This window comes from Culex quinquefasciatus, chromosome 3 (genome assembly GCF_015732765.1).
Source record: "Culex quinquefasciatus strain JHB chromosome 3, VPISU_Cqui_1.0_pri_paternal, whole genome shotgun sequence".
In the NCBI taxonomy this organism is placed as follows: Eukaryota; Metazoa; Arthropoda; class Insecta; order Diptera; family Culicidae; genus Culex; species Culex quinquefasciatus.
Window position 1 is genome coordinate 142,436,462 of NC_051863.1, and position 122,641 is coordinate 142,559,102.

The 122,641-nt window shown below is 38.4% G+C and overlaps 7 protein-coding genes across 8 annotated transcripts; 4 read left to right on the plus strand and 3 right to left on the minus strand.

Annotated features, from left to right (window-relative positions):
* The first annotated feature begins 2,478 nt into the window (after positions 1 to 2,478).
* On the plus strand, positions 2,479 to 4,834 carry LOC119770808. Its single transcript, XM_038266321.1, has 2 exons — positions 2,479 to 3,231; positions 3,291 to 4,834. Exons 1-2 carry the CDS (start codon positions 2,570 to 2,572, stop codon positions 4,084 to 4,086), a joined length of 1,458 nt encoding a protein of 485 aa, XP_038122249.1. The 5' UTR covers positions 2,479 to 2,569; the 3' UTR covers positions 4,087 to 4,834.
* A 4,598-nt stretch (positions 4,835 to 9,432) lies between these two features.
* On the plus strand, positions 9,433 to 12,107 carry LOC119770807. Its single transcript, XM_038266320.1, has 3 exons — positions 9,433 to 9,587; positions 9,640 to 10,504; positions 10,564 to 12,107. Exons 1-3 carry the CDS (start codon positions 9,461 to 9,463, stop codon positions 11,357 to 11,359), a joined length of 1,788 nt encoding a protein of 595 aa, XP_038122248.1. The 5' UTR covers positions 9,433 to 9,460; the 3' UTR covers positions 11,360 to 12,107.
* Positions 12,108 to 18,563: 6,456 nt separating this feature from the next.
* Positions 18,564 to 79,939, plus strand: LOC6038416. The gene is made up of 7 exons (XM_038266322.1): positions 18,564 to 19,363; positions 34,215 to 34,358; positions 42,105 to 42,266; positions 52,025 to 52,201; positions 58,392 to 58,538; positions 76,040 to 76,326; positions 79,553 to 79,939. Exons 1-7 carry the CDS (start codon positions 18,898 to 18,900, stop codon positions 79,640 to 79,642), a joined length of 1,473 nt encoding a protein of 490 aa, XP_038122250.1. The 5' UTR covers positions 18,564 to 18,897; the 3' UTR covers positions 79,643 to 79,939.
* Positions 79,940 to 85,206: 5,267 nt separating this feature from the next.
* LOC6038413 (heat shock 70 kDa protein cognate 4) lies at positions 85,207 to 90,628 on the minus strand. Of its 2 annotated transcripts, none has more exons than XM_001848166.2 (3): positions 90,494 to 90,628; positions 89,961 to 90,186; positions 85,207 to 87,000 (listed from the first exon to the last, which is right to left on the minus strand). In XM_001848166.2, exons 2-3 carry the CDS (start codon positions 90,163 to 90,165, stop codon positions 85,265 to 85,267), a joined length of 1,941 nt encoding a protein of 646 aa, XP_001848218.2. In that variant the 5' UTR covers positions 90,166 to 90,186; positions 90,494 to 90,628; the 3' UTR covers positions 85,207 to 85,264. The 2 variants fall into 2 exon arrangements, with proteins under 2 accessions (XP_001848218.2, XP_038117519.1); XM_038261591.1 differs by having other exon boundaries at positions 85,265 to 87,000; positions 89,961 to 90,179; positions 90,492 to 90,614.
* A 4,765-nt stretch (positions 90,629 to 95,393) lies between these two features.
* Positions 95,394 to 100,818, minus strand: LOC6038412 (transmembrane protein 161B). Its single transcript, XM_038265050.1, has 5 exons — positions 100,591 to 100,818; positions 100,066 to 100,452; positions 99,906 to 99,985; positions 96,531 to 96,746; positions 95,394 to 96,471 (listed from the first exon to the last, which is right to left on the minus strand). The coding sequence occupies exons 1-5, from the start codon at positions 100,591 to 100,593 to the stop codon at positions 95,640 to 95,642; spliced, it is 1,518 nt and encodes a 505-aa protein (XP_038120978.1). The 5' UTR covers positions 100,594 to 100,818; the 3' UTR covers positions 95,394 to 95,639.
* A 5,445-nt stretch (positions 100,819 to 106,263) lies between these two features.
* LOC6038410 (NSFL1 cofactor p47) lies at positions 106,264 to 108,024 on the plus strand. The gene is made up of 3 exons (XM_001848163.2): positions 106,264 to 106,525; positions 106,588 to 106,763; positions 106,837 to 108,024. Exons 1-3 carry the CDS (start codon positions 106,424 to 106,426, stop codon positions 107,768 to 107,770), a joined length of 1,212 nt encoding a protein of 403 aa, XP_001848215.2. The 5' UTR covers positions 106,264 to 106,423; the 3' UTR covers positions 107,771 to 108,024.
* Positions 108,017 to 117,407, minus strand: LOC6038411. The gene is made up of 2 exons (XM_038263064.1): positions 116,563 to 117,407; positions 108,017 to 109,300 (listed from the first exon to the last, which is right to left on the minus strand). Exons 1-2 carry the CDS (start codon positions 117,090 to 117,092, stop codon positions 108,538 to 108,540), a joined length of 1,293 nt encoding a protein of 430 aa, XP_038118992.1. The 5' UTR covers positions 117,093 to 117,407; the 3' UTR covers positions 108,017 to 108,537.
* Between the last annotated feature and the right edge of the window lie 5,234 nt (positions 117,408 to 122,641).

Below are 122,641 nucleotides of genomic sequence, written 5' to 3' on the forward strand. Positions count from 1 at the left end.
TACATACACGTATCTACCACCGAGAGCGCGAGCCAACCGTAGACCGGTGCCCCGTATGAGCGCAGGCCCGCAGAGAGGACCCGACGAAGGTGGGCGAGAGAAGATAGGGACGGAGACGGAGAGAGGAATCGGATACGGGTTCGGCTGTTCGGCGGGAGCTCACGAAAGTGTACGAACGCCCGAACAGAGAGGTGAGGTGTGGTGTGAGCGTGACCGTGTTGTTAACATGGACGTCATACGTGGTTCTACGGAGCGGTGCGCACTCGGAGATGTGTCGGAGATGTATCTACCACCAAGAGCGCGCGCCCATCCCAGACCGGTGCTCTCGTATGAGCGTACGTCCACTGAGACTACCTGACTGTAGAGGGTACGGACACGACGGGAAAAGGAATCGGAGAGAGGTACGGCTGTTCGGCGGGAGCGCACGAGAGAGTGTACGCGAACGCCCGAACAGAGAGGTGAGGTGAGGTGTGAGCGAGACCGTGTTGTTAACATGGACGTAATAGGTCAGTCAGCGATCGTATCGTGTATTACGTGTGACTAGTGTTCTAGTACGAACGAATGGGAACCTATTTGGGAACCTCCAGTACGAGGGTATCGAACCGTGGCTTTGAATGAGGTGCAATGCATTGGGATGACATTTGACTACATTTGGTTGACATTCGGGTGGCATCCGATGTGGTGAGACACCCTTGGTGTCTCCCCCATATTGGTAGGGTTGGAATTTGTACGGAAGGGCACCAGGGGTGGCTCAAAAGATGCATCCGATGTGTTCGGATGCATTATAATGCATTTAAACTTGCCATTTTATTGCCTGCCTTTGCTAACCAAACGTCTTTCTCCTTTCCTTGCAGACTAAAATAGTGCCGTTGTACTGACTATCACAATAGCAGCAAGGATGAATGCCGAAGAAAGGGGCAGATAAAGGAGCGGTTCTGGAAACGTGTCCAGAAGGTGATCGGTCTCGTGCCGCATCGAGTCATGGCCTTGCTGGATATGTTCGACCTGTCAGCATCGCAAGTCATCGCTGAGGCAAGTGTGGAATGGCCGAAACTCATCGAAGATGAAGTCAGAAATAGTGGTGTCGAAATTTTCGATGATGCCGTAAGCCGAGGGCTCACAAGGTCAAAGTACGATGTGTTTGGCCGGCAACAGAACGATCTGGCAACATTCACTGTGCATGCCGCTGAAAAGGTTTCGATCGACAATGTAGGCAAATTGATCCGAAAGTACGGGATACGCCAATTCATCGAGGGCTCACCGGTACTAGCGAGACGGTGCCAAGAAATTGGTACAGACCAAGTAAATCCTATTGCTGACGATTCGAAGAAAATGCTTCTAGAGAAGTTGGCCAACTACTACCGTCAGCACGAGGAATGTGGAGTCGACCCCGACTACTTCGTAGACTTGCCAGTGCTTACCATTTCAAACACCGGGGACCAAGCGACAGTACGTGTTACGTGCGCAGTATGCAAGAAAACACGTCCCATGTGCAAGCGTTCTGGTGGCAATTGGGTTACGAATAATTATTACCAGCATGTTCGTACACATTTACGGGGAGTGGTCCGTAGAAGAGAAGAAGAACTGGCAAGTTCAGAAGAGGACACGGATAGCGATGGAGATGGCGCTCACGGGGATCGCGCTGTTGGTGGTGGCAGTGGAAGCGTTGAGGAAGCTGATGTTGGCGGTGGCAGTAGTGTAGCTTCGAGAAACGATAGCGTTGACGAAGCAGTTGTTGGCGATGGCAGTGGTGGAGCTTCGAGAAGCGGTAGCAATGAGGAAGCTGCAAATGATGGTGACAGTAGTGAAGCTGCTATTGTCGATGGTGAAACTGTTGTTAGCAGTGGCGATGGTGGACCTGCGGAAAGCGGTAACGATGGTACAGCTCCTGTTAGCGCTGGCGGTGATGGAGCTGCTGGTAGCGGTGTATGTCAACCGAGCAGAAAGTCGGTGGCAGACTTGATCAATCAGTATCAATACGCCGGCGAAGGTAGCAGCCGTCACCATCATCACTTGCGGGGTGGGCGTTTTCTGAGGAGTGACAACAAAACGTCGGGAAACTAGAACCACGGGACAGTGCAGCCGAATGTCCTGTGGCAACTTCCAAGGCTTATAACCTGATTAAGCTCTATGAGACCATCGCATTTAAGAGTGCATGCAAGTTACACTACACCGATGAAGAAAAGGACATGTCGTTGTATCGATACATAATGGCTGGGAAGAAGTATCATGAGTTCATGGTTGGGAATGTTCCCGGCATAAGCCGAGCTACCCTTCTAAGGCACATGGACAAACATACAACGGACATTAAAGATGGTAAGAATGTTTGGTTTAATCTTAAACCTTCATTAACTTCCTATTTTTCAGGGGTGATCGACGCGGCGGGTCTGAAGCGTTACCTGACCGAGAACGGCTATCCGCTGACGGTGATGCTTGCGGAGGATGGGACGAGGTTACCCCGCGTGCCCAGTACGACGAGCGAACAAACACTTTGACTGGACTAGTAGCTCCGCTTGACCACACGGGACTTCCCAAACGAAACTACTTTGACGCCAGCAATGCGCAGGATATGGCTGACAAGTTGAAAAATTGCCGACTGGCAAGCACTGCATACGTTCAACTAGCAGTACCTCTAGATCCAAATGCGGCCCCGTACGTGCTGTTCTACATGGGTACGGACAACAGCTTTACGTATGCAGATGTACTCAAGCGTTGGCTTCACACCATCGACTTGCTGAAGAAGCATGGCATCACCGTTTTTGGTATAGCTTCAGATGGGGACCCAACTCTCCTGAAGGCAATGCTCAGCATCATGCAATTGGCAGATGTACCGTGTGATGAGCTAGGTGTTAGATTTCTTTGGAAACTTGTTCAGCGCACCTATCTGTACCAAGATATAACGCACACAGTGAACAAACTAGCGCGCAAGTTGTTCAATCGCAAACGAGCGTTAATGATTGGTACATCGGTGGCTAGCGTTACCCACCTCGATGCCCTGTTGGATAAGGTTTCGAAGGACAAACACGGTCTCACGTACGGTGATCTTCACCCGACCGACCTCATGAGCTTTCGACCTACGGAAAAAGTAATGGAGGAAGCCGTTATCAACCTGTTGGAGGAACATGTGCCTGGTAGCGAGGGCACGGTAGTGCTGCTCCGCTACATGAGCGCTATATACCGAGCATATACTGATGTATCGTTGGCGCCGATTGAAGCCATCTCAATGCTCTGGTACAGTTAATCTATGGCACAATTGTTGGGTTTAAATTAAACACCGTTTATTTCCACAGGGAGGCGTTGTTTTTCATGCGGGCGTGGAGGAACTGGACATTGAAGAATAGAACAAGCAGCTTCCAATGTGTGACAGCAAACACGTACGCTTGTCTTGAGATAAATGCTCACAGCCTTGTGCTGGCAGCAAGAGACTGCCGCGATCGTGGCCGACCCGAGGAATTCTTAGTGAGGTGTTTCGGCAGTCAGGACGTCGAGGCGACATTCCGGAATCTTCGATCGATGACGACAATGAACCATACCCAGACGAACCTCACTTTCAAGGAAATCGGCGAAAAGCTGCGGCGAGCTCACATGCTGCATCAAATTCAGCACCGTAACCGTATTAAGTTTCGATTCCCTGGTCACACGGGTCCGACCAACGTGTTCGTGCTACCGACACTGCCGACGGATGCTGAAATAAAAGCCGCACTAACCAGTGCTGAGGGGAGGGCATCTGAGGTCTTGGGCAAGCTTGGCCTCTTGCAGGCTGAACAATCTTTCGAGTTTAGTGTACATGCCCTCGGGGACCGGAACTGGGAAGACTTGATCGTTTCCGATAGTGAGTCTGACACGGAGGACCATGAAGACCATGAACCCGGTCAGGAGGTGTATGAAGCTAAGCATCTGTTTTCAAACTTTTCGGGCCAGATCGCGCTGCCTAACAGCACGTCCGATAAGCACATCTACCTGATACGAGATGACCACGGGAAGGTGTTTCACGTTAAGAAGAGTAGTGTAGTGTGGATGCTTACTGCGTCTAAGGTTCAGGAAAAAGCTCGTATGATACGTTACAAACAGCCCATGCCTAACTAGGGCAAGCTAGGTTGATTAGGTTCATAAGTAATACATATTATATCATCTCCGTACTCTTGGAGTGTTCTTTACTATCCATGATGACACTCTGACTATGCAACCACTAAGGTGGTTGAATAGCCAGGGGGAGTGTTATAACCGGGTGTTTGTAGTTGCCTATTTACTGGTCTCTACAAACATCCGGTTTATACTCTTTATACAATGTTGCCCCTAAATGTATGCAACCCATGAAATGCACAAAAGTTTCAAAATTCGTCTAAGTCCCGGAAATGGGAAAGTTTTCATTCCTGTGATGGCACCACTGAGCTGAAGTGAGATGAGTACCCACAGTTGTCTGGGTTGGGTTAGTTTGAGGCGAAGTTCGCCTACTTGGAGGTGAAACTTGCCTATAAGGAGGTATAGTTTGCCTATACGGAGGCAAGGTCTGCCTATATGGTAAAGTGGAGGCCAAATAGGATTACTTGGAGGCGAGTTGACTGGTGTACACGGACTGGTGTACGCCGATGAGCTTAGGTACCGGTATCCACGCTGAGACAAGGTTTACTTAAGTGGAGGCCAAATAGGATTACTTGGAGGCGAGTTTCGCCTACATGGGAAAAAAGTTCACCTAAATTGGCAAAATTTGCCTAAGTCTGGCATATGAAAAAGGTTGACATGGTAGGCAACCTCGGGTGCGCATCCGTACACTTCGAAGGAATGTACCGTCCTAGGACTGGGAACATCGTGTGCGCAAACCCGCGTACACCCCATATACGCGGACTGGTGTACGTGGACTGGTGTACGCGGACTGGTGTACGCCGATGAGCTTAGGTACCGGTATCCACGCTGAGACAAGGTTTACTTAAGTGGAGGCCAAATAGGATTACTTGGAGGCGAGTTTCGCCTACATGGGAAAAAAGTTCACCTAAATTGGCAAAATTTGCCTAAGTCTGGCATATGAAAAAGGTTGACATGGTAGGCAACCTCGGGTGCGCATCCGTACACTTCGAAGGAATGTACCGTCCTAGGACTGGGAACATCGTGTGCGCAAACCCGCGTACACCCCATATACGCGGACTGGTGTACGTGGACTGGTGTACGCGGACTGGTGTACGCCGATGAGCTTAGGTACCGGTATCCACGCTGAGACAAGGTTTACTTAAGTGGAGGCCAAATAGGATTACTTGGAGGCGAGTTTCGCCTACATGGGAAAAAAGTTCACCTAAATTGGCAAAATTTGCCTAAGTCTGGCATATGAAAAAGGTTGACATGGTAGGCAACCTCGGGTGCGCATCCGTACACTTCGAAGGAATGTACCGTCCTAGGACTGGGAACATCGTGTGCGCAAACCCGCGTACACCCCATATACGCGGACTGGTGTACGCCGATGAGCTTAGGTACCGGTATCCACGCTGAGACAAGGTTTACTTAAGTGGAGGCCAAATAGGATTACTTGGAGGCGAGTTTCGCCTACATGGGAAAAAAGTTCACCTAAATTGGCAAAATTTGCCTAAGTCTGGCATATGAAAAAGGTTGACATGGTAGGCAACCTCGGGTGCGCATCCGTACCCTTCGAAGGAATGTACCGTCCTAGGAGTGGGAACATCGTGTGCGCAAACCCGCGTACACCCCATATACGCGGACTGGTGTACGCCGATGAGCTTAGGTACCGGTATCCACGCTGAGACAAGGTTTACTTAAGTGGAGGCCAAATTGGATTACTTGGAGGCGAGTTTCGCCTACATGGGAAAAAAGTTCACCTAAATTGGCAAAATTTGCCTAAGTCTGGCATATGAAAAAGGTTGACATGGTAGGCAACCTCGGGTGCGCATCCGTACACTTCGAAGGAATGTACCGTCCTAGGACTGGGAACATCGTGTGCGCAAACCCGCGTACACCCCGTATACGCGGACTGGTGTACGTGGACTGGTGTACGCGGACTGGTGTACGCCGATGAGCTTAGGTACCGGTATCCACGCTGAGACAAGGTTTACTTAAGTGGAGGCCAAATTGGATTACTTGGAGGCGAGTTTCGCCTACATGGGAAAAAAGTTCACCTAAATTGGCAAAATTTGCCTAAGTCTGGCATATGAAAAAGGTTGACATGGTAGGCAACCTCGGGTGCGCATCCGTACCCTTCGAAGGAATGTACCGTCCTAGGAGTGGGAACATCGTGTGCGCAAACCCGCGTACACCCCATATACGCGGACTGGTGTACGCCGATGAGCTTAGGTACCGGTATCCACGCTGAGACAAGGTTTACTTAAGTGGAGGCCAAATAGGATTACTTGGAGGCGAGTTTCGCCTACATGGGAAAAAAGTTCACCTAAATTGGCAAAATTTGCCTAAGTCTGGCATATGAAAAAGGTTGACATGGTAGGCAACCTCGGGTGCGCATCCGTACACTTCGAAGGAATGTACCGTCCTAGGACTGGGAACATCGTGTGCGCAAACCCGCGTACACTCCATATACATGGACTGGTGTACGCCGACAGTGTTGGTGGCAGCATGTAGCGTCGCTTGCGCTCGACCTTGCCAGCGTACGCCCCATATACTTTATCCGATGTACGCTCATGAGCTTTGGTCAAAAAATGAAGAAGAAGAAAAAAAAAAGAAAAAGAAGAAGAGAAAAAAAAAAGAAAAAGAAGAAGAAGAAAAAAAAGAAAAAGAAGAAGAAATGAAAAAAAACGGGTTAAAAAAAATATTTGCATGACGAGTCGGGGTCACCATATACGCTTACTATTCCAGATGCAATTCCACACGGACAGGGACCCTGGGGTCGGGAAGTGCGAGATCGTCGACCCATGTAGTAGCGCACGCGTGTATGGTGGCCCCGTCTACGGGCACGGAAGAGGTCCCGCAGAGCATGCCTACCTTCGGGGGAAGCAATCTTTACCGGTTCCGGGAGTGGCCAGGACGTGACCAAACTCCAGGCTGGGGGGTACGGGGACTTTCGTTAAACACCGATGCATACGTCCGCGGACATGATGTCCCGATTTGCCCCGACTTGTGATGCAGGCGGTTGGAGATCATTTTTATTGCATACAAATTTTAAGTCGTCTTTTGGGGAACGCTCTGCTTTCTCGTACCTATGGGGAGTCAAGTTTGGTAATGGAGGCCCTTCATGAGCGTATATGAAAACTCCATCATTGAACCGGGATCGTCATACGCGGTTTTACGGGAGGTGCGCACTCGAAGATACATACACGTATCTACCACCGAGAGCGCGAGCCAACCGTAGACCGGTGCCCCCGTATGAGCGCAGGCCCGCAGAGAGGACCCGACGAAGGTGGGCGAGAGAAGATAGGGACGGAGACGGAGAGAGGAATCGGATACGGGTTCGGCTGTTCGGCGGGAGCTCACGAAAGTGTACGAACGCCCGAACAGAGAGGTGAGGTGTGGTGTGAGCGTGACCGTGTTGTTAACATGGACGTCATACGTGGTTCTACGGAGCGGTGCGCACTCGGAGATGTGTCGGAGATGTATCTACCACCAAGAGCGCGCGCCCATCCCAGACCGGTGCTCTCGTATGAGCGTACGTCCACTGAGACTACCTGACTGTAGAGGGTACGGACACGACGGGAAAAGGAATCGGAGAGAGGTACGGCTGTTCGGCGGGAGCGCACGAGAGAGTGTACGCGAACGCCCGAACAGAGAGGTGAGGTGAGGTGTGAGCGAGACCGTGTTGTTAACATGGACGTAATAGGTCAGTCAGCGATCGTATCGTGTATTACGTGTGACTAGTGTTCTAGTACGAACGAATGGGAACCTATTTGGGAACCTCCAGTACGAGGGTATCGAACCGTGGCTTTGAATGAGGTGCAATGCATTGGGATGACATTTGACTACATTTGGTTGACATTCGGGTGGCATCCGATGTGGTGAGACACCCTTGGTGTCTCCCCCCATATTGGTAGGGTTGGAATTTGTACGGAAGGGCACCAGGGGGGTGGCTCATAAAAGATGCATCCGATGTGTTCGGATGCATTATAATGCATTTAAACTTGCCATTTTATTGCCTGCCTTTGCTAACCAAACGTCTTTCTCCTTTCCTTGCAGACTAAAATAGTGCCGTTGTACTGACTATCACAATAGCAGCAAGGATGAATGCCGAAGAAAGGGGGCAGATAAAGGAGCGGTTCTGGAAACGTGTCCAGAAGGTGATCGGTCTCGTGCCGCATCGAGTCATGGCCTTGCTGGATATGTTCGACCTGTCAGCATCGCAAGTCATCGCTGAGGCAAGTGTGGAATGGCCGAAACTCATCGAAGATGAAGTCAGAAATAGTGGTGTCGAAATTTTCGATGATGCCGTAAGCCGAGGGCTCACAAGGTCAAAGTACGATGTGTTTGGCCGGCAACAGAACGATCTGGCAACATTCACTGTGCATGCCGCTGAAAAGGTTTCGATCGACAATGTAGGCAAATTGATCCGAAAGTACGGGATACGCCAATTCATCGAGGGCTCACCGGTACTAGCGAGACGGTGCCAAGAAATTGGTACAGACCAAGTAAATCCTATTGCTGACGATTCGAAGAAAATGCTTCTAGAGAAGTTGGCCAACTACTACCGTCAGCACGAGGAATGTGGAGTCGACCCCGACTACTTCGTAGACTTGCCAGTGCTTACCATTTCAAACACCGGGGACCAAGCGACAGTACGTGTTACGTGCGCAGTATGCAAGAAAACACGTCCCATGTGCAAGCGTTCTGGTGGCAATTGGGTTACGAATAATTATTACCAGCATGTTCGTACACATTTACGGGGAGTGGTCCGTAGAAGAGAAGAAGAACTGGCAAGTTCAGAAGAGGACACGGATAGCGATGGAGATGGCGCTCACGGGGATCGCGCTGTTGGTGGTGGCAGTGGAAGCGTTGAGGAAGCTGATGTTGGCGGTGGCAGTAGTGTAGCTTCGAGAAACGATAGCGTTGACGAAGCAGTTGTTGGCGATGGCAGTGGTGGAGCTTCGAGAAGCGGTAGCAATGAGGAAGCTGCAAATGATGGTGACAGTAGTGAAGCTGCTATTGTCGATGGTGAAACTGTTGTTAGCAGTGGCGATGGTGGACCTGCGGAAAGCGGTAACGATGGTACAGCTCCTGTTAGCGCTGGCGGTGATGGAGCTGCTGGTAGCGGTGTATGTCAACCGAGCAGAAAGTCGGTGGCAGACTTGATCAATCAGTATCAATACGCCGGCGAAGGTAGCAGCCGTCACCATCATCACTTGCGGGGTGGGCGTTTTCTGAGGAGTGACAACAAAACGTCGGGAAACTAGAACCACGGGACAGTGCAGCCGAATGTCCTGTGGCAACTTCCAAGGCTTATAACCTGATTAAGCTCTATGAGACCATCGCATTTAAGAGTGCATGCAAGTTACACTACACCGATGAAGAAAAGGACATGTCGTTGTATCGATACATAATGGCTGGGAAGAAGTATCATGAGTTCATGGTTGGGAATGTTCCCGGCATAAGCCGAGCTACCCTTCTAAGGCACATGGACAAACATACAACGGACATTAAAGATGGTAAGAATGTTTGGTTTAATCTTAAACCTTCATTAACTTCCTATTTTTTCAGGGGTGATCGACGCGGCGGGTCTGAAGCGTTACCTGACCGAGAACGGCTATCCGCTGACGGTGATGCTTGCGGAGGATGGGACGAGGGTTACCCCGCGTGCCCAGTACGACGAGCGAACAAACACTTTGACTGGACTAGTAGCTCCGCTTGACCACACGGGACTTCCCAAACGAAACTACTTTGACGCCAGCAATGCGCAGGATATGGCTGACAAGTTGAAAAATTGCCGACTGGCAAGCACTGCATACGTTCAACTAGCAGTACCTCTAGATCCAAATGCGGCCCCGTACGTGCTGTTCTACATGGGTACGGACAACAGCTTTACGTATGCAGATGTACTCAAGCGTTGGCTTCACACCATCGACTTGCTGAAGAAGCATGGCATCACCGTTTTTGGTATAGCTTCAGATGGGGACCCAACTCTCCTGAAGGCAATGCTCAGCATCATGCAATTGGCAGATGTACCGTGTGATGAGCTAGGTGTTAGATTTCTTTGGAAACTTGTTCAGCGCACCTATCTGTACCAAGATATAACGCACACAGTGAACAAACTAGCGCGCAAGTTGTTCAATCGCAAACGAGCGTTAATGATTGGTACATCGGTGGCTAGCGTTACCCACCTCGATGCCCTGTTGGATAAGGTTTCGAAGGACAAACACGGTCTCACGTACGGTGATCTTCACCCGACCGACCTCATGAGCTTTCGACCTACGGAAAAAGTAATGGAGGAAGCCGTTATCAACCTGTTGGAGGAACATGTGCCTGGTAGCGAGGGCACGGTAGTGCTGCTCCGCTACATGAGCGCTATATACCGAGCATATACTGATGTATCGTTGGCGCCGATTGAAGCCATCTCAATGCTCTGGTACAGTTAATCTATGGCACAATTGTTGGGTTTAAATTAAACACCGTTTATTTCCACAGGGAGGCGTTGTTTTTCATGCGGGCGTGGAGGAACTGGACATTGAAGAATAGAACAAGCAGCTTCCAATGTGTGACAGCAAACACGTACGCTTGTCTTGAGATAAATGCTCACAGCCTTGTGCTGGCAGCAAGAGACTGCCGCGATCGTGGCCGACCCGAGGAATTCTTAGTGAGGTGTTTCGGCAGTCAGGACGTCGAGGCGACATTCCGGAATCTTCGATCGATGACGACAATGAACCATACCCAGACGAACCTCACTTTCAAGGAAATCGGCGAAAAGCTGCGGCGAGCTCACATGCTGCATCAAATTCAGCACCGTAACCGTATTAAGTTTCGATTCCCTGGTCACACGGGTCCGACCAACGTGTTCGTGCTACCGACACTGCCGACGGATGCTGAAATAAAAGCCGCACTAACCAGTGCTGAGGGGAGGGCATCTGAGGTCTTGGGCAAGCTTGGCCTCTTGCAGGCTGAACAATCTTTCGAGTTTAGTGTACATGCCCTCGGGGACCGGAACTGGGAAGACTTGATCGTTTCCGATAGTGAGTCTGACACGGAGGACCATGAAGACCATGAACCCGGTCAGGAGGTGTATGAAGCTAAGCATCTGTTTTCAAACTTTTCGGGCCAGATCGCGCTGCCTAACAGCACGTCCGATAAGCACATCTACCTGATACGAGATGACCACGGGAAGGTGTTTCACGTTAAGAAGAGTAGTGTAGTGTGGATGCTTACTGCGTCTAAGGTTCAGGAAAAAGCTCGTATGATACGTTACAAACAGCCCATGCCTAACTAGGGCAAGCTAGGTTGATTAGGTTCATAAGTAATACATATTATATCATCTCCGTACTCTTGGAGTGTTCTTTACTATCCATGATGACACTCTGACTATGCAACCACTAAGGTGGTTGAATAGCCAGGGGGAGTGTTATAACCGGGTGTTTGTAGTTGCCTATTTACTGGTCTCTACAAACATCCGGTTTATACTCTTTATACAATGTTGCCCCTAAATGTATGCAACCCATGAAATGCACAAAAGTTTCAAAATTCGTCTAAGTCCCGGAAATGGGAAAGTTTTCATTCCTGTGATGGCACCACTGAGCTGAAGTGAGATGAGTACCCACAGTTGTCTGGGTTGGGTTAGTTTGAGGCGAAGTTCGCCTACTTGGAGGTGAAACTTGCCTATAAGGAGGTATAGTTTGCCTATACGGAGGCAAGGTCTGCCTATATGGTAAAGTGGAGGCCAAATAGGATTACTTGGAGGCGAGTTGACTGGTGTACACGGACTGGTGTACGCCGATGAGCTTAGGTACCGGTATCCACGCTGAGACAAGGTTTACTTAAGTGGAGGCCAAATAGGATTACTTGGAGGCGAGTTTCGCCTACATGGGAAAAAAGTTCACCTAAATTGGCAAAATTTGCCTAAGTCTGGCATATGAAAAAGGTTGACATGGTAGGCAACCTCGGGTGCGCATCCGTACACTTCGAAGGAATGTACCGTCCTAGGACTGGGAACATCGTGTGCGCAAACCCGCGTACACCCCATATACGCGGACTGGTGTACGTGGACTGGTGTACGCGGACTGGTGTACGCCGATGAGCTTAGGTACCGGTATCCACGCTGAGACAAGGTTTACTTAAGTGGAGGCCAAATAGGATTACTTGGAGGCGAGTTTCGCCTACATGGGAAAAAAGTTCACCTAAATTGGCAAAATTTGCCTAAGTCTGGCATATGAAAAAGGTTGACATGGTAGGCAACCTCGGGTGCGCATCCGTACACTTCGAAGGAATGTACCGTCCTAGGACTGGGAACATCGTGTGCGCAAACCCGCGTACACCCCATATACGCGGACTGGTGTACGTGGACTGGTGTACGCGGACTGGTGTACGCCGATGAGCTTAGGTACCGGTATCCACGCTGAGACAAGGTTTACTTAAGTGGAGGCCAAATAGGATTACTTGGAGGCGAGTTTCGCCTACATGGGAAAAAAGTTCACCTAAATTGGCAAAATTTGCCTAAGTCTGGCATATGAAAAAGGTTGACATGGTAGGCAACCTCGGGTGCGCATCCGTACACTTCGAAGGAATGTACCGTCCTAGGACTGGGAACATCGTGTGCGCAAACCCGCGTACACCCCATATACGCGGACTGGTGTACGCCGATGAGCTTAGGTACCGGTATCCACGCTGAGACAAGGTTTACTTAAGTGGAGGCCAAATAGGATTACTTGGAGGCGAGTTTCGCCTACATGGGAAAAAAGTTCACCTAAATTGGCAAAATTTGCCTAAGTCTGGCATATGAAAAAGGTTGACATGGTAGGCAACCTCGGGTGCGCATCCGTACCCTTCGAAGGAATGTACCGTCCTAGGAGTGGGAACATCGTGTGCGCAAACCCGCGTACACCCCATATACGCGGACTGGTGTACGCCGATGAGCTTAGGTACCGGTATCCACGCTGAGACAAGGTTTACTTAAGTGGAGGCCAAATTGGATTACTTGGAGGCGAGTTTCGCCTACATGGGAAAAAAGTTCACCTAAATTGGCAAAATTTGCCTAAGTCTGGCATATGAAAAAGGTTGACATGGTAGGCAACCTCGGGTGCGCATCCGTACACTTCGAAGGAATGTACCGTCCTAGGACTGGGAACATCGTGTGCGCAAACCCGCGTACACCCCGTATACGCGGACTGGTGTACGTGGACTGGTGTACGCGGACTGGTGTACGCCGATGAGCTTAGGTACCGGTATCCACGCTGAGACAAGGTTTACTTAAGTGGAGGCCAAATTGATTACTTGGAGGCGAGTTTCGCCTACATGGGAAAAAAGTTCACCTAAATTGGCAAAATTTGCCTAAGTCTGGCATATGAAAAAGGTTGACATGGTAGGCAACCTCGGGTGCGCATCCGTACCCTTCGAAGGAATGTACCGTCCTAGGAGTGGGAACATCGTGTGCGCAAACCCGCGTACACCCCATATACGCGGACTGGTGTACGCCGATGAGCTTAGGTACCGGTATCCACGCTGAGACAAGGTTTACTTAAGTGGAGGCCAAATAGGATTACTTGGAGGCGAGTTTCGCCTACATGGGAAAAAAGTTCACCTAAATTGGCAAAATTTGCCTAAGTCTGGCATATGAAAAAGGTTGACATGGTAGGCAACCTCGGGTGCGCATCCGTACACTTCGAAGGAATGTACCGTCCTAGGACTGGGAACATCGTGTGCGCAAACCCGCGTACACTCCATATACATGGACTGGTGTACGCCGACAGTGTTGGTGGCAGCATGTAGCGTCGCTTGCGCTCGACCTTGCCAGCGTACGCCCCATATACTTTATCCGATGTACGCTCATGAGCTTTGGTCAAAAATGAAGAAGAAGAAAAAAGAAAAGAAGAAGAGAAAAAAAGAAAAGAAGAAGAAGAAAAAAGAAAAAGAAGAAGAAATGAAAAAAAAACGGGTTAAAAAAAATATTTGCATGACGAGTCGGGGTCACCATATACGCTTACTATTCCAGATGCAATTCCACACGGACAGGGACCCTGGGGTCGGGAAGTGCGAGATCGTCGACCCATGTAGTAGCGCACGCGTGTATGGTGGCCCCGTCTACGGGCACGGAAGAGGTCCCGCAGAGCATGCCTACCTTCGGGGGAAGCAATCTTTACCGGTTCCGGGAGTGGCCAGGACGTGACCAAACTCCAGGCTGGGGGGTACGGGGACTTTCGTTAAACACCGATGCATACGTCCGCGGACATGATGTCCCGATTTGCCCCGACTTGTGATGCAGGCGGTTGGAGATCATTTTATTGCATACAAATTTTAAGTCGTCTTTGGGGAACGCTCTGCTTTCTCGTACCTATGGGGAGTCAAGTTTGGTAATGGAGGCCCTTCATGAGCGTATATGAAAACTCCATCATTGAACCGGGATCGTCATACGCGGTTTTACGGGAGGTGCGCACTCGAAGATACATACACGTATCTACCACCGAGAGCGCGAGCCAACCGTAGACCGGTGCCCCGTATGAGCGCAGGCCCGCAGAGAGGACCCGACGAAGGTGGGCGAGAGAAGATAGGGACGGAGACGGAGAGAGGAATCGGATACGGGTTCGGCTGTTCGGCGGGAGCTCACGAAAGTGTACGAACGCCCGAACAGAGAGGTGAGGTGTGGTGTGAGCGTGACCGTGTTGTTAACATGGACGTCATACGTGGTTCTACGGAGCGGTGCGCACTCGGAGATGTGTCGGAGATGTATCTACCACCAAGAGCGCGCGCCCATCCCAGACCGGTGCTCTCGTATGAGCGTACGTCCACTGAGACTACCTGACTGTAGAGGGTACGGACACGACGGGAAAAGGAATCGGAGAGAGGTACGGCTGTTCGGCGGGAGCGCACGAGAGAGTGTACGCGAACGCCCGAACAGAGAGGTGAGGTGAGGTGTGAGCGAGACCGTGTTGTTAACATGGACGTAATAGGTCAGTCAGCGATCGTATCGTGTATTACGTGTGACTAGTGTTCTAGTACGAACGAATGGGAACCTATTTGGGAACCTCCAGTACGAGGGTATCGAACCGTGGCTTTGAATGAGGTGCAATGCATTGGGATGACATTTGACTACATTTGGTTGACATTCGGGTGGCATCCGATGTGGTGAGACACCCTTGTTTCAAAGGGACTTTTATGTAGAATTGAAATACTCAAAATTCCGTAAAAAAAACTATTTGAAAAAAAAATATTTTAAAGGTTACTCAACTGTTTAATTGTTTGGGACATATCGTTTTTTGGGAAATTTAATGTACTTTATGAATCTGCATTAAACCCAGTAGGGTAATTTTTTTCATTTAGAACATAATTTTTCATTTTAAAATTTCGTGTTTTTTGTAACTTTGCAGGGCTATTTTTCATGGTAGGATTGGAAATAGAATCTCGGATTCGTGATCAGGGACCAAAATTACTACTTAAGGAGTTACATACATGTAAATCGGCAAAAATGTCAGAGGTTAGTTTGAGTACAAACTTAAACTTTTTTTAAATCGGTTTTCAGGACATAAAAATATACATTTTCAACTATTAACATTATAAATTTGAAAACATTTGGTTGTATCATTGATACGACGACGAAAACGAAGTTGACTTTATAGCTGTCGGCCACCATTGCTAGTACCAACCACTACTAGTGTCTTCCTTTTTATCTACAAGGACTTCGCCGCCCTGGGCTCCTAAGTGTATGAAAGTATGGCACGGAGCGACGGCGCCGAATACCCATATTTACACAAAGAACTTTAGAGCGCCCGCTGCGGGATTCGAACCAGCGACCTCCGGATTGTGAGTCTAGTGCGCAGTCCGATTGATCCACACGGGCGGGACATCATTGTATCATTGATACAGCAATATGAATTTAGCATTTCCAAAAAACGGGTGCCACGATATCTCCACACTGCCTTGACCAAATCGGCTCAAAATCCCGTGTGCATGACGAAAGCCGATTTTCAAAAAGTTTATTTTTAACAAAAGATAAAAACATATTTATGTTTTTCATGTTAAAAATTGATTTTTTTTTATTGAGTTGCCTTGGAGAATTTGAACGGTGCGCGTCGCGGTCATCACGCAGGATTTTCGTTGCCGTTTCCGTCTTTGTTGTCCCCCCGATTGTGTGTGTTTTTCGGTCCGGGCGGTTTCGCGTTTTCGCATTTTATTTAGTTTTATCTTTCCACAGCCGGCTGTCTAAGATTGAATCATTTATACTAAAACCCAACACCAAATAACCGGGAATAGTCTCATCCGCATCCATCCTGAGAATGCATAATACATCACACCATTAAACAAAATTTATTGATTATTAGGTCGCATCATCATCCTCTATGTTGAATCCTGGCCATTACCCTTACCCACTAACAAAATCCCAAGTAGAAGTAGTTTTCCGGCACACGTGGGGGTGTGGACTAACATTCCCGTCCCAATCCCCCCGAGATCTACAAACTGACATGGCGGGCGCCGTTGGTGGCCAACGACTGTTACCTATTTGCTCCAGATCTCGTTTAATGATCTTGAAGTTTTATCTTTTCAGCGCATTCATACATGCTGTTGATAAGGGAAACACCATTAGATCGTTTAATCGTATTTTACCTGGGTTAAGATTTCCAAAAAAGTGTCCACGTGGTTTGTGGATGGTCCCATGAAAAAATCATTTAAAAAAACAACTTTGTATCATATGAAAGGTGCCCCAAGAATGCAAACAATTTAAAAACTCACTACAGATATTTGAAAACATGGAGTTGCGGTTTCATGAAAAAGTGTTAAAATTTAATAAGCACGAGCAGTTAGATTCTTGAGCTAAATTTAATGATTATTTATTTATTCCCGCCCGTGTGGATCAATCGGACCGCGCACTGGACTCACAATCCAGAGGTCGCCGGCTTGAATCCCGCGGCGGGCGCTCTAAAATTCTTTGTGTAAATATGGGTATTCGGCGCCGTCGCTCCGTGCCATACTTTCATACACTTAGGAGCCCAGGGCGGCGAAGTCCTTGTAGATAAAAGGAAGACACTAGTGGTTGGTACTAGCAATGGTGGCCGACAGCTATAAAGTCAACTTCGTTTTTCGTATTTATTCATAAGCTGAAACCAGAAAAATTGTTCTGGGAAAAGTTATTATTTTAGAACATAATTTTTGCATTATATTTTTAATTTCAACTTTATCTGGCACCAGAGACAAATTTAAAAGCTTTAAAAAATATATTTAAAAGCTCATTTGGACCATTAAAGTTAATGTTCTAAACAATTTTGTAGAAAAAAATTAATCAGAAGCGGGATCAGAATAATTTCGAATAAATTTCAAATTTCCCGGGATTTTCCGGGAAATTGGTTGAAAATTTTCCGTTTCCCGGGAATATTGTATCCCCGGGAAATTGACCGCTCTATGTTCTACGCTGATATTGAGTCAATTTTGACCAACTATCTACAACAAAGCTCATTTGTTTACCAACGATATGCATGATTTTGTTTTTTCGCTGCAGTCAGCTGATCAGCTTGATGAATTAATTATTCCACGAGCAGCCTCTCGGTCAAGAGCATCCACCTTTCCGCCTTCCGAGTGTTGCAGCAACCCTACTCAAATGCAGGTCACGAAACTTGCCCGGCACTTGAGGGATGAAACGGCAAAAACGTGAGGCGGCGTACAATTTGTCGTAAATCAACTTTTTGAAGAAATGAAAAAAAAACGACGCCAAGGTTCACCGGGGAGCACTCGTTAAATTCTTTTATGTTCGCTAGCAAGAAATCTAAAGAAAGTTCATGCGTTGACAGCCATTACCTTTAATGTTGCAACCTCTCAGAGGTTGAGCCGGAGCGGCCAAAGTTGGCAACCGCAAGGACATTTGTGGCCAACAATAAAATCTCACCAGAGGTCCACCATGGAAAAGTTCCTAACGAGTGAGGCGGTCGCACCAATGTTTAACAAATGACGGAAAACATGGGGGGTTTTGCAGGCTGAAAAACTAGCAACAAGATGTTGGACCAGTGCCAGAAAAAAAGAAAAAAGATTCTGTTCGGAACAATGTCGAGGCGTGTTTAAACGGTACCCTGGTGAACGATTGCAGCGAGCCGATATGCACCAATCTACTACGGTCCTTTGGGTATCGTTGGCCCAAATTTAAGGTCATTTATTGTGACCTCGTTTTACGGCTTTGTTTGGCCGTTGTCTTGTACCTTGGGCAGACGTTATTTTTAAACCTCAAATGCCCATTATTGTAGCTGACATGGTGTCATTGCCAATTGTTTTTAGGCAGCAGAACGTGAAGAGTTATTTTTACCGGGAAGTTTTGGCTAGGGCTACGTTTTCATAAAAGTGTTGAGAAGCTCTATTTTCTGATAAGAATGCCAACCTTGGAACATCGTAACTCATTTTTCTACCATCGTAACATCACGATTCTAGCAAGTTTAAAATATTGAAGGGTGAGGAGTATGGTTGAATCTGTGGTGCTAACCTGTTTCTCTTGAATACTCGTCAAGTTCAAACCCGACAACTTTTCGGCAGGTTCCCTCTCCGAGCGTAGACAGTGCACCAAGGCGTATGTGATAGTTCTTAAGCGCACACTCAATAATAATCGTCAGTGACTGTGATGTAATTAGTTCGGCTTATCGGTTAACGCGTAACTCGGGTATCGTCAACCTGTCGGAATCGAGACATCCCTTTCCGGTGGTCATCATCCGTTGTCAGTCGATAGTCTTCGCTGCCAAATGCGAACCATCATTAGATGAGCCGTCTTGTGCAGAAGTCGTGCCATGTCCGTCAGCATCGTCGACCAGCTGCTGTAACGACTGCAACTGCAACAAGCCGTCAAAGATGATAGCGAGCTTTTTCCCCGACCACATACTGGGGAGAGGACAGAACGCCGGCAGCAGCAGAACTTCGGTGGCATCGAAGGTTACCGCCACCGAGGGACACAAGAACCAGCTGTATCATCGGATCATCTACGCACTCATTAGCGATAAGTTCATCAAGAACCGGCGACTCCGCAAATCGTCGGCCTTTGCACTGCTCTACCTGTCGTACGTGTTTATCAAGATGCTTCCAGTGACGCTGGCCATCGAGACCGGGGCCGGTGGGGTGGTGGCCGTGGCAACCGCCGGCGGCGGAGGAGGAGGTGGGGACGGAACGGGACTCAAGTCCGGCGTGACCGGACTCACCACGCACTCGCGGACGCTGCCCGAGATGGCGATGGGACAGCCGCCACCCCACCTGGACGAGGACGACGACGACTACGACGACGAGGAGTACGACGAGTACGACATCGTCAAGAATAAGTCGGGTGAGTTGTTTAAATTAATGTATCATTTCCCACTTCACACTTGAGTTCTCAAAACTGCAGAGAATTAACTCGTTTATACCTATTTCATTTAGCTCTCAACTCAACATTTCATGTGAACAGTTCAAGTTTATTCAATCTAACATAAACTACTTTGGAATCGATTCCCATGCAAACATCGTTTGCATTCATCGCTATCGATGAACGTAATTTCATGAGAATCATTCAAATCGATTGCACTCATTCGCACCAATGCACAACTATCCAATACCGGGTACTTTGCAGTATTTGAAATTCCTGAATCATTTTATTTCATTACGACTCTGTTGCAAATTTATCGATAAAAACCCGGAAACCCTTCACAATACCTCGGACGCCATTTGCGTTAAATTTGCTAGCTAAATCGTTTTCGGCTGTGCTTTTTCACTCTCAATCAATCTGCTATGAATGAGTTAAGGCACACCAACACAGACAGACTGATGAATTAAATTTGTCAAGAGGAGAAGACGGAATGGATATTTAGTACCTGAATTAATGCTGAAGACTTCATAGTGTGACAAAGCTTCTTGTTGTCGTCTCACAAAAATATCGTCGTTAACACCTCCCAAGCTCGAGAAAAAGGGGGAATTTGTATGGAAATTTTACATTTTTCTCGAGCTTGGGAGTTTAGGTGTTAAAATGCTATCTTGTTCCACATTTATTTTATGCAGATTTAAATAATTCGCCTTTTACCCTGTACAGAATCACAAAATTCAACTTCTCATGTTTACAAAATGTGCATGCCATAGCAATATTTCACATTTAAGATACTTTCAGTCAAATGCAGTTTATCACACATACAGCAAGGTGGTACAAATCTTAGAACTCTCAAGTGCTAGCTGGTTTATTCGATGTTTCCTCCTAACTGCTATTTTGATCCAGTTGAAATGTGCCCGAAAATAGCTCTTCCTGCAATTTCTCATGGAAAATTCGTCTTTCGTGCTAACTTTTTCTTACAGCAGAATAAAATGGCAAACCCTTTCTGTTCCATTGATCTGTACAGGATAGCATTATGTTATGGAGCACAAAATTTGACATTTTATATTTTTGTTAACGAACGGATTACCATAATAAAAAAAATTAATCAAAAATAAATATTTTAATCATTTTTTTTGCTAAAATGTTTAAAATGCTTTTGAAATCATTTTTTTTTTCGAGATTATTTTTTTTATAGCATTAGCAATGTTCTCTTACAAAACCGGAAATGGATTTGATTTTTATTTTTTGTGTCATTGGTTCACCCATACAAGTCTCCATACAATTTTGGCTGCTGTCCATACAAAAATGGTACGTAAATATTCAAACAGCTGTAACTTTTGAGTGAATTTTCTGATCAAAAAATTGTAGGTATTGTTGAGGTCTCTTGAGAAAAAAATTGGTACACGGAAAAAAAATTGCAGATTTTTTTATCAACTTTTTTTTCACAAAAACTCAATTTCCTAAGATACGATTTTTTTGATTTTCGATTTTTTTATATGTTTTAGGAGACAAAAACCCGCAACTTTTGAGCCATAGAGAAACATGGTCAAAAAATCTGCCGCCGATGAAATGAATTATGAATTATGATTTTTTGAAAAAATAGTGATTTTTGGAAAAAATCGAAATTTCATGCAAAAACAAATTTGTCGTAATTTTTTTCATGTAAAATTTAATTTTGAATCGAAAAGTACTTTACAGATTTTTTGATAAAGGGCTCTGTTTTCAAGATATTGCTACCGAAAGTTTGATTTTAGCGAAATATTTGCAGTCTTTCGATTTTTCAAAACAGTGACAATGAATGACCTTTTCTAAAAATATATTTTTTTAAAGTTCTGAAAATTTGCTATGAAATTGTCTAAGAGACATCGCAGATTGGACTTCTGGTTGCTGAGATATAGCCGCTTAAAGAAAAAGAAACAGGAAAATTTAAGTTTTTTATGTCTCACCAAAACAACTCACCATTTTCTAATGTTGATATCTCAGCAACTAATTGTCCGATTTTCAATGTTGAAACATGAAACCTTCGTGAAATTTTCCGATCTTTTCGAAAAAAATATTTTGAAGCAAATTAAATCAAGACTAGCATTTTAAATGGACGTAATATATTTTTTTTTTTCAAATTAACTGTTCTTTATTGAAAATCCAAAATATACAATCTGTCCGCAACCTCAAAGTATGTTTAGAAAATTACAAAATTGTGTTTTAACAAGTTTTTTGTTGTTCCATCGTATATCTCGCAAAGATTGCTCAAATTTACCTAAACTTGGTGTACCATAATGCTTTAAGTTAAAACTTATTACCTCGCCTATTAGAAAAAGCGCTGCCTTCAATCTACTATCCTTACTATCAATATCCGTTGCTAATATTTCTTCAGGATCATCGAATTCAGTGTTTGGCCCTTTAAAAATGTTAGTCTTGATTAAAAAAAATCAAAATATTGTTCTGTTCTGTTCCTGTTTTAACCAAAATCAATAAAAAAAAATCAAAACATTTTGCAAAAAATGGCTATGTTAAACTGGGTGCTGAAAAGACAGAATGCGTTACGTGATTTCCGAATGAGCCTCACTCCTACTGCTACCTCACTGCTGTAAACATAAAATAAATGTTTGAAGCTATGTTCAAGCTCAAACCTAATTTTTGACTGCTGGAGTGATCTATTTTGAAACAATTTGGGCATATTTTAATCATACAGTTTGCTGTAAGGATATTACATATAATTTTTGGATTGTATGCAACAGCGACGAACCGTCCTAATTCTCCATACAAACTTTGGAGAAAAACCATTCGGCCCTGAAAAAAAAATTAAAAAAAAATTCAAGGTGCACGTGTTTTTGGGGACCCCAAAGTTTATGCTTCCCCTCGAGTTGAGCTTGCGCAGTCAATTTAGTAAATTTTTGTAGGTCAGTGATATAAACAACTTCCACTTCAGGCCGCTTTGCGAACCCCTATTCAGCACTCATATACATGCATACTATAAATTTGACCTGATTTGCTACAGATGCCGGTGTTGGATGAAAAATAGTTAAATATGATATTATTTTTTTAATTTAAAATTATGAATATACTTTTATAACAGTATTACTCAGTCCATTCAAAAATATATTAAATTAAATGGAATATATTTAAAGCGCTAGACATTTTGAGGATCTGTGTACTTAAATTTTAACAGTTTTTTCTTATAAGCCAAATGAATGCTGATATATATGCTGAATAAAAATTGTAATGCTATAAAATCGATTACTAAGTATTCAACAGTTCATCTATTTCCACAACCAAATCTTAATTTCAAGACCAAAATTTGATTTATTTTTTCAATTTCGGTAATTCCCGGGACAAATTAAAAAATATCCGGGATTCAAAAATTCCCGGTTTTGGAAAAATCCCGGAAATTTTGTCCCGGGAATTCCCGGGTTGGACGCACTAACATGAAACGATTTCTTCCACCTACTCAACATTTAATAGGCTGACATCCTTTAAGATTTTCAGCAAAAGCTTTTTTAAGAATTTTGTTAGACATTCCTGTTGTTGTTGTTGTTGATCGGATTTATTTCGTGGGGTCACTTAATTTTGAACTTAAACAGAACATTAATTCAAATTTTTATCGAATCCGGAGGGTTGCGCAAAAAGTGCAATGTAATTCTTATATTCTTGACCGGATTTTATCTTTATCTAGCAAAGTTCTTCAAAAAGCATTTGAAGGTAGAAATTCCACACTACTTAAACTAAAAATTTCACAAAATCTGGTTGAATCCCGAACACCAGTCAATTGAATTTTGAGAAAATTAAATGATACTGAACATTTTTATTGATATTTTCCCAGTACTAGTTTAGCCTTAACCTAAAATTCACGAAACCAAACAATCATCCCTACAGTCTTCAGTTCTACAGTTCAATCAAGTATAACTAATCCCCTAACAACGTCATAAAGTCGGCAAACGATGTGAACAAAAACCACTGCTGCATATTTGGATCGATATGCACCAACAACAAAAGCTTCCTTTCTTATCGAAAAGACGACGACACTGACGATCTATAAATACACTTTTGAAAAGGATCCCCATTTTGACGTTGGTATAGAAGCAGCGTTCAAGCAGCGGCCCTTTGCGTCCGATTCGGCAGCCCAGAAATCATCAATCACATGCGATGTTATCGTTTTTTTGTGGGGCCTCCCTGCGTTCCTTTCCCGAATGCCATACCCATATCCAGCGCCGAAAAGCTTGTTCCTACATCCGATACCTACCTACAAACAACAAGTGAGTGAGCGTGGGTGGGCCGCTGCCATTCATAGTTGAAACAATCGACTCACAATTGATACATATTTTAACGTTCATTGAGTGGTGCGGCGGACCCCCTGACTTTGGCTATATGGTTATGAATGAGATTTTCTGTTTGGTGGGGGGTGTTACTCTCTGGAGTGGGATATTTGCATTGGACAAACACTACTTCGGTTCGGGGAAGAAGAGAAGTGGAGCAAACAAAATAAAGAAGTCCATATCGATTAGGGCACGTGAGTTTCGTGATGAGGAGGCGATGTGCCACGTGGGTGGCGGGGTTTTGCTGCATGTATTGACTGACAGTTGCAGTATTATTGAAATATTATGGCTGTCAATCATCTCAGGCTGAAAGGTGGCAATGTTGAAGTTGCTGCAAACAAGATGTAAGGAAGTTTTTGTCGATATGTTCTTACTTGTGTAGACAATCAAAAACTTGGGAAAACTTGCTCCCATGTTTGACAGCATATCATTGTATCGCAATGTAATGCCTTACTAATGTTCATGGATTCGAGAAAACACAATCTTTGTCATTTTTCAAAAAATCATTAGCAAAATATAATGTGGTCATTCCTTATTAAAGCCATGATTTTTTGTAATATTTCAACTGATACTTCTCTACCCTTTGACATGAATACAGTATGACCTTTAATTCGATGATTGTGCGAAGTCAATTGTCCGAACTCATAAGCCACACCCAAAGCTGCTCGTTCCGCAGCAACCTAGGGTGACTTCCCGGCCTTTTTACGGTTCAGCTTGCCACAACAACAACAACAAAAAGAAGAAGTGAAAAGCCCAAGTTATCCCTCGCTCGTCGCTATTATCCCAGCGCACGGCATCTCAAGCCGTCGTTGAAACCAATCTTTGGAAAAGACCTTTTCTCTGAAGCACCCATTAGGGTGCCATCTATTTAAGATAAAGTAGTGATGATTTGGGGTTCGGCTTTGCCCCACCTTACACTAAGGATCACATCCAAATTGAGCACCTGCTGGTTATATCAGGGCTAAATAAATGACTCCTTCTCGGTGTGCACACACACTATAGACATACACAATGTACTCTGCGTCAGGTCATTAGACGTCGTCACGTTGGATGCAACTCGAGAGCTTCACTTCAGGTCGATAACGTATCACCTGCTGTGTTCCGGTCGACGGTGGCAGCAATTAGTCGGAAGGCTCTCCCCTCCCCCCTTATCTTGTTGCCAGTCGACGGAGCATTCAAGAAATCCTAGCCAGCAGGCAGTTCGTCATGCTTATCTGTGGGACGACGTAATCGCCGGCCAGGTCTGCGCAAATTGATTGTTTCGTAGAATATTAGCTTGGTTCGTTTCTGTGCTGATTCTCGTTAGCCATACGAGCTTGAGCTTGGGACTGGCACTTGATTTACATACTGATTTATTATGCACTTGATGTCATGGAATACAAATTGTGTCAAATTGACAGACAATTATGCACAATTACTATTTGCAACTAGCTGTCAAATCAAAGCATAAATTTAATATGAGAGCAAATCAACTGATCTCAAAATACAAATAAATGTCAAGAAATAAATTACAAATTGAAAGCAAAATGAGCAATTCTTCACCAAAACTGGAAATGGATATTATTTATATGAATTGATTTGGTTCAAACTTTGTGGGGTCCTTTCCTGTGACCAAAGAAGCCATTTTGTGTCATTGGTTTGCCCATACAAGGCTCCACACAATTTTGGCAGCTGTCTTTACAAAAATGGTACGTGAATTTGAATTGTTTTAAGTTTCTATAAGTAGTTCAAAAGTTATGTTTAAAATTGTGTTTTGAAAATATGCTGATCTCATTTAAATGTATTTAAACTATGTCCGGATCCATCATCCGACCCATCGTTGGTTCGGAGATTGAAAGACCTTCCAAACAAGTCAAAAACATTGGAGATCTGGTAACCCTGTCTTAAATTATGACCACTTAAGCGATATTGGTTAACTTTTTTATTCCACATCTAGAAAAATAAGGTGAAATTTGTCTCCAAGTAGTAAATAGTGAGGAAGGCATCAACCACAAAAGTTAATTAAGTAAGTATTTTCACAAAAAAATCAATTTAAAAAAATCCATTTTTTATACGTTTTAGAGAACAAAAAAACCGCAAATTTTGAGCCATAGTACAGACAATAGTTTTGTTGACTTGAAAAAAAAGTTTATAGAATAGTTTTTTTTAGTTTTGAATATACAATCAAATTTTTAATTGAAAAGTATTTAGGGAAAATTCTCGTATGTTTGGCAGGTTAAGCTGTCGCTCCTTACTCCATCCAACTTACTGATTTTCACTATTTAAACAACTTATTTTGGAAAACTGTGTTCCCCTACTTTACAATTTTTGCACTGATATCAAAATATAGCCAAAAAAAAATTAACTGAAAAAATCCCGTTGTCCGAGGTTTCATATTGGTGTCCACGATTGGCAATCCCTAAAATGTTTTTTTTTTCGAAAAGCTTAGAAAATTACCAATAAAATTGCCAAGGAGATATTGAAGATAGATCTCAGCTTGCTGAATTAAAGCGAATAAAAGAATAAGAAACAAGAAAATTTAAGTATTTTAAAGCCTCATCCAAACATTCCCACATTTTTAATGTTAAAAATTGAAACATCTTTTCGATTTTTTTTTTTGAAATAGTTGGAATCAAGACTAACATTCCAAAATGCCAATAATTCAATATTATGCCGATTATAAAAGATATTCTTGATTCCAACATTTTCAAAATATTTTTTTCGAGAAGATTATTTTATCAAGAAAAGAAGATCTGATTATTTCACCGAAAAAAATCATATCATGGTTTCTAGCGCTTGAAGTAATTATATTATCTATAAATAAGCGCTCTTGAAGAGAACAAAAGTTTGTTTACAATTGTAAGTATAAATTGTTCCGAATTTGTGGATTTCAAGGGTCAAATGAAAGTAAAAGCGAATAGTTATGCTTTCCCTCAGTAAAGTTGAAATACAGACGATAATGTCATTCACTATTTTAAGTTTCAGTTGGCTTAATCCTTTCAAGACCCAATTCAATTTGAACCACTCTAATAAAAATTAGCATTTCGTCGTATTAGTGCTATCTTGTCGCACGTTAAGCGATGTTGGGCCAAATTGAGTTAAAAACGCCATTATGTGCAGCCCTCAATGACCTTCATAGATCTCCAAATTTCGATTTAAATTCTGCGATATTCAATAAAAACCGAAAAAACTGTTGTCACATTCCATATGAAAAAAAAGTTTCAATCTTGTGGTGCTATCTTGACTCACCCTGAACATTGGTGTAAGTGCGACAACTGGCCAAAGGGATTTCAGGTCAGAACGCGTTTGACACACGTACGTGACCAACTATCGTAAACAATAGTAATTATAACTCGGAACTCTGGCAACAAAATGCAACCAAACTTCGGAAAAATACACATAGAGGTCAGCCAAATAAAACGTGTTTATTATTGTTTACATTACGTGGTCTAGTTTTTGTTGATTCAAGATCAAACATTGAAACGCGTTTTTCTCAGAATGTCAAAGAGCGCCGTACGACAAGATAGCACGACAACGTCGATTTGGTGTACTTTTCAGTTGACAACATTAGCAACTCAAAATAAAAAATTAGACAACTGTGAATTTCAGCCATTAAAAAGTGATGAGTTCAAAACAACTCAAAGATAGTTTTTTTTCCAAACTGTCTTTTGAAATTAATCCCGTCGGAGAAAGGTCATTAAAATATGCAAATGAAAGAAAGATGACTTCAACAAGATACAAAGTTTAAACTCGCGCTGAACTAGCATGACCTCGTTCTCGGTACTAACGAGTGCTTCTACTTGGAAAACAGTTCGAAAACTTTGCTCCGATCAGAAACTCTGAAAGTTAACGCCACATCTGAGAGGAAAATTTGATCCTTTATATGTTCAAAGAATTAAACGTGCAGCAATTTGCGCCCAAAGTTAGGTGGATTCGATCGGAAGTTGGCTAAAATTTTCAGTGTGGCAGTCCCTTGGAGGAAATTTGTTTTGTCAAGAATTTATGAAAAAAAAACTTGTCCAGAAACGCTGTGCCACTAGCATTGACGATAAAGGAAAAACTTCATAGAACGCTGCAGAAAACGGAAACCAACACCGGAAAAACTTTTTCTCCCGTCCTCCCCGCGCCCCTCCACCCAGGGGAACCATCACACAAAGCGACGATGACGTGAAGGATGGCGATGTTGTGCCACCCTTAAAATTGGGGGGCCGCCCGGTTTATTTTTACTTCTGAATGAACTCTGCGAAAAAAAAAATTCTTCCTCTTCGTCTTTTCACCCCTGAGGCAAATCCACTTTTAGCCGTTTGCTATTGCTAAATTACTGTCGACGAAACGCGACTATCGTGACTGACGGCTATTTTTTGCCTTAATCCTGTATAGTTTGTGTAATTTAAGCCAGCGTTGGTAAACACCGGATGGTTGGAATTAGTGGTGAAATTAAAATCGAAAAACTGCTTTCACTTTTTCTCAAACCCCCAAAAAAAAGTCCGGAAAACCATTAGTTACTCAACTAAGTGATGTCGCCAACAATTAAATTGGAAGAAAAATTGTTCAACCAACTGTTTCCAGCCCTGGGTCGCCTCGTGCAACTGACTGCTGTGTGTTTAATTTGCGGATTGCTTGAGTGCAAGCGATAAACTAGGTCGGAACTAATTGCCAACGAAATAGGATTTTAAATGAGCGTCTTTCTGGAACTGCTGTCCGGTTCGGATGTAGTTACGTCCAGCGTTAACACATGCCCAGATTGCAGACGTCAGGAGCAGGACAACATTGGGAGAAGGTATCATCATTTAAAATGGTTATAACGGTCGACAAAACAATTTTAGGTAACTTTTTTTAGCAATTAAAAATAAGTTCCAAATAAAACTTGGTGAAGCAACAAACAGAAAACAAATCATTTCGTACGATCGTGAATCATGGTTCATGAACCTGGATGAAATTTATTCATGAGTATGGTGCATCTGCACTATAAACGTGAATAAGTTCTGGAGCAACACGAGAAAAGGGCGGATAAGCATTTTGACAGTTTGAACTATTTTGCTCTTTCTCAAGCTTCAGGTAACTTTTTCTCAAAATTCGAAAAGGGAAGCAATAGCTGACCTCCCCAGCTACCATTTAACACTATGGGTTTTGTAAAATAGTTGCCTATTGCCTAGGAAATTTCAAAATAGTTGCAGTTGTCCAAATGCTTATGCGCCCTTTTCAAATGTTACTCCAGAGTTTATAAAAAACGAAGTTGACTTTATAGCTGTCGGCCACCATTGCTAGTACCAACCACTAGTGTCTTCCTTTTTATCTACAAGGACTTCGCCGCCCTGGGCTCCTAAGTGTATGAAAGTATGGCACGGAGCGACGGCGCCGAATACCCATATTTACACAAAGAATTTTAGAGCGCCCGCCGCGGGATTCGAACCGGCGACCTCTGGATTGTGAGTCCAGAGCGCGGTCCGATTGAACCACACGGGCGGGACAATAAGTAATAAGTTTATAAGTTGTTCTCAAATTAATGAACACATTTTACGAAATTGGGAATTGACTTTTACAGTGCAATATTTATTGATATATTGGAAGTTTGTGACAGTACACAGTAGAAAAATTGTTATAATCCCTGTAAAACATTGTCTAACTTGGGAAGGTTTCACTTTTTCAACCTGAATCGACCTACACTGATTTATGTAGAAAGTTATCTCTCAGCCATTTTGGTCAAATCAGTGCCTGAGTCGGGAGCGTTCTTTTATTACGTAACTCATAAAAAAAGGATTTCTGGACCCCTCCCCCCCTCCCTTGTAACAAAATTTCCATACAAATTTAAAAAAAATATATGGAGCGTAACACGGCCTTCGACCCCCATCCCCCCCCCCACTGCGTTACGTAATAAAAGAACGCTCCATTAAAGGTAAAATTATTCATTTTTTCTGCATTTAGTGATACTTTTTTGACGTTTTTGTTTAAAAATGCAGTGATGAAGTTTTGTGAATTTTTGTTCAAAATGTTCAGCTGACTTCGCATAAAAATGACCCATTGCACAGTATTAAAATCATGGTAATATTACATCCAGGATTGAGAACATATTTTATGTCACAACAAATATGTAATACAGTAGTTGTTCGGTAACTGGGCTGAGAACGTAGCCCAGTCACCGAATGTTGCTCGTTAACTGGGCTGAACAAAAAATAACGAGGGGACCACCGATGCATAATATTTTCCAGATGAAATATAAAAATAAAAGTTATTCAAATTTATTTACAATGCTTACTTTTCATATTTCTTTAATTGTAACTTGATTTTTGCATCCATTAACCTCTCGGTCATTTTGGTTTGTTTTGGTTTTTTGACGTTTGTCTGCTTTTTAACTGGGCTACAGCCCAGTTATCGAGCGCCCAGTTAAAAAGCAGCCCAGTTAAACAACGCCCAGTTACCGAACAACTGCTGTATTCCCTCTAGTTTAATAAAAATTAACTAATATTTCATTGCAATTTCATCTATATATATAAAAAAAATTCGACGGTTTTGTTCGAACGCGAATCAATTCAACACGGAATGTCGGATCGAGGTGCTCTTTGTTGCGGTGGGTTCGTATAAGTCCAAGGAAGGTTCTTACGCCAAAAAGTGACAACTTTGGCCACTCTGGAACCGATTCCGGAAAATCTGCAGATTGTATGGGAAATGTTACGTAAAATCAAATTTTGATCACAGGAGGCTGAATTAGCAAACAAGTAAGAAACGTCAGGAAACCTAAAAAGGGCAGGACGAAGTTTGCCGGGAAGAGCTTGTTTTAAATATATGTTGAGAGGTAATTTTAAAACTTCCAACTTTACATCATCCAAATTTACACATTTTTTTACTTTGTGCACGATTGTTGTGGCTCGTAAATTGCTAGAATGTGGGGATTTTCTCTGGATGAATTCGGCTTTGTTAATTTTGTTCTTAATGTTAGCAACAAACACCACATAGATTGTTCGTATGTGAAACTGATTTGCTAGACTTGCTGAAGAGCACACAATATCGTTTTAGAAGTGCAAACTTCGAAAAAATGATCAAAAATGTTCTAAAATTTTCTTTTTCTAAAAAAAAGCATTTACGTATAAAGTCCAGACTCCATTATCCGAAGGCCTTGGCAAGCTTAAGTATGACGCCTGCACTACTCTAGTTTCAAGTGATTTAGATTTTTTTAATCCAAGATGGCGGCCAAAATGGCTGTGATGGAATATTGAAAAAATGTATTTTGTTTTTTATTCTGCAATCAACTACTCAAATACCTTTCGGATAATCGAACTTCGTATAACCGAAACTTTGGATAATCGAGGCTTCGGATAATCGAGTCTGGACTGTATTCTGATAACTGATGATGGATGCAAGCAAATTCTGTGCAAATATCATAATGTATGTTCTTTGTGATACAGTCTAAACTAATATCCTGCAAAATACAGCAAACATATAATTTTGAAATGAAAAAATGTTCTAAATGAAAAAAAATACCTCTCGATTTTTACAGTACTCAGTAAAACAAATGTTATATTAAATCTTGGAATGAGAACGTCTTTTATGTCAGAAAAAGCATGTAATTTTACCACTAAAAATGTCTAAATTTACCTCCTTTCCGGTATTAGAGGTAAAAGAGGTAATATTTAACCTTCCAATTATACACCCTTTAAAATTACATAATTTTTTACTGTGTACTCTTTTAAAACTGAATAGTGGCATAACAACGGAATAGTGGTAATTTACTCATTTTTAGAGGGAAAATTACACAATTTCTTTGTCAAAAGATGTACTCTTTCCCAGTATTACTCCTGGGAAAGAGTACATCATGATTTTTTTTACTGTGTAAAGCAACAGGAACTAGCAGCGTTTTTGAAACTATTTTTAATATTTTTAAATGGAGTTAACTGGGAAACGACAACAAAAAAAAGTACAGAAATACAACTGAAGTAGTGAGACAGGGATGACATATTTTAAAACTTTTTGACTCATTTGAAAAATATTTCGATTACCTAACTAACGATAGGTCGGATAATGGATCCGGTCATAGTTTCCATACAGATAAGTAAGATCCAGCTTCAAAAAAGTACATAAAAATCACTTAATTGGTCATAACTTGTGAAAGGTTTGTCAGATCTTCAAAAAAAAATCAATAGCAATCTATGGGAAACCAAACCGAACCGATTTGTTCACAGACATTTGTTCAATTTTCGGTTCTAGGTCGGTAGTTTTAAATGAAGATGGGTCTGTTTGAGTTTTCTGTGAAAAGTTTCATTTTTAAAGCAAGATTATAGCCTTGCCTCAGTAAGGAAGGCAAAAAACAAAAAAAAACAAAAAAAGCAAAATATAGTCGAAAACAAAAAAAACATATGCCTTAATCCCTGGGATTGTTCAGCTCAAATCAATCGCCATCATAAACAAGCAAAATTGTGATCATTTCCAAAAGTTATCCACCCAATCACTTCTCGTCCCAAGCCAAAAACCACTAATAAATTACGATAATAAACTACATAATCACGGACACGACACTATCCCAACCCTCTGGCAACCGTCCAGAGGAGCCGTGCTGCTTTGCTGTACGACGCTCACACCCACAACACCGTCACCGCCACCGCCACCACCCCCAACAACGACAACTCACTCACCTCTATTGATTCTTCCGTCAGTGTTGAATCCCATCAGCATCCGGAAACAGCTATAAAAATGGCTATAAAATTTAAATCCACTCCAGTTGCATTTTATTGCTTTCCGGCTGCGGCGTTACATGATGGCGTGTGCACGCGGAAAAAAAACTAACGCCGCAGCTGCTGTCGTCTTTTTGTGAACGTAGGTGTTTGTGAGATTTGCAACAAAGTACCAGTGCTCGGAAAATATGTGCAGGTCTTTGGGAAATGAAAACAAGTCATCTTGTAGCACTCGCATTTTGGGCCAAATTGAGTTAAGAACGCCATTTCGTGCAGCTCACAATGCCTCACCTTTTGACCTCCACAGATCCCAAAAATCGATTTCAATCCTGAGATATTCAATGAAAAACGATCCGTGCATTGTTGCCACTCTTCATATGAAAGAAGTTTCAAACTTGTCGTGCTATTTTGACACACCCTGCAAATTGGTGTAAGTGCGGACAACCGGCCATAGGGATTTCTGGTCAGAACACGTTTGACACACGTACATAGGAGCGGCCGTGGCTGACTGGTTACGGTGTTCGCTTTGTAAGCAAATGGTTCTGGGTTCGATTCCCATCTGCTCCCAACGAGAAAGTTAAGAACACATAAATTTGAAATGATGAATATGAACGAAAAATCAAAGTCGCTCGAGACGGGGTTCGATCCTCCGTCCTTTGGATTGGTAAGCAAAAATGCTAACCACTAGGCCATGACGACTTGGTGAGCGTGGACTGGAATTAGGAATACTGTTACAGAGAGCGAGTTGTGGCGCTATAACCACGGCAAATAGTGTCCAGGGCATTCGTGGAAATACAATGTCCCATCCCAGAGAGTCCCGGAGTACCAAACCTTCTTAGCGTGGTGCTCCCAACGAATACAACCAAATCTCGGAGCGTATGGTGGTGTGTCCCCACGCTTCTTCCTCCCCTGTCGATTCAGAATTGTGTTGTTGTTCGAACACTCAGTGCTCAAACTCAACCCAATTACGAGTCATCTCTGCGATACGGCTTTACGCAGTATGCCTGGCCGCTTTAACGCTTGTGATGTTTCAATGCATTTCGATGCAATGGCGCACTACAAATGTTAATAAATGACAAGAAGAGTGCTAGGCGTCATCTAACCTAAGGCACTCTCCAGGATCCCTTCGAAAGATTGGCTGCGCTAGGGTCTGATTAGATTAGATTAGAACACGTTTGACACACGTACATGCCCAACTACCGTAATCATTTGTAATCATAACTCGGGAATCTGGAAACCAAATTCAACCAAACTTCGGGACAATTCACAAAATTGTCAGCCAAACAAAACGTGTTTGTTATTGTTTACATTGCGTGCTCTAGTTTTTGTTTATTCAAGGTCAGACATGAAAACGCGTTTTCTCGGAAGGTCAAAAAGCGACTTGCGTCAAAGTAGCACGACAGCTTCGAATTGACAAAAAATAAAATAAGTACACAATAGAAAAATCAATTTTAAAACTGGGGATGTGGACAATGTTTGCATTTATCTCCTTTCCGCTATAAAGTTACATTTCTGTCTAAACTGAGGCAATACCACATCATAAAAGCGGTAAAATTTCTTCCAGTATTTTCAAAAATTAAATATTTAATAAAAATCTTAATTATTTCATCAAGTCAATTCACTTCAATAAATATACCTCATTTGATAAGAAAAATTTACCAAACAAATTAAAGTTAAACCGTGCTTATTTACCGAGTTTCCAGAGAACTGTCCTGCAATAAAATACGCCTAGCAAGAGCAAAGTGTCAAGGCTGGCACCAATTTTCAGGCTGATTGATTGATTTTTCCATCGTTCATTTCCTGATTTTCCCTGACTTATGCTTCGTCTTATGCATTTTTCATTTTCCTTCTCTTCCTCCTCTCTCTCTCTTTTTCCAGCGAAAGGAATGTACGTGGGGGCGCCGTGCGAGTTCACGTGTCACCCCAAGCTGCACCACGTGTACTGCGACCCGTCGACGAACGTGTGCAGCTGCGAGAAGGATTACGTCGTGCTGTTAGGATTACTAAAAGGATGTGCCAAGCGTAAGTGTATTGCGCGAAAAAGCTCCGCCATCACCACCACTATTATGGTTGTGGGGTGGGGTGGTCCCGGTGGGTCGATGAGCCACATAGTTTCTGGTTTCGTGTGCGTGTGAGAGAGTTTGGTTTGGTTTGGGGAGAGAGAGAGAGAGAGTGCGCTCGTTGGGGCCTAGCAATGTGCCAACAGCTAACACCTGGAGACGGAATGGGAAGGGGTCGCGAAAAGGTGTGCGCGGTGCAAAACCAAAAATATGTTAAACATAGCTTTTTAGCAGAGGATTTGGATTGCCACCCACTAGCCAGCAATAATAAAGCCATCGTGGGGAATGGATTTATGTTTTGCCGAAACACTTTAATCAAACGAGTGGGGTGAAGTGGGCTTCTGACAAAATATAATTCATCAGATTATTTTTTCTTGTGCTACAAAATGAAGACTATTACCAAAATATTTATACAAAACAGTATATTAATTGCATTTTTTTATTTACCTTCAACCAAGCTTCCCTGCACCGTGCGGTACACGCGGTTCACTTGCACCTCGGGTTTGCGAGTTGAAATTTACATGGAAATTACTATGGGATTTTTGCGCTTTTCGTTCAATCGATCCTACAGGTCAAGGGACAACATGGATTCACTCGGAATAAAGACAGGTGTGTAGGGGATGGTCCAATGAACACATTCCAGAAGGAATTAGGGTTTTCCATTCTGTCCCCAAGTTGCGCATTGGATCGACGTCCGGTGTCTCCAGAATCAACTATTCATCCTTCAAAACCATCGCATTTCCTTAGTATGCTATGACGGCTTTGTGTAAACCACGACGCCCCATGTTAGACGGCAACAGACGTGCATCGGCACTCCAAAGCACTTGACAGTTTTTCTATGGCCATGGCTTGGAAAAGGAACCATATCAATTTGTTTTGTGCCTAAAGTATGTTTTTTTCAATGCACTATGAGGTTCTGAACGACCGAAACCTTTATCTTCATTTATTCGCTAGTTTTAGTGATGAAGTGCTATTTGAGTGCTAAATAGCACATTTAGCACTTGAAATTTTTGTGATATTCAAATCACTATTAATTTTTTGCTAATCCAAATTGCATAGTGAACAACAATTATAAAAAGCATCGAACTAAAGCTTGTTTTGATGCACAGTGAGCAAAGATTCACTCTGCCGGTTTACGATAGCAATCATCTCAAAATGTGTTGAAGTGCTATTGAGTGCCGATGCACGTCTGGACGGCAACCACGTGGCAGAGGATACACTCGAGTTTTGGCTCAGAAACATTCTTTAAAGTAATAAACATTCTTTAAGAACAAAACGAAGGTAGTAATAGGTTTCTATCATACATAAAATTGTTTACATGTTTAATGACAAAATGTGCATGGTGCCCAAGGGGTGTAAAGACTTTTTTTACATACTGTATTTTCAACAACAACACGGATAAAAATCCTGTAAGCTAATCCAGTAACTCTATATTGTCGAAATTGTCAACATTTTTTCCGATTTTGAAAAACAATGTTGTCGATTTTGAACATATTTACATCGAATTTTTTTTTCAATTTTGGAAACCAATGTGTACAAATTCGACAATGTAGAGTTACCGGATAAACTTTTTATAAGATTTCTATCCGTGAAAAGTTAGTGCTTTAGCAGTGTTTCTCAACCGGTGAGGAATTCCCCTTCGGGGCTTTTGGAAATTATTCAAGGGGGGAATGGAACGAAAAAGTTTGAGAAACACTGCTTTAGAATATTGTAGTTGCGGTGAAAATGGTGAAAAAATCTATTTAAATTTGAGGTTAAGTAAATATAAAGTAAGCCATATGTGGAAAGTTCACAGCAAAAAAAATATTTTCATTAAAATATCATTTTTATTCAATGAAAGTCGATTCTGAAGAGATTTCCACAACAAACTTTAAATTCAGTAAAAAAAATTCAATAAAAATGCTAATAAATTTTTAGATTTTTTTTAATCAGGACACCTAAACATTACAATTAAGTAACTCAATTCATCTGTTCTAACTTAGTTGTCGTCGATCATGACCGTTCATCGTCACCCGTGACAGACACGGACGACGAAACAAAGAGAAACGCAAATAGTAACCTTTTCAAAACTTGTTTTCGTAAAATCGCGATAACTCGTGATGGTTACAAGCAAATCTCTTATGTTTTTATATCAATTTTTGTGTAATTGCCTGCTCTACAACTTTGTAGAACATTATTATTCTCTAAAAAATAACCCTGCAAAGTAAGAAAAAAACACGAAATTTTAAAATGAAAAAATGATCCTTCTGGGTTAATGTAGATTCGAAAAGTACATTAAATTTCCCTTAAAATGACATGTTCCAATTTTTTTTACAGTTGAGTAACGGAAAATGGAAGAGTTTAAAAAAAAATAATGTTTTTTCGATGAAAAATACGTTTTTTCGGAATTTTGAGTATGCCATCAAATCGGTTCCCTTTGACATCAAATTTCTATCTCATCACCGTTTCAGGCTGCAAATTACTGAAAAACACCTCTTTTTTTCGCATGTTCAAAAATTGAAGGGGTCGAACCGCCCCTCCTTCACGAGATATCACAAAATGGACCTCGAATTCGTGATCAGGGGCAAAAGTTACCCCTTAGGACAAATTTTCACGCAAATCGAAGAGTGGTCGGGGCAACTGCTGTGTGAGTTGGTGGAGAATTACCCAATAACTAAAACATGAATTATAAATAAGTATGAAACGTCACGGAGTGATCAATGTGGCAAATTAAAAGTTCGACTTTAAATTAGGTTTCCATAGTCATTACTTGTAGAAAATCCAATTTCCAATCCGAATCTGTAATAATATTTGAGTTTGGGAAAAAATTTGATATAATTCAAGACATATTTCGAAAAAATGAAAAAAAAATACATTGCAACGCCGGAATGTTTTTGTGTTTTTTTAAATGTCTTAACAGCTTTTGTGTTTCATAGGACCTTTCAAAAACAACTCTTGATATGATAATTAATGGATTCAATTCTGCTTTTTTTTACGTGCGGATAATTATTGATTCAGTTAAGCAAAGATCCATCCAACCCCATGGTCCACCCTCAATGCGACCGTCCTCAGTACAAAGGTGCTAGCCAAGAGCCCTTCCGTGCGTCCGTGTTCCGCGCTGGGGCAATCCATTTTGGCCGCGTTCCAAATTGTATTTTCGTCAAATGATAGCCTAGCCGGTGGTGCTTCTAGTTCTGTCGCGATTTAGTCCGTGACTTTGAAAATGAAGCAAAACGCAGCAGCTGCAGAGGAGCGTGAGAAAGGAAGCGAAAAAAAATATAACAAAACAAAAAATCGCTTCAAATAATCCGCAGCCTTGATATGGCACTTTTCCGAGCGCGAACACCGGAAAACTGGGCCACGTGGCACGGAACTTTGTGTGTGCGGTAACCACCAGTACCTACTAGAATATGCTATTTGGCCGGCGTGTCGGCGGTTGGGTGGTGAATTTATCTGTTGGACACACGTGTGAGCTTTCAACTAACAGGCAGCGAGAGAGAGAAAAAAGTGGCAGCTTATATTTTGCACCGGCTGCACAGCACCTTTGTGAACGATTCAAATTAAATGGAATAAATTTTTCAGCGGTTCGTGCAATTATATTGCAAATAAATTAGACGGCCCGATGCCACCGCATCCGAGCCTTGCTGGCAACAGTTTTGATTGCATGTGAGGGAAGTTTATTATAGGTATAATAATGATGCCATAAAGCAATTATTGAGTGCTATTTTTGACAGCAGGTTTTTTTTCACTTTAAATTAAACTTTGAGTATATTTTTCATCTATGTCACGAATGTGGTCCAAAATAGGATTTGATTTGGTGTCACCAAAAAAATAAAGACAATTCAGCATTTAAAAAATGTTTTTGCTTTCCTTGAGCTGCGAATTTTATAAATTCTTTCGAAAGAAAGCAGAAAAAAAGCTTATAAGCATTCATACAAGTGGAAATACTGTCACTTAACCCTTCAAAACCCATATTTAGATATTTTTTTAAATTCTGGAGGTCATCTTGAGATAATTCCGTTGTACGAAAATTTGACTTCTCTTGTTTTATATTTTCCTTGCTCCATTTTTATCATTTCTATTTGCATTTATTTTGTGTAGATTAGGTTTGTTTCTGACAGTATTTGGAATTTTTCTACAGTCACTTTTTAAATTTGTTGCTTGTTTTTATCATTTTCTATTGAAGAATGCTAACATTCTCATTTGAATTGCAATAAAAAATGCGCAATGGCGTAGTCTGGAACAGAACAAAAACTACTACATACTTATTTTCACATAAAATATTGAAAATGTTAGGGACACACAGCCAAAGTTGACCTTGAAAAAAAAACTTTTAAAAACATTGACAAAGACACATGAAACAAGTCAATCTTCCAACCATGAAATTTTGATAATTGGAAGAGTTCTTTTTTCCAGCGTTTTTCAATGATCATAAATTGGTTGAAAAAAGATTTTTGGCGAGTTTAAAGATCAACCGCCTTGGGTTATCAAAACTTCAAATACTGTCAACTAAGGTGATTTTTGAATCTTTAAGTCATTATTTTCTACCCTAGTTATTAGGTTGATCAAACACTCGAATGGTAGAAATTATAAAAAGCAATTCTCCCATGAACGAGCGTTTTTTGATAATTTAATTTGTGTGTTTTTTTTTTCTCTTTTTTATGTAACTTTGTGTTTTTTTAACATAGAGGTACTTGGTTCACACATACAAATTTGGCAAAAATGCTTTTCCAAAATCCAAAAATCTAGTATCTTATCTTCTTGTAATCTAAATCTTGAGAACGGATTTTCTGATCAAATTGGTGTCTTTGACAAAGTTGTAAATATTAATAAGGACTTCTCAGAAAAAAAATATGTTATAGAAGACATCAAATGGTATCATTTCTTTTGTGCTAAGGCACAAGTTGGTCAAAATTCATTTGGCTGTGTTGCCAGTTTCTCGAAAAATCAGAATTTTTAAAAAAGTGGAAAAAAGTGAAAAACATTTTGAAATTATTTTTAGATGTTAAAATGTTACAAAAACACTTCACATAAAATTTAACGGATTATTTGAAAAATAAAGTGTTTGCGAAATGGTCAAATCAACCGTGACATTTGAAAAGGCCCTTAAGGTGAAACGAGACGTCAGTTCTTAGACAAGTTCCTCTGTTCAACTTAAAGCAATTGCTGAACTCGACTTCGTAAGTTACGGCATTTTCCTTAAAGTTACACCATATTCTTGATTTACACAACGAAATGGGGGTGTTTAAATCGAGAATCTTTTAAAAAAAGAATGTCCTTGACTTAAATTGAGAACATGACTTAAATCAAGAATCTTTGGGATTTCGTAATTTGTCGGAGAATTTTCAAAATGTATAGATTGAATATTGTTTAGTTATGTTATTGAAACATTTTAGCATGGTTTTGGAACACCTGGGATGTTCTAGTCCATCCGAAACTCCCGGGAATTTTGTGCAACTGGCTTACCAAATAAACATGTCGAAACATCAAAATTTTGACAACGGATCCTACCCAGACTATGACCGAGCCACGTAGCCTAGTGGTAACGCTCCCGCCTAGTAAGCGGCAGATCGGGGTTCAAATCCCGGCTCGGACCAACACAACTGGTGATCTTTTCCCTTCTGGAATCGATTGCTTAGTAAAGGGAAGGTAGTGTATCGTCACAAACTGGACCTTATCACGACACCTTAGGAAGGCGACCTATGGAATGTTAACATTAACCTTAACATGTTAACATTAAGTTGAGAATGAAATTGCAACTGAATCCGCTTTGTAAATGCCGGCCCCGATACAATACACACTAAAGCTATGCGGGTATGTCACAGGATTAAAAGCCGTCGACCTCTTGCTTGTTACGGAGGTAGACCTGCAGATCTTAACTCCAGGAAGTTCTTGGATGACCCAGGACATCTCAAAACATCTGAAAAATAGTATACCATACTTACTGAAGCTATTCGGGTACGTTCCGGGGTCAAAAATCGTCGACCTCTGGCTTGTTACGGTGGTAGACCTGCAGATCTTAATTCCTGGGAGTTCTTGGATAACCCAGGACATCTCAACACATCTGGAAAGTAGTCTACCATACTCACTGAAGCTATGCGGATATGTTCCGGGGTCAAAAACCGTCGACCTCTGGCTTGTTACGGCGGTAGACCCACAGATCATAACTCCAGGGAGTCCTTGGATGACCCAGATCATCCCAATAAGTTGTTACAACAATGTACCTACTGTAGCCTAACGCAATCACTGAAGCATTCTGGGTAGGATCCGTTGTCAAAGTTTTGAAGTTTCGACTAGTTTCTTTGGTAAGCCAGTTGCACAAAATTCCCGGAAGATTCGGATGGACTAGAACATCCCAGGTGTTCCAAAACCATGCTAAAATGTTTCAATAACATAACTAAACAAAATACAATTGATACATTTTGAAAATACTCCGACAAATTACGAAATCCCAAAGATTCTTGATTTAAGTCAGATTCTCAATTTAAGTCATGTTCATTCTCATTTTAAGTCATGACTAAAAAAAAAGTTGTGTAAATCGAGAATTGTTTAAAAAAGGTGACTTAAAAAAAGAATATGGTTTACTTCCAAATACGAGTCGTGATGTCAATAAGGCGCTACCTTCCTGTTTACCATTAACACTTCTCTCTGACCATATGAAATGTTAAGGTTGATTCAATCATTTTCGGGACGCACGGGAAATTTTACGATAGGGGGCCAGCCATTAACCACGTGGTCGGTGATTGTCCACGCTCCATACAGAACAGATTTTTTATACTGGACATATTTTTAAAATGGGGAAGGGAGTGGGTATGAAGTTTTCAAAACAGTGTCCACGTTATTTATTGATGACTTCAAGATCAATTTTAGATTGAAATTTGGACGCATAATGGCTGAGTTATATCAATTTACAATGAATTACAATTTCAAAAAATGTTAAGCAAAACAAAACCACAATTTGGTGTGTTTAGGAACGGGTCATAACAACAAATTACTGCATACTTTTTCAACTTACAAATCCGGGGCCTCCGGGAATGTTTTCAAACATTAAGCTACGGCAGAACCCTCCAAAATTCTCATTTTTCAAAACATTGTCAAAGTCACATAAACAAGTAAAAGAGTTTTTCTTTCCAATAAAAATTGAAAATTTGAGAGCAATTTTCAAATTTCGATGTTGATATGTCAGTCAACAAGGAAAAAGTTAATGTTTATTTGGAAAATAAATTGAAGTTCTACAAATACCATCCTGTTTCACGATACCCCTGTATTACACAATCCGGCAAGATATTGATTGTCATAATGGCTCCACGAAATCGTACATCAAACTTTTTTCAGAAGTTTTGATTAAATTTCCTGAAAAAAATCTCTAGGCAACGTAAAGCTGTATGCCCTGTGCACTGTATCATTGCTTCAATTTTCCCAGAATACATACATACGAAACGAGGACAAGGTGCCTTTATTTCGACTTCCCGGAAGCAGCACAATATGCGTAACAAAGGACAAATCTGTCTTTTCCGATAGTCACAAGTGCGTGTGAGTTTGTGTGTGTGTGTGCGCTTGTTTTTGTGCGATTTCCAGTTGCCATTGTGTGTCATCTTTCCGTTTGACAGCACTTTCTAACTCAATGCCTTTCTTTTGTTCCGTGCATCTTTCATCTCCGGTCGCATCCACGGCAACCATTTCCGGTGAATCCAACGACGACACATCTACGCATCGCCCGGAAGAGCAGCCAAAAAGTTGGGCGATCAATGTTTCCACGATCAGACCTGCATCTACAACGACGAGCACGCCCTCTGTGTCCAGATCCGGCACAACGCCATCTGTCAGTGTGCGCCCGGTTTCCACTCCGTTAGCTACTCAAAGCCAACCAAACGTGTCTTCTGCACGCAAGGTGAGTTTATCCGGTTTGTTTCATCAAATATTTTTCATTGGTAATAATACAATTGTAGTACATATTTGTTATTAAATTAATATTTGAGGTTATGTTACTATATTATTTCACTCCAAATGTATTTATATCATGTTTCATTAAAAAATAATAATCGTAAATCATGAAAAGCAATAAATTTCACTCTTTGAGAGTGCACTGCATTTAACGCTGCGTCCACGTTAAGCGATAAAAGCCAATTGGATGCAGCTGACGCGCGTAATCAAACAGGATTAAATTTTCAGCAGGGATTTGGGATGATATCAATAATTCAAGCCAAAGTTACGGGTATGGCTTTGATCAGTGATTTGATATGAGCGCTGCTGCATCGTATAATCATTTTCACCATATTGAACATGCTGGAAAATCAATTTATAAGGATGAATGATAGTGCTTGGGTGAAAGCATCCTCCATCCACAATAATTGTATTGATATTGTTAGTGCAGTGTCAAAACATACATCGCTGTGTTATGCTCTTGAAAAATTTAGAACCTAATTAAAATCAGACAACCTACTCTCCCAACTTATGTCAACGTCAACGTTTAAATAGATGCATTGAACATTATAAAAAAATTGATTTTTGGGTTAGTTCAACAAACTGTAGAAAGAGCTCTACTTTTATGATTTTCTTTTAACATTTCTGCAAGTTAATTTGGTGTTGAAAACGGGATTCTTTGCTTTCGTAAAGCAGTTCTTAAAAAAAATAAAAGAGAATTTTTTTTTTTTTTGGCATTCTTTCGAATGATTCTAAAATATTACTAATTTTCATTTCTGAGAAATTTTGCCGCCTTTCAAACTGAATAGCAGTGTGGATATTTTTTCCCCCAATCAACCCAAAATTGTGTGTCTCACGAGTGGTTTTGTTTTTTTATCGTTCATACTGTGAATAAGGAATATTAACCCTTTCCTGTAGTGGAACCTCTGAAGGTTTTTAATGATTAATGCAATAAAATCACAGTTTCAAGTGGGCATTTCAATTGAAATCTTGTATTTGGCATATTCTGCATCATACAAAACAATGTTGGCTGGCATTTACTTGTACTTTTCTGCAGAAATAAGCGCTTTGAGTTTGACATCTGAAATCAGCCATGGCCACTAGTACTGATGAAATCAACTATCTAATCTTTTTTTTACTGTTTATTTAACTTCAGTTAATCGAAATAATGTTGATTTGAAAAGCTTTATATAAATATAACCAAGACCTACTAAATTTCGAGCGAAATAATGAGGGTCCTTTAAAGGATAACGAAAACACTATGTTTTCTAAAAGTGGAGCCCTGTTAATTTAACTAACAAAAATGAAGAAAACTATGCATTTGATCAATGTCTCTTTTTAAACAAAGTTACGGATCATACCTGCATAGCTTCATTGTGAATAGAAGATAACTTTGCTAATGTGCTGGGTCATCTAAGGACTCCTGGAGCAGATCATCCAACAATAACAGCAGAGTAGTCTGACATACTCACTGAAGCTAGGCAGGTATGATCCGTGTTCAAAACCGGTAGACATCTTGATTTTGACGGTGGTACACCCACAAGTCTTAACTCCAGAGAGTCCTGGGGTAACCCAGGATATTCCAGCACATTAGCAAAGTAGTCCACCACACAGAGTGAAGCTATGCGGGTATGATAAGTTGTCAAATATCACTGACCTCTTGCTTGTAACGGCGGTAGACCAACCGATCTTTCCTCCAAGGAGTTCTTGGTTAACTCAAAACATCTTGATAAGTTGTTACAACAATGTACAGTAGCCTTCGGTACTCACTGAAGCAGTCTGGGTATGATTCGCTTTCAAAATCGTGAAGTTTCGACTTGTTTCTATAGTAAGTCTCTTGCACAAACGGTTGAACCAGTTTAACACAAAACAAGACATGTTGTTATCATGGTAAGACATATCAGAACTGATAGTTTTCGCTGATACGCGACGATAAAAGACAAGATGATCGAAAGGGACCATCCATAAACCACGTGGACAATTTCCATGCAAAATAAATCTTTTATGTATGGAGCGTGGAAATCGCTTGTTAGAAGCAATTTAGCACCATACTGTCTTGGGGAAAGTTGTTAAGGACATTCAGGGCTATACTTTTACGGTGTTAGTTTCATAAAATAATAAAACATGAATTTTTTAAAATCAAAAATCTAAAATCGCATGTTTCCCCAATGGGGAATCCCCATAGTAATTTTCATACAAATTTCATTCGCTTTGCGCCAATCGTGGACTCAACCAATCGCTCCCAAATTTTGGGAGGTTGTTTGGGACGCTAAAAGGGACCCCAAAAATTTGTTGCTGAAAAAAAAACAATTTTCCACAATGGTCCATGGTCCCAGATCCATAAAAAAATAATGATTTTATGAGTAATTTTAGACAAGGGTCCTGATTTTCGGTTCAAAGATCAGAAATCACTCACTCATCGCCGAGCGAATCTTTGCCGACTGGAGCTCGCAACCAGTCGCGAGCGAACACTACACTCAGGCTGCCAGCGACTTGCTCAATCGCTTCTCCCAGCGACACAAATACTTCGTGAATTTTTTTTGCCCACTCCGTCCGTCGAATCGAGTCACACACGAATACGTTCAGAGAGGAGAGAATCTAACAACATACCAGCTCGGCGCTCTTTTGGCCTGCACTACCACAGTTTGCCGTAAATTTGTATTTGGCATGATGGAAATTGCTTGTAAATGTGTCTTTGATGTCGTGTTATCAACAAAATTGCAAAACATTTTTGATAACATAGATTTAAAACATTTTAATAACTGAGTAAAACAAAGCCGATCGCAAACGCAAACGACACAGCGACTCAGCGACATAAAGCAATCAGTCTCTCTGCTGAACCCTTCGCTGTACTAACCGATTGAAGTGAGAGGGAGAGTAAAGAGAGTATTCTGTAACGATTGGTGTGAAAGCGACAAACGGTAGGAAACGGTCAGAGCAGTTTTTTGTCGCTTTCAATTTGTGGTCGCAAGTGAATGAGTCGTTTTGGAGCAATCAAATCAAAAAAATCAAATCAAATTATTCGCTCTACAGCATTGCCTTGGCGTTCTCGATTGCGAGATTCCTACTCGAAGCTAGGTGTCCGAAGGCTTGATTGTTGAGGCAATTGCAAACCTCTTTACACCTTAGCTTCCATCCACCCCGGGATTCGAACTGACGACCTTTGGATTGTTAGTCCAACTGCCTACCAGCGACTCCACCGAGACAGGACCCAGGAGACGACTCCTACACCTGGACTGAGCTAACGACCTAAGCTTTTAGGTTAGTCCGGGGCCAACATTTACTTCCGTCCGACGGAAGGCGTGATTAGACAAATCTCGTCTCGAAAATGCCACCGGGACCGTCTGGGATCGAACCCAGGCCGACTGGGTGAGAGGCAATCACGCTTACCCCTAAACCACGGTTGGAGCAATCAGGACCCTTGATTTTAGACAATCTAAAAATACGATCTTTTGTACATTTTCACCCAAAATGCTCAAACAGCTTGTAACTTTTGAGCTCGGAGTTCAGATCTTTTGAAAAAGTCGGTCTCGTTCGTGTACATCCATGGACCAAATCCTCCCATTCTCCTTTGATCTAAAATAACACACGGTGCCACTATGGAAAAACGGGTCCATAAAAACAAAAAAACGTCATTTTCAAAACCTCCGACAAATTGAACGAAAAAGGTTGAGAATCAGGGTTCATTGCATTTTCACTCTTCGACTCCGACTTCAGCTGCTTTTCTTTATTCACGAAACAATAATTTAAGCATAAATGGTTTCCTCCCAAACACGTTCATTTCTTCATTACTATGTACCTTCCTGTTTACCATTAACACTTCTCTCTGACCATATGAAATGTTAAGGTTGATTCAATCATTTTCGGGACGCACGGGAAATTTTACGATGGGGCCAGCCATTAACCACGTGGTCGGTGATTGTCCACGCTCCATACAGAACAGATTTTTATACTGGACATATTTTTAAAATGGGAAGGGAGTGGGTATGAAGTTTTCAAAACAGTGTCCACGTTATTTATTGATGACTTCAAGATCAATTTTAGATTGAAATTTGGACGCATAATGGCTGAGTTATATCAATTTACAATGAATTACAATTTCAAAAATGTTAAGCAAAACAAAACCACAATTTGGTGTGTTTAGGAACAGGGTCATAACAACAAATTACTGCATACTTTTCAACTTACAAATCCCGCCTTGGGAATGTTTTCAAACATTAAGCTACGGCAGAACCCTCCAAAATTCTCATTTTTCAAAACATTGTCAAAGTCACATAAACAAGCCAAAAGAGTTTTCTTTCCAATAAAAATTGAAAATTTGAGAGCAATTTTCAAATTTCGATGTTGATATGTCAGTCAACAAGGAAAAAGTTAATGTTTATTTGGAAAATAAATTGAAGTTCTACAAATACCATCCTGTTTCACGATACCCCTGTATTACACAATCCGGCAAGATATTGATTGTCATAATGGCTCCACGAAATCGTACATCAAACTTTTTTCAGAAGTTTTGATTAAATTTCCTGAAAAAAATCTCTAGGCAACGTAAAGCTGTATGCCCTGTGCACTGTATCATTGCTTCAATTTTCCCAGAATACATACATACGAAACGAGGACAAGGTGCCTTTATTTCGACTTCCCGGAAGCAGCACAATATGCGTAACAAAGGACAAATCTGTCTTTTCCGATAGTCACAAGTGCGTGTGAGTTTGTGTGTGTGTGCGCTTGTTTTTGTGCGATTTCCAGTTGCCATTGTGTGTCATCTTTCCGTTTGACAGCACTTTCTAACTCAATGCCTTTCTTTTGTTCCGTGCATCTTTCATCTCCGGTCGCATCCACGGCAACCATTTCCGGTGAATCCAACGACGACACATCTACGCATCGCCCGGAAGAGCAGCCAAAAAGTTGGGCGATCAATGTTTCCACGATCAGACCTGCATCTACAACGACGAGCACGCCCTCTGTGTCCAGATCCGGCACAACGCCATCTGTCAGTGTGCGCCCGGTTTCCACTCCGTTAGCTACTCAAAGCCAACCAAACGTGTCTTCTGCACGCAAGGTGAGTTTATCCGGTTTGTTTCATCAAATATTTTTCATTGGTAATAATACAATTGTAGTACATATTTGTTATTAAATTAATATTTGAGGTTATGTTACTATATTATTTCACTCCAAATGTATTTATATCATGTTTCATTAAAAAATAATAATCGTAAATCATGAAAAGCAATAAATTTCACTCTTTGAGAGTGCACTGCATTTAACGCTGCGTCCACGTTAAGCGATAAAAGCCAATTGGATGCAGCTGACGCGCGTAATCAAACAGGATTAAATTTTCAGCAGGGATTTGGGATGATATCAATAATTCAAGCCAAAGTTACGGGTATGGCTTTGATCAGTGATTTGATATGAGCGCTGCTGCATCGTATAATCATTTTCACCATATTGAACATGCTGGAAAATCAATTTATAAGGATGAATGATAGTGCTTGGGTGAAAGCATCCTCCATCCACAATAATTGTATTGATATTGTTAGTGCAGTGTCAAAACATACATCGCTGTGTTATGCTCTTGAAAAATTTAGAACCTAATTAAAATCAGACAACCTACTCTCCCAACTTATGTCAACGTCAACGTTTAAATAGATGCATTGAACATTATAAAAAAATTGATTTTTGGGTTAGTTCAACAAACTGTAGAAAGAGCTCTACTTTTATGATTTTCTTTTAACATTTCTGCAAGTTAATTTGGTGTTGAAAACGGGATTCTTTGCTTTCGTAAAGCAGTTCTTAAAAAAATAAAAGAGAATTTTTTTTTTTTTTGGCATTCTTTCGAATGATTCTAAAATATTACTAATTTTCATTTCTGAGAAATTTTGCCGCCTTTCAAACTGAATAGCAGTGTGGATATTTTTTCCCCAATCAACCCAAAATTGTGTGTCTCACGAGTGGTTTTGTTTTTTTATCGTTCATACTGTGAATAAGGAATATTAACCCTTTCCTGTAGTGGAACCTCTGAAGGTTTTTAATGATTAATGCAATAAAATCACAGTTTCAAGTGGGCATTTCAATTGAAATCTTGTATTTGGCATATTCTGCATCATACAAAACAATGTTGGCTGGCATTTACTTGTACTTTTCTGCAGAAATAAGCGCTTTGAGTTTGACATCTGAAATCAGCCATGGCCACTAGTACTGATGAAATCAACTATCTAATCTTTTTTTTACTGTTTATTTAACTTCAGTTAATCGAAATAATGTTGATTTGAAAAGCTTTATATAAATATAACCAAGACCTACTAAATTTCGAGCGAAATAATGAGGGTCCTTTAAAGGATAACGAAAACACTATGTTTTCTAAAAGTGGAGCCCTGTTAATTTAACTAACAAAAATGAAGAAAACTATGCATTTGATCAATGTCTCTTTTTAAACAAAGTTACGGATCATACCTGCATAGCTTCATTGTGAATAGAAGATAACTTTGCTAATGTGCTGGGTCATCTAAGGACTCCCTGGAGCAGATCATCCAACAATAACAGCAGAGTAGTCTGACATACTCACTGAAGCTAGGCAGGTATGATCCGTGTTCAAAACCGGTAGACATCTTGATTTTGACGGTGGTACACCCACAAGTCTTAACTCCAGAGAGTCCTGGGGTAACCCAGGATATTCCAGCACATTAGCAAAGTAGTCCACCACACAGAGTGAAGCTATGCGGGTATGATAAGTTGTCAAATATCACTGACCTCTTGCTTGTAACGGCGGTAGACCAACCGATCTTTCCTCCAAGGAGTTCTTGGTTAACTCAAAACATCTTGATAAGTTGTTACAACAATGTACAGTAGCCTTCGGTACTCACTGAAGCAGTCTGGGTATGATTCGCTTTCAAAATCGTGAAGTTTCGACTTGTTTCTATAGTAAGTCTCTTGCACAAACGGTTGAACCAGTTTAACACAAAACAAGACATGTTGTTATCATGGTAAGACATATCAGAACTGATAGTTTTCGCTGATACGCGACGATAAAAGACAAGATGATCGAAAGGGACCATCCATAAACCACGTGGACAATTTCCATGCAAAATAAATCTTTTATGTATGGAGCGTGGAAATCGCTTGTTAGAAGCAATTTAGCACCATACTGTCTTGGGGAAAGTTGTTAAGGACATTCAGGGCTATACTTTTACGGTGTTAGTTTCATAAAATAATAAAACATGAATTTTTTAAAATCAAAAATCTAAAATCGCATGTTTCCCCAATGGGGAATCCCCATAGTAATTTTCATACAAATTTCATTCGCTTTGCGCCAATCGTGGACTCAACCAATCGCTCCCAAATTTTGGGAGGTTGTTTGGGACGCTAAAAGGGACCCCAAAAATTTGTTGCTGAAAAAAAAACAATTTTCCACAATGGTCCATGGTCCCAGATCCATAAAAAAATAATGATTTTATGAGTAATTTTAGACAAGGGTCCTGATTTTCGGTTCAAAGATCAGAAATCACTCACTCATCGCCGAGCGAATCTTTGCCGACTGGAGCTCGCAACCAGTCGCGAGCGAACACTACACTCAGGCTGCCAACGACTTGCTCAATCGCTTCTCCCAGCGACACAAATACTTTCTGAATTTCTTCGCCCACTCTGGCCGTCGACCCGAGTCACACACGAATACGTTCAGAGAGGAGAGAATCTAACAACATACCAGCTCGGCGCTCTTTTGGCCTGCACTACCTCAGTTTGCCGTAAATTTGTATTTGGCATGATGGAAATTGCTTGTTAATGTGTCATTGATGTCGTGTTATCAACAAAATTGAAAAACATTTTTGATAACATAGATTTAAAACATTTTAATAACTGAGTAAAACAAAGCCGATCGCAAACGCAAACGACACAGCGACTCAGCGACATAAAGCAATCAGTCTCTCTGCTGAACCCTTCGCTGTACTAACCGATTGAAGTGAGAGGGAGAGTAAAGAGAGAGTATTCTGTAACGATTGGTGTGAAAGCGACAAACGGTAGGAAACGGTCAGAGCAGTTTTTTGTCGCTTTCAATTTGTGGTCGCAAGTGAATGAGTCGTTTTGGAGCAATCAAATCAAAAAAATCAAATCAAATTATTCGCTCTACAGCATTGCCTTGGCGTTCTCGATTGCGAGATTCCTACTCGAAGCTAGGTGTCCGAAGGCTTGATTGTTGAGGCAATTGCAAACCTCTTTTTACACCTTAGCTTCCATCCACCCCGGGATTCGAACTGACGACCTTTGGATTGTTAGTCCAACTGCCTACCAGCGACTCCACCGAGACAGGACCCAGGGAGACGACTCCTACACCTGGACTGAGCTAACGACCTAAGCTTTTTTTAGGTTAGTCCGGGGCCAACATTTACTTCCCGTCCGACGGAAGGCGTGATTAGACAAATCTCGTCTCGAAAAATGCCACCGGGACCGTCTGGGATCGAACCCAGGCCGACTGGGTGAGAGGCAATCACGCTTACCCCTAAACCACGGTTGGAGCAATCAGGACCCTTGATTTTAGACAATCTAAAAATACGATCTTTTGTACATTTTCACCCAAAATGCTCAAACAGCTTGTAACTTTTGAGCTCCGGAGTTCAGATCTTTTGAAAAAAGTCGGTCTCGTTCGTGTACATCCATGGACCAAATCCTCCCATTCTCCTTTGATCTAAAAATAACACACGGTGCCACTATAGGAAAAACGGGTCCATAAAAAAACGAAAAAACGTCATTTTCAAAACCAAGGGGGGAATTGAACGAAAAAGGTTGAGAATCACTGGGTTCATTGCATTTTTCACTCTTCGACTCCGACTTCAGCTGCTTTTCTTTATTCACGAAACAATAATTTAAGCATAAAGAATTTCCTCCTCAAACACGTTCATTTCTTCATTCACTATGTTTCCGGTCACGTAACACGGCGATTTTATGTGTGGCATTTTGAAAGTTGTGCACGTGAACTCGGTTTCGCCGAATCTCAATGTGAAAACAGATGTTGTTTGTGAATCACAGGCCATTGAATTTCTGACGATATTGATGTATGAATAATTCAGTCACAATACGTTTAACGACTGCGTGATTGTTTGTTTGCTTTTAAAAGGCAATTATATGCAAGCCAAAGTTGAGAATTGAGTATAATAGCTAAAAATGTATTAAAGCAAGCTTATTTTTAAGCAGTTTAGAATAAGTTTATTTCAATTAGAAAAGAAAACAAACCCCGATTCATGCAAGCCAATTCACAGTGTCCATAAATCGTCCGACATGCCGCGGTAATCTTCTTAAAATGTCAAACATCTTCCCGCATTGGTGAAAGCCACCGCATGCAAAATAGATTCTGCAAATCCAAAAATCCGCTGTTTTTGCCACCGCCGCCGTCACAGCAGCAGCAGCACCCACGAAGGCCAAACATTGCCAAATAGTCGTCGCTGTTAAAATACTGCTGCTTCTGGTGCAGTTCCGAAATCTTCTACAGTTGGAAGATTCTCTGGAAAATAAGTGAAAATCATATTTGATAAGATAATTTTCAAAACTCAGGACACTTTTTTCCAGAAAATCCTTTTCATATGTATTCCTATAAATGAATATAATTTCCAATTTCAATGATTCAACAGAGACTTTTTATTTTCCTCGCCGTTGTCTCTGCCCATGAAGAATGGCTCTATTTCCACTAACCTGTTTTTCGTGCTTTTCCTGTCACCCTCCCCATCTTTTCCGTTCCAGACATGGCCTCCATAACTGCGGATCTTCCGACACTGTTCGGTGTCACCAGTGGCATTGCCGTGCTGGCCGGCCTCATTTGCATGGTACTGCATTTATTTAGCAAAACGAAATATCCTCGACCTCGACATTTCGGCGATGCCAACCTTGCGCCGCCGATCTTGTACAACAGTGATACAGGTAAGTCCTGGGCGGTCCTTGGAATCTTGCTGCGGCTGTCCCTTGCTTTGTTAGTGTCCTTTTTTTTGTTCTTTTATTTTATTTGGACGTTTTAATTTAAATTCGTTATGTTCAACTGTCGAATGAACTTGTCTGTCTTACCAAAGCCACGGTTGTACAATTTGACGAATGTATGAACTCATTATGGTAAGATTACAAAAAGTACGTTGCATTTTCACCCAACTCAAATTGGAAGGAATCAACTTTTGAAATTTATTCCATGACATTCAATTCTCATTTTCATTCACAAGTAGACTTAAAAGTCAAGGTTGCTAATCCACTAAGCTTTTTCTTCCAACATATTTCATTAGTGAGGGCAGAAAACGATAATTTGGAGAATCCAGCAGTGGAAGAGCATCTCCTCGAGATGACCCAACCTGCCATCGAGGATGGTTCTCCTCAGCAGTAGAATTAAAAATAATCGGTATGATATGGCTAGTAATCTGGGTTAAGCAAAGATGAAGACAAAATACATTCAACTCAGATGTTTAGATACTATGTTCGCATGGTGAAGCATGATTCTAGTTTCTAGATGTCATTTCTATGTGTCTAGAGTTGGATTCTGTAGCAAGCTGAAGGGTGTTCTCTTCTATTACGATAAATATAAATTCAAACTGTTATCCTTGTTCTTTTTAAAGACAACTCACAAACAACAACACTATTACAACTCTGTCTAAACTATCTGCGGCATTTCAGCAAAAATAACAACATCCAAAACTAACTCAGATTTACTTAAAAAGGTGATTGGCCTTAGTGTTCGTTCAAAATTTGAAAAAATATTCCAAATAAGTTCAAAACAATCACAACATATCATGCATTATCTGTCCCTAACAAAGTGTTTCTCAAGTTTATTCTTTATTATAATGCAATGCAACACACCATTAACCAAAGCAAACTATAAGTGCTTTAATTGAGTCCTAGGTTGAGCTAAATCAAAGCATTATGCTTTAAGTGGAAAAGCTGATCAAAAATAAGACTGTCTAAAGAGATCAAATGTTTCTATTTCACAAAGACTTAGATTTTTTCAACAAAATCATTACTTTAATTTATTTACTATAAACATAAATTATAATATTTTCAGAAATAGTTTTGTTTCAGAGAAATGAATTCAAACTAAAATTTCTAGAAACATTAAAACATTATTTCATTCCATGTCAAATCAGCCAGATCAAAAGTTCTCCAATCTGATTCAGACTATAGAATTCCTTGGCAAAAATTGTTCAATTCCTATTTTTGCGATTATGGTTGTTTAATCCGAGTAAAGGCATTAAAATAAATGGCTTGTAGAAAATATTACAGAAACTAAACCGGCCAGAAAAGCGAAGTTGTCCCATACGGAGTTTTTTTAATCATATTGCTTCAACAGTCTGAGCCCCAAGCCTGATTTTTCTGTTACTTTCATATTGGAGTTCCATATAAACTGTAGCAGGAATTGCAGGCACGGAGTCCACACTGTTAATCTAGCTGAGTCCTTTCTTTCAACTTCTAGTTGCCTTAAATTACTCCTGAATTTCAATTTTAAATGGGATTTAACCCGTAAAAAAAGATTTTTTTCAAAAATGTAACTTTTTGAGGCATTTTGACCACTGAAGCGTTTATTTTCAACATCATTGGCGTGTAGGCCAGATCCTTGCGCATCTTTTGGTATAGATAACATTGAAATTTGGAGCACCCTGGAGCTCGGTACAGACCTTCAAAGTTTGGCATTTTTTCGAAAAATCGGCCCCGGCAAAAAAGATATGACGCCATTTGATTTTGCTGATGCGCAAAGATCTGGCCTACACCCCATTTCTGGCCTACAATCCCATTTAAAATTCAAATGCAAAGCCCCAGCTCCTGCTACGTCCAATCAAGTTCATATTTTGGATTTGAGCTCAATACGCCCACTGGAACAAACCCTTGAATGCCCGCCAAAAAGTCATTTTTGTTACGTCCTAACCTGTACACTGTAAAAAAAACTTGGAATGTAGAAATTTGTATTTTGCATACAATTTCTTTTTTTATGTAATTTTACCTCAATTTATGTGGGATTTGTGAAAATACAAAAGAAAAGATGTATTTTCACACTTCTTCAAAAGTAATATTACACATTTTTTCCTTGCATTCTCCGGTATAATAAGTCGACACTTCGGTTGTCAATATTGAAGGTATGTACCATCAAAGAAGAGAATCATCAGATAGAACATATGTTTTTTATTGTACCGTCAGTGGGGGTGACATTGGGTCTGGGGGGTGAGATTGGGTCAAAGTGATTTTTTACGGATTTTACCATTTCTCAGGTTCTTCTCAATGAAACTGAATTCTGCTAAAAGGGTTGTGTAGGGGAAATCTTAAGATGACTTCGTTGAAAAAATCTCGTTCCTAGAACAAATCCTGTTATTTTAGCAGCTGACTGCTGCTGACTGTGCTGACTGTGGTACGTTTTTGGCCAAAAATTAACTCTCAAAAAATCATTTTTTAATATTTTGGTTGGAATTGCTCGAAAACTACCCAACTGTTTGAAAATCTCCACTTCAAACATTGTAGCATGTCAATAAGATTTCCTCGAACAAGAAACACTGTTGGATGACTTGTTTTTACCATATCGTTGTATTTGAGCATCATTTCAGTTTCATTTGACCCAAAGTCATCCCTTCTAAGGGGTGAGATTGGGTCAATTTTCAAACTATTTGCATTTAAGGTAGTGTTCATCAAAATCCTCCATATTTTGGGAAAATGTTAGTAAACTATCTAATAGGGTGGGTACGTTTTTCAAAAAGTTCTCGGATCAAGTTTTAGTATGGTTCCCCTTGTAGGGCATGCCCATAGGGACTTACATGCCAAATATCAGATCATTTGGTTGTAAACTGGCTGCGCGCATCAGCGTGGTAGCTGCCTGACGTATGGCGTCGCGGTGTTCATCAAGCTTTCATAGCATGCTCAGGAAAATTTGATGCTTTTTAAGGGAAAACCGTTGATTCCGGAGACATCGGATTGTTTGCCGATGCGCCAGGTCTAGGGACAACGAATCCATATGCTCTCTTCGGGAAAAGTGTTCTCCAGACCATTCTCCTTAGGCCTGACCATACCAGAAGTTGGCGCGTTATTTTCCCAGACCTGTAGGAGCATTTGAACAAAAAGTTCCAATTTCCCATAGTAATTTCCATGTAAACTTTAACCCTGATGCGCGCAGCCAGTTTACAACCAAATGAGCTGATATTTGGCATGTAAGGTCCCTATGGGCATGCCCTACAAGGGGAACCATACTAAAACTTGATGCGAGAACTTTTTGAAAAACGTTGAAGAACAAATCTACGTTGAAAGATTTTCGATGTTGTTTAAATTGTTTTTGTTATTAAGAAATTACGAGAGGTGTATCGTTTTTTGACCCATAGTCACCCCCACTAACGGTACCTGGTTATGGGAGAGAATCGGCAACGTCCAGCAAATCAAACAAAAATGTCAAACATGATTCAAAGCTTTTTTTTAGCAAAGAAAAATGTATGTGCAAGCCATGATAAAGCGAAATTATTGACAACCGGAAGAGATTTTTAGAGCAAAAAAAAATCCAAGAAGGAAGAGATCCTTTAGGCAAGAGAAAATATCGAGTAAACTCTTGCGAAAACAATCATCAACTTGATCCACAGATGTCAGTCCAGTATCGACCATCGGTTGCTGCGATCCCTGTCGGACATCGAAGTAACAAAATACACAGGGGCAAACGTGACAGACGCAACAGTCTGCGATTTGCCATTATAGATCAGGCTTAATGAAGAGAATCGAAGTACGCATTTTGAAGGGACTGAAGAAATCTTCGATATTGCAATCGAGAAGATCGACAACCAGAGAGTCGACTGTAAAGTTCTAGCGATAACTTTTTTTCAAATGGGACGATTATGCACTCACAATTCGGAGTCTAGAGAACCGTTTCCTCAAAACTAATTGAGGGTTCAGTGCAAAAACCAGTGACCATTCTTTAATTGATACAATAAATGTCCAATAAGTACCATTCATCGACTTCTGACCACTCCTTGGCCTCCATGCTGTGGTGGCCGAGGCAGTTAAGTCATTGAGTTAGTTTGTAAAAGGTCTCTTATTCGATTCCCGTAGTCGACACCTTTCGTTTTTTGTTTTTACGGATGACCTTTTTTGCAAATGAACCTCGAGGGATTAGTTCTCGAGCCCCTCAACGCACGCCAAAAATTCATTTGTATAGCATTCTAATGTATGCAGCGTAGTGACTTGAAATTGGTTGAGCAGTGGAGCAGATATGATAGGGGAAGCTGGGGCAAGACGACCATATGGGGCAAGAGGAACAATCGCTCGTACGGCCGTAATTTTTGCAATTTTGATTATTTCCAGTATGAGGAATTGTTGCTAGCAATGCAATTAGCTGATTCTACTAACACATAACCGCCAAAACGACGTATACGCCACGGGGCATAAGATTTAATGAAGTTTTTTTTCAAAACCTTTGTTTTCTTATAATATTTGGAAAGTACAAAATAAGGCTTGGGGTTAGTTTTAAGGCTCATTTTATCAGTAGTGTCCCTACCAATGACTTGCACATATTATAAAGTATGATTTAACTCTTGGTTATTTTTGTTTGAAGCTCTTAAAAAATCTTGTTCAGGTGGGGCAAGTTTACCACATGGATTTTTAATATGGAAAAAAAAATATGAATTGCTGCAACAACATATATTATTGGGAAATAAATACATAAAAGTACTTAAAAACTGATAAAAAATTGTTGAAAAACTGTCCATACAAAATATAGTGATATTATAAAAATTTACTATTTATCATCTAAGTAATATTTTTTTTTTCGTTAAAGCGATCAAATTTTTAGTAGAATATTATTATTTAATCTAAACACTATACAAACGTTTCAAATACATTCTAATCTGATGTATCTAAGTAATAACAGTTCAATTGTTAGCAAATTAACATGTTGTTTCATGCATTGTTCCTCTTGCCCAAACGGGTTGTTCGTCTTGCCCCACTAGTTGAGTAGAACGTACAGAAAATCAAAAAATTTAAAATCAATTTTTAACATTAAAAAACTGGATTTTTTTTAAACTTGTTCTATCAAAGTCTTAGCCAAGACCTGGAATAACTGATTATAAAAAATCCGACTGATTTTTTAACGTTTTTAGTGGGTTATAACGAGCATTTCCTTAGCTTGTTACACTTGCCCCACTCTCCCTTATACTAAAATTTATTTGTGGAAAGCATCATCAAAAACGAATTTCTTCCAAATCGGAGTACATTTGATTCTAATGCTACAAGTTAGCCAAGAAATTGCTTAGTATCACAATTTCAAGATACTGTAGCAAAGATTGAGGGTTAATTTAATTTAAATAATTTTTTTTCTAGCCGAAATTACCACGGAAGCCTTATTGAAAAATAGAAAATTGTTTAAAACCTTTTCAATTAGGAAATATATGCTAATTAAGCTCAATGTTCAACAAAACAATTAAAAATCCAATTTTTCGTCAGTCAAGCATCATATATCGCTCATATAAAATGTTTACTCATTTGGCCAATTCTTTCTCATTTTACGTAGAGTGATATTAATTGCCTATTTTATATGTGAAAACATGAATAACAAACCAAACTGGAAAATGTAAATTTGGCAAATTGCAACTAAAACGTGTTGAAGAATCAATATTTCAGCCTCAAAGTGACGAACCTCTAATTTAAAAATCGTAAGTCATAACAAGTGTGTTTCTGATTTCATCTTTTGATTTGCTTTCCTGCGAAATTCATACATTTGAAAATTGTACAACCAAGACAATCCCGATTACATTCTTACTTTCATTCGGCCCAATACTGATTTTTGTTATTTTCTCATTATTATCAAGTCTACTACTATCCTAGCGGAACATGTATTTTTAAAACAAAAATAAACTCTTTATTTCTCATTCGCATGATTGCCAACCATATTAAAACCTTCACCTTAAATAATGAGTAATGCTGAATAATGATTCTTACATTCTAACCCGGTATGTACGCTTGTCTCTTTCTATTCTGTCTCTTCTCTTTGGATCTGCATACAATGTAAATCATAACATAAAAAATGGCTTTTTAAACAAACAAACAAAAAACCCAACAAACTAAACACAAACAACACAATGGTTGCCACGGGTTCGGCGCAAACGGATTTTCGCAGGGATTCCATTGACAATACAGTCGGCGCGGCCGTCATCGCGTTCCAGTCAACGATCTAGCGGTTCCATCGGTTCCTATGGCAATCGACGGCCGTCCTCGGCGCCCTTGCACGGCTCCAAAGGCGTCCTGGTGTCAACCTCGCGTACAGGTGCGGCTAGATCTGCCGCCATATTGCTTGTATCATGTCACATATCTGCGCTTAGAAGTAGTAGATCCAACACTAGTCAGCATCCGAGCGACCACCTGAGCGACGACAATATGACCAGATATCTCGAGCGCCAGCTGGAGCACCAGAAACAGCTGCTCTTTCTGGACATTCCGTCGCTCAGGAACCACAACAAACTGTTGTCGAAATTTTGCAAAACCACCAAATACGCCTCCAGCAGTAATGACGACTCCAGTTACGACGACGAACCCGACGACAACGGGGTCAATCATTACAGCTACGAGAACGATAGCGTTGAAATGGGAGCGCTGCCGACGCCGGCTAGCGAGGTGGCAAATGTCGCGGTAAACTCCCCCATTCTTCACCATTCTTAAACTTCACCTGCAATATTATAGCTGCTAAAAGAAGAAAAAAAAGCAAAATCAAAAATTAAGATGTCCTATCCTCCTGTCACACCACTGTCACTATCCCACCTCTTTTTTATCGATGTGTCCTTCCTTATACGTGTAATTGTTGTACTTTCTATTGTCCTATACAATGAATTAGATCAGGCGAAATTTAAACCAAAACTAATAAGAACCTTCAAAAATTTGATTTTCGAACAATATAATTTTAATTTTAAAAACAACTTCAGAGTCTATTGTTGTTTAATCTGTACAGTAAAAGAAACCATGGCGATCTTCATCAGAAAAGCATCTGTGATCCTGATTTTGGTTGAAAATTGTGAATACTTTCCTATTAAAAGTTTCCAATTACAAAGAACATTAATTGTTTTACTCAGATAAATGTATCAAACACCAAAATTCAAAAAAAGGAATGGGATTATTAAATATTTTGGAATATTAACTACAGTTTAATAAGGCCGTAGCAAATATTTTTCAAAATTTATGTCCCTTTCCCCTTCAAAATTGATCCGAAAATCAGAGGGCAATTTTTTGTTTGTTTTTTATTTCAAAAAACTTTGAAATTTCAATGAAAATGTAAGTTTTATCAACTGAAGATAATCTAAAATGAATTTTTCTGCATTGATAATCAAATTCAGCATGATTGAGCTTGTCGGGTCCGGTGGTTTAGTGGTTAGCGTGGTAGCCTCTGAATCCCAGTATGGCCTGGGTTCAATCCCAGACGGACCCGGTGGCATTTTTCGAGACGAGATTTGCCTGACCACGCCTTCTATCGGATGGGGAAGTAAAACGTCGGTCCATTTGCGTAAAAGAGGTTTTGAGTGACTCACCACACATAACCTTCGGACGCCTAGAAATGAGCAGAAACTTGCAACAGAGACCACAAAAGACCCGGGGGTCGTTAAAGTGGATTACTTTGCTTTGAGCTTGTTTAAAATTTAAAGAATTTTTATGAAATTCTCGACTATGGTCAGAGTCAAGGGACATAAACTTAAAAAAATATTTGCAACGGCCTAAATTAAAAAAAAAAAACAACAACAACATTGCAAAGCAATTGTCAAGGTTGTGTAATAATTAACTGTTTAAAGAACTTTCCTTGGTCAAATCTAATTCCATTTACTTTCCAAGAGTCGTTTTGATGAAGTTTAATGAATATCGTTAATTTAACCAGGAGGTTGTTTGATCACATTCTGGGTCTGATTTTTTTTTTAATTCTCATTGTGAATGGACAAACAATTAAATTTCCGTCAAATAGTTGATTTTCACTGTTTTGTTTCACTGAAAATTTTCACCAAACCACTCCAGGGTGCTCCAAACTTTAATGTTATTTATACAAAAAGATGTGCAAGGATCTGGCCTACACGCCAGTGATGCTCAAAATAAACGCTTTAGTGGCCAAATTGCCTCAAGAATTGAATTTTTTGAAAAAATCTTTTTTTACAGGTAAAATCCCATTTAAAATTCAAACACAAAGCGCCAGCTCCTGTTACGTCCAATAGAGACTTCAAAATTGAGGCTGGTATGGATTTGTAATTTAAATATTTCATACCAAACGCCTTGAAAAAAAAACATCTCAAAATAAAACTTGAGCAACTCTCTACGAAATCGGCCGGTTTCGAACATTTTTATTTTTTGTATTTTTTGATTTGGCTCAAACTTTGTGGGGGCCTTCCCTATGACCAAATAAGCTATTTTGCGTAATTGGTTCACCCATTCAAGTCTCCATACAATTTTGGCTGCTGTCCATACAAAAATGGTATGTAAATATTCAAACAGCTGTAACTTTTGAGTGAATTTTCTGATCAATTTGGTGTCTTCGGCAAAGTTGTAGGTATTGTTGAGGATTTTTGAGAAAAAAAAAGGCACACGGAAAAAAAAATTGCAGATTTTTCAATCAACTTTTTTTTCACTAAAACTCAATTTCCCAAAATACGTATTTTTTGATTTTCGAGAATTTTTGATATGTTTTAGGAGACAAAAATCCGCAACTTTTGAGCCATAGAGAAACATGGTCAAAAAATCTGCCGCCGAGTTATGAATTTTTGAATAAATAGTGATTTTTGGAAAAAATCGAAGTTTCATGCAAAAACAAGTTTGACATTTTTTTTTAATGCAAAATTGAATTTGCAATCGAAAAGTACTTCACAGATTTTTTGATAAAGGGCTCCGTTTTCAAGATATAGCCACCGAAAGTTTGATTTTAGCGAAATATTTGCAGTTTTTCGATTTTTAAAAATAGTGACCATGAGTGACCATTTCTAAAAATATGTTTTTTTGAAAAGTTCAGAAAATTTGGTATAAAATTGTCAAAGAGACATTACAGATTGGACCTCGGGTTGCTGAGATAGAGCCGCTTTAAGAAAAAGAAACACGAAAATTGAAGTTTTTTAAATCTCACCAAAACAACCCACCATTTTCTAATGACGATATCTCAGCAACTAATGGTCCGATTTTAAATGTAAATACATGAAACATTCGTGAAATTTTCCGATCTTTTCGAAAAAAATATTTTTTAAATCAAGACTAGCAATTTAAAAGGGTCAAACATTGAATATTACGCCCATTCAAAATGCTAGTATTGATTTAATTTGTTTCTAAGTATTTTTTTCGAAGAGATCGGAAAATTTCACGAATGTTTTATGTTTTAACATTGAAAATCGGACCATTAGTTGCTGAGATATCGTCATTAGAAAATGGTGGGTTGTTTTGGTGAGATTTAGAAAACTTCAATTTTTGTGTTTCTTTTTCTTAAAGCGGCTCTATCTCAGCAACCCGAGATCCAATCTGCAATGACTCTTTGACAATTTTATAGCAAATTTTCTGAACTTTTCAAAAAAACATATTTTTAGAAACGGTCACTCATGGTCACTATTTTTAAAATCGAAAAACTGCAAATATTTCGCTAAAATCAAACTTTCGGTGGCTATATCTTGAAAACGGAGCCCTTTATCAAAAAATATGTAAAGTACTTTTCGATTGCAAGTTCAATTTTGCATTAAAAAATAATGTCAAACTTGTTTTTGCATGAAACTTCGATTTTTTCCAAAAATCACTATTTTTTTTCAAAAATTCATAACTCGGCGGCAGATTTTTTGACCGTGTTTCTCTATGGCTCAAAAGTTGCGGATTTTTGTCCCCTAAAACATATAAAAAAATCTCGAAAATCAAAAAATACGTATTTTGGGAAATTGAGTTTTAGTGAAAAAAAAGTTGATTAAAAAATCTGCAATTTTTTTTTTCCGTGTACCTATTTTTTTCTCAAAAGTCCTCAACAATACCTACTTTGCCGAAGACACCATTGATCAGAAAATTCACTCAAAAGTTACAGCTGTTTGAATATTTACATACCATTTTTGTATGGACAGCATCCAAAATTGTATGGAGACTTGTATGGGTGAACCAACGACACAAAATAGCTTATTTGGTCATAGGGAAGGCCCCCACAAAGTTTGAGCCAGATCAAAAAAAAATAAAATCTTTTAAAATGTTAGAAATGTCTTCAAATATTTGAAGAAATTTTAGCAAAATGTAGCTTATTCATAAAAATTATTGATTATCTACAAGTTATAAAAGAAGCTAAGTTACATGCAAGTAACAATTTCACAAGAAAACTGGCGAGTTTCATATGAAAATGTATTTAAATAATGAAGTCAAACTAGTCCTAAATTAAGCTGTTTACACAAGCTGATGTTTTTTGTTAACAAAATATGCTGAAATGGTTTACGAAGAACTAAACATATCAATAAAATATTTCAGACAATGTTTGTGTAAAGAGTAAGTAGTTAAATTCAACATTAATCTTTTAACAGTTTTCAAGTTGATAAGTTTATGATTGAATAATTCAAACATTTTGATTGTTTTCTGCACAAATCAAAACATAGAGAAAGGATCTTTTGGATTGAAATTTGAACAAGCTCCTGAATGCTCGCCAAAAAATCATTTTTGTTGCAACCTAATCTTATAAATGTTACCCACAAACTGACGAGATAAAGGCTAGGTATCAAGTTTTCCCATTTTCCTTAGAATTCTAAATTCTCTAAGCGTTTTCATTAGCTGGTGTGAGAATCAACTTTACTTACTCAGTATAGTCTTCTCGACCATCTCCAGAGTAAATCAGCAAATTGTAAAAAGGAGAAAAAACATTGAAAAAAATATTTTAATTTTATTTTGATACGAATTTTGGTCATAAAGACAAATTTGACAATAGATTAGTAACGGAAACCCCTGTCAAATGTCTTTTGTATTTATTGTTATTCTTTAAAGCTGCAAAATGCCCTTCTAATAAACAAAGCTTTTATAACTTCCAGTTTCAAAACCATTTTCAAAGATAAGACAGTGTTCCGCAATAAAACAACAAAAATGGATGATTACATTTACTATTTCCTAAAGCGGAAATTCTGGCCAGCGTCCAGGATGCACCCGGATGTAATTCAGTGCTGCCCTTTTACCTTTGGGCTATATCTCGATACAAATCCCTCTCCTCCCACTCGTCCCTTTCTTCCTAGTAGACTACATCGAAAACTAACATTCGAAGAAAAAAAAAATCAAAACTTGTGTGTATCAAACTTGTTTACTGGAATGCTGTTCGATGTGTTCGATATTCGCTATACCAACTCTCATCATCTCTTTCTGTATAACTGTGTGCGTGTATATTGTGTACATTTGTTCCGTTTCTACGTTTTTCTACCGTTTTTTTAGTTTCTTTGTTGTTCCATCATGTATCATGGTTCTATTTTCTGTTTATCTGTTGTTCAGTTATTACATGTGCATATTTGTTCACCCTCTGTGTGACAAAAGAAAGACAATCAATTGCGTGTGTGTATGTGTGGCGGTGCTCGCTCTCGATGTATCTGTGTCCTGATCTTAACACAGTTGTTTTCGTTTCAACACATGTTTAAATTCACAATGATTTGTCTAGTAATGGATTTGATCTTGATGAAACAGGTGAATATACATCACTAGATTTGTTCAGTAATCGATTAATTTGTTTAAAAGAAATCAAAGGCAATAAAACCAACACAACTAATTTGACACAAATTTTTCAACTGAAGAAAGTGCACGTTGGTGAAAAGACCAACATGAAACATAAATATAAAGTGGTTATTGTTTTATTAAATCGTTATTTCAACAATTTTTTAATCGCAGTTTTACTCAAAATCTAACATGTACTACACAGTAAAGAAATCATGGTTATATTACCTATGGGAATGAGTACATCTTTCATGTCAGAAAAATATCTTATTGTACCTCTAAACATGTGTAAACTTACCACTTTTCTGCCACTTTTTCAGTCTAAATTGAGGTAATATTACATCATAATAAATGTAATGTTTTTTTTTTTTCATAAAAATATTTTTATTAGGTCCTTTTCGGTACTGAAACCTGGTAAGGTCGATTCGGCTTTTGTAATACAAATGTAATGTTAAACCATCCTATTTTACACCCACCAAATTTACACATTTTTTACTGTGTTCGTGTAGCAGTGTATAATGATTTCCTACACTGAAATAAAAAAAGTACCAAATTCCTAAATTCTAGGAATTTTGCCACTTTTCCTTATTAAGTAATCGGGTTTTTTGGATTACTTAATTGGCACTATAAGAATCTTTGGCTTTTACAGAACAATATAAATCTCAGGAATCTATGGTAACCGTAAACTGGGATGAAACTGCTAGAATTTTAATATATTTTTTATATCTCGCTTACGTTTTCAAAAGGTTCTGTGTACAAAGGAAACCCATGGCGCATTGGTTGTTTTGAAAAAGTAATCTAGATATATTGTTCAACCGATAAGCTTTGATACAACATTTATAACAACTGAACTAAATCATACAATGTACTTGTACATGTTCTTTTTACAAACAGATTTTTTCTAATATGCTTGAAAAAGAAATTTCTTGAAAGTTTTCTTTATTCGGATTGACTTTTAAAATCACTGTGTTTCTTACAAATTGCCGCTTAAAAGTGAACATATTGCATTGATAACCTTGAGCTTGACATTTATAAACTAATTTTATTTGTTCTTAGTGGAAAATATAAAAAGAATTCGTGTATACAATACGTTTTACAATTCCAATATATGATAGTTGAGAAAACCATAACATCTTGAAATTATGTTAAAAATCCTATGTATCGTCGTTTTCCTAATTGAAGTTTAACCATGTTTTTGACTGTTCAACATTTCGATGCCTCTGTGCTCTCTTGTACTAAGCTGGCTGGTTTTCCTATCTAGTTAGCATAAGAGAGCACAGAGGCATCGATTTATTGAAAGCTTTAATTGTTTACCTTTTATATTTATCCGCTCATATTTATTTCATATTTTTTTATCTTGAGTAAAAAATCTTTAGCCCATTAATATTACCCCGGCTATCAAAGTTTTCACAGTTTACGGTACCCTCAGTTGCATTAAAATCCAAGAAAATCCTCTTTTAAAAAAGCAGAATGTACAAATTGTTGAAACATAATTTTTTTCTGATGAAAATTCAAAGTCTTACTATAAAAATGGATAGTAAAAAAGTTAGCATTTGAAATGTTTACATTTAATGAAGCATGAGGACTTTTTCATATAAAATTACGAAATAAGTTAAATCCCTTTGAAAAATATGTTTTTTTTTTCTTTGGTTGGGTAAAATAAAACATTTTTCTGACACAAATTCAAATAAAAATGGATTTGGTTATGCAAAACTAAGGCCGTTGCAAATATTTTTTGATGTTTATGTCCCTCAACTCTGGCCAAAGTCGAGGGGAGGGGGGGGGGGGGCAAACAAATTAAAAAATATAAAAATTGAAATCACAAGCGATGCTTTTAACATTTGAATGAAAAAGTGATTTAAAATGCATTTTACACCTGCCCAGATGTTTTGCAATCTTTAGTTTTCAAAATATCAAAGCACCTGTGATTTTTTTTTATCGAAAAAAAACTTTTTGCAGTACTGTACAACGGAATTTCACAAATAAAAAAATATAAAAACTTTAAAAAATATTTGCAACGGCCTTACTAGAGCTTGTTAAATTTATAATTATAAGGAATTTCAATTTGTACGACAGTTTGCAAACCGGCAGTGGCAGTGAGAATCGGCCAAGGTTATTTTTCACTGTGTCTGCAATATCTAAGCATCTAATCATCACAGTAAAAAAAATCATGACAGTATTACATCTAGGAATGTGTAGATTTTGTATGTCAGAAAAAAAAATATTTTAACTTGTAATGCCACATTTTTTAAACAATTTAAACAAGGATTTTTAAACAATAAAACAAACTTGAAGAAGTTGTTTAACTGTTAAAGTGGTCACAATCACACTTTAAAAAGGGGTCGGTTCATAATCTCGTTAAACTTGAAGTTTAAAAAACCAATTCGCAGATTGCTACCAAACAACATAACTTTGATCTCGATCCAACGTGCATACGTCTGCCTTCAGTGTTCCAAGAACAACGTTAGCACCACTTTAGCGCTCAAACGTACAATCCAGCAATCGAAATCACAACTCGAGCAGCACTGTAGAAAGCAAAACTCCCTCACCGTGTAAAAGGACGAAAACAAGCCCCACATATTGTACGGAACACAATGTCATTATTTGCGAACGCGTTTTTTTTTAAGTTTTATGCTTCAAGTCGTTCTCGTTTGCTCTACATAAAGAAATAAAAAAAGCAACAACAAAAAAAACACACACAGAGGAAAATCAAAATTTGAAGTTCGTTACAGAATTACGCGAAAAAAAGAAGCATAGCCAGCGGTATTGACGGTCGAGGTAAAATCTTTCTTTTTCCAGAAATGTTTCATGCATATAAGCAATATGGCGAAATATAAGTAAAACGTAAAAGTTACAAACACAACCAATCTGGTAACCACAGTTTAACCGTTGATTTTATTCTTTATTTTCATTTTGTCGCTTGTTTCCATTTTTCTTCTCCACTTGTTTCATTCGCTTTTCCTTCTTCACTGTTGTTTTCTTCGATTGATTCGTTTTATTGCCATTTTTTCTTAATTGTTTCATTCTCTCTCACACTCAGGCATGCAAGGCAAAATCGCATATATTTAGACAAATAAAGCTAGCGTATCACCAAACACCACCACCACCACGCTATAAAGGCTGGCTGCACTTTCTCTTTTATCCACAAGAACAATAGAGCTTTATTATGCAAACCAGCAAGCTCGCCGCAAGCCAAGTCAAATGAGCAGAAGAAAGCATTCGGTTTGAAAATCTTTTTTTCCCCAAAATAAAAAGGGATCGCTTGTTACTGTTTTGCTTGTGCTTCAAGAAACTAGCATGTATGCAAATGCCTTCACCGGCTATTTTTTTCGCATATATTTAAAAAAAAAGGCTTGTGATACAACGAAGACAATGGGAACTGCTTTTTGCTCCAGAATGAATAGAGCGAATTTTTGTTTGCTCAAGTTGATCCCAAGTGGACCCCATGTCAAATGACCAACAAACACATTCAAAGGCTTTTTTTGGGAACAATCTCTAACAAAGGAGAAACCCCTTGAATGTAGATGGTAAAATCTTGCAATTCTATCAGGCCATCCATAAACCACGTGGACACTTAAGGGGTGGGGGGGTTGGCGGTTGTCCACGCTCCATACATTTTTTTTTCTATGAAAATTGTCCACGATGGGGGTTTAGGGGGAGGGGGTTAAGATTACCAAAGAAAGGTTTTAAAACACCCAAAAAGCAAAAAAAAAAATGGTTCATCGGACCTTTAAAAAAAATAAGGACTTTCTCGTAGCTTCATTTTATTGGAAATTCGATAAACATGAAACATCAACAAGTGCATTTCAATTTTATTTTTTTACAGTTTAAATTTTTAAACATGGTTTTGACCAATTTTCCAATCATATTATTATTATTGTTTATTACCATCGTGTTTATCTTATTTTTATATATTCTTGAAGAGCTGTTTCTTGACAATGGTTTGGTTTAGCTTAAGTTTTTCAAAAACTTCCGGGAAAGACGATGGAGATAAAAAAAAATACAAAAATAGAAAATTGGTGAAAAATCACGTTTTAGGCCAGTTATGGAGACGCTGCATCTTTTAAGAAACAAGTTAGCTCCATAATCTCATGGAGATAGTTGTAGAGCACCTTTCAGAGCAAAGTGGGAACTTTTGGGAGTTGTTGAGGATCTGACTTTTAAAAAAGTTATTTTGTCACAAAACGTCTCCATTAGAGGGTGACGATTCTCGAGATTTTCAATTTCCCGGGAATCGAGAGTTGAACTTGGCAATTTCCCGGGAATTCCCGGGACCCGGGAGTTTTCTTTTACTACGCCAACAGTGTCAAAAATTTAAAATGAATAGTAATAAATTTGTTTCTTTTAAATGAATTCAGTTACTGTTAATTCATACTAATTCTATGAAACGTTAATTTAAGCAGCCTCATTGTTTTGACGAACTATATAAAACTTTTGATTTTTTTTCTGATTCTGCAAAAACAAAATCGTTTCTTGAGTTTTTTAAGACTTAAAATTGTAGTTTAAAATACTTACGAATCTTAATTCGCACTGAGTGATTTTTCAAAAGGTTCACAAACTTGTTATTAGATTTTTGTAAAAAACAAGCCTTACCCGACAAACTTCGTTCTGCCTTCTTTTCGTTTGTTGACGTTTTTAACTTTTTTGCTTATTCAGCCTCCTGTGATCAAAATTTTATTTTACGTAATTATTCCCATACAATCTGCGTTCGAACAAAACCATCGAAATTTTTTATATATATAGATAACTAATATACCGTCATCAGGGGTGACATTGGGTCTGGGGGGTGAGATTGGGTCATACAAATTTCCGCATTTTTGTATGACCCAATCTCACCCCCCAGACCCAATGTCACCCCTGATGGCGGTAGGTTATATATAATTTCCCATTATCGGGAATTTTGCAATATGATAAACAACGACTCAAAACAACAAATTAAATTGTTTTTTTTTTTGTAATTTTTAAGTTCAACATTAAATATTAATTGAAGAAATATTTACAGTTATCAGGAAAACCCAAATGTTCACAAAAAACTAGATTGGATTGCTTTGCTCAAGAGAAGATATGGAAATTGAACTTAACTTGAAAAAGCTTTTCGCTTTTACAAATAATTAGAAAAAATAATATTTGAAAATAAAACATTTGATTTCATATCTGGGGTGTAACTGCTAAATAATTTTTAAGGTAAATTTTGAGGTCCACCTTTTTATGGCTTCTCTAAATTATAGTTATTGGAATTTTTGACAAGTTAAAATTTACACTTTCCGAATAAGAAGATTAGAGAAACATTGGTTTATTCGAACTTGAACATCGAACATTGGACATTCAATGTTCTAAACAATTTTGAATTTTTCAAATGTTTTTCTGATCAGTTTAAATAATTTTATTTCGATATTTATAAGCTTAAATTTCCCGGGAGTCTCGACCGAATTTCCCGGGAATCGAGAGGTCCAAAAATGGTCAATTTCCCGGGAAATTTTTCCCGGGAATTCCCGCTCGTCACCCTCTAGTCTCCATTATCCCTCTTTTTATTAATTCTTGTATCGGAATTCAAGATTAAATAAAAAAATATAATTAATGCAAATCGGCGCAATTTCTAAAAAAAATAAATATTTTTTGTGGGGTTCTTCCAATTAACCAAAACCGTTATTTTGCAGCATTGTTTTATCCATTCAATTTTGTGTCTTCATTTGTGTCCTCAGAGAAATTATTAAAAAGTTTATCCTTTACAAAAATATGAAACCCTCTTCGTTAACAATTGATTTTTTTAAATGTAAAAAGACCACATCATCTTGAATAGTTAAAACACATTTACAACAAAATGTTACTAAACATTAATGTTAATAAAGTGCACAAAGTAATGTATATCGGAAATCACACAATTCAGTCAGATATTTGATATCGGAAATCACAGAATCAGTTGCTAAAGACCGATTAAAGCTTGAATTTGAGATTTTTATCTAAGTGTTACCGAAGAGGTCAACATATTTGAATAATAAACAGTATATAAAAAAAATATTTACACCCCTTGGGCACTATGCACATTTAGTGATGAAACATGCAAACAATTTAAAGTTTGACAAAAACCTAGTACTACGTTTTGTTCGGAAACTCTTGCCAAACATTTTGCTACAAAAAACTCATGACTATTACAAAAAATCAAAAAAGGTTTGTACACCTTTCGAAAAATAAATATAAATAAAGTTATTTGTTGACAAATCACCATAAATCCAGTCTCTCAACCCCAAATATGCATCTTTGACTGATTAAAAAAAAATGGATTGAATAAAAAGTTTACTAACTACTTATAAAAGTTATATAAAAGTTTATAAAACTCTAGAAAATCTATGTAAAACTTATCTAAACTTAATTGTGCAAACTTTTAATTTTTCTAAGTGTTAATATATTACCATAGAATTGCTAAATAAACATTTTGGAGTGGGTTAAACACCGTTTTGGGGGTCTTTGTATCGATAGTCTTGATTTTTCGTTGGAATTTCGTACCGAACCCAGAATTACGTCGTCGGAAAATCCACCGACATCCGAACTGGTCCACGATTCACAGGTCATCTTAGGTGCTATCGGAAAGAGCATAAAATTTCCGATCTTTTGATACCCAAACAACTAGATTTTCTATTAGAGCGTCCAATTTCCCGTCCCAGAAATTACCGGGATTTCCCGGAAAAAAATATTTCCCGTTTGCTGGGAAATTTGAAAATTTCCCGGGGATTCCCGAAATTCAAGCGAAAGTAAACATTTTCTTAACTGTTTTGAACCATTTTTTTTAAATGTACAGTTAAAAAATTATAGATCTGAATAGGATTTTATTAAATTCAATGAACTGTTAATTTTGAATAAATCAGATGGTAACAAAATTTAATGTAAAGATTATTTCTAATGATATTAATTTCTGAAGCTTTCAACACCGAAAAAAGATCTTGCTTAGTGAAAATAATCTATTATTTTTTTAAATAGTAATTGGTGTTGTTTAAAAAAAGACATTTAACACCTCCACCAAAACAAAACTGTGATATTTTTTTTATGTTTTTGTTTACCATTATCAAATTGGATGAAAATTGAATTGCAACATTTAATATTTCATATAACATTGTGCAAGAAGAATTAGTTCAAAACGTTCAATAGTATTCAAGACATATTAATTTGAGGTGAATACTGCATGAAGCACTAAGTGTTGAAGGGATAATTACGAAATAATGGAAGACTGATTGGGGAATGATGTTTATAAATAGTATAATTAAAATCATCCTTTTGTGCAATGGGAAGTTATTTAATAAGCCGAAAATCATGTGACATAATAAAACCATCAAAAACATTGAAAAACTATTTCGTATCGTTTGAAAGAGGTCCAAAGAATGCAAACATATTTTATAAACTTGCTTCAAATATTTGAAAACATTGAGTTGTTTCAAGTAATTAAACACGAGAAGTAAGATAGTAAGATTTGCAAGCAAAAAAAAACTTTACTATTTTGTTTAAGAGCTGAAACCAGTATGACTAGTTCTAGAAAAGATATCTTAATCAAACTCTCTCAAACTGGTCTCAGAAGCAAGTTTTCAGGGAATTTTATGATCTTAGAATATGGAATATCCACTGTCCAAACACTTCGATAAAATAAATACTTCTCATCAAAAAACACCAGAAATCATTTTTTGACTTATTGAACGATTTGAAACACAGCTTATCAAATTTAAAAAGTTTATAATTTTTCAAAAAGTTGTATAATTTTTAACATGCAGTCAAGCTATTAATTGATCCTCACACTTATTTTAACCATTAAAGTCGCAGTCCCATACAATTTTGTTGCAAAATAGTTATCAAAACCAAGATCAGAACAATTTTCAACAAATTTAAAATTTCCCGGGAATTCCCGGGATTTCCCAGAAAATTTGTTGAAAATTTCCCGTTCCCCGGGAAATTTGTAACCCCGGGAAATTGGACAATCTATTTTCTATATAACCCACGTTTTTAAATACCTAGGTAAAAATGTTGTTATGGTTTCATTTGAGCAACCTACCAAAAAGGCCAAAAATGTATGAAAAATTAAGACTTTCTATAATTTTCGTTTTGGTGGATAAAACTTACTTTTTGCTCAGGTACTTTGCTAGACTTTGCTATTGCAGACCAAATTTTTAAATCCTAATTTTTGATTGAATTTTAGTTTATAAAACTCAGTGTTGGAATTCGAGTGATAAGAAGGAAAACTTTGCTCACTCGCGAGCGGGAAAGAGCACTTGTAGTACTCGCGCTAGCCGTTCGTTCAAAGTAATTATATCAACAGGAAAGATTAGTTTGTAGAATTCGGGAGTGAATGACCATATATGGGTTAAAGATCCCCTAATATAATCCACCACTAACTTTCTTTGTGAAATCATTTGGTTTTGGCTCGAATGTTGAAATTTCATCAAGCATCAAAAATAACAAATTATATAAGTGATTCTGACCACCGTACACAGCAACCTGTTCGATTTCCGTGAAGTTTTGATCCAAGAGGTAATTTTGGTCTAAGATCATGATTCCAAGTTCTTTTTGATACCTCGTGACTGTGGGATAGTACGACTCCTTCCAGTTTGTTGTATTTTATCACTAAGGCACGATATTCAACGATTTCTAGCTCGAAACCGTGAAAAGATAGAAGTTTGGTGTCATCGGATTTTTATGTAAAACTGGAGTCCGATTTCATTGCGTTTTTTTTTTTTTGCTAAAAAACGTTTTGCAATGATTTCTAGCTTGAAATTGTGAAAAGATCGACATTTTGTGTCAACGGACTAATTACTTAGGAGTTCTACGAATATGTAATTTTATTTTCCCTGCAAAAACATAATATTTTGTTTGCCATTGCCATTTTACCGTAACTTAACAACAATGTGAAAGTATTTGATAAGACAGTTAAAAAATACTGTTTTTTTCTTTTTTCTAATTTTATGTGTTCCACTATCAGGCATTCTCCCTTTCTGCTCGTATGTGCTTTTCAAGCTTTCCTCCAAGATGTGCGGGTGTGCTCGACACAAAAACAAACACACACTGCACAGCTTCTCAAAAAGCTCTCCTCTCTCCAAGCTCTTCCCTCAAGTGCGGCACACATAAACACTCTGACCATTGTCGATTTCCACCGCACTTGTGGCTAAATGTATGCATTACCTTTACCTGGAAAACAATTATTCAGGGCTTTTAGCTTTCGCCTTGAAGCTTTTGGTGTGTGTCAGTTGGACTGACCGTGAGCAAGATGAAATTGCAAACACACACACACACTCATATTATCATAACTATCATCATGTGCTCCATTCTGGGGAAAGTGCTTCAAAGCAAATGCAAAGATATCACTTTCGGGGTGCATTTGCTGGCAGCACAACTTGCTGAAACGTTGCTCGAGAGAAGTGCATAATGAGTATATCATTTCAGAATGGAAAGTGAAATAAAAATACACATACCGAGAAATCACTGCAAGGATTTTTGTTTTTCGATGGTAAAGCAGCAAACATTCCATTCTTCCGTAGGATGTTGTTTTGCCATTTCTCGTTTGTTTGGACTTTGAAGGAAAATTCCCGGAATGTTTCCTCCCAAAGCACTCGTAAACAAATTATATCATGTTTGTGTTTGTATCTGGTTCCAGTGCAATTAATCGAATACATTTTGATTGGAATTTATTGAATCAGTGTTCTCAAGTTGGAAATAGACATATGTCGAACTATTTCTTCAGCAAACATCCAATCTACGGCAAAATTAATGTTTTGATCATAATTCTGTTGATTTTTTCTGAAAGAGTGGCGGCTTGTTACACGAAGCTCACCCACATCACCAAGTATTTATTTGGATAGTGTGAGTGAACTCCGTGTAAAAAATTACAGTTCGTCACGGAATACAAACTAAAAAGTGACCAACCATTCAGTGGGATTCAGTGTATTGCATTTTTTCCGTTAATTGCAGCTGAATACCCAGTTATTTCTTACTTTAAAAAGAATATATTTTTTCTTAAATTGATGCAAATATTTTTAACGTTAACGTCCCTCGACTCTGTTGGAGGGGAAACACAAAAACAAATCAAAATTAAAACTTCAATAAGACATGGTTTGTTTTTGTTATGCAATACTGAATTTTAAAAAAACTTACTTTAGGTTAGAAACATTGTGCTTCATCTTTATTCGAATATTTTACAATTTTTTTAAAAAATGATTACAAATATACGATAAATTTTATCAATGTATGAACATATATTTTGTATAATGTGCAATTCATTACTCTTAAAACTTCTTTGATTTTTTGATTTTTTGAGACATTTTGAATCCATGCATAATATTTACAACGGATTTCTTCGAGAATGATGAATTTTTCTTTAAAATTTTAAAAACTTTTTCATGACATATAAATAAAAAAATACATTCCCGACTCGATTATCCGAAAGCCTTGGAAAATAAATCATTTTGAATAATCGAATCTTCAGAGAATCGAATCACATGTTTTTTTACCGATGCCTTATTTTTTATTGTTGAGTTTTGTTATTTAAATCAAAATTGAGAAAAGAAATCAAATTTCTATCCTTCCTTTAAAAAATGTTAAATAAAAAGTATTGCCAAATGCTAATTCATCATCACAGTTATGCTTCTATCCAGAATTTGCAAAACATTAATTAATTTGCAATTTTAATGCAGTAACAAAACGTAATACCGTCAACTGGGGCGATTCGGGACTTTAGTCTAAATAGGGACAGTAGTTTTTGGAGCACTTAAAAGCTTGAAATTTGGAAAACGATGCACTATTTTTGTTGTTATGTGCCCGCCTTCTATCAGAAACCAGAAAACTGTATAAATATTATGCAGCAACCAACCTAAAACAACTGTCCCAATTCGCCCCATGTGTCTCGATGCGCCTCAGATGACGGTACAATGTTTTGTAAATAGTTTTCAATCGGTTGTACAAGTGTTTGAAATTTTTAGCAATGTATTTTTTGCTTTCATATATTAATTGAAATTTCCATTGGAATTAACTTTCCATGGAAAAAAACTATTTTTTTTTTGGGGTTCTTGATTCATTTTTCAAATTTTGTGTGAAGCGTAATGCTGTGCTCATTATTCTCTATTTTTTTTTAATAATTGCTGAATACCAGATAAGTTAAGAAAAGCAATAAAAGGTTAATATTTTGAAATAGATTGTGAAAAAATTAGTGTCCCGTTTCAGCTAAATATACCCAAAAAACAAACTCTAAAAATCATCTTATATGCTCACGGGATCACTTTGTAAAACTGGGAATGATGAATTCACTTTTAGTGAGTTTAACATTTTATTTTAAACTTATCTTTAATTGAGGTTTTTTTAAATGATGTTTCGAATAGTTTACTTTTCAATGGTAAAGATCAAGAAGTTGTAAACTAAGCAGACCGGAAAAATAAAAAAAAAACAAATAAAAATGTGATAAATACTCATTTCATTAACTCTTTAAATAAAACCCGAGATTTCCTCGCGGCATTCAAAGTGTTATAAAATACGTACATGTATGCGAACAGCATTCATCATTCAAAAGCTCAGCAAGTGCTCAAACTGTGCTTTTAATGGGGAATAAAAAATCACAGCACGCTTTCAGTATTGATTCATTTTCCCGCAAAGTGTGATGCTTGCTCTTAAAAACCTATAAAAAAAGCCCATCACTATTCACGAGCTGCATTCATCGGCCGTCAGCTTCTGCTTGCTCCGCTCTCCAGCCAGACTCGGCAGACTTTTGATGCAACTGAATGAATTATTCCGCCATAATATTTTGTGTCACACACTCATCTACAGCCAGCTTTCGAAGTGCTTCTGGGGTGTTTGAATTTGTCGATTCGAAGGCTGACTGTTTAGTGTTCACCCATTATGGAATGCCGCATTTTCGTTGTATACTTCCTATATTTACATACCAAACTAATTCTCTCTCACACTCAAACACACACCCTTACACCATCTTCGCCATTTACTACAATTTTACGTTAATGGATTACGACACGGCCTGAATGGAATCCTTTCAACGAGATTATCGTTTTTCTTCTTCTTTCTTTCTTTCTTTCTTTCTTTCTTTCTTTTCTTCTTCCGACGTTTCTTCCTTGGGTGAGGGTGGCTCAGGTTCCCGAAGACCAAGTTTAGCTTCGGTGCACAGCACAACGTCGTCGGTTCGGAGTTACAGCATGCGGCGGTTCGAGCAGGAAATCCACCAAAAGGAGCTGCGGCAGGAGATGAAGAAGCACCTGAGTCGGCTCCAGGAGCAGCAGCAGCTGCAAAAGATCAAGCCGAACATCATCATCGGCGACGTGATATCCTGCCCGATGAACAAACCGATCCTGACCACGCCCAGCCCGATGACGCCGAACTCGATCGACGACCTGCTGCCGTCGGTGGACGAAACGCAGGAGGTAATTAAAAAACAGGGTTTAAAACAGCTTTTCAAATGAGCATTATTATTTTCTAAAATATGCACAAATCTTCTTCAAACTCAGCTAACAAAATTAAAATATTTGAATAAACATTAATTGATGAGCAATTCTAGCTCAAATCTGAAATTTTTCATGTACTTTTGTAACCGACCCTCTCTGATTTCATCGAAACTTTTTAGACATGTAATCCTAGGTCTATTTAAGCCATTTTTGTGTTTTTTTTATTATTATTATTATTATTTTTGGATCAGCTTGCTTGGTTGCATAAGCGTCGCGACTCCTGCTTCAATCTGCAAGTGCTGCCAGAAGAGAGTGAAGAAAATGATGATGTTTACAGCGGCGGTGTTATAAATTCTGTAACATTCTTAATATTTGACGAATCTTTTCGCACTCTTCGGCAAAGTTGTTCCCTGGAACACGGACTATGAGCTCATGAGGTTTTTGTGGTTTTTGGCAATTTCAATGACAGATTTGATTTTTCAGTCTCGAAAATATTTTTACCGGAAAAAATCTCATAGAAAGCCCGTCCAATTTCCTACAAGTTTGTCTTCGACCGTGTTATACGATGCAACGGCTTCGAGATACAGTAATTTTTAAATTTCAAAATCAAAAAAAATTAAATAACTTACGCCCTTCTCAACTGTCATTTTTGAGTACAATTGACTCCATTTACACAAAAATGGCTTATATAGGCTTAGGATAACATTTCTAAAAAATTTCGTTGAATTCAGAGAGGGTCGGGTACAAAAGTACCAGAAAAATTCCTGATTTGAGCTAGAATTGCTATAATACAGTCTTATTCTAAAACCCCCAAAAATTTCTTTAAAATAAATCAGGAAGAGATAAAAACTTTTTTATAAAACTTTATGTTAGTTAAATTCAAATTTTACTTAATTCAGCCGTGGGTTCTTGCACCTTTCCTTACATTTTAATGATAATTTTCTCAAAAAAAAAGGCAAGGTGATTTCCTACGTCAATTTTTAGCAAATTTACCCAGTGCTCCTTAATTTTGACAGTGTTGCCAAGTCTTCAGTATCTATCTCACACAAATTTCGGGTTTTCTCTTCTCTTTTCCCGAGATTTGCCGAAACTCAAGCACAAGTATATATATGAGCAATTCTCGCTGAAACCGTCCCACTAGATGCACATGTTCTCAAATCGTTACGGCAATGTTCTCATTCGATTCGGCGCACCAAAAAACCATAAAAACAACCTTCGAACCAATGAAAATGTCAGCCGTTAGCCACCTGTAAAGAAAAACTTGTTTGCAACAATGGATTTTTTCGAAAAAATTCCCTAATTTGGAGAAATGATATCTCCCAAAATAATGTAACATCAAACATCAAAAAGTTATATATCGTTGGAAAGGTAATCGTGAGGGCTTTCTATCGGACTTTGATAAACATTTCAAAAATTATATTTTCAAGGGTAATTTTCAGGGTTTTTGGGAAACTAACTCTTAATTTTGAATTTTGACCGTGTTCGCAACCACTTATCATTACGCAACCATTTTCATTCGAAAGATTGGACGATTTTGCATAAAACCAACTTGAGAAAAGTAGTGTAATGAAATAGTTTTTGTATAGTTATTTGCGGATGAAAGAAATTGGTCAAATTTCTGATAAAAATAATCAAAGCTCAGACTTCAGAAATGAGCCTTATTCACAGGCAAAACAAAGCAGGATTGTATTTGAGCCGAATGTACAGTCATCTGAGGCAAATCTGGACATATAGGATGAATAGGGACAGCTATTTCAACTATGCTTTAACAAATCAGATCATATTTTAAATATTTTCATATAAAAACATACATAAACAAACAAATTTCTAAATTTTAAGCTTTTAAGTACTCTGAAAACTAATGTCCTCACTTAGACTGTAGTCTCGATTCGCCGCATTTCACTGAAGTAATTTTGTATGAACAGAATTTGTTTTGGGAAGGTTTGTTTTATTTGTATAACCTTAATCGTGCACAAAAAAGTGCATAGTTGAAATCAATATTTTTTGATCAAGTTAAAATTTGATGGCGCTGTTAATACCATCAAAACAAGCAAAAAACTCGATTTGCATCCGAATCAGACTACGCTCTTTTATTTGACAACACCCCTAAGTTTCGCTTTTTTTACAAATTCTGTTCATAAAATACTACTTCGCATGGAGTCAATTTACTTACTGTCCAACCATTTTGAATCAAAAAAAGTATTTCAAAACAAAACAAAAATCTCGACACAGAGCTTCCGTCGGTCAAGCAACAATACAAACGTTCTCTGATCTTTGCCTAAATGACTGCCAAGCCAAAAGAAGGAATGATCATTTTCTAAATTTTGTAAGACTCGAAGTAATAGCTCACAGAATATGATTTTTTTATATATTTTTCAAGTTTCGGCGCTAATTTATTTATTTATTTTTATTATTATTTGGATGAAACTTTGTGGGTACTTTTTCTATGACTAAAGAAGTCATTTTGCATCAATAGTTCATCCATGCAAATTTTCATACAATTTTGGCAGCTATCCACACAAAAATGCTAAATCTTGAGAACGATAATCTGAACGATTTAGTGTCTTCGGCAAAGTTGTGGGAAGACAATAAAATGATCTTTTTAACCTTATTTTTTGCAGAATCTCACTTATCTGTTTGAAATCTATATCCGGATCCATCATCGTTGGATATGTAATCGAAAACCTTCCAAACGAGTCTAAAAGATGGATGATCTGGTAACCGTGTCTGAAGTTGTGACCACTTAAGTGTTTTTATAAAGTTGATCTTTTGGAAAGTGTTAGATAACAGAAACTGACAGCGTGACAGCATTGAGCTATGGCACAAGTTGGCAGTGTTGCCAATTTTCAAAGAAAACACGTTTCTTAAAAAAATATTGACATTATTTTTAAATGAAAAATAAATGTGCAATCGTAAAGAAGCTAACACAAATCTCCGTATCATGTACCGTTTCGAGTTATTTCCACTAAAAATTGATTTCATGACAAAGTTTGACCATCTCTGAAATAGTAGTTTATGCAACAAGTTGCAAAAAGATGATTTTTCCAGCACGAGTTGAACATTTATCCAACGAAGTTTACCGAGTTGGATAAATACGACGAGTTAGTTTATGCGGAAATCATTCCTATAGATCTAATTCTTAAAATTCCCCAAAACTATCTCAAATGCATCACAATCCAATCTTTTTTTTTTCATTTCATTCCAGTTTTCTCCTATCCTTAGCCAGAGATCTGTTAGTGAAAGTACGTGCGGCGGCTTTGACGGCCCTTGTAGCTCCACGGAACTGTTAAAATAGTAGAAGCTGTTGTAATGCAAAGCAAACAAACAAACAAAACTCATACCCAAGTGCAGCCCAATGTGAATCCACACACACATACACACAAACACGAACACATAAACACGTTTATACATCAAACAGAAAGTTAAGCAACTTGAGCCATAAACAACATAAAACAAAAACATTAAAACCATCAAAACACTGGCGAAGGACACAAACCTAGTGGCTATCATCATTGTTGAATAGACATTTTATGGAATTTTTAGATAAGTTACTATCACTTAAGTACGACATTTATATAGTGTAATTACAAAACAAAAAAGAAGAAGTAAAACTAGTCGCGATAAAAAAAAACCAAACAGGACAAAATACGAGGAGAAAATGCTACTGTGGCTGAGAGGTGGTAAACCAATCGATAGACCAAAATAATCAAAAAAAAATAAAGATGAAACAAACCAGCATGGAAATCCGAAAGTGAATCGAATCGATTTAGATCTCGTTCCGAAAAAAATATTAAAACAAACTATAATAGTATCAGTTGACTGATAGGAGAAAATAAACCCCAGTTCCAGGTTCCAACGAACATATTTGAACAAAATTTGCAGATCCTACTAATCTCACAAACACACACACTCAAAGCAAAACAGAAAATAAACAAAAGTTATATCAGAAAATTTGCAGTATTCTATCAAACCACTACATAAGCAATAACGTTCAGCATATGCGGAAAAGAGTAAACTCAATAAAAAAAAATGCTCAACCCAGTTCTAATTGCAGTCGTTCTACTTTGTTTAGGTTTCGTGTAGCTAAAACAGAGTTGAAAAATAGAGTCAGAACTAAACGATATTCTTATGACAGAATTTGAGAGAAAAGTACAACGCATTCTTCACAAATTAAGAGATCGCAACGCAAAACTTGACAGCCCTAAAATTGAAGTTCATCAACGGTGTTTGCCTTGGAGTTTATGTTAAGTACAAAATACGGCATTGGATAAAACAGTTTGTTTTACTGAATTATAAAATATCTGGTATTCAAATTCTTTTTCAAATATTTGCGTTATTGCCAAAACGGATTTCTCTGCGTGTAACAAAAAGCTCCAAGGACAAACGGCAAGTTCTATATTCTCTAGCAAATGAAGTAAATTGAAAACACACATTACAATGAAATAGAACTATTGCGAGTTACGTAACAGTTGACACGAATTTCTAAAACAGAAAAAAGTAATTTCTTACAGGCCGTCAACTAAAAACTACAAAGTTTAGCAACAAAAAAAACACACAAACTGATTCGATTTAACTCTTACCTACAGGAATCAATACGCGTAGGCGTTAAGACACACATACAGACACAAACACAACACACACAACACATGTAGCATTTTCTAATCCTTAGGCAGTCTCCGAGAGACACTTCTAAAAAACGCGAATGCTAACGCTACACACCAATAAATTTGTGTTACATTCAGCCAGATGGAACATTTCAGTGGGAAAAGAATAAAATAAATGGCTGACATCGATGGAGTGTGAGCAACTGGAAAGAGCTTTTCGTTTGATCAATCGTGAAGCTGCTTGTGTGCACTGGTAAACTGGTACAATTATTATAATCATGGTGACAATATAATTATGGTAAAAACACTACACTGGAGAGCAGCGATGTTTTTTTTGCAGTTATGCGATGGCGATTGTTATTTGAATTGTTGTGATTTTTTTTTCATACCCCAAAAACTCATGTAGTAAATCTATAAAGGTTCATTTTAAGAATTATAACTACACTTCAAAAATAAAAATCTAGTTTTCAGTTCTAGAAGCCATAAATTAAATAAAAATTCCAATTGCAACTTATTTACCTATACATTTTTCAATTCAATAAGTTTTTGAAAAACGACTTTTCAATGTTTTTTTTTGTATGATTTTGAAACTTATTCCATCGATTTCTTATGCCCAAATTAGGCGTCATTGGTTTATCAATACAAGTCACTACCAAACTTGGTAGCTGTCCATAAAAAGTGCTATATGAATGTTCGAAAACCCGTATCTCGAGAGAGGATTTTCTGATCGATTGGGTTTCTTCGGTAAAGTTGTTTCAGAACAAGAACGTTTCAGAAAGTTTCAGAAAAAATTAGTAAATGCGTTTATTTTGTATTTTAATGCTTAATTTTTTATCACAAAACTAAATTTTTGTATCATTATAACAGTGTTTCTGATTGATGGCAAAATTGTACTAGAATAAAAATAGTTACACTCTGAATACAGTTTACTATTTTTTTTATTTCGAATTTTCAAACAAAGAAATGTTTTGAGCAAATAACCATTTTATCAAAATTCTTGTTTTTGGATAAATCTTAGATTCCAGAAAATGCAATTTTTTTTAAATGAAGCCTAATTTAAAAACAAATCTAAAAGTTTCCTTTATTATTAGGTGTAAAATCATATTTTATCATCATACCCAAGAGAAATTTTGATACCAAGCACCATTTCAAGATACAGCCCATAAAAGAAAAACAAAGAGGTAAAATTAGATTTTCTCTAAATCACCAAAATATCATCGAATTTCAGAGAAGCTTGGTCATGACTTGTACAGGTTAAAAAGTAACGTATGTAATTAATAATAATATTAGTTGGATTTATCTTTAAAACAGTTCACAATATCTAATTTAATATCAATTGTTTTTTCAATTGCAAATTTGATTTAAAATCTTAAATCAAGTAAAAAAATGCCTCTACATTTGTTTTTCTTACATTGTCGATCTGACCTTTTGGGGATGAAATACAGCCTTTCAAAGAATCAAAATTAAGAAAAATAAATAAATTATACACAATTAGCCCTCATTCTTCAATCGACGATTTCTTTAAAATTATTGATCCTTTTTATGTTAATATATTGTTGATGCGTTATATTCCATATTTCGTGTAATTCACTTTAAAAAAAAACAAAATATCTTTGAACCATGACTTTGACACGCAGTTAAATTCCCTTTTTTTTGCTACGTGGTTTGTACAAAAAGAAGGTTTTTGGGAATATTGTTTTCCAATTAATGACATCCAACTTGGATAAATACACGCGCTTTCAAAAACAGCATGTACAAAACAATATTTGATTCATGCATTCTAAATCGAGATTTTGTTGTTTTTCTAGAACAAACGTGGCCGAATAGTTGCCATTTCTGTAGAAAAGACCTGGACACACTACGGACGGTTTCCATACAAGCAGGTGGGCAAAAATCAAAATCATTGGTTTAAGTGATTAATGCATAATTAATGCATAAACATCTTGATGGATCAGGAGCAGTTTTTTTTTTGTACTAGATGTTTTAGACTCCGTATTTTTTTGACAAATAATTTTATCTTCGTTAAAAAAATAAAAAAGAAAAATAAACAAAAATGGAAATTTTCTTGAAGATGCTTTTTCGGTACAATATTTGAAGAATTTTCAATTGGGTCCTAAAATTAAGCTTAAATTTGTGATATTATTGTTCAAAACGATAAAGCTTATTTTTCTGAGTACAATGACCCTTCGAACGACCTCCAAGGATTTAAAATTGATTTTTAACTCAATTTTTAAAAATTAACTTCGCGGCCTTTCTTGACAGATAAGGTAAAGTGCCTAATAGAAAGTGGGGACAAGGCACTCAAAATGCAATGCCACTCACAGTTGGTCACTCAAATTTTACCAAGCGTTCAAATGGAAGGTGTTCATATTTTGACAAATCCTATGGACGAAGTAAAGATTGTAAGCACCTTATGTGTAAGATCTTGAAGGTGCTCAATTTTTTGACAGAAAATCGCTGGGTTCTCAGTTACTCGTGTCCCCACTTTCTATTAGGCACTTTAAGATAAGGTCCTACTTGACAGCTCGTTCCAAAGGAACCATAGTTGATCCATCGAAAAAAAATTGTCTTGTCAATATATTTTTTTGCATTAAAATGAAAAAAAGTGATCAGAAATGGTTTTTAATCGTGTTTTTTATTGTTGTACTTAAAAAATTACATAGGGCTTTAGTACCCAATTCTGGCCGCTTTTGAAACCTCCCATGAGATCCCCTAGGGAACCTGTAATATTGGCCCTTGGCCTGTTTTGCCCTTATCTCGTCATAGACTGCTTAATCTTCGTATTTTTCAATAAGCAAACTATTTGAGTAATATAAAATTACTTTTAAACTGTACACAGCAAAAACAAGTTGAATTTTGGAATGTTAAAAATTTGGAAGGGTGAATATTACCTCTTTTTTGAGTAATAAAAAAAAGTGAACCTCATAAATATTCACCAGAAACTGATGAAAATTCATCGTTTTCTGATGTAATATTACATCAGAAAAAAATTACACAAAATCTGTCTTCATTTCCAGATGAATATTACCATAATTTTTTTTTCTGTGTAAAGACACTGTAGGAGCTAACCGGATCGTCAGGGGAACCGGTTTTGTAAGTCTTGAGTGATATGATATTTTTAATATAATACCCGGAGAAAAACCAGTTCCCGAAACCGAGAGCATGCGTTCATGAAACTCGAAACCAGGACCAAAGTTATTTCTCCGTGTGGTAACCTTCTTTAATTTTTAAAGATAAATTGACATTCGACTCTTTTTTGAATGATTCAAGTAACAATCGTCAGCTTGCGAACAGCTAAACTGTTAATTTCACGCGTATCCACCAAAACAAACAGATTCTTTTATATATCGATCAAAAACATACTTGTTAAAAATAGACTGATATATTTAACGCATTGAACGGTGTGTGATTAAGTGTAGCAACCAGAAAAAAAAACGAAAGCAAATAAAGAATGGAAACACAAGCTCACAAAAACCACACACGATGACGGAGAAAACCCCTAGAAAGGAACGATCTCACACAGCAAATCACAGGCGAAAAGGACATTGACTTATGAATACATCACAACAATAGAAGAATAAAATCTGTAAATACAGGTGTGTTGATACACACACACACACAGACACGTGCGTTGAGTCAACTAAGCTTAGCTGATGAATATTTGTAATAAAATTAAAGAAAAAGGAAATAATTTCGTTAATTTCGTCTTCAAAGTCTAGACCAAATCAAAAAAGAAAATAAAGTCGTTAAATTGCTTCCCAATGGGTTTAAAATTAACAAAATGAAGAAAAAAAATCCTAGAATAAAATTGGCTGGTATGTAGAGTTTAAGGATAACAAACAATATGGCTGTCGAACATAATAAGGGAAAAAAATGTTGCAAACTTGTAGCGATTGTTCGTTGCATGAGCTAAATTAGGCAAACTTAAATATACAAACAAACAGAGGAAGCGAGCAAAATGTGTAAAATCACCAAAAGACAAAAAAGAAATCTGTTCAAAGCGTGGAAATTACTCAAAAAAAAAAACAATGGAAAACATCGGATGAAATCAGCTGTGTTACTCGATATGTGAAGAAAATAATCTTATTTGTTGCTATATTATTACTTTTGTACGAAAGAAGAAGACGGTCAGTCGGTCAAGCAAGTCAGGTGTTGTGGCCCAAAAGCATCCAACAACAAAAGCAACTCTGAAGCTGTGTATTCATGATGAACCAGGAGATGTCGTTTCAGAAATAAAGAGAACAAAAACAACGGATTAATTAAATTGAGTGTGTTTTTTCAAGTTTTTTTATTGAGAAAGAATTGTCCTGTCCTTAATCGACCTCCTCGATGGTTGGTCCGGCACCTCCGGACGGTGGTGGAGGAGCTCCGGCACCTGGCATACCGCCGGGCATTCCACCGGGAGCTCCACCAGTGCTGGCGTACAGCTTCTGAATGATCGGGTTGCAGACGGCTTCCAGCTCCTTCTGCTTGTGCTCAAACTCTTCCTTCTCGGCGGTCTGGTTTCCGTCCAGCCAGGCGATCGTGGCGTTGCACTTGTCCATGATCAGCGTCTTGTCCGCGTCCGGGATCTTGTCCTTGAGGTTGGCATCCTCCATGGTGGACTTCATGTTGAAGCAGTACGACTCGAGCGAGTTCTTGGCGGTGATCTTCTCCTTCTGCTGCTCGTCCTCGTTGCGGAATTTTTCCGCTTCGTTGACCATCCGATCGATGTCCTCCTTGCTGAGGCGACCCTTGTCGTTGGTGATGGTGATGCGGTTCTCCTTGTTGGTGGACTTTTCGATGGCCGACACGTTCATGATACCGTTGGCATCCAGATCGAAGGTGACTTCAATCTGGGGAACTCCACGTGGCGCCGGAGGAATTCCGCTCAGTTCGAACTTGCCCAGCAGGTTGTTGTCCTTGGTCATTGCACGTTCACCCTCGTACACCTGGATCAGCACTCCGGGCTGGTTGTCCGAGTACGTCGTAAAGGTTTGCGTTTGCTTGGTTGGAATGGTGGTGTTGCGCTTGATCAGTACGGTCATGACACCTCCGGCGGTTTCAATGCCCAGCGACAGTGGAGTCACATCCAACAGCAGCAGATCCTGGACGGCCTCCGAAGTATCACCCTGAAGGATGGCAGCCTGAACAGCAGCTCCGTAAGCGACAGCTTCATCCGGATTTATCGACTTGTTCAGCTCCTTGCCGTTGAAGAAGTCCTGCAGCAACTTCTGCACCTTCGGAATACGAGTCGATCCTCCAACCAGCACAATATCGTGAATAGCTCCCTTGTCCATCTTGGCATCGCGCAGTGCCTTCGAAACCGGTTCCATCGTATCGCGGAACAGGTCCGAGTTCAGCTCCTCGAAGCGAGCCCGAGTGATCGAGGTGTAAAAGTCAATACCCTCAAACAGCGAATCAATCTCAATGCTGGCCTGGGTCGAAGCCGACAGCGTGCGCTTTGCCCGCTCGCAAGCCGTCCTCAACCGTCTCAACGCGCGCTTGTTGCTCGCCAAGTCCTTCTTGTGCTTGCGCTTGAACTCCTCCACAAAGTGGCTCACCATGCGGTTGTCAAAGTCCTCCCCACCCAAGTGAGTATCACCGGCCGTAGACTTGACCTCAAAGATACCATCCTCAATGGTCAGCACCGACACATCAAAAGTTCCACCGCCCAAATCAAAGATCAGCACGTTTCTCTCGCCATGACCCTGCTTGTCCAGCCCATAGGCGATAGCCGCAGCCGTAGGCTCGTTGATGATACGCAGCACGTTCAGCCCAGCGATCGCTCCAGCATCCTTTGTGGCCTGACGCTGCGAGTCGTTAAAGTAAGCCGGAACCGTAACAACGGCATTCGCGATCTTGATGCCCAGGTAAGCCTCGGCCGTTTCCTTCATTTTGGTCAGCACCATCGAAGACACCTCCTCCGGGAAGAACGACTTGTGCTCGCCCTTGTACTCGACCTTCAGCTTGGGCTTTCCACCGTCGCTGATCACCTCGAACGGCCAGTGCTTCATGTCCGACTGGACGGTCGCGTCATCGAACTTGCGGCCGATCAGGCGCTTGGCGTCTGTAATTAAAAAAAATAGAGGATTTTTAAAAACAAATTTAGTTGAAGTAAATAGGATTTTGATCAAATTTAAACAAATTTTCCTTCCCTAAATTTAGAAATGGGATGGCAGTTTCTTTCAATTACCCGGACCAATAGTTGCCGAGATCCTAGCCGAGATCACTTGAATCAGTTTAAAATAAAGACTCTAAAGAGCAATTTCGCATGAAAACATTCGAAAATCTGTACCTCGATTAAAAATTTAATTTACGAGCCATGGTTTCAACATTTGAATGAAAAAAGTGTTTTAAAATGCATTATAAACCCGTCCAGTTGTCTTAGTTGTTTTAGTTTTCAAAATATGTAGGTATTGACGAAAATTTTATTTTTTGCGAAAAAAAGTTTTTGCGGTACAATGCATTGGAATTTCATAAAAAAAATTAAAATACTCGACGGTAACATTTCAAAAGGCATCATGTACATTTTGACACTTTCTGGGTTATTGCATATTCTGAAAGTACTCCTAATAAGCTACCTCTCCACCAAAAATGAGCAAAAGTTACTTCAGTAAAGTCTGTTTAATCATGATTTTAAATAAAGTAACATAAACAAGATCTCTGCCATCAACAGTCCATGTTTATATAGCCCTGTCAACCTGTCAAACAAAAGACTACATGAACCTCGTGACGAAAAAAAAGCATCATGAAAAAAGCGCCTGTACATTCGGCGAAGAAAAACGAATCATAACAAAGCGTCCCCCTCAATGACAGCAGGGTGATATAGACGTTGGTGATTTCAAAAGAAGTTATGTTTGTTTTTCTCAAATAAAATTACGAAAATAATGTTCTATTGAATTTGGATGATCAACTATCAATAAAAGCAACGTTTTTCATCTTTTGTTATCATTAGAACATCTTATTTTGCTTTTATATTAAAATGGGAATTGAAAAAGGATGCTCAACATTCAAACGCGTTTTTCCCAAAAAGGATGGTGTGTACATGATGCTTTTTGAAATGTTGGCATCGATATGTTTGATCCAGCCCAAATATGCTAAATATGATTATCAATGCAGAAAAATGCATTTTAGATTGTTTTCAGTTGATTTAACTTCTATTTTCATTAAAATTTTGGAAACATATTTTTTGCCCTCTGATTTTTCGGACAAATTTTTAAGGGGGCAGCCGACATAAACTTTGAAAAATGTTTGCAACGGCCTTTATGATTTTTTGAAACGCACAAAAAAAATTGATGTAAAATTTAAATATAAATCAAAAAGTATCTTTGGTAAATATTGCTGAAGTGCACCGATTTCTTAGTTATAGCCATCTTGTTGTATTTTTTTTTCTAAATATTTTAAATATGGTCCGTTCTTATCCCCCTAAGATATCATTGATTGAAAATTTAAGGTCAATTGGGCAGAAAAATACATTTTTAGTCATTTTCATTCTTTGCAAGGATTTATCTCAGCAACCAAAACTCCGACCAGCAATGTCCAAATAGAAAATTATAGAGAATTGTCACAGCCTCTAGAATATATTATTTTCAAGCACTATTTTTAAAAAATAAAAAAAGACAATTTTGTTAAATAATTTACCCTAAATATGGCTTGAACTCAAAAACGATGCAATTTATCTAGTCGGCCTGGGTTCGATCCCAGACGGTCCCGGTGGCATTTTTCGAGACGAGATTTGTCTGATCACGCCTTCCGTCGGACGGGAAGTAAATGTTGGCCCCGGACTAACCTAAAAAGGTTAGGTCGTTAGATCAGTCCAGGTGTAGGAGTCGTCTCCCTGGGTCCGGTCTCGGTGGAGTCGCTGGTAGGCAGTTGGGCTAACAATCGAAAGGTCGTCAGTTCGAATCCCGGGGTGGATGGAAGCTAAGGTTTAAAAAGAGGTTTGCAATTGCCTCAACAATCAAGCCTTCGAACACCTAGTTTCGAGTAGGAATCTCGCAATCGAGAACGCCAAGGCAATGCTGTAGAGCGAATAATTTGATTTTTGATTTGATTTATCTTAATTTTACAAAAGTAGTTCTAATTTTAGAACTCAGTTTTGACTCTAAAAATGATTTTGGAATATGTAATGGTTTGTGTGCTTTTTTTTAAAAAAAAACCCTTTTTTTAGAAAAATCATGATTTGGTCAAAAATAAAACGTCCGTCATGCCCTATAGCCCAATAGTTAGCACTTTTTGTCTACTAAGACATTTATATCATAAAATCAAAAAAAAAATTAAAAGTAGTATGGTAAAGTTTGTTAAAAAAATAGGTTTTGGACAATAAAGTGATTTAAAAAAATGAACATTTTTTTGATAGTGTAGCTATTTTTTTCCTTAACAGTCCTTATCATCCTACAACTTTGCCGATGACACAAAATCGATCAGAAAATATCTTCTCGAGATACAGATTTTCGAATGTTTCCATAGCACTTTTCTATGGACAGCCCTCAAAATTGTATGGAATATGAAAAAACTAATTGTGCAAAATGGCTTATGTGGACGTGAGGGACAGATGTACAAGGTTTCAGTATTTTTGCAGTAATATTTCATGCGATTCGAATTTTGTTCCTTTAAATAATAAATGAAAAAGTTGTTACACATTAACAAATATCTGCACCAATGCTGGTGCTGCTGCCAGTTGCAGACACTTTTTGTTCTAAAACAAGTGTTTCTCGAAATGTACACAATTATGTAATAAAATCATTGACGTCCTGTTTCGCAATCATTTATTAAAGATGATTTTATATCTCTTCAATGAATAGAAGGAATAGGAAAAATATTCACGTCTTGTAACAACGTGGAAGCACAAACTTAACAAACCTTTCAAAATATCTCCAATAAACGTTATTAAAGCTTGTTGAATTTGGTGGAGCCACAATAAATGGAATTAAGGCTTGTTGAATTTGGTGGAGACGCATGGTAGGTTAAAATATGGTTTTAAATCCCAGTCCGAAAAAAACACCGTTCAATTCGAATCGCACTCACCGAAAATAGTGTTGTTCGGGTTCATGGCCACCTGGTTCTTGGCGGCGTCCCCGATCAACCGTTCCGTGTCCGTGAACGCCACGTAGGACGGCGTGGTGCGGTTGCCCTGGTCGTTGGCAATAATGTCCACCTTGCCATGCTGGAATACGCCCACGCAGCTGTAGGTCGTGCCCAGATCGATACCGATCGCCGGAGACTTGGACATGGTTCTGCTTTTTTTACTTGTCTGAAAATTTTGGGTGAAAGCTAATTTTATTGCTCGCACTTTTGATTTATTTTTAAAACACGTGGGAAATGTGCGCACAGAATTTGACTTTTTTCACTCGTTGTTGGCAACTGCAAAAAATTGATATTTTTAGATCACGTGATTGAATACGAAAGAGCTAGATTTTTTTCCGAAATATCACAACTCTCGTCACTGCACAACTAAAATTGAAAAGAGCGCCAGCCTAATTAACACCGATCTAAAACCGTCAAAAATTCCCCAGCAAATGCCAAATTTCACACGTGTTCACAAAAATCACTTCACTCACCTAAATGATAATTACGCACAGTTACGTAACACTTTTGGCTTAAATTAAAGGAATGCACACTTGAATATCTTTTCAACGAACTGATCCGTTCGATGTCTTGCTGAAGAATAATTCGCCAACGCGGTGGCGGTTGAGCTTAAAATACCCAAAGTCCGGAACAGATAGAAAGAGAGAAGTGGAAAACTGAAATCGCGCAAACTCGTGATCCGCGATCTTCTTCTCTAGAATGTTCATTCACTTTCAGGACGGGATTAGTTGCATCGATGTCGGATGCGAAGATTACTGGTTTCAAATTTAATTTGAATTCCTAGATTGTAGATACTGAGTTATTTTATAAAAAATGGGTTTTTTTTTTAAAAACGATAGGTTTAAACAAAACAATAAAGAAAACAAGACTGAGCTCGAAAATTAAAGTCTGAATAGAAATAGTTGTTTATAGAACAATTCAAAGTTTCAAATTAGAAAATATATGTTTGATAAAGTGTCCAGAAAAATACAATTTGCACCACAAAAATAAACCAGCTTTTAGACTATTTTAAGCCAATTTTGAGCGTAAGTTCAAAACAAAAATGTGGTCATAAAATAATTATCTCTTTAAACAAAAAATAAGATTTCAGCGTAACGTGAATTTAAGACTCTCATGCGAATATTCCCAGAAAATTTTCAAATTAATGAGCAGCATATAAAATGACGATATCTTTGTTTACGTTAGAAACAAGCGGGGAAGTAGCGTAAAAATCTAATTTAAGACCGGCCAGGTGTATGAGAGGCACGCTGATGACGATCAGTCAGTAGCAATTCAACATGTCGACGTCTTCGTGCTATCTTGTCGCACCCGCCATTTCGACGTTCCGAGAAAAACGCGTTTTAATGTTTGACCATGAATAAACAAAAACTAGGGCATGCAATGTAAACAATAAAAAACACGATTTGTTGTTTGGTTGACCATTCTGTGCATTGTCCCGAAGCTTGGTTGTATTTGGTTGCTGGAGTCCCGAGTTATAATTACAAATGTTTACGGTAGTCAAACTTGTACATGCGTCAAACGCATTCTGACCTGAAATCCCTCTGGCCAGTTGTCGCACTTACATCAATTTTCAGGGAGTGACAAGATAGCACGACAAGATTGAAACTACTTTCATATGTAAAGTGACAAAAATGCACGAAGTTTTTTCGGTTTTTGGTGAATATCTCAGGATTGAAATCGAATTTTGGGGATCTGTGAAGGTCAAAAGGTGAGGCATTGTGAGCTGCACAAAATGGCGTTTTTTAACTCAATTTGGCCCAAAATGCACGTACGACAAGTTAGAACGATGGCGACGATGTGCTTTTATACTACCACATTGAAATAGAGTGATGACGGAGGACAAGCTGCGAAGAACGGGAAAATTCGGGATGGGAGTCGACTTATGATACAGATTCTATTAATATGGTGTCACGATATGTTCACGATAGATTATTGAGGATTAAGCATCACGCGTCTCCATTTAACTAATGCAACCCACTTGGATACAACGGAGTCGCATGGTTGTTGAACAATTCTCTACGCTTTTACATTGTTTTAATGCACGGTTGGCATGGATTTATTAATTACAATTACTGTTCCAAGCACATGTTTTAGATGACAATTATAAAAAGTTTAGGAAACTTTTATTTAATTTGTGGTATTTTTACCTAAAAATGTAAGTTGTAAACACAGCATTTCCTTTTGAAAAGAACCCGAAAAAAAAAGTTCTCCGATCGGGCTCAACACTTTTCTGGGGTTCCTTGACCAAAATAATTGGAACCGTATTGTTTTGTTTAGCCATTAGGGTGACCTACGCCGTGCTAGGGTGGTCCTTAATATGGCAAAAACCACCTTTTTCAAAAAATCTCATCTCCGCGCCATTCTAACCGATTTTAGCTGTCTTGGATACAAATGAAAGGTGATTATGTGTTCTTTCAAGATAAAATAGTTACGAATCTCAAAAATCAAGCCAGACGATTGAAAAAGTTGTATGAAAACTTGACCGTTTCTGGACCAAAGAGCCTACGCCTGAAAATATTTTTATCGGATTCCTCGGGAAACACCACACACCATATCAAACAATTTGAGGTGCTGGTACGTCCCCGAGGCATGTTTTTTTTTGAAAATAAATGCTGAGTTTTTCGACGCGCCACGCGCAAAAACAAATCAATGACGAACACGGGGAAAAACAACTTTTTTTTACTAAAACTGCGATAGCTTCAAAATTTCAGCGATGCCCTACACTTTACACTTTGGGTACCAAGATTTTCGTAATTGAAAGAAGCATCTTTACCCAAAAACGTATTGGTCATTGGTGATCCAGAGGGAAAAGCCTAACAATTAACATTAAATTGTCTGGCAAAAAATTATGAAATCAAAGCTTTAAAATTTTTAAGCATAAATTCACAAAATCCGAATTTTTTTAAAAAGTTTAAATTTGTCATTTGCTGTTTTATTGGTTACGATAGACTGTTAGTATAGACTGTGCATCAGGTCAAGGAATGAAAAATTCTAAATATTAAAAACCAGATATTTCGAAATTTAAAAATACAAATATACAAAAAAAAATGAAAAAATAACAAAATTCAAATCATGGAAAATAAAAAAAAAATACTAAATTAGGGGGCACAGCAACGAAGGAAGTTGTTGTCTTCTTATTCCAAAAATGTCAAACTTATGGACCCAATCCTGCGATAACGGGATTGTAAAATTAATCAAACTTTGTTGTAAATTACTCTGTGAACAGTACATTAGAGGATGAATGAAAAAATATTTCGATAGTACCCGTAGTTTTGAAGATACTACAATGTCTGTAAAAAAATGTAGAGCTTTTGCCCCTTTGGTTGATGTGCACCTTTAAACAATTCAAAATATAAAAAAAAAAAATTCAAAAATTTCAGGTTTGAAAAATTTTAAATTCAAAATATAAAAAAATTATAATTTAATATTATTATTTTTTAGGAAATTTAAATTTGGAAAGTTCAAAACATTATAAATCTAAACATTCAATAATGCTTCAATTAAAAAATTCTAAAAATTACTATTTCAAAAATTTAAAAAAGGGCCAAACATTCAATATTTCGCCCTTTCGAAATGTTAGTCTTGATAAAAAGAAATGAAAATATTGTTTTCTAAAAGATCGGAAAATTTCACAAATGTTTCATTTTTTAACATTTAAAATCGCACCATTAATTACTGAAACATCGGCATTAGAAAATGGAGGGTTGTTTGGGTTAGACTAAAAATCTTCAATTTTCCTATTTCTTTTCCTTTAAGCCGCTGTATCTCAGCAACCAATGTCGTCAATGTCTCTTAGGGGACCATCCATAAACCACGTGGACACTTTTTTTGGAAATCTCGAACCAAAATTTTCTGAAGTTTAAAAAAAAAATTTTGTTAAGTTTCACAAAATTTCATTAAAAAAAATGATGTTAAAAAATTTTTATGTATGATATCTCGATTTTTTCCAAAAATCATAATTTTATCATAAAATCATAACTCGGTGGTAAAATTATTGACCATTGTTCTCTGTTGCTCAAAAGTAGCAGGTTTCGATCCCCTAAAACATATCAAAAAATCTCGAGAATTAAAAAATACGGATTTTGGAAAATTGAGTTCTTGTGAAAAAATGTTAATTAAAAAATCGACAATTTTTTTCCTTGTACTTATTTTTTTCTGAATAGCAATCATCAATACCTACAACTTTGCCGAAGACACCAAATTGATCAGATTATTCCGTCAAAAGTTACAGATTTTCGAATATTTACGTACCTTTTTTAGAGCTTCCAAAATTGTATGGAGATTTGTATGACTGAACACAAAATGGCTTATTTGGTCATAGGAAAGACCCCCAGGCAAAAAATACAAATAAAATCCATTTCCGGTTTTGGTAGAGAATTGCTCAAAATAAGAATTAAGGAATTCAATAATTTGAGGATTAAGGTATTTGAGCGTCTTGAATTTTTGTATATTTATTTTTTTTATTGCTAACGCGCTCAAACCGAACTGTCAAATTTTCTTGAGGGGATGGAGGGGGTGTAAGTAGGAAATAGGGATGCGGGTTCGGATATCCGGATAATTTTTTGATTAATTACTGCCGCTAAAATCAAGTCCGTCCCATATGTAATTTCTTCAATATTGAGATAATGATGCAGTTTGGTTCGAAATCATCTGAACTATCAGGAAACCTTATAAACTTTAGTATTTTGTTCCAGAAAAAACGTAGAAAATTCAATTTTTCGAGAAACACGTAACCTTATGGGTGGGACAAATTTGACTTGCGTTTTTCTCGGCTTGCTGTTTTTGCATATGGGATGGATTCGATTACAGCGGCAGATTAGGCTGGTACAAATTTTATTTAAAACAACTTAACTAATGTAAAATGAATTTCAAAACACTTTTTGCATTTAAATGTTCAGACTATGGCTTGTTATTTAAATTTTTATATTTGTTTTATTTATACCGTAAAATAACTGGATTGAACTATCATGCGTCTCCATAGAATTCATGTAAACTTGTGCATTCAATGGAGACGCATGGCCGCATGGCGAGATTCAAAACCATGCGCTCAGGGTTTTCTCAACCGGAAAAAAGTTTATTCAAATAAACTCTCACTTACTAACTTACTTATGCGTCCGGCTCCCCAATGGAGCATAGAATTAACATCGCTTCAACAGCACTAATATCTTGGAGGAAGCTTCTCCGCCGGAAGCCTATGTCCGGCCACGTTGTTCTTGCGGGTTCCAGTCAAGTGCTTTTCAACAGATATCGATTTGACTTTCGAGTCAAAAATTGTTAGTTTCGTTAATTGATTTAGGTTTAGTATCCAGTTTAACAAATTAAACCTTCTGAAGTGTGATATTCGTAAAAAGAAAACAAATCAAATACGAGTTATTTTTTAAATAAACCTTTATTGCACTGGCTTCCGCCCAAAAGTTGTGTCGTGTTCTTTCCAGCAAGCACAATGCAAAAGTTAAAACTAACAAACCAAGTAAACTCAAACCGACGTTTTTTTTTCTTAAGCCTATTTACATTCAACCAGCACGCATCGCGCACAGTCGGTGGACGTTTCAAACAATGAGATGACTTTTGTGCTGCTTAATAAAAATGCTTCTTCACACTAAATGCTTGTCTCGCGACTTATGACTTGGTAAAGTACGTCTGGTAGACCATGCCCAGCGAGGTGGCCGCGAACCAGATGAAGCAGCTCCACCACGTGGCAAAGCCAAACAACCCCCGGTACACGTCCTTGGTGAAGACCGCCTTGAGGCTTTGCAGCGATAGTTGGATCGTTTGCGCTGTCGACAGGATGTTGGCGTCGTCCGTGTCCGCATCCGGGGATGGTTCCATCGTTGCCGGAGGTGCTGCCGTGGGTGCAATTTCGGCGGAACATTCGTCCACGGGGAAGGCTTCGGTGAGGAAGCCGGTCCAGGTGTACTCGCCGAGGGTTTTGTACATCAACGCAAAGTAGAGGCACATCAGAATCGGTGCCACGTACTGCAGCGTTACGACGCACAGGTAGTAAAAGATCGAGCTGATCTTCTTCTGCAGATCCACGTTGGTGATTCGGCCGGCTTCCTTCTTTTGCTCCTCAATCCGGTGGTAGGCAAGGTTGAGATAAGCTTGCAGGTAAACGGGCATCAGCAGGAAGCGTAACAAAACCGCGAATACGACCGCGCCCAGTCGGATGGTCTCGAACGCCTCCTCGGACAGAATTGGGGTGGCCATTCCCTTGAACACGCGCACCGTCAAGTAGTCCCGGGTGAGTGGCTTGATCCACAGCAGAATCAGCAAGAAGGGCATCGCGAAGCTCAGATTGAGCAGGAACTTTAGGAAAGCCCGGTCCTGGCAGAACTTGAGCGAATCCCAGTGCATTCGGGCCATACGAAGCCCCGGGAAGGTGAAGAGCGCTCCCAGAATTCCACAGCTGACGGCGATGAAGAACTTGACGACAATCTTCGAGGCGGGTCCGCTGAAAAAAAAATCAACACTTTAAATTTGTTTAAAATTTGAAGAAAACAAAAAACCTACGACGAGCTCAACCCCTGGCCCTCCAAAAACTCGGACGCGCTCTCGTTGAAGCTCCGGTAGGCGCGGTCGAGGCCAACCTCCAGTGTGGTTTCCGGCACGATCAGGACGATCATTGCGATCAGCAGGTAGACGAGTCCGGTGACGATGCAGGTGGACCGCTCGCCGATCGATTCCTCGCTTTGGAAGTACTGCACGGTGAGGGAGGCGAGGAGTTTGCTGGATTGGGGTTTGCGTGAGTTAAGGAAAGTTGTTTTTTTACGGATACCAAGTTTGCTAAGTATTTAAACTTTAAGATTAATTGAGATGAGCAGTACGTATCTGATAACAGAGTCATTAAAAATTTCAAAATTGTTCAGGATATTGTTCACGCAGCATTTCACTAAAGCTACATTTTCGGAATATCTTCTTGAAGTCATGTTCCATGTAGATTTTATGCATTTTTATTTTCAACTTTTTCAATTTCTGTTTAAGCAAATCCCATTTCCACTTTTTTTTTCTTAGGAAATAATCATAAAACATTGTCAAAAATTCAGTATCAATTATCCGAAGACTTTGAAAAAATTTCACTTCGGATAATCGTATTACGAAAACAAGATTTTAGCTTCAACCATTAAAATTTGACTAATATGGTGTCACAGAACTAAAATTTTATCTAGGTTGTCGATAATATTATCATCATTATTGGGACGATAACGATAATCTATCGTTATCGTTATTTCGATAATTCTATCGGCGATAATCTTATCGCCGATAATGAACGATAACTGATTTGAAAAATCTTTCTAAAATCGACATAATTCAACCAAATCGTGTTAAATTTTCAATGCTTTCACCAAGAATATATTTTAAGAAAATGTTGTAAATTTCAAAGTATAAATACTCAACAATATTCACAGAATACCGTATTTTTCGAAAGTACTCAAATTTTCAAAATTTGCATTGTGTGTATCAAACGAAGCGAAATTGTGTACGCCTTTTCACTTCATTAGAGATTGTTATGAAAAGTACTAAAATTTTCACAAAGTACCGTATATTTTTGAAAATACACAAATTTGCATTATGGATTTCAAACGGTGCGAAATAGTGCATGCTTCAAACATGCGTTGAAATTTTGTATGCTTCATATACAATTTACAGGGTGATCACTCAAATCCCATTTGCAAATTCCCGACTTTTTCCAGACTTTCCAAAATGCTCAAATAATAGGCATTTCTTATCCAAAGAATGATTTCAAACAAAAAACTTTCTATAAGAAAAGTCAATTAAGCACCGAAAAAAAATTCTAAATGAATTTAAAAAAATCCAACTACAAGCATGTTTTGTAAATTCAGAGACAAAACAACAAATAAAAAAAACATCAAAAATGGTAATTCATTATTATGATTCAGAGTAGAAACACAAACAATTAGTCTTTGAAAAACAATCGAAAGTTCAACAATACTTATAACTTTCATGTTACTTTTTAAACTGGCAAACGTATAGTTTGTGATACTTCGTTTCAACTAGAAATGACAAAAAGTTAAAGATACCTTAACTTGAAATTTCGTTCTTATTTTTATTTAAACTTCATCATAATTTTAAACCAAAAAATGATTAAAACATAATTGCTATTATTATTCTTTCAAAGGATTTAGGAAAATGTCAAGGAATTCATAAAATAATATTTTTGCGAAGTTCCCTTTTAAGTTTTGTAATTTTTGATGTTGTATTTTTTAATCAATGTTAATTTATCTAGTGTTTAGTATTTAACTGTTTTTTTTTTTTTTTTTTCAATGAAAATTCAGTTTGATATGATTTTATATTTTCCCACTTATTTTAAGCTAAATGTTTGAAAAACCAATTTTTCAAATAATTTTGCAATAACTCAACATTTCATGAGTTTTTTTTTTGTTTTTTGAAATTTCAATATTTTCTTTATGTTTTCAAAACGTAAAAAAGTTTTTCAATTTTGGATTTTATTCGATATTTAAGTTTTCCTAAAACTGAAATCAAGCTTTATCAAGGTAATTTACCCATACTCATAAACAAAGTTCAAGGGCAACATTTGAAAAAAAAAAGATATTTTGAATTACCTAATAAATTTAGTTAAACAATTAAAAATATTTACCAAAAAAGATCATTTGATTCATCAAAACAAATTTGAAGATCTGTGTCAAAGGCATACAATATTCATTAAGATTTTGAATGTCTTGAACAGCTTTTCTATACTTAAATATATTGACATAGTGAAAAGAACCTCATATTTAAAGTAAGTTACTAAAGCAGAATTGAGTGAATTCAATTTGAAAATTGTACAAAATATTACAAAATAATTCAAGTGTTAAAAAATAACTTTCAAACAAGTATGCTTAGAATTCCCGACTTTTTCCCGATTTTTGCGGATTTTGGCGAATTCCCGACTTTTTCCCGACTTTCCCGATTTCCTGACTTGAGTGGCCACCCTGAATAATTTAGCTTTGTTACGATATTTTGTGAAATTTTTAGTGATTTACATAAAAATAATAAAATAAAAACGCATTCAAAATTTAGCTTTCTTTGCAAATTTTGAAAATTTTAGTATTTTTGTTGAGTGCTTCAACAAACAAAAATTATTTAATCCACCCTTAGCAATTGAAGATGACTTATTTAAATTCTTGAGTTTTTTTTTTTTTTTTTTTTTTTTTTGAAAGGGTCCAATGAACCAAATTTTCATTTTTTGCTTTTTGGGTGTTTTTGAAACTTTTCAAAAAAAAAACTCCAGAATTCCAATTTTAAATACCACGTGCCACTGTTTTGGTTTTTGACTAGTGAGCATTTCGCAATAAAGATGATGTTTTTTTTGTATTTTGTATTTGATAATTTCGTACAAGTTTCTTTTTTAGTGTTGAAAATTTGATCAATTGTTTCCAATTGGATAGAACTTAAAAACAACTCGTTTTTGATCTTTTTTATTCTTTGCTAGGTCAATCTCAGCAACTTTTTTTAAAATGTAAAATGAGATAATTTTATGGAATAATTAAAAAAAATGCTACAATTAAAAGCGGTGCTCATTATTATTATTATTATTATTTTTTTTTTGCGGTGTACATTGGAATTTCTTAAAAATTGAAAACATTTTCAAACAAGCCCAATAATGCTAAATATGATTATCAATGCAGAAAAATGCATTTTAGATTGTTTCCAGTTGATTAGACTTCTATTTTCATGGAAATTTAGAAGTTTTTTGGAAAAAAAATTGTTTTGCCCCCTGATTTTTCTGACCAATTTTGAAGGGGGGGCGACATAAACTTTGAAAAATATTTGCAACGGCCTAATTGTAGATAATGATTACGTTTACTCTTGACAAGGAAAATACAGTTTTTATGCTGAAAGAAATTTGTTTTAACAAAAGGATACAATGCAAAGAACACGACCAGCAGACACCAGAGCATGCTCAAGTTAAACTCCTCCTTGAGGGGGAAGAAAAAGTGATAAGCCTGCAGCAGAGACCGAAACGAAAAAAAAAGTTATGTCGATTAGATAAACCGCAAATTAACTCGTCACTGCGCTAACTGACCTCCGAGCAAATGTACACGATCGCCGCGTACAAACTAAAGTCGACCATCCACTGGTACTCGGTGTAATACCGCAGGTGGACCACATCGTACGGCGAGATTCCAACCGTCTCCAGCTGAACGTCCAGACTGCGCGGAACGTGAAAGGTGGACGATTTCTCCTGCTGATGTCCGGCGTCACCATTCCGATGGTTTTTGTCCCGTTTGCCCTTGCCGCCCTTTTCCCGCGGCACCCCGGACAACTTCCTTAGCTCGTCGTCCGTCGGGTGCAGGTACCGGGTCAGACCGGTCGAGCAGAGGATCCACCGGGCCAGCGAAAAGTGCGGACTCAGCTTCTGGATCACGCTGACCATGATCAGCGTGATGACCAGCTGGGCTCCCAAAAGGGCCTACGAGAGAAGAAGGAGAAAAAGCCGGTCATCAATTTCACTTGACTTGTAACGCGCGCGTGTGGTGAGGAAGCTCCCACTTAAGCACTAAAATTAGAACTAATTTCTAAAAATAGGTCAATCGCCGCTGCAACTTACCATGACAAGAAAACTCCAGTTGCAATTTACACCTTCAAAAACGACGGAATTCACTCCGTCAACATCACCAACGGATGCACGACCGAAAAGCACTCGCCCGCAGCAGCACAGTTATGTAATTTTCATTTAAAACCAGCTACTATTTCATTGAATAAATTGCAACACTAAATCACACTCGCGTTGGCCACTTGGAAAGAAGAGAAAAATCACCTCCGCGACGACCGAAAGAATCTCTTTGCGGGAAAAGAAAAGAATGAAAACTGACAGGTGCGAAATGTCAGAAGATGTGTTGAGGGTGGTGCTGAACCGATGTTTTTCGTCTGCTATAGAGCTTTATGACGTTTCGCGTACGCACACTAGCGCACCATTTGATTTTGCTGGTCGGACAAAATTTAACCTCACTTTTTTTCGTGTACGTACACACAATACATGCGCACATAAATAACACTATTGGAGCGCGGCTTTAACACACTAAACTAGAACCCAATTGATATTAGGTAAGTAACCCAAAGTTACAAAAAAATCAGAATCTGCAATCTTTAAATTAAAAGGATAAATTTTATTATTGGTCTAAATAAAGGAAATAAGTAAACCACAGTTTCCGTTGTATAGGGAAATAAATTTTAGCCCCGGCCTAACCTAGAAGTTATATTGTTTGCTCAGTCGTCTCCCTGAAAAAAGCTTGCCTCAGTAGATTTGCTGGTCAGCAGTTGGACTCACAATCCAAAGGTTGTCAGTTCGAACCCCTTGGTGGATGGGAGCTCAGGTGTAAAATAGGGTTGGATTGCCTCACCGTTTCTAGCCTTCGAACACCTAGTTTCGAGTAAGAATCCGCAGAAGGGAACTCCAAGGTAATGCTGTTAAGCGTAATTTTGTTGAATAATTTTAAAATATGGAATTTCTAGACTTTTTAATTTAGGAATTAAGGATTTTAAAAGAATAAATGTCTGTCTGTGTGGATTAATCATAATCCAGAAGTCACCGGTTCAAATTCCGAGGCGGACGAAAAATATCAAAGTGTAAATAAAGGTATTCGCTACCCTCCCGTTGTCGCAAAAATTACGATACACCCTAGTAACATTTTTAAACTTACAGGTTTTATCATGGTTCTGAAAACCCTCATACGGCCTAAATAGGCTTTTATGGCCTACTTAAAACCTAAAATGTTACTAGGGCACTCCTGTGGATATGGTGACGAAACCGCAAAGTTTAATTGATAGTACGTTGATTTCGTTCCGGATTTAATAATTTAGGAATTTATTATAGAAATTTTGAATTTGAAAGTTTGTTTTTTTTTTAAACTACAAAATTTTAAAATGTTGAAATCTTACAATTTTAGAATTTCGAATTTTTTGTAATTTGAGATGGTGGCAAAAATTTTGCCATTCAGGATTAAGTAATTTAGGGATTCAGGAAACAATTTAAAAATTGAAGAATTTCAAAATTCATGGATTTAAAAATCTGAAACGTTTTTTTTTTTTCAATTTTAATATTTTATAATTTTTAATGTTGAGGATTTTAGTGTTTTAGAGTTAAAGAATTTCAGAATTATCTATTGCATTTTTAATGATAATTTTATTTTACTTTTGAATCCTGAAATTTTTTAATTTTTTTATTTATGTTTTTTTTATTTGAATATTTGATTATTTGATTTTTTTTCCTCAAGAGTCCCAAACGCGCGCTCCGTCACACGCACTCAATCCAAACTGTCAACATTTCTTGATTGGAGAGAAACAAAAGTAACTTTCTCTTGAATTAAAAAGTTAGTAAAATTTGCTAAATTAAAAGTTTTTCTTTTTTTTAACGAAAACTTTTACTACTAAAGTTTAGGAAAGTTTTCTGACTGATTTAAAAAATTGAATTGATTAACCCGAAATGGTTGGTTGAAGGTCAATTCCCGCTAGGACTGGGACGAGATCATCGAGGAGATGGCGCTGCTGGGAACTACTCGTTCAGGCGCTTCACTTCCCAGCCGGGAAACGTCGACTACCCTTCCCGAACCAACAGTCAATGGGCAACTCCTCCAAGCCTGCTTTGATGAACAACGAACAACTACCCTTTTCTCTACATCCCTGTCGCGCTCCAAAATGAAGCCCGCGATGTTGCTGCCCAACGTGCCCAACGAAACGTCCATCCGTAACCTGCTCAGCCTGGGGTCTTCAGACGTCACCGGTAGCGTACCGTTAAAATCGGTACAGCTTGGACGCGGAAGTTGGCCTACCATCCCAAGTAACATTTTAGGCTTTATCAAAGCTGTCACAACCGCTATAAAACCTATCAGCCAAAACCAACATTAAAACCCCTTAGTCGTAACAAACTCCCCAGAACCTTGATAAACCCCACTTAAAACCCAAAAGGACCTCCGCAAAAGGTTGTTACGGCCTATTTATAAACCTACATAGGAGTTCAAGGCTTTACAACTGAATCCTAACAACATCCTCAAAGCCTTGATAAAACCTTTGTTAAAACCTAGTCAGGAGTTATGGAAAAATTACATTTCATACGTCTTTAAACGTCTTATGCCAAATAGGTTTTATTTTGGCAAAAAATAAGTTTTCGTCTTGCCAAATGAAATGATGGAGATGGTTGTCAAAAATGGCGATGATAAATAATAGATATTAGAGGTAATCCAAATAATTTGAAAGCTTATTTCTCACAATTGATGGCTCAAATTCAGCTGCGGTTGAAATTTTATTGATAAATGTAGGGGAGATAGAGCCAAAAAATTCAACTCGCTTCATCAAAAATCAATATTTTGTAATCATAGTGTTTAATGTTAAAAAATATTTTATTGCAATTCTTTGAAAAAATGTTGAAACTATTTTTAAACATCTATCGCTATATAAATCATACCAGAAATTCAGCATAAATGTGTGTTTTCATCAAATTTAAATCAAATTTTTCAGTTTTCTATTTTTTCAATCAAGATGGCGGTCAATCATATTCAATCGGAGCACGCGTCTAGCGCCATATTTATGCACTGCTATTTGGCCGCGATAAATGCTCTTTAAGGAGCTTATGGTTTTAAGTGAGCTTTTTACATGCCTAATAGCACTTGACAGCTACAACACCCTAGGTTTTAACAAAGCATGCGATAAAACCGTTTGGCATGGCATTGCCATCTGGTCTTCAAGCCTCTGTTAAAACTTTCATAAAACCTTATTGAAAGCCAGTCGGCTTTTATTTCCACCCGGTTTTATGTCCGAGGCATAAAACCCTTGCTTGTTGGTTGCGGTGAATGCCCAAATAAAACTATTAGGCAATCAAGATGCTACAATAAACCCTTAATAAAACTTGGTGGTGGCTAGTTGGTTTAAAAATGTTACCTGGGATAAGCAGTAGCGTTAAATACAAAAAAAAATCGAAAACATAATATTTTTAATATTAAAATATTGAAATAAAATCCCTCACATTTTTGGAAAATCATCACTGTAATCACATATGTGGAACTTCAGGTTCAAAAACGAGGACAGTACAGGTGCTGCCTCTCGCGGTGGAGAGCTGCAACTTTTGTACCAGTTTTTATAGCAGTTTTTGCACCGATGGGTCGTCCATAATGCGTGTAGTTAGAATATTTAGAATTTGATAAAATTTTCAAAGTAGCAAATTATTTATTATTAGTTTTGGATAACAGTATGCATTTCCATCCAGCACATAATGTTGACTCAACGCCACTTCGGCGTGCAATTTAACTTTATCATTTTATGGATTTTTATTTTTATTTTGTTGAATGTTGTAGTGATAGAAATCAGTATAATGATAATGATACTGTAGCATTATGTAACCTATGTGTTTTACTTTTATATTACTTAAAACCAAATTTTAATTTTCTGGTAAGTTTCGGGACCATCCATAAACCATGTGGACACTTTAGGGGGGGGGACATCCCATTTTTCGTTCAATTTTTTAAGTTAATATTTTTTTACAAAATTTTGGTTGATATGTAGAATGTCATTTAATCGTAAACAGATACCGGCTACATGAAATATGCATTGACCCTTCGTCCGATCACAACTGGTATACTGAGAAGATGCCTCAAGTAAACAAAATTGCAGCATGCCATGATTTGAATTTTCATTTTACTTATCGCGCGCAGCCATTTGTTTTTGCAGTTTATCTACTTTTCATGCTCCAAAATGCCGGAAAAATCTATGCAGTTAAAAATTGCATGTTCAATAATCATGGCTCATCATTCTATTCGTTTAAGAACAGGTATTTAGCTAGTGCTGGTCAAATGGCTTCAATTCTGTGACATCGAACAAAAATATGGGAGGTCGTCTTCCTCCCATCCCCCATTCGCAACTTCAAAATCTGCTCCTTTCATTTTTAAAACCACGATCAGTGAAATTACAAATGTGAGAAAGCTTTAACTGTTGAAGAAGAGCATATAAAATGAAGTGCTGGCAAAGGAATCGCGTCACTAAAGCAACATAATCTCCATAAATCGATCATGTCATGCAGAATTGGTAGATAAAACGAAAACAAGGTCTGTCTGTCAATCTGCGAGTGGTATAAGAGATTCAAATTTGACAGTTGTTTATGCTGAGTAGGCTGTGACTAGCTTGGACAAATTTACACTATACCAGCAACAGAACTCAACAATCGTCACACTTTTGGGGCTAACACGATGTATGGAGTTCCAACCATGTGCTGTAATGTTAAATGTTATTTATTCTTGTCATAACAAAGTTCTTTTTAAACTAAAAGTAAAAAATATTTACCGACACAACGATTTTGTTCCATAAATGCATGATAGTATCAAAAACTTTCCAACTTTTAAATTAAAAGGTTTGATCTTTCTACGAATATTCACCAACGACAACTTTAAATCCAACGAACGATCTTTTTAAATTTAGAGTATTTTTTTTCTTTGTATGTGTTGCTGATAAGGAAGTTGTGCACAATCAGATCGCAACTATTTTCTTAAGAAGAGTGATAACTTTGCACGGGGTTTTTACGGATATTGTATCTATGAATGTCAACAGTTTTTTTTTCTAAGCTTAGCGTCGTTCTTTACTAAACTTAGCTCAAAATGCACATCCAGTGTTTTTTTAATAGGTCCTATAAACATATGAAAAACAATAGCTAGAGTAAATTTTCAAAACATCCTATAAGTCATGGGTTTCCTATGCAGATATGACCTTTTGAAAATTTAATCTAGATAGGTCCTTTTAATTGGGTCCTAAAATGAAGCTTAGATTGCTGATATTATTGTTTACAGCGATAAAGCTTATTTTTCTGAGTACAATGACCTTTTGTACGACCACAAAGAGTTTAAAATGGATTTTTAAATCAATTTTGAAAAATTATCCTCGCGGTCCTTTTTGACAGAAAAGCTCCTACTTGACAGCTGGTTCCAAGGGGACCATAGTTGATCCATCGAAAAAAAATGTCTTGTCAAATTTTATTTTTGCATTAAAATGAAAAAATGTGATCAGAAATGGTTTTAAATCGTGTTTTTTTACTGTTGTATATAAAAATTGACTTAGGGCTTTAGTACCCAATTTTGCTTTGTTAGTTTTTTTAGTGTGCTAATTAAGTTCGCGTTCTCAAAAACTTGGGCTCCGTTCACAACCCTTTCGTTTGTTTTGACTTTGTGCAAAAAATCGTGACATTTCACTTTTATGCTTCCCTCCTTCCCCTCTCCGCCTCTTCCACAATCCAAAAAGAAGCGAATTTCGCGAACAAAACCGTTCTGTCATCGCGGCCGCAGCAATTTTTGGTCAGCAAAGTTTTGTAATTCGATTCCAAGTTTAATCGCTACCCAATTCCATCTTTCCCGTGCCGTATACGAATCGCGCGCGCGCCCCGCATACCTTTTTTCCGAGCAGCCATGTCCGACAACGAGGAGCTGGTGAAAAAGTTCGCCGACGTGACCGGAGTGTCCGAGGATCGGGCCAAGTTTTATCTGGACGCGGCCAACGGGGAGCTGCAGGTTGGGATTCGGGTTTGTTTTACTGCTGGGATGTATGAGAACATAATGTTTTTTTTTGGCAGGTTGCGTTGTCCAGCTTTTACGAGGGGGATAACGATCCGGCCGAGGGAGGAGCTCCCATCCCGTTGGACGACGACGACGATGATGATTCGGACGACGACAACGTTCCGATGGACACGGTTCAGTTTTCCCGTTCAGACGCCAAAGCCAAGGCCAAGAAGGCCCCGAAATCGTCAAAGTAAGGGTTTTCTTTTTGGGGGATGGTGCGGAAGGGCCACGTAATGTTAATTGTTGAACTTTTTGTTTTCTAGCATTGCAACTCTGTCCTCGCTGAACGATTCCTCCTCGGAGGACGAGGACGAAAAGGGTCAGGCGTTCTACGCCGGTGGTTCGGAACGCTCCGGTCAGCAGGTGCTAGGGCCGCCGAAGAAGAATCCAATTAAGGATTACGTGTCGGAGATATTCCGGTCGGCCCAGCAGGGTCACATGGAGACGTTCGACGGCGATTCCAGTCCGAGTTCGAGCTCGTCGTTGTACGCCGGAATGGGTTACCGGCTGGGACAGACCGACACCGACCACCAGGCCGTCCCCGACAGGAACCGTCCGTCGGGTAGCGCCGGTGGCGCCGCATCTGGCCACAATCACGAGGTGGTCACGCTGACCCTGTGGCGGCAGGGCTTTTCCATTAACGACGGCGAGCTGCGCCGTTACGAGGACGCGGCCAACAAGGAATTCTTCGAATCCATTATGCGGGGTGAAATTCCGGCCGAGCTGCGCTCGAAGGGACCGACCATGATTCATCTGGACTTGAAGGATAACCGCCACGAGGATTACGTCAAGCGGTCGGCGCCGTTCCGGGCGTTCGGCGGAAGTGGCCAAACGCTGGGTAGTCCGGCGCCGAACGTCGTGCAGAGCGGATCGTCGGGAGCGCCGGCGGCAGCAGCAACTCCCGGGGACAATGCGGAGAACGAGAAGAGTGCCGCCGCCGAGCTGGCCGTGGACGACGCCCAGCCCACGACCACGCTGCAGATTCGCCTGGCGGACGGATCCCGCCTGACGGCCCGCTTCAACCAGACCCACACGGTCGAGAACGTGCGGCAGTACGTGGCCCGGTCCCGGCCCCAGTACGCCGCCCAGAGTTTCGCCCTGCTGACGACCTTCCCGAGCAAGGAGCTAACCGACGGCGGCCAATCGCTCAAGGATGCCGGCCTGCTGAACGCGGCCATCATGCAGCGGCTCAAGTAGAGGGAGCATGAATTTAGAGGAGAACTTTTTGGCGCAGTGGAAATGAATTTGATTTTTCTTCCTTTCATTCTTTCTTTTAGTTGACGCTTAGAAAACGTTCCGAAAAACACGCGCGCCCCTCGAAGGTGTGCAAGCTCTGTCTGATTTGTATGATTTTGAACGAAGTAAAACTGTCTCTTAGTCGATGACGGAATGTCAGAAGTGTGATTGCAAAAAAAAAAGAATAAAAATAAAACGCAACTGGTTTAATTGAATCAATTGATAATTTTATATTATTAAAATTCGAAAGTCGATATTTTGAGAATTGGAGTTTAGGATATTTGTTGCTTTCCTTCTAATAATTATTCAGTATTGTACGCTGTACAGTCACTCGCGATCGTTGCTTGCTTCTTCTCTGGGAGGGGCAATTGTATCAAAAGTGTATAAAACTACGTGATCATTTTCTGGTTTAAAATCGTTGATTAGCATTTTCTAAATGGCGCTGCGCCGAGGCCTTCTTTTCCATCTTCTAATTTGCGCGCTTGTAGTAGGCCTAGGAATATTCCTTAAATTGTGCTGCCTAGCTGTGTGCGTCTCTGCCCCTTTTTTCAGCTTTTGATATTTTGCTACTTTCAATCCTCTACGAGTTGGATATTTTGTACGACAAAAAAAAAACTAATGCAAACTACTCACAAAGGGAACTGTTTGTTGAAATAAATAACGAGCAAACATGGTTTTCTAAGGTAGAGGGAGTTACACTTTTGAGTTTTTCTGGACGTCGCCCCGACTTATCGGTAGATCAGCTTGTTCAGTTCCTTGCCGACCTCGGACACGTACTGCAGAAAGTCCGCGTCCAGCGTGGTGCTCCAGTCGTACAGGTCCGACTTGCCGACGCAGTTCTCGATGTACCGGTGCACAAACATAATGCCCCGCTCCACAGTCAACGATTTGACCAGCTCCGGCGGCGCCGACCCCGTCCTATTGTAGTCCAACGGCCGGTGAATCACAAACGGCCGGTCGTTCCGCGCGTCCACGTCGTACAGCAAATTGTCCGAGAAGATCTTCCGCCGCTTGTCCACGCAGATCGTGCGCGTCGTCACCGTAAACTGCGTCACGTCGCTCGACACCTTGCCGGCGTACTTCAGAAACTGATTATTACTCCTCAACCGCGAGTTCGGGTACAAATACTCGTTGATCGCACCCACAAACGTGTACCGCGCCGCGTTGTAGTTCCGCATCAGACAGTCCAGCTCGATGATCAACCGATTCTGCTGCTTGTTGGCCAAATCGAACGGAAAGTTGTACGGCAGCAGGTTGATCTTGATGCCGTGGTTGTACAGCATCGCCGTCGTCGTCGAGTCCAGCGCGTTGCTGTTGTACACGATAAAGTCGTCCACGCCCACGATCTGGTGGTGCAGGAAGAACTGCAGCACCGCCGACGGCTTCCGGAACTCGTCCTCCAGTTCCAGGTAGTTGTTCAGGTCGACGCACGCCGTCATCGTCATCTTCTGCGGGATCGACTTGCTCTCGATGACGCGCAACGGGATGTATCTGAAATTGTAGAATTGATTGAAATAGTGAATGCTACGCCAGCTGACGACATGCTTATAAAAAGGTTACAATTCGATATTAAAAATAAATAATAATTTAAAAAATATAAACTTATTATCGAACGCCGCTGATAGAATTCCGTGATCAAATTTAATCCAAATCAACGAATCATCTCAGCGATAAATTTCACGTAGTAGGCCTGGCCAATACTGCCCACCATTGAAAAAACGGCTAATATCCACTTTTGGCAAAAACGAGATATTAGCACCAGGTGGTAGAGGACGTTCCAACGCATCTTCTGGACCTTGAATTTTACTGAAATAGTGTTTAGACTTGGCTGCCGATGCGAAAAACCAAACGGCTAATATGCCACTCTTATGGGAAATTGCCTTGACGGAGATTTTGTGACAAACACTAAAACACGTATTTCTCGGAATACTTGATTTGGCATAATAGCCGAATTTTCAATTATGGGCAGAATAGGGGTCCTGATAGCTCCAAAAAGACTCAGTCACTCGCGAGCACAAATCTAGCGCGGCGAAAAACTGGCTTGATGTATTCCTACCGTTTGTCACTTCCACACCAATCGCTACTGAGTACTCTCAGTTTGCTCTCCCTCTCACTCCAAGCGGGTAGTACAGCTCAAACTCAAACTTCGTGTGTGACTCGGGTTGACGGACGGAGTAGGATTCTGAATCAAAAGATACAGCTGGCCAGGGTTACCAGGTCTGAAGAGTAAAAAATCTGGCAAAAAATCTGGGAAAAATCTGGCAAGCCACTTTTCTCAAAGTAATAAGTAATTTTTTGTTCAAAAACTGTGTATTTTCACTTTTTATACATTATAGCTTCACAAAATAAACAAAATACGTCAATCAAAAAATTTGAGGAAGAAATAGAAAATTATTTTTTTCTGATTGGCGCTCAAAAAATCTGGCAATGCCAGATTTATCTGGCAACCTGGCACCCCTGCAGCTGGCAGCCAGTGTGTCGTGTTCACTCGCGAATGGTTGCGCGCTCCAGTCGGCAAAGATTCGTTCGGTGATAAGGGAGTGATTTCTGATCTTGGAACTGAAAATCAGGAACCTTGGTCCCAAGGCCACGAAGTTAATTTTTACAAACTGATTAAAAAAAGTAGTTTATGCAACAAGTTGCAAAAAGAGGATTTTTTCAGCACGAGTCGTACATTTATCCAACGAGGTTCACCGAGTTGGATAAATACGACGAGTGCTGAAACAATCAAGTTTTGCAACGAGTTCCATACAACATTTTTTGCACCTGCATTCCTAAAGAACCTTGCAGAAGAATTAACATATCCACTGCATCATCTTTTCAACATGTCAATAAATACTGGAAAATTCCCACAAACATGGAAAAAGTCTTTTTTGGTGCCTATTTTCAAGTCAGGCCCAAAATCAGACATACGTAATTATCGCGGAATTGCCCTTTTGTCTTGCATTCCAAAACTTTTCGAATCTATTATAAATGAAAAAATCTTTCAGCAAGTAAAAACCGCATCACATGTAAACAGAACGGCTTTTTAAAGGCCGCTCTACTAGCACCAACCTTTTAGAATTTGTAAATTTTACACTGAATGCAATGCATAATCGCAATTTCGTAGAAGCAATTTACACAGACTTTAGTAAGGCATTTGACAGAATCGACATACCATTATTAATCTTCAATCTGCAGAAAATTGGAATTCAACCGAACCTTTTGGAATGGCTTAAGTCATATTTGACTAAGCGCGAACAAATTGTTCGCTTCCAAAATGTACTATCGGAATCAATTCACGTCACCTCTGGGGTTCCGCAAGGATCCCATCTAGGACCTCTTCTTTTCATCTTGTATGTAAACGACATTTCCTTCATTCTAAAAAAATTAACGTACTTGTATATGCAGACGACATGAAATTGTATATGGAAATAGGAAATGCCAATGACAGTCATGTATTCCAAAACGAAATTAATCTTTTCTACACATGGTGTAGTAAAGCCTACTCCAATTGAATGTAAAGAAATGTAACTCCATTGCCTTCAGCAGAAAACATGAAACACCAAACATAACAGTATTATTAGGAAACCAACCAGTAGAAAAATGCAAAGTAGTACGTGATCTAGGTGTCATCCTAGACTCACAACTAACTTTGTAGAACACTATAACACAATAATAAACAAGGCAAAAAGTACATTAGGCTTTATAAAGCGCTTTGCATTCAACTTCCAGGACCCGTATACTATTAAATTACTCTATATAACGTATGTCAGGCCACTCTTGGAATACTGTAGTATCGTCTGGAATCCATACTATGCCGTACACCAAGCACGTATTGAATCTGTCCAAAAACAATTCTTACTGTACGCACTACGTAAACTTAACTGGGCTGCATTTCCTCTCCCATCGTATGAAGCACGCTGCATGCTCATAAACATACAATCATTACAAGAACGTCGTAAATTTGCCATGCTCTCTTTCATCAACGACATTATTTCTCAACGCATACAGTCAGCAGCATTATTTTCAGTAATACGCAATAGTATTCATGAACCAAGCCGTACTTTAAGACATTCACCACTTTTTAGAATAACTACATACACGACAAATTATTTAAAAAAATTCGCCATTAAATCAAATGATGCGCTTTTATAATGAAAATTCACAGTACATACATTTCGACATGTCTAAACCGAAACTACGAAAAAATCTGTACAATAGAAATAATATCTAGTATGTAAGAAAATTGTAAGTAGTCTACATAAGCTTGACGAATAAACAATAAACAATATGCTTTTTTGCAATTTCGAAAAACACCCATTGAGTGAAATTTTATGTCGAATTTTCATGTATTTTGACAATAAATCATTTAAATCAAAAAAAAATTTGAAAAGTGTTACTTTTCGAAACAAGTGCTGAAAAGTTCAACTTTTCAGCACCCATTTCAGTGCTGAAAAGTAGAACTTTTCAGCATTTATTTTGAAAAGTGTTGCTATTCGATTCTGTTATTTTTGGTACAGAAAAGTAGGCTATTTCGTCGTTCAAGAATGACAGGAAAAGTAAGTAGTTTCACGACGGAATTGCAAAAAAATCGTTTTAAACCCTCAAAATAAAAAAAAAAAAATCTCAGTAGATTTACATTTTCGCCTTCTTAATTATTTGACAATAAAGCTTTTTTATGCATTTTTCCCTTATTTTTCCTAATCTAACCTTTTTTTATTAAGCTCTTCTTTAAATATTTTGTAATTAAGTTTTTTTTCATGCAAATTTCACTTCTTTTCCATGAATTTAACTCAAGGAAGCGAAAATATCTTAAGAGCGAGTCCACGAGCAAAGCATACCCATTTGGGTGGAATCGAAAATTGGTTTCTTCAGCAACACATTTTTTGGGTCCCTTTTAGGGTCCAAAAAAACCTCCCAAAATTTGGGAGCGGTTGGTTAAGCCCACGATTGGCGCAAAGCGAAAGAAATTTGTATGGAAATTACTATGGGGAAACTTGCATTTTCACATTTTTGAAATTACAAAATGCATGTTTTATTATTTTATGAAACTAACACCGTAGATGTAAAGCCCTCAATGTCCTTAACAACTATCTCGAAGACAGTATGATGCTAACTTGCTTCTAACAAAAGTTACAGAGCGTTCAAGAGAGTCATTTCGGAATACTCAGTAAAAATCATACTTTTTGCCAACACTGCCAAGTCAAGTGAAACTTTCGTAAACTATAATATATTTGAGGAATTGGGGTGCAATTTAACTAAATAATGTCTTCTGAACATTTCTTCATAACGATTTTACGTAAAACTCATCAAAATATAAGATCAATCGTGTTTATTTTGTATTTCATGGTTCCTTCGGCAATGTTGGCAGAAAATGTGAGTTTCACTGACTACTTTTGAAAACTCTGTATCTTTTTTGTGACGCACTTCAGCACCATATTATCTTCGGAAGAGTTGTTCAGGACATTCAGGGGTATACTTCTACGGTGTTAGTTTCATGAAATAGTAAAACATGAATTTTGTAATTTTAAAAATGTGAAAATGCAAGTTTCTCCATAGTAATTTCTATACAAATTTCATTCGCTTTGCGCCAATCGTGGGCTTAACCAATCGCTCCCAAATTTTGGGAGGTTGTTGGACCCTGACAGGAACCCAAAAAATGTGTTGCTGATTGGATTTTTATCATTTTAAATTTTTCCATATAACTAGATTCCACCCTAATACCCATCTCGCATCGACCTCACCAATCCGCCTAAAATTTTCAGAGGTTTTTTGTACACCAACATCTGGCCAAAATATGAGCACTCTAGATAAACAGGAAATGGGGCAAATCGAGACACAAAGTTTGAAAGTTTAAAAAACATCAAAAAAAATCTTAAAAAGCCTGAAGCTTAGGCAAAATTCGATTAAATTTCAAAATTTTAAATGCATCTGAAAGGGCTTAAAAATCCAACAAAATGCAGTGTAGAGAATCAGAAATAGTTGAATCTCAAGAGAGTTACTGGCATTTTAGTGAAAAATAGCACAATTTTCAAACTCAAATAAAAAAGTGGTCCATCCTATCAACTCAATTCGACCTGCAGCTTGTAGGGGACATCTGGGACTACCATCTGAGACTGAGAACGCTTTGGGTGAGGCAGTTTAACATATTAAATAGACACTTTAACTTTTAGGGAATTGTTTGGTTGTAAATTTTTGCTCGGGAGACCCCTTAGATCCAATTTTCTGGTAAAATCGTATTTATCATATTCGTGTTTCTGAGACAATTTCAGAATAGAAACATGCATAAAAATGTTTATTTTCATCCACTTGAAACCTTTTAAAAATAAAGTTAAGAAAGGTTTCATATGTACAAAAACCCCTGAACATTTTAGGCAGATTGATTAGGTCGAATCCAAACTAGGGGAAATATGCCCATTTTAAGCATAATAAGCGGTCGTGTTTGAATGATGCTGGATAATCTGGATTGTTCCATGAAATTCACTAAAACCAAGTACACCAACGAGTAGAGCAACTTTTTGTTAACATTTCTATTTATTTTCACTTTTATTAAAAGTTATGCTATTCCTTTAACAAGCATTTAAAAAAAATATTTCAAAAATGAATTCTAATCAGTCGAGTGCATTGGGCCACGCCCAATTTTTCTGTTTTCAGCTTAGTTCTTTTTTTTCTTCCAGCGCTCTTTTGGGTCTGCTTAGAGCTGCCAAAATTGATGAAATTTTAAGCGAACACTCACAAAAAGTAGCATTTATAGCAAAAGTTTCCTGGCAGCACTTGCTCACTCCAATAGGCGCTGCACCAGCATGTTGGTGGTGTTGGTGGCCACCCTTTGTTCTTTATTTGCCTTCGCTTCTCGCTCGGTTTTCTTCAGCGTTTGGTTTTTTGATGGCGCTTGCTAATTATTTACATGTTTCGGGATTATTTTTCAAGTGAGTGACTAACTAATGGTCAAAAGAACATGTTGCCGGTAGTTGGAAGCAATTTTATATCTTAAGCGCTTTGAAATCGTTAGCGCAAGTGAAAAGATATTGATGGCGACTTTCGGTAAACAGTTAACCTCTCATCTTGCGTGTGGATGTGTGTGCCACCAAAATGATGAGAAATGGTCCCGCAAAATAGAAATTATGACCAAAAGTGCATTAAATTTGATCTTTTTGGCCAGTAAATGGCATTAATTTGCGTACTTACTCGGGGCTGTGCTGTTGCTGGTAAGTTTATAGCCTAAATAGTATTTTTGGAGCTTTAATCGAGCATCAAACTCTCCATATGGCGAAGATAGGTGTTTGATTAGAAAGGGTATATTTCCCCTAATTCCCATACATAGGGGTATGCCCTGTTCGTGGACTCGCTCTTAAGGGGTTACATACATGTAAATCGTCAAAAATGTCAGAGGTTGGTATGAGCACACATTTAAACTTTTTTTAAATCTTTTTGCAGGGCATTAACAGATACATTTTCATTTATTAACAAAATAAATATGGAGACATTCGAACGTACCATTGCCAAGATATGCAGTAGTTGTTCGGTAACTGGGCTGAGAACGTAGCCCAGTCACCGAATGCTACTCGTCATGACTGGGCTGAACAAAAAATTACGAGGGGACCACCGATGCATAATATTTTCCAAATGAAATATAAAAATAAAAGTTACTCAAATTTATTTACAATGCTTACTTTTCATATTTCTTTAATTGTAATTTGAAATTAAACAAAAGTTTGAAAAAAGTTGTTTAATTTATTGAATATGATTTTTGCATCCATTAACCCCTCGGTCTTTTTGGTTTGTTTTGGTTTTTTGACGTTTGTCTGCTTTTTAACTGGGCTACGGCCCAGTTATCGAGCGGCCAGTTAAAAAGCAGCCCAGTTAAACAACGCCCAGTTACCGAACAACCACTGTAGCTATTTTAAGTTAGCAGTTTCAAAAAACGGGTGCCATGATATCTCAACACTGCTGTAACCAAATTGGCTCAACATTTTGTCGAAGACTCGTTAAACCGTTTCTGTGTGCATGACGAAGGCCGATTTACAAAAACTTAACTTTTAAAAAAGATAAAAATAGTTTTTGATTTTTGTATTTTTTTAAAATGCAAAATTTCAATATCGGGATATGTCTTGTATTCACCCCAAATTTCTGCCAATTTGGTTCATCTCATCTCGAGATATCGTGGCACCCGTAAATCAACTCCGGGTGTTTAGAGAAAAACGTTCACAAATTTTGACAGTTCGCTTTGCTCATGGCAAAATTGGGAACTTAAATCGTCTCTTACTCAGTTCAGTCATGAAAGATCTCCATGAAACTTTCAGGAGTGATAGAAAATCATCTTTTTAGTGAATTTATTGAATTTTCTGAAATATAAAATTTTGTGTTTTGTTGTTTATGCAATTTTCTCGTAATTTTTTTAAAACTCTGCTTAAAAAGAAAAACATGTTAAAAATATCTAAACTGCATTTTTTTTTATTGGATGTCAAATATGGGTCAAATTTAGTTGGTTAGAGTCCCCAAGGCATATTCATAAGAAATTTGAGTGATATCAGCATGAATGCACCGATTTTCTGTGATTTTATTGAACCAATATCCCATAAAATCGAAATATAATCTTCAAAAAAAAAAAGTTGCTATAGACCCCCCGAAGAGTATATCGCCGGAACCCGCAAAATGTCGGGAAAGAGCCCTTCTTTCATGGTGCCAAATATCAGACATACCGAATTTTTTATCTTTGAGGTCTCGAAAAAATACACCGTGAAGAAACAACATTATTGCCCCCTCCTTACCTTTTTATCGAGTGCGTCGCATCGGTAAACACCACCTCCGTGGGCTGGCCAAAGTCCCGCTTCACCTTGCACAGAAACTTGTAGATGGTGAACACTTCCCCGTTCGGCGCAGCCACCGACCCGGTCGGACTCTCCACCCGGCTGAAGAGAAACTTCCCCGGCACGACGTCCTTTCCGCCGTGCTGCACCTGGCACTTGAAGTTCACGATGGACTGCTCGAGGCCGACGGCCAAGCTGACCACGGTTCCGCCGGCCTCGAGGTCATTCTTCTGCCAGTAGGCGGAATAGACGTACAGGTCCGCGCCGACCCGTTGCCACGCCGGCAGTGGACTGTCGAAATCGTACGGAACCGAGTTCCGGTACCGGCTGCTGTTATCAATCCGGATCAACGAGGCGGTATCGCTCCGGCCGAAAATATTTACCACCTCCAGGACATACTTGAGACGATTGTTTTCGGATTTGTACACCAGCAGAATGGCCACGCAGCTAATCGAGATGAGGACCAGGGCCAGCTGCTGGTACTTGCGCATCGCTGGGCCGTGACCCCGACCGGAACCGTCACGTTCCGGATCCCGGTGCTGGATTAGATAATTATTCTGCTTTTATCAGCAGAGGCCTGCTGAGATTTCCGCGAACTGTCACTGAACTTTCAGCGAGAGAAGGATGGGGGGACGACACGCTGCCAATTTTCTGACATTGAAGCACTTTGGTTCGGCGGACAAGCGCACTGAAGGCCCCCCGCACCGGGATGTTCTCGCGGGATGCGGCAAAAGGAATTAGGAGTGGAGGGTGTGGGTCCGCGATCTGCGGCCAAGATGAAACTATTTTTGTTTTGAATTATCTCGTGGAACGTTTTGCCAATCGCGAAAGGTATTGATTTTTTTATGTTTTTGCGCTCTATTGAAGCGTCTTCCTTCCTTCACGCGTTGGTTTAGAGCTTGGTTATTTCAACAATTTTAAATTAAATGTTCAATCTTATCACATTTACTGCATTTCAAATTTATTTGCAAAACTTCGGACGACAACTCGAAAACATATTTTTTCTAAAAAATCTGATGGGTGGATGATTCTTCAGTTTATGTTTTTATTTTCATTCGTTTAAATTTGCTCACAAACTGTCAAAATCAGAGTCTCGGCCCGAAACTTCAAACACGAACAAAAGCAGCGAACAGAAGATTGGCAATGACGTTTTGGAATTTTGACAGTTTGGAACGCACGAATTACCCCATTATCGGTTTCCCGCATGGGTGATGTGGAAATTGTTGCACATGGTTGAAGTTGGGAATTTTGCAACTTATTTTAATTCATGCTAATTTTCAAAATTTTAACGCGAATCTACAGCGAATCGGTGTGAAAACTAAAGATACACTAAAGGCACGATGATTTGATGCGCAATCTTGATATGAATCGCGATAAAAGCGGTTTAAATTGAAAAATAATAATCAAACAAATTCTGGTCAAGAATTTAACAAAATTTTGTCTATTTTGTAAGACTTCAAGTTATTGTACAATGGTTATAGATTTTTTTTACAAAAATGTAAATTTTTCGGTTCGTCCACAAACAATATCATGTTTGTAAACAAACGACGCCATATTGCCAATGTTGTTCGGTACACTCAAAATCAGAAGTACCCTTCAAAAAGGGTTTTATCTACCCTTTATCTGTCATCCCAAAGAAAAAAAAACCCTTTTTGAGGGTTACTTCCACCCTTTTTTTCAAGTTCACCCGTCGTCACCCTTTTGAAAAGGGTTACTACCGGTAAACTTGAAAAAAGGGTGGAAGTAACCCTCAAAAAGGGTTTTTTTTCTATGGGATGACAGATAAAGGGTAGATTAAACCCTTTTTGAAGGGTACTTCTGATTTTGAGTGTAGCTCATATCAGGCCATCGCCGGGGCCCTGGTCAAAATAACAAGAAGTGGACTGATGTTCTGAGAACGTGCCCTCTGATGATAGAATTGTGTACACGCAAAATCCACATAACACAGATCTGTGTAAAAAAATTACACAGATTGTTGAACATGTTCTAGCTGTCAAAACTGTGTAGTTTTATAACACAGATCTGTGTAAAAAGTTACACAGATTTTCGATTAGCTTTCGTTTCAAATCTGGGTAAAACCGGAAAAAGTTAAGATGGCGACTTTTATGCATCTCCAAGAACTTGGTAAGTTTTTTCTCGTGATTTTTTCAATGAAGTATCGTTAAATTGTCTTTCTCTACAGGATTTTTCACATTCCGGCCATTCATTTTAGCCCTGTGTTGGATTTTTAACTCATCAGGTAATGCATCTCCTGAAACTGAGCTTATCTTTATTCTAACCTCTTACGAATGTTATTCCAGATGCACCCGTTAGCTTTTTCTTCGATGTCCTCTTAAGTGAGCTGCAGGAGCGCCAATCTCGCCCGCTGTGAAACCAATTGCATCAGCTACCCAGAGGAAGAGTTCCGGAGACAACACTCCATATGCATCATCGAGTAGAAAAAGTGGCAGAAGTTGGGCAGATGGGCCAAATAACATAGTTTTATGAATTTATTTTGTATAAAACCTCATACTTGAGCTAATAAATAACGCCTTATTTACTGAATAATTAAAAGTATATCCAAAAGCAATTCAAAACATATGAAAATTTTCTACCCAGTTTCTGTGTAAAATTTTACACAGAATCTGTGTAATATTTTACCCAGATGGCTAAACAAAAATTACACAGATTTGACAGACAACGGCTGTACACAGATCTGTGTACAAGGCTTTTACACAGATTCTGTGTATTCCAGGTTTTAGACAATCTGTGTCAAATTTTACACAGATCTGTGTTATCTGAATTTTGCGTGTAAGCAGTGTAACACGGAAAGAAAAAAATACTGACAATTTTCTATCAATCAACAATAGGGTCCTTAAGCCCTATGCAAATTTTTAATGTACAACGGTAAAAACACGACCAAAAACGAGGGGCAGGACCGAGACTTAAAACCATTTCTAATAACATTTTTCATTTTGATGAAAAAAAAATTACTAGACAACACAAAAAAATATTACTGTATATGGTCCCCTTGCAAGGCTGTATATCATAGGTATACACTTAAAAAAACCAACATAGCAAACTTAAATGTTTTTTCACGTGAACTTCTCCAAAAACCAACACGATAACTTCACGTGCTTTTCCTTTGACTCTCATAAGCTTTACAGGTCAAATGAATGTGAAAATCATTCAGCTCCAGCTGATCGTTGGCAAAAAAGAATTAACTCATTTTTCGCATTGTTTTCACGTGAGCTACAAATGAATTTCATTTAGAATTGCCCCAATCGGCTTGTCTTTTGGTTTTGAAGTGAAAATCACGTGAGATTCAAATGAATTGGACTTTGATTTGCCCCAATCTTGCCCCAATCGACTTGTACTTTGATTTTGAAGTGAAATTCACGTTAGAAACACATGTGTTGGTATTGAAAGCTGAGCTTCGAGAAATAGCCGATCAGTTGATAAAACAAGATTGCAATTTTCAAGAGCTCAAAGTTCGAGCTCTAAATTTTAAATTAAGTTTATTGCAATTACATTGCAACTTGAATGTAAATTCTGAAAATAACTGATCATGAACTGTGGTAAGCATTAACAAAACTATAATTTATATTAATTCCAATATGTTAACCCCATGTTCGGTCTCTTTTACAGGCAATCATGATTCGGCAGCCTTCAAAATACTTTCTGGTGATGTCCTCCGAACATTTTAGCTGTCCTCACCGGATTTTGCAGGAAGATGTCACCTTTGTTGGGCGGATAAACATCAACAAAAATCTCTGTGTAAGATTCGCGTGTGAAAAAATAAGTGTTGTATATATTTTGTGAAAATAGAAAGTAAAAATAAATATACAAGAAATAAAAATTTAAAAAATAATATTTATTTTTAATTTTTGATTAAATCTAACGAACAAATCAGTTGAAAATCAATGGAATTTCATTTGGCACTCACAAGGGCTTCATTGCATATTCAAGTGAGTAGTCACGTTAATTTCACGTGTTTTGCATTTGAATTTAACGCGTCGCACGATGGATTCTTTTGAAGTGATTTACACATGACATTCACATGTTAAATCGTATGGGGCGGATTCATGTGGAAAACATGTGATAATTCTATGCGCCTTTCTTTCAGTGTACTCGCGATCTTGCTTTGCATTAGTGTGAGTGCATGACTCCGTGCCACTAAAACCAAAACAATAACAAACGAACAATAGACCGTGCCAGGAAAACAAAAACATAAACAATGTCAGTGGCAGTGGAGTGAGAGAGTCAGAGATAACGATTTTGACAACCGCACTACTACACACTCAATCGCGAGTACCTTAGGTAGAAAGCCATGGTCCCCTTGTAACGAGTAGGACCGCAAAGTTTTTTTTTTAAATTGAATTAAAAAACTTTTTTAAATCCTTTGCGGACGTACAAAAGGCCATAGTACACAGAAAAATAAGGTTTATCATTATGAACAATAATATCTGAAGGAAGCAACATTTGAAAGGGGCTGTACGACATTGGTCTTACGGCCTTTCTTTCCATTTCAAATGTCCCTTTCAAATGTTGCTTCAGATATCACAAATTTAAGCTTAATTTTAAGCACGGGATTGAAACTCGTCTGAAAAACCTGTATCATTTTCTCATTCGAAATAGTGGCGCCACATGGTGGTAGCTGCCCTGTTTATTACACTGTGAAATTATTCATGGTCAATCCAAGGAACCAGAAGGTGATAACAGAAATGTCCGGGGCTGCAAAAAAACTTATTAATTTGTTTTTACAAAACCGCATATTTTTTACGAAAGTGCCAAAAATATTCGTAATCACCTTTTGCCTCTTGGTGGTGCTTTGTGTTAGTATGTGTGTGGTCGATGTTTGCGGACGTGCACGCAGAACACAGAACAGTGAGAACTAGCGAAAATGCCTCACTTTCTTCTGATACAAGTCGCCATATTGAAATTGCTTGAAGATTCATACCCGTGTTTTAAGTCTCCACGAAAACAGCATGATTCGAAAAAAAAGTTTTCCGATCGGGCTCAATATTTTTCTGGAGTTTCCTTGGCCGAAATAATTAGACCCGTCTTTTTTTGTTTGGCAATTACGGTGACCTACGCTGTGTTTGGGGTGGCCAAAAAAATTGCCATTTTCGTTGATTTTCGAACCCTTGCATATTTTCCAAAAATATCATAACTCCACGCCATTTCCATCGATTTTGTTTTTTGTTTGAAGTTTCAAAACTTAAAAAGCAGTTTTGAAGGGCTCGGGACCCAAGTGCCTTTATATGAAAATATTTTTATCGGATTCCTCGTGAAGTTTTCCATAAAATTTAAAAAATTGTGAAGTTGTAGTAACCGGATTCCGAGATACGATTTACGCCTTTTCTTTCTCTAAACATTGCCGCCGGAACCGCTTCCTCAGTTGACAAGAACTTGTCCTTTCTTCAACCTTTGGGAACAAAATGAGCCGTTTAATGCCCCGGAGGCGGTGTTGTACTTTTATTTAAAAAGTCAACACTTTTAAATGAACGAGAACAAACTAAATTTTCAACTCTAAAACAAAAACAATCATTGGTTCAAGTAAAATTCATTTCAGCTGGTTTTTGAAAACTTTTAAGGTAAAAGTTTTACTTTTTTTGTTACAAGTTAAGTTTAATGCAAAACAATAGCAAGGGCTTACTATTTTGTAATCACACTGCACAATAGCCTAAAAGATCCAAATTTAATTCAAAATACGTATTTTTTTTTGAAAATAATTTTGTTTTGCAATTGGGTCCTAAAATGAAGCTTAGATTGCTGATATTATTGTTTACAGCGATAAAGCTTAGTTTTCTGAGTACAATGACCCTTTGTACGGCCACATAGAGTTTAAAATGGATTTTTAAATCAATTTTGAAAAATTAACCTCGCGGTCCTTCTTGACAGAAAAGCTCCTACTTGACAGCTCGTTCCAAGGGGACCATAGTTGATCCATCGAAAAAAATGTTGTCTTGCCAAAAAAAAAAAAATTCGCATTAAAATGAAAAAAAGTGATCAGAAATCTTCAGAAATGGTTTTTAATCGTGTTTTTAACCGTTGTACA

What these genes read in the sequence shown, in the direction of transcription:
- LOC119770808 (XM_038266321.1), top strand. Translation starts at nt 2,570, where the DNA reads ATGGCTGACAAGTTGAAAAATTGCCGACTGGCAAGCACTGCATACGTT. An exon ending in GAAGCCATCTCAATGCTCTG is followed by an intron (nt 3,232 to 3,290) that starts GTACAGTTAATC and finishes TTATTTCCACAG; the next exon opens with GGAGGCGTTGTTTTTCATGC.
- LOC6038413 (XM_001848166.2), bottom strand. Translation starts at nt 90,165, where the DNA reads ATGTCCAAGTCTCCGGCGATCGGTATCGATCTGGGCACGACCTACAGC. An exon ending in CCCGAACAACACTATTTTCG is followed by an intron (nt 87,001 to 89,960) that starts GTGAGTGCGATT and finishes TTTTAATTACAG; the next exon opens with ACGCCAAGCGCCTGATCGGC.
- LOC6038410 (XM_001848163.2), top strand. Translation starts at nt 106,424, where the DNA reads ATGTCCGACAACGAGGAGCTGGTGAAAAAGTTCGCCGACGTGACCGGA. An exon ending in CGGCCAACGGGGAGCTGCAG is followed by an intron (nt 106,526 to 106,587) that starts GTTGGGATTCGG and finishes TTTTTTTGGCAG; the next exon opens with GTTGCGTTGTCCAGCTTTTA. An exon ending in AAGGCCCCGAAATCGTCAAA is followed by an intron (nt 106,764 to 106,836) that starts GTAAGGGTTTTC and finishes TTTGTTTTCTAG; the next exon opens with CATTGCAACTCTGTCCTCGC.
- LOC6038416 (XM_038266322.1), top strand. Translation starts at nt 18,898, where the DNA reads ATGATAGCGAGCTTTTTCCCCGACCACATACTGGGGAGAGGACAGAAC. An exon ending in ACTAAAAGGATGTGCCAAGC is followed by an intron (nt 34,359 to 42,104) that starts GTAAGTGTATTG and finishes CCGGAAGAGCAG; the next exon opens with CCAAAAAGTTGGGCGATCAA. An exon ending in CGGTGGACGAAACGCAGGAG is followed by an intron (nt 76,327 to 79,552) that starts GTAATTAAAAAA and finishes ATTTCATTCCAG; the next exon opens with TTTTCTCCTATCCTTAGCCA.
- LOC119770807 (XM_038266320.1), top strand. Translation starts at nt 9,461, where the DNA reads ATGTCGTTGTATCGATACATAATGGCTGGGAAGAAGTATCATGAGTTC. An exon ending in TACAACGGACATTAAAGATG is followed by an intron (nt 9,588 to 9,639) that starts GTAAGAATGTTT and finishes CTATTTTTTCAG; the next exon opens with GGGTGATCGACGCGGCGGGT. An exon ending in GAAGCCATCTCAATGCTCTG is followed by an intron (nt 10,505 to 10,563) that starts GTACAGTTAATC and finishes TTATTTCCACAG; the next exon opens with GGAGGCGTTGTTTTTCATGC.
- LOC6038412 (XM_038265050.1), bottom strand. An exon ending in TCGTGTACATTTGCTCGGAG is followed by an intron (nt 99,986 to 100,065) that starts GTCAGTTAGCGC and finishes TCTCTGCTGCAG; the next exon opens with GCTTATCACTTTTTCTTCCC. An exon ending in GGCCAGGGGTTGAGCTCGTC is followed by an intron (nt 96,472 to 96,530) that starts GTAGGTTTTTTG and finishes TTTTTTTTTCAG; the next exon opens with CGGACCCGCCTCGAAGATTG.
- LOC6038411 (XM_038263064.1), bottom strand. Translation starts at nt 117,092, where the DNA reads ATGCGCAAGTACCAGCAGCTGGCCCTGGTCCTCATCTCGATTAGCTGC. An exon ending in GCGACGCACTCGATAAAAAG is followed by an intron (nt 109,301 to 116,562) that starts GTAAGGAGGGGG and finishes CTACAATTTCAG; the next exon opens with ATACATCCCGTTGCGCGTCA.